Source organism: Ascidiella aspersa, chromosome 7, assembly GCF_963924565.1.
Source record: "Ascidiella aspersa chromosome 7, kaAscAspe10.2, whole genome shotgun sequence".
Lineage (NCBI taxonomy): Eukaryota > Metazoa > Chordata > Ascidiacea > Phlebobranchia > Ascidiidae > Ascidiella > Ascidiella aspersa.
This window is the reverse complement of record NC_139453.1, coordinates 11,375,191-11,489,991: the sequence shown is the minus strand read 5'-3', so window position 1 is coordinate 11,489,991 and position 114,801 is coordinate 11,375,191. Positions and strand designations below refer to the sequence as shown.

The 114,801-nt window shown below is 37.2% G+C and overlaps 6 protein-coding genes and 1 non-coding gene across 9 annotated transcripts; 3 read left to right on the top strand and 4 right to left on the bottom strand.

Annotated features, from left to right (window-relative positions):
- Positions 1-1,626: 1,626 nt before the first annotated feature.
- Positions 1,627-6,043, bottom strand: LOC146137787 (RWD domain-containing protein 1-like). The gene is made up of 5 exons (XM_083394128.1): positions 5,902-6,043; positions 4,199-4,407; positions 3,965-4,108; positions 3,318-3,444; positions 1,627-1,941 (listed from the first exon to the last, which is right to left on the bottom strand). The coding sequence occupies exons 1-5, from the start codon at positions 5,972-5,974 to the stop codon at positions 1,775-1,777; spliced, it is 720 nt and encodes a 239-aa protein (XP_083250254.1). The 5' UTR covers positions 5,975-6,043; the 3' UTR covers positions 1,627-1,774.
- Positions 6,044-6,866: 823 nt separating this feature from the next.
- Positions 6,867-79,025, bottom strand: LOC146137782 (cadherin-23-like). The gene is given in 35 exon segments (XM_083394442.1): positions 6,867-7,785; positions 8,950-9,082; positions 9,556-9,672; positions 10,025-10,204; positions 11,290-11,358; positions 11,854-11,937; positions 12,727-12,849; positions 13,652-13,770; positions 14,228-14,373; positions 14,935-15,082; positions 16,419-16,525; positions 17,115-17,232; positions 17,715-17,825; positions 18,253-18,429; positions 18,911-18,943; positions 19,300-19,481; positions 21,075-21,171; positions 21,827-21,933; positions 22,218-22,332; positions 23,182-23,327; positions 24,135-24,333; positions 55,439-55,567; positions 56,304-56,393; positions 56,661-56,809; positions 57,632-57,746; positions 58,005-58,077; positions 58,494-58,667; positions 59,690-59,751; positions 59,972-60,136; positions 60,332-60,484; positions 60,558-60,684; positions 77,893-78,017; positions 78,119-78,322; positions 78,562-78,586; positions 78,991-79,025. Coding segments are annotated over 35 exon segments (4,326 nt in total). The 3' UTR covers positions 6,867-7,596.
- Positions 25,079-33,882, top strand: LOC146137785 (uncharacterized). Its single transcript, XM_083393710.1, has 17 exons — positions 25,079-25,138; positions 25,590-25,716; positions 26,183-26,301; positions 26,535-26,586; positions 26,862-26,908; positions 27,371-27,509; positions 27,744-27,901; positions 28,255-28,341; positions 28,594-28,723; positions 29,042-29,100; positions 29,163-29,225; positions 29,686-29,936; positions 30,440-30,549; positions 31,193-31,339; positions 32,164-32,349; positions 33,028-33,233; positions 33,784-33,882. Exons 1-17 carry the CDS (start codon positions 25,079-25,081, stop codon positions 33,880-33,882), a joined length of 2,040 nt encoding a protein of 679 aa, XP_083249836.1.
- Trnaa-ggc (transfer RNA alanine (anticodon GGC)) lies at positions 27,093-27,167 on the top strand. Its single transcript has one exon. It is a non-coding gene; the product is annotated as a tRNA-Ala (tRNA).
- On the top strand, positions 37,834-54,526 carry LOC146137784 (uncharacterized). The gene is made up of 11 exons (XM_083393709.1): positions 37,834-37,899; positions 38,604-40,189; positions 40,675-40,860; positions 41,647-41,769; positions 45,661-47,952; positions 48,423-48,586; positions 48,863-48,950; positions 49,828-50,084; positions 50,665-50,734; positions 51,941-52,047; positions 53,273-54,526. Exons 1-11 carry the CDS (start codon positions 37,834-37,836, stop codon positions 53,548-53,550), a joined length of 5,217 nt encoding a protein of 1,738 aa, XP_083249835.1. The 3' UTR covers positions 53,551-54,526.
- LOC146137783 (protocadherin-11 X-linked-like) lies at positions 65,556-75,751 on the bottom strand. The gene is made up of 25 exons (XM_083393708.1): positions 75,677-75,751; positions 75,390-75,550; positions 75,174-75,263; positions 74,891-75,022; positions 74,537-74,735; positions 74,302-74,450; positions 74,115-74,232; positions 73,860-73,966; positions 73,593-73,689; positions 73,314-73,474; positions 73,213-73,242; positions 72,103-72,279; positions 71,911-72,015; positions 71,064-71,187; positions 70,862-70,968; positions 70,533-70,680; positions 70,293-70,438; positions 70,112-70,221; positions 69,879-70,001; positions 68,182-68,253; positions 68,043-68,111; positions 67,459-67,644; positions 66,302-66,412; positions 65,887-65,953; positions 65,556-65,684 (listed from the first exon to the last, which is right to left on the bottom strand). The coding sequence occupies exons 2-25, from the start codon at positions 75,450-75,452 to the stop codon at positions 65,556-65,558; spliced, it is 2,820 nt and encodes a 939-aa protein (XP_083249834.1). The 5' UTR covers positions 75,453-75,550; positions 75,677-75,751.
- A 1,265-nt stretch (positions 79,026-80,290) lies between the features above and the next one.
- LOC146137781 (uncharacterized) lies at positions 80,291-105,881 on the bottom strand. 3 transcript variants are annotated; one of them, XM_083393175.1, is made up of 22 exons: positions 105,604-105,881; positions 104,724-105,248; positions 104,131-104,211; positions 103,394-103,562; positions 90,698-90,866; positions 90,343-90,540; positions 89,956-90,050; positions 89,377-89,529; positions 88,944-89,075; positions 88,607-88,818; positions 88,044-88,166; positions 87,579-87,638; positions 87,026-87,122; positions 86,695-86,816; positions 86,195-86,290; positions 85,114-85,195; positions 84,783-84,893; positions 84,041-84,216; positions 83,389-83,540; positions 82,180-82,271; positions 81,655-81,840; positions 80,291-81,351 (listed from the first exon to the last, which is right to left on the bottom strand). In XM_083393175.1, exons 1-22 carry the CDS (start codon positions 105,838-105,840, stop codon positions 81,275-81,277), a joined length of 3,345 nt encoding a protein of 1,114 aa, XP_083249301.1. In that variant the 5' UTR covers positions 105,841-105,881; the 3' UTR covers positions 80,291-81,274. The 3 variants fall into 3 exon arrangements, with proteins under 3 accessions (XP_083249301.1, XP_083249299.1, XP_083249300.1); XM_083393173.1 differs by lacking the exons at positions 103,394-103,562; positions 104,131-104,211; positions 104,724-105,248; positions 105,604-105,881 and adding an exon at positions 91,095-92,464; XM_083393174.1 differs by lacking the exons at positions 86,195-86,290; positions 103,394-103,562; positions 104,131-104,211; positions 104,724-105,248; positions 105,604-105,881 and adding an exon at positions 91,095-92,464.
- Positions 105,882-114,801: the final 8,920 nt, after the last annotated feature.

Below are 114,801 nucleotides of genomic sequence, written 5' to 3'. Positions count from 1 at the left end.
TAATAAAATTGGTAAGAAATATTTGATGAAAACAGTTATTTGACACAGTGACTCAAGTCCAAGTCAAGACATTTGTCCAATAGACTTAAAGTTAAGTCCTTTTTGTCAAATTAATTTAGTCAAGTCAAGTCATTTAAAAACAGCGACCTAAGTGCTCTTAAGTCAAGTCATTGACAAGTCATTGACTTAAGTCAATACGACACTGATTGCTTCTATGAGGACAAATGAACTTAAAATAAGAGTATTTGCGCCAAAATGGGATTCTGCTTTATAAAACTAAATGCAATTTGAAAAATATGTCCACAATATATAAACAAAAAAATCGTTGTAGCTCGCTTTGTTTTCCATACGGTGAAAAAGGTACTATATAAGAGGGTTATAGGTAGGGCTGCGAAGTCGGTTAAAAATAACCCGAGTCCGACTCCGGCCAAAAAAATAAACCCGAGTCCGACTCCTGAGTCCCGAGTCCGACTCCGGACAAATGTGCGATTTCGTCGGGTCCTGAGTCCGGCCTTGACTTTACAACTTGTATTTCAACCATTTACGTAATTAAAATCAGGTGGATATTCAACAATACATTCTAGGGGTTTCGTATAATTCATTCGCTTACAAAACATGGTTGGAAATCATTCCATCATGTGTTATTCCACCTTTACAATATCAGATTGGCGGCCATATTAGTTTTAAAAGTTGGAACTGCGCATGCGCATGTCGGACTCGGGACTCGGGTAGTTTTACGCGGTCTTACTCGAGTCCCGAGTCCGACTCCAGCAAAACAAACCGACTCCTCGAGTCCCGAGTCCTGGTTCTAGGACAGCAATATTCGAATGATATCATTTTAATACAGCGGGAAAAGCGAAGGGTTTTATAGGTTTGTGCTTATTGGTGTCACTAATATTTGACAAGGTTTATTACTTAAAAATAAAATGCATTTTTTAACAGCTATACGATGGGGCAGACAATTATTTCTAAAGAGAAACCTAAGAAAGGTAAGTGGGCACTTACCCTACTGGGTGGCCCCTATCATTGGATGTATTTACTAGGCCGCGTGTTTTATAACAATGGAACCAATCATCCGCGCAGTTGAACTCATCACACTTGGTTTAAAGTTATCATGGTTTGCCCCACCAGCCAAACAAAAGGAATTAACACTATTTAAAGCAGTGGTTTTTAACCTTTTCTAGTGGCTATTTTTGTTTGGGGTGTAAACTTAACCTATCAATTGTATGTCGTTTAACGCTTTGCAATCAACTTCTTACCTTAGTTATACTGAACGCTACACTGCTTTTGTATAATGTACTTTCTGAATAATATATATATATATACACATATATATATATATATTCCCGAAAAAAAAAAAACCATAACAACTACCCCTTACATACTAGCCCCTAAAAGGGCTTATAAAGCGTTTTTCGGCAGGATTACGCAAAACAACACTTAACACTTAATTTATCGAGCGTTAATATTTTTCTAAATCCCTTCAATTCGTGGACGTGTACAGCGTACTTCTCATTCTACAATGTCCTGGCAAAAAAGCAGATAAAACGTTATTCGAAAACTGTTTTTATAGAAGATTTGAAATAAGTTGTGAGATAATTCTTTTCTAGTCAAAAACAAGCAGAATCTCATCGACGAATTTTTAGCGCTAACTTCGCATACAATCATCTCAACACCATCCAAGTTATTATCCGCGAAACGCATACCAGCAAAAACACTTATCATCAAATTAAAAAAGTAAAACGCCCAGAACCGCCGCGCCGTTACGCCTTCGTCACGTGACCAGTGCCTCGGCGCAGTCGACGTCCAGGTCAAGGTCATCGTCGATTTCAAGGTCATCGAGGTCCTCGAAAAGCGACTCGTCGACCTCGACCACGTTTTCGCCCTCCAGGATTTCCGAGTCGTCGCCTTCCGCGTCCTTTTGCATGAAGATCTCACGACCTGGTGGAAGAAAATCGTCAGTGACGTCATGCAAAAAATGGGTGGTGACGTCATTTATGAACAGAATCGCGATGTCGGTATTGAAATTGGCGTAATACCAGGCGTTGCAACCATAGGCGCTGAACTTTTAAAATTCAAGGGCGCTTTTTTGAAAATGCTTACTAATCAACAACAAAATATTTTGATAAGCAATGTGTATAAAGCTGGTGAAAGAAATTCGTCATTGACCTTACGCAAAGAGGAGGGTTGTCATTTATGAAAGGACTGTGATGTCGTTATCAAAAGAATATGCTGTTGCTGCCAGGCATTGTTTCAATTGTAAAAATGTTCTTTCTGCAAATGGGTATTGAAAGTAACGTAATATGAGGCGTTTCAACCACATGCGAGGAACTTTTAAAATTCAAGGGCGTTTTTTTAAAACCAACATAAGATACTCACTAATCCTAGTAATCACCAATAAAAACTGAAATATATATTGATACACAATGTGTATTTTGTATTCAAGCCCTTTTAGAGTCGTACTGGCGAACGATAACGGCACACATAATATAGTATACAAGATGCCTTCGTCGTTTTTTTGCAGGATCGAGTACAAGAGACATCGTAAAAGTCTATTCGAAGGCATCTAGTGTAAACACCAACAAAACGTAACAAATCTCGTAAAACCGAATTTGGGATTTCGCACACATTTATCTGTTGAACAATACGTTATGTGTCTTGTAATTTCGTCTGAATAATTTATAGCGAATGCGTACTCGATTCTGCAATAAAACGACGAAGAACGAAGGTATATTTGTAATCTCTGTTTATAATAAATAAAAAAAATAATAAAAAAATAAAAATCTGGTTTATTTTTAAGTGCAAACGACCACGTTCGCATATGGTACTTTTCGTGATTTCGGGAAGGCTTTGTGTGATTCGGGAAAGCTTTGTACACTGCTAGTGAACCTAAATTGTGCTACTGGTAGTGTACATTGCGCCATGTTTGCCATAGCTTTCACAGAAGTGGATTTACACACCAATTGCGAGTGTAACCGGGTACAACTCCAGTAAGTTTTGATGCCTTGGAAGAAATCAAGGGTGTTCAAATAAGCTCCTCAGCCTCTACGCAAAATGCTATTTGTGATGAAATAAATCTTTGACATCAAAGTCAAGTGTTTAAATTTGAAAGGCAATGGTTTGACACAATCTTGAATTAAAATATTGAATCTAAGATAATAGCGTTTTAAAACGCAACCAGCAAACCCAATAATTGCTCTGTTCAGGAGTGTTTTTTAGCGTTTTAAAACGCTATTATCTTAGTGAGCTAAAAGCAACATGGCCTGAAAACCACTCAAATATCCAAAGAGCTTGCAAAAATAAAGCGCAATTCCCACCAGTGAGTTTTTTGTTTTTCTTTGTGCTCTGGATTTGAGCCTGTTGCAGCTGTTCCATCTCATATTCAAACTTCATTTTCCATGCCAGAAACGAAGCAACGGTTACAGGAGTTCCATGACATTTTCGCTTAAAATAATGTTTTAACACGATTGACAAATATTTTACATGTAAAATTTTATATTTACTACAATTAACTGACTTTTTAAATTTTGAACATAATAAAAAAACAAAACAGTAAAATAGCCATGGACAACAAAATAATTAATAATTTTTTTTTTTTTAATAATTAATTTAAAGACAATTTAAGTTTAGAAATTACTTCCGGCAAACCAGCATGATAAAAGCATAATATATCAAAGCTAAAACAAACCATTGGCTATTTTGTTTAGGCACTGTAAACAATTAAAAAAAAAACTTTATATTAGTAAGGTTCCTGTATAACAATTTTATGAAAGTAATTTTATGATTTAGAACATTATACTTCAGCTAACTTACATTGCTGATAGCTACTAAGAAATAAAACAAATTTTTACAAGCTATTGAATACGTTCACTGGGTTCAAAAATTTTAATTTAAAGAGAATTATATGAATCAGCATTTAAAGTCAATAATATATTACAGCACTGATCAGCAACCTAGTCCCTACCTCTTCTGCCTCTTTTTCTTCACGTTCTTTTCTCTCAGCATCATCTTTGATTTTTTGAATCATTTTGTCCTTTTTGGAATTGATGAACTCCTGCACCTCTGATACTATGGTAAACACCATCGCCATACCCAAGTTTTCTTCAATCTAATTTCAGATACAGTTGTTAAAGCAGAGAGTGAAGAAAGTGCACCTAATAAGCTGGTTAATCAAACATTACAATGTTGAATAACTTACTAGTTTATTGATTAGTTCAACAATTTCATCAGTGTCGCTGTCATCGGGTAAACCTTCGCCATCAACCTCGAAAAGTGGGGCTTCTTCAGGGTAAGTGGGGGTGTAGGTGAATTGTATAATGACAGTCAAGGGGTCGACAGTTGGGCCATACTGTTCACCTTCTTCAGAAACAACCGTCAAGGTGAATGTAGATGGCTTTTCAGATAATACTGGGAATAATTTTAAGAAACTGTAAAAAATACATGTCCACATTGGAAGTGTTGGCTTAACTTTTACATTATGCCTAATTATAGGAATCATTCTGACAACAGGGCAATTAGACATAATACAATCACTAGTAATCCAATGAAGCATGGAGAGTTCGTAGGGAGCTATAAGAAGGCTGCTGACCCTGTAGACGAGGGCCGACGGCTGCCTAAGTCTCTTACAAGTTCTTAATCCGACTCCAAAGGAGCAGGCCGCTAGAATACCTGTCCTTAACTCCCCCTTGTACTCTAAGCAAAGACAATCCACTCAGTAGATAGTTGCTCTTAGAGTATATTCACAAATCTCAGAAATACAGCGATAAACAGAGCGGTGATTCAAGCCGCTAATTAGTAAGACGTTTTCAGTACGAAGCATACAGTAGAATGAATCGTCAAATGCGGAAAAAGGCAATTCGCTAGGCGCGGCGGTCACACGTCAGTGGACAATGGTCACGTGAATAGTGACGTAAAAGTAGGCTAAATGCTACATACAAACAACAGAAATTCCTAAATTAAGTGTATCATTTAAATAACCCTCAAATCAGATGCTCATCATATTAGATTTTATAGAAACAAGTTTAGAAGCCATGGAACACAGTTCAAGTATATAATTATTTATGCTATTTTTGCAGACAGCATATATTCATTTTGATTTCTAGAGCAGCGATAATAAATTATTTACAAATAAATAATTAAAAAGAAACATATTTTTTGTAAAAAGCACAAATCACAAATTCAAACATTTAATACTCCAAATTATGGAAACACTAACAACTGAGTCTGGAAAGTATGATAGATCTTTATAATATCTCTGCGTGCATGGCCAAAATTTTCAAAATTAAACCCTGGTATGGTGTCATACCAATTTGCATATGATGGCCCTTCACGCAGAGATCTCAGGTGTGCAGAACCAAAATTTGAGTTGGGTGATTATGTTTTTATGCACAACTGACATTCAGGAATAAGCACAACGTAATCTTTTTTTAAAATTTAGGTGTGCATAATTTACTAATTCAGAGTTCCCACCAATTGCTTTGAAAAAAATCTCTTGAGTTCACCTTCCACAGAATGCAGACCGGAATATAGGGGTATCCAATTTTTGGCGCTCTTTCACTTATGTACATGAAAAGTTATGCAAAAAACAAAACAAAATAATACCGCATACCACAACGCATATTGTTTGGGTTAGGGTGCGGGTTAGCGTTTGGGTGAGGGTGGGTCAAGTAATATTATGTTTATTATTAATAATTGAAGAAAGTTTTTTTTGTATTAATTTTCACGTACATAAGTGAAAGAGCGCCCAATTTTTTGGTGTGCATGTTTGGTTAATTAAAAAAAAAACTGTCTGGTACACCTGTCACATTTTCCACAATAATTAACATCTGGCCATTAATGCATTTTTGTTTTTCTACCAAATCAAAATATTGAAAGGTTTTCAAAGAATATATTGTAACATACCAGTGTAGGAGTCCGGGTATATTGATTCTAGTGCTTCCAATTCATTTTGCTGCTCTTCTTCGTAGTCCGTCATGATTTTTTTTACATTGAAATTCCGGCTTATTAAGAAAAAAAAATCCTAAATGTTACTCATATAGGTAATCTGTGATTGCTCCGCAATAAATATAATAACTTTGTGTGAAGAAACTTCTTAATATACATCATATGCCTTGGCAGGACAAACTATTCGAGTATTTTTCGTTGGTTTCCAAGTTTAAAAAGAGCTTATTAACTTAAATATAATGTATGAAATAATAAAAGTGTAAATTAAATAGTAAAAACATTAAAGAGACAGTAAATTAAAATAAAAATCCCAATAAAGTTTAAGTCATAAATTATATAATCTGAAAGAAAATATAACAGGGTATATCCCTAACCTAAGTGCACGACATGTCGACATGCTATCATAGAAACAATATGACGATTAAAAGCATCCCTTGCTAAATAACAGGACAGAAATATTGTAAGACAAATTTAAAAGTAAAATTGGTTATATACTAATGAAATTATCAATAGAGTGGTAATTGGTAATCCGGTCAAAATCTTTTTATCTTTCATGTCAATTATTTAAATTAGGTTTTTTGGTAAAACTGGTTTTATTACTTCACTACAAATGAACAAAACAACAAAAATAAAGGAAGTGTAGCATTTATCTACTAATCGCTAAAGAAGTTATGTGATGTTTGTCAAAGTACTTAAAAAACAATAATTCTACAAGCGCAGTACCGGCGGTATCTTGTCATTTATAAAAAAAAACATTAATTTTCTTAGGGTTTGTAAGAACCTAACAGTTTTAAGATTTAATTTGGGTTGTTTACGCAAAGTCAACCTATACATTACCTCATAAAACGCAATCAACTGCTGAAATAAGACCCACGCAATGCATTTTCACAAGATTTTTTTATTTCAATTACATGCTTGGCCTAACGAGAACTCGGGTAAAAAAATGAGTTAAAACAATTACGAGTGTTTGGAACGAGTACCGCAAAGAAAGTCAGACGGAAGAAATGCACAGTAATTAACGAGCACTGAAGAGGTGTCCTGCTACGGCTGGGCAGAATTCATTGTCAAAAGCGAAAGCGATATACACAGGAGAGGGAAACGCATTCGACCGTAGCACGTCGTCACGGTTCGCAACGGTCTTTGCATTAGTGAGTCAATGTAAAATCTATAAACTGATTGCTGGTCGGCTAGTTCACAAAAGCTGAAGTGAGAGATCAAAGCGATAATTTGGTTGTCAAATAAAGTAGAAAGACGCTTTGTTAGTTGCCTCATGTCATTCTAGATCACTGTCGCAAAAAGTCAATATTATAGAATATGCACAAATACCGGTTGTTCAATAGTTGAGATCTCATTTGATCCTTAATTTTGATCACATCTTATACTTTGTTTGGAGAAACAACTTGATCGTAAAAATACACAGCCTAAGTATAAACAGCACATGGTAACAGTGGATGAACGATATGAATGACAAATTTACAGGCTGCGCTTCCCAATATTCCAGGCCGTTTTACTTCCAAGCAAAACAACCTGGGAACTCTACACACGCATTCTTCAAACGTACATTTAAATTAAAAATCAAACGACAATTGCTACAAACAGCGGAAGGCGACGCCAGTTGAAAGAATTATTGCCCAATACGTTTCAAAAGAGAAATTACATGAAAGTGGCGCCGTTGTCGTCGGCGACGTCATCAAACAGGAAAGTGAGATTTTCCTTGCCCCCTTTCCTAGCGTTCAGGGCGGCTGCCAGTCGTTCGTTGTCCTGCTCGTCGTTGAACTCGATCTCGAACGCTCCCTCGTTCAGATTGTCATCGAAATCGTCCTGCACGCTAGCGCCGCGATCCTGAGCGACAGGGCACAGGGGTTATGCGACTGTGGAGCAGCGGATTAAGGATTGCGCTCTATAGTTGCCGTCGGTTCACCGTCAGAGCGTTATAGAATTGGAATTTAAAGTTGCATGTTTTATAAGAGCTTCAGGGCGGCAGGTTTTTATAGAAAGTCAATTGAAATAGGTATTTGGCGTGACAGGTTTCCTTTTTATTATGTTTTTGTCTTTTAAAACCGAAGTTTTCATGTATGTTTTGCAAACAGCTGATTTTTTTTGACCTAATTAGAATTATTATTCATCTGCTCAAAATCATGTATAGAACTACATCACTTGCTTCACGGATTACTGTTTACCCTACAAATTGTATAAGGGCGGGATCAGTAATCTCGGGCATATCAACAAGTCGAAAATAATTCCTACAAACTAGAGATGTGTAATAATAACGAATCAGGGCCGACACCTGATAATATTATCGGTGTAATCAAACTTTTTAACCCTCAAACTTTTAGCAACAAATGATAGTCTGGTAGCCAGAAATAAATACTTGTTGAACGTTTAAATGTTATAATTTAAGCTTTTTGACTACAGTAATGACGTCAATTGGTATGGGATCAAATGGCTGAACCTTTCTGGTTATCCATACTACTATCTCACCGGAACCTATTCAGCAGTGGTTTTTAAACTGTGAGCCAAAGATTTAAATTGTTATGGTGTTTACCTATACGTTTTAGATGTGAAGTAGCATTGTTCGACAAATTTAAAATGTATTGGATTCATAAAGTGCGCCACGATTTTACTTTTTTAGTGTTTGCAAACTGAAAAAGATACAAAACCAGTGACGTAGCCAGCCGAATTTTTGTTTGTTTTGTGGGGCAAAGAGTTTGAACCTTTTTTGTCTAGCTTTCGCCATTGTGTGAACTGCCGTATCGAAAACAAATAAATATGCTAGCAAACTGTTTTGAGCAGCAACTGACTGAATGTTTAACGCAATACTCAAAAAAACATTCAAAGAGCAAAACTAAATTGAATAAAAAGTAGTAAAACTGGCATGGCCCCTGTGGCCACCCCCTCCCCCCTGGCTACGCCTAAGTTCAAAACCACTGCTATGCAGCTCTTTTGGTATATAAGTATAACTCAAGTCAATGGAAAAGCGAAAGCAGTAGCAGCAGCAGTAGTTACCTCAGAATCTATGGCACTATCTTGGTTGTCGACTGCGTTGTCGTCGATGGAGTCATCGTCGTCATTGCTCTCGTGGATAGTGGGCCAAGGGGCGAACTTGTCGTCCTTTATGTCGTCATACAGCGGGTTTTCTCTGTGCGAAAAACATATTGACGTTATGCTGCTTTGGCAACTATGCGGACCTGGGCCCTTGCTAAATTCAGCCACTAATGTAATAGTGGTGGTTGTCTAACGAAAACAGGTACATTTGAATATAGAACGAAGGTTCACGCGATAGATGTATTTCACGTGATATGCAGACAGAAATCTTGTAAGAGAAATGTAAAATAAATTTTTTTCGCATGTTTTTTTGGTATTTTTAAAACGTTTTTTTAATCAACTTTTTAGTTAAAAAAACTATGTTTCGTTAATCAGAATTTAACCGACAAATGACATTAAGACTACATTTGTTACACTCCCTTTTCTGATAATTTTTTTTTATATAAAATTGGTGGCAATCGTATTTTTTATTGATATAACGCACGAAAATAGTAAAATATTAATTTATCTAAAATGTAGTTTTAAAAACAGGTTTTAAGTTTCTGCTTTAGTTTAATCCAAACTAACTTGTTGGCGAACGGGTTGGTGTTGGGCACGGCGGCATTGTCCTTATGCAAGTTCATCTCCATAAGATCCTGCGCAGCATTCTCGGTGGCTTTTGCGACCTTCATCTTGCGCTTGTAGCTGAATTAAAAAATAAAAATCTCATTTCATACAACTTTGCCTTTGTTTGCAATATTCACTAACTCGTTACTTCAATCAACGAACAATATAATCTGAACCATTTATACCAAAGGTCGTACATTGACACTACTACAGTGTACAGTCGTATTATTGACAAGACAACATATAGATCCAGTATAACACATAACCAAAGCACACGTTTAAAGTCGTGATAGTTCCAGACTTGAATTAAAGAGGCATTTTCCATCAAAATTGAAAGCTAATTGACAGACCGCGGCATGGATAAAAAACACACAATCTAAATCGATCCAAAGGCCTAATTTACTACAGATTAATTTAACTTTGAACTTACCTGGAGTGAATGCAAGCAATCGCTACTGAGAATACGAGAATGACAAGTACGATAGCGGCACATGCTATGATGAGGCCGGCCTTGAGGAAGTCGGTCTCAGTCCCGGTTTCCTCTGGCGTCGATACACCGTTACCGATCACACCGTACTGGTTGAGGAATTCCACCTGGACGTTCATTCGGCTGTGGAAAAAAGTCGATATCGCTGTTAGATATAGGGAGGGAATTTGAAGATGTATACGGTAAGCGTCTGTATGCGTTTAGGAAGAGTGTCGTTTGACATTGTAGGCAAACTTACTATCGATTTATAGACAGGTGAAACTAAAGCCCAAGGGACTCTTCAACAAAACATTTTAAACATTGGTATGCCTTTCAGAGTAGATTTCTGCTAAGCTTGGTGAGGAGCAGTGAGGTATTAATTGAAGGAAACAGTTTCACTTTTCTCAAAATAGTCAAAGAAAAGACATAACAATTTACGAAAGAACTTTTGAATATTATGTTTTATCAAATTCTCCGACACGCTTGCAAAATTAAAAAGGCCCGAAAAAAAGGATGGCACACTGTTTATTTAGACCAGAAATATAAGAAAGAAACTAACAACGCCAAAACTAATCTTATAACGAAATGTATATAAAAAAATGATACTTATATTTGGACTAATGGAAATATTGTGTTTTAAAACAAGGGCGTACGTAAAAAGTTCAGACTGTTTGTAATATAAAAGACTTTTTCATATATAGTAAAACAAGTCTAATATACGAAAAAATCTTACAATCAAGAACCGATTACCAGTCCTGTCCTTGAGCAAAACAAAATCATTTTTGTCCGACCAGTAAGTTTTATATAACCCACTTAAGTTTGGTTTGAAGTTTTGTGACTTGCTTAGGTTTGTCACTATTGCAGTTGCCATGTCAGAGTAAATGAACACCACTCAAAAGACCAAGAATCAACCCCCGTGTTGTATATTTCTGGATAAGCAGCGTTTATTTTATTAAGTTAAGGAACTTTACTTGTGGATTTCCTTATAGTCATTGAAATTAAATTAATATAGCAAAATCCCACCAAACAAGCGGCATGGTTAACAGTACTAATGTAAGATCACAATTAGCTTTCTTTCATTAACTGAAACTTACAGTTAAACAAGGCAATTTATTTAAATAAAGTTAAACTGTGTAAAAACTGTCTTGTTTCACTCCTAATCGATATAAAATATGAAACGTTGATTTCCATAAGCAGTCAGTCAAATTGACACTAAAATTATTTCATACCTGACGAGATCAGTGGCTGGAATTAATTGAGTTGAGTTGAGTTCTTTGGCGTGAATGTAGATGTCGGAGCTGAAAGCAGACAACGTAACATACCTTATTACTGCATGTAAACATATTTTTGATGAAGAGCGAGAAAAACTAATATCCTGATATGTATAGCATTAGTTATTTGACAGTAGTTTTACACGTTTTTGTTAGTTATACTATGAAGTAATATTGTAAAGAAATGAGGAGAGGGCTCCTAAAACTTGAAAAGGAAACAAGATAACAATATATTTAAAAAAAGGCGCACTATCGTGTTTTAGCACGTTGCATAATAATACTGTGTAGGATTTAAATACATTTTGTGGATATAGGTTGTCCGATGACCAAAGAAGTTTATATAGGCATCATTTGGTTAAACAATGTCGAGGTTGGACTTTTCTGGTTTATTTAAGCTTCTGATATTTTTCCCGCGCTTATCGAAATTCTCTTTGGCTAAGCCTCATGTTCTACTAGATAACATGTGTAACAATAAATGGCATTCGGACTTGGGCTTTCCCGCGACGTGTTCCTCAAACTTACTTGGCTTGGTCCTGTTCGCTGGTCGGTTCGTGGGGAATCACCTTGTCGACGTAGATCTTTACGTTCAGCAGACTTTCCAGGTCGCTGTGAAGAGGTTAAGACTTGTCAGTGGTGTCCAACGGTGTGTTAATTACCAACAAATTTACAATATGATATAGTCGACAAATAAGGCCTTTTTCGTCTTAAATTGGCTTTTCTTTTTAGCCGCGCCCCCTTGGGTAATTTTTTTATGCCACGCGTCCCCCTACGAAAAGAAGTTCGTCATTTTTCAATTAAATATCACTGAGACGCCTAGCCTGCTATCATTTATAAAACATGGATAAAAAATAGTTCAAAAGGGGGATAACTTTAATCGTTTATCTTTAAGTTAGCAAAATTGTATTTAAATATAGGGCCGTTATACCTTCGATGATAAGAAAACATGCAACGGCCTCCAAAGAGACTTTAAAGAAAGTCAACAAATGTATTAAACAGAATATGCGAGCGAACGCGAAAATTTTTTCGGTTTTAATGTAAAAGTTGGCAAAAACAGAGTTTGTACAGTTGTAGGAGTGGGTGCCCACAACCCAAAACGAAACCAATAAAATCGCTGTAAAAATTTAAATATTAAAGTAGAGCTCGCGCCCTCCTATGAATTGCTTGGTGACCCCCTAGGGGGCGCGCCTACCCGGTTAAGAACCGCTGTCTTGGATTGACCCAATGACCGTTTTTAACAAAACCTATAATGTGTATAGTCCAAACAATCTATAGTCGAAAGAATTTCCAAAACCTACACCTTTGATCTTTTCACTTCTCCCGAACAGCTGCATAATAATTTTGTGATTTATTTTTATAGGTTTTTTACGTGGTCAAGCAAAATGGCCTGAAACTCACTTTATAAACTCATCCTGCATCGCTACGAACTCTTCCGGTGTGTAGCGCGAATAGAGGATGACGGTCTGGTCTTCTTTTACGATTCCAATAATGACGACCGCTTCGTCCAAATGATCAGTATTCCTACAAAATGAGGTTAAAACTTTGTATGCATCGCCTTAGAAAGCTATACGACCCAAAAGGCATGTAGACACTAAATACTATCTAAAATACATTCAACAATACTTAGGCAGGAGAAATGTTTTAGTTTAAAAAGTATCCTACTTGTTTGTTTTCCAGAAGACAAGCTTTCAATTTGTACGACTGACAAAGCGTGTTGGAAAGAGTTTTTTTGGTATTCAACACAGACTGAACAGAATTTCGTGAGTTACAGATGTCGGAGATTTAAATGACATTACGTTGAGAAACGACTTTCATATATTTTATTTAATAACCGTCACAGTACATTGTCAACGAAGGTTTGTTTCAATTTAACATATCGCTCTAAAGTAGGGGTTCTTAAACTGGGGTCCAACGACCCCTTGGGGGTCCTCGAACTAGTTTTAGGGGGTCCATGAAAGCAGAATGATAATAGTAGTGTATATTTAAGAAATAGTGATCAATTTTTGAAAGAACTTTAATTAAATATAAAACGGTTTGGCACTGAATATAGACTTCATAAAACTTTTACATTATTTGGACCCAAATCAGATTTCTAAAGTCTATTAGTAGTGTGACGGTAGTTTATGACGTCTTTTGAAATTTTTTGAAAATTGGTTACCAACCGTTTTCCACGCAAATAAAAAAAAATATAGGGTTTCAAGGTAAAAAACGTTTAACAACCCCTGCTTCACACGGCGGATATCGCTCTATGCAAAAGACGTAAAACAACTTTTACGCAAAAGAAGTAAGCAATCTTTTATTTAAAACAAACGATTTAGCTTACTCTTCAGTGACTTGCACTGTGACCCGGTAAAATCCCGCCTCGTCATCAACCGGAAGTACTTGCACCAGATAGATGTCGCCATCGAGTCCGTTACGCGATGGTTGAATTCCGAACGTGCCCTGAAGAAAAAAGGCATACTTAACGGTAACTTGCCTTGCTCATACAATATTACCAATCTGTGTTTGGTAAAGCATCTGCGGCGTATATTTTCCGATCATTATGGAAGATTTGGTAATGATTTTTCTTAAAGCTGACATGTGGACTAGGTATGAGCTTTAGAAATTAAAGCTTTGCGTCAGGTGTACTTTCATAGTATCCATTAACGTTGTAGCAGCACATAAAACACAACCTTTCAGCATAGTTTAAATTTTTCAGCGTAGTTTAATCGAGTGACCTTACATTGCAACACAACGAGACACAGCGAGGCACAAGAGACGCATGTCGCGTGTCGCGAATAGAATAATTAAACGACACGCTACAACGTGATAATTTAACGCCCATAAAATTAAGCTTTGGTACAAAAACGTCCTACGACAACGAGACTTAAAAGTTGATTTGAAAATTCAAAGAACTGACCTCGTAGGGAGTTGCGTCAGCTCCGAGAACCCACGTGCACCCGGTAACGCTGTACACTGGCAAGGTATGCTCTGCAGTATCCTGGTCGGTAGAACTGACCGTGTACACTGTAGCGTCTGGGTCGGGTTGTGTGTCGAAGGGAATGTCTAAAGCAACGTAAGCCGTTATATAAACGTAGGTTAAGTTAACAGATGAGTTGAACTGTGATTTTCTTGAGCAGCCCAGACGCCGTAGGAAGTCTGACAAAAGTCCATAAACCCAACCATATTTCGTTTCTGTTTACAGAACTGTTCAATTCAAATCATATATCTAATTGAGTGTCAGTAAAATGGACACACAAGTGAGTACAATGGACACATGTATGACTGTCATTCAATGGAAAATTATCGTAAACGACTATATGTAAGATTTCGCATCTTAACTAACACAAAACAGAACATATCGAAAGCAGTAGTGAAAAAAAACAACATATACATGATATTGCTTAACAGGTTGTCAATTTAGGCAAATGGCATTTTTTGGTAACGTCTTTCTCGGTCTTTAGATGCAACAAACGGGCGAGTCTTAATGTTTTAGTTATTAAACCAGATATTCTTGATTTCGGGCTTCGACTAAACGTCTGTATCACTTTAATAGAATATTTAGACCAAAATTTGGGCGGTAAACTAACTTTTCTTTAAACCAACGATACAAGTAGGAGTACAAACCTGTCTCATATTCCCTGCTCGTGAATATTGGCCGGTTGTCGTTCACGTCCGTGACGATAATGATGACGTGCATCATGCTTTCATTACTCGAACCATCGTCATTCCAGCTGACGTCACTTGGGAGCTCAGCACTGGCGTTATTGGTAACCTGCAACGTCACAACTCGTATTAAATAAATAAAAACATTTTAAAATGTGCATCTTTTTTTGGTCTTATAACCTGGACATCAGCATGTTAATTTGGGAAAATTGCATAGCTGAATGCTTAACTATTTTTCAATAGCAAATTTAAGAGCTTGCGGTGAAGGTACAAATATATTTGTTTAGAACAGTGGTTCTTAACCTTTTTTCAGCCGCGGCCCCCTTTGGTAATTTTCTCATGCCTTGCGCCCCCCTATGAAAATATTTCGACATTTTGCAATTAAATATCAATAGGAAAATGGTGAAGGGTGTCGTTGGTCGCGCGAAGCGCGAAAAATTTTGAGTTTTATTTGGTCGAATTGGCTAAACTGCAACCGAAGAGGCGTTTCGCATTGGGCACACACGAAATTGTGCGAGCTCGACACATTGCTTTTATCGAGCTGATTTTGACGAACGTGTTGCGAGGGCATTTACTCCACAGTTGTAAGAGTTGAATGATGTCGAGCACAAAAAAATGTCAAGCGCAAATATTAAACATTGCGTTATCGTGTTTCAAAAGATGTAACGACACCCAATACAACGGCAATATTGCAAACAAAATATAGTTTCGCGCAAAAAAGTTTGACTCCCCCTGGTGCTATAGCCTGTTATCATATATAAAATATGGATGAAAAATAGTCCGAAAGGGCGATAGCTTTTATCGTTTATCTATAAGTTAATTTAATAGGGCGGTGATACCGAGGATTTTCTAAAAAGGAATTAGAAGATTCTCGCGCAGTGCGAAAAATGTTTGCAGTTTTAATGTTAAAGTTGGAAAAAAAAGCAAAGTTTGTATGTAGGAATTATGCCTAACCCAAACGAAACCATTAAAATCACTGCAAAAAGTTAAAATACTGAAGTCGAGCTCGCGCTCCCCTTAGAATTGCTTGGCGCCCCCCGGTTAAAAACCGCTGGTTTAGAACAATTAAAGTAAAACTTAAATGAAGGCGTTTAAACGTTTGAAGCAAATTGTACGTCAGGGGTGGCCAACTAGTCACAGAACAAAAGTTACACCTTACTTGGTTGTTAGGAAAGAGCCACACTTTGTTTATTGGCAGAAATAAATATCACCCTGTTCTTTCTAATTTGCACACATACCTTTGCTCAGCTAGATTTATGATAGATGTTGCACACTATCAATGCGCATAGGTTAACATTTGTTGGCAAATAGGCAAAGTAAATGTGAACTGCATGGCAAGCCTATAAAAAGTCCAAATACAACCAGCACGTAAGTACCAATACACGTTAAAGCAGGTTAGAGCAATTTGGATTCTGCGTATACCAATGATTTAAAAGACGACTTACCCAAACAACCAAGTCGTAATCTGCAATGGTCTCACGGTCCAGCAGGGTGTTAGTTGTTATCTCTCGTGTAGTTTGATCTACAGCAAAGTTATTGACGCCGGATCCACCTGCAAAACAGTTTTGTTGTCGGTGTTCGAAGGGCAGCAGTGCTCACAACTTAATTTTAACATAATTTTAAAAATACTGTTAAAGCAAACTAAATATTTTCTATTTTAACTTATAAAACAACAAAAATTATAAACGACAAGTTTGTGAGACAACTGTAGGTATCGTCTACTTTTTTGTAAAGGTATGCTATTCGAGTGTGGGTTGTGCTGAACTAATAGTTATTTTAGTTCAAGTTATTTTAAAGCCGTTGTGGTATATATAGGACTACAAAGTAATTTTACGGCATGCAACAAATTTTTTAAAAACAGTGTTTATTTAAAATTAAAAACAAACTAAATATATACTTCGATAAACATATGTCAGGTTAAGCTACCAGCAATTTCCTTGATTAAATCTATCTTCCGAAACCAAAATAGGACCCCCAATCTTACCTACACAATACATGCTTTTTAAATGATCGCTACAAAGTCGTAACTCTCCTTTGATAAGTAATATCAGGCTTCCTAAACTTTAGTACTGCGGCTTTCATTTATGTTATTTTTTCTAAGACTTTTAAGGCGAAAACAATTTGCACAAACGTAAACTTACCGACTAAGAAATAGTAGTTGTCGGTGCTTGAGCTATCAAGGTCATGTGCTTCTGGTACAACAGCAACGAGGGAGTTGACTTCCAATCCCTCGGCTACGTCGGCCGTTATTTCTTGATCCTGGTCGAAATCATACCAATCAGTAATCAGTTAGCTAATGTTTTATGTAAGCCGAAAAGTAGGCCATATAGTTCACTAGCTTTTAAATGGCAAAAAGAATGACAGTGGGAAAGAAGTAAAGAGATTGATGGTAAAACAGATTCCAAACAAAGTTGGTGTGCAATATATAACATTCGATGTTTCTGAAAATGCCGTTGGATAAACGTTGGATAAATGAAGAATGAACGCGCCTTTTTCCATATTTACTGAAAATTCCTGGTTGTTTATCCGCAATTTTGGGTTGGTGTTCGGCCTAAATGGTAGGCTTTATAATTTTGTATTATTTTTTAATATGGGCCTATTGATATTTTGATTTATCGGAAATGCTTAACTGCTATAACTTGACTTTAAACAGCTTGTGGGGAGACTTTAAACAGCTTGTGGGGTGCTACTCCACTAAGTTATTTTAAGTATAATTCATATTAAATAACTGAAATTGTTACCTCTGTGTCAAACATAGGTTCATTGTCGTCGACGTCTCCAATTTCAACCGTCAAGGTTACTTCAGCGGATCGCTGTGACGTAGCAGGGTCATCTCGAACCTGGACGGTAATCTAAAAAATGCAATATTTCGTCACATATGCTGCGTGACACATCATCGTAATTAAACAGTGGATAGCTGCACACGTGGGTAACGGTATAGATCAGGGCTACATAACTTGTGTATAAGTTTAACGTGTTAAATGTGACAAAACAATGCTTTTACAGTACGATAGGTGAGATTTTAGAAAAAAATTAAAAGAATAAGATTCTTCTAAGAGCTGACCAGCAGAACAACTTCTTGTGCTTGCTTTGAAGATATATTGTTGCCTATGCACTATCGATACCACTTAAAAAATAACAAAAACAGTGAATTGATAGAGCAAAGCGTAAAATGCGGTTGGTATACATAGAAATGGTGGCTCATTCGTCCAAACAGGTTGGAAAAATTCTGCTGGTGAAACATAGGACTTTTGTCCCCTCGCTCAGGATCTACCTAACCTGATATGAGGTCGTTGTTTCGCGGTCGAAAACCATTCCTGTCGTGATTATGCCACTCTCCCGGTCGATTTTGAACTCCGGGTCTCCAACGGGCAGGGAATACACCAGCTTGGCATTTTCATCCATGTCGTTGTCGGTCGCATTTACATCAAACACGAAAGTTCCAGTAGGTTCGTTCTAAAAGAAACGAAAATTTTTATTCTGTGCGCAAAGTTTCCGAGCCACACAGTTTTAGCGTAGCGAAAAGGGCTAGATAAATTCCACCGCAAGTGTTACATATACAGTATATAAATTGCACTTGTTTGCCTCACTATATGCAAATATTAAAACGAATGCGAAACAAAACCCCCGATATAAACGTTACTTAAACAACAGACTGTAAAACCAGAGATCGAAAAATGTATTGTTTATTACGGTCAAAACTGAACGGTTGATGGAAGATGTTTTAAAAAGGTTAAAAGGGGTCGCTGAAAAAAACATATTGGAGGTATACTCGGCAATTAAAAAGGCATTTAACAAACAGTTTTCTATGTACCAGTGTTGTAATGACTTGGGTAACTTGGAAATTTGGCAATGTGGTATTTAAGTCAACGATTTGTGCCCTAAGTGTATTTTTTTAAGGAGATTCAAAAACACATAAATAAGGGACCGATCGTACCTCTTTGACGAATAGATTGGCGTTAGGGACATCCTGAAACAAAAAATAAAGTCGAAGTTATAAGCTAAATTCTAAACGATGTTTTGGAAAATACATTCGGTTAACGTAAGTGAAACTTAAAAAAACAACAAAAAAAACCAGAAAATATCCCAAAGTATCGTATTTCCACGTTCACAATTAACAAAGACAGAGAAATAAAAGACTATAAGTGTATGGTAAATCATTGTTCCATGATTGAGCAAACTGGAGTTATCTATTGCAATAAGTTAGAATACGCCGTGTAACAAAAAGGTTTTTAGAAAAACTCGAAATTTACAGGGCCTGGAAAATTGCATATATTAAAGATTGCTGCGTGGTAAAAAGAAAATTAAAAAAAGGCAGGTGCTCACGGCGGCGAACTGAGGATCGTGATCGTTGATGTCCAGGATCAGAATGGAGAAGACTGCTGAGGTGTTGAGACGATTCTCCTCACCCATGTCGGTCGCTACCAAGGTCACGTTAAGGACGTTTGCTCCGGTGTCGTTGAATATCTCCTCACGGTCGATCATGCCGCTAATTGTATTTATCTGGCCTGTGAAAATCAAGTTATATAGGTCACGAAATAAAACGAATTAAACGTTTTGTTTTAGTACTCAAGATATTTAACCGTATATCGGTTTCCCGTTTACATCGGCCGATATTCAACATATCGGTAAATTTTGGCGGATATTTTACTATGAAGTAATTTTGTAGCGCTTCCTTAAAAACAAACTTTCCTATTCTTGATCTTCCTAGTTTGTTGTTTGCTTACATTATCATGACTGAGTAATTTAACATTGTTTGGTTTAGGGCAGGGATGTCCAACCTGTGGCCCGCGGGCCGCATTGTGGCCCATCTGATGTTAACGTGCGGCCCACTACTTATCCTCAGTTACGGTAGACTTTTTTTAAAACAATTGTTTCGACTATTACCAAAACGTGTAGAACGCGCAGTATTTGATGTCGGCCTCTTATATTTTTTCTGAAACTAGAATCGAGTCTCTTATTTTCAACATCCATCAAACGCTTGTGCACACATCATTGTTAAGCAAGATGTGTGTTTTTCTCATTGTGCGATTTTGCGGACCGTTTTAAGGAAATTTATCCGCCCAAAGGTGCGTACCATGGCATGATATGGCACGTAAACTTAATTTTTCGCGCTTCGCCAAAACAAATGGGGCCGAGATTTAGGCTACTTGCATATAAGGCCGAGATTAACTTGCATATTTGCGCGCGAGTGAACTCTCGAAGAGCGGGTGTTCGTAAGTTAAGTTGTTTTATGACGTCACGATATGGCGTAAATTATCACGTCACCCCTTTAATTCGTCAGGTTTTGCGGCCCATCGACATTTTTAAAGTGGCAATGCGGCCCATTCTGCTGAAAGGTTGGACATCCCTGGTTTAGGGTGTTTAGCATTATATGAGCTAATTTGGAGTTATTTAACTAAGAGGATAAACTGAGGACAATAGGCTCAATTAACTAAAGTTTTCAACATGTCTCAGGTATATTGAAATCAGTTATCGGTATCGGGTGACAAAAACACATAAATCGATTATCGATATCGGCCTAAAAACTTCATCGGTCGATCTCTATATCATCACCGTTGAGTTTGTAAGCCAGCAGACCTGCAAGGCCTATCAATGCAGCCCACGATGAAAATACATTTTTAGCTCATTTTACTTTGATTTGAAGGGGACTTGCTTGTTTATTTTATCAATTTAACGATTAGATACTGGTAACACGTTCCTGAGGATGTGACATTTCAACAGATGATTTATTTTCTACCATCTCAGCGATATAATCGATTTAAGATATATTATTTGTCTACGTAACATTGGTTAGGCCTAAATCAAAGTTAATTTTATCTTTTTTTTACGCTACGTAACGTATCAACTGAATAAATATTATACTGTTGCAAGCTAAGTCTCATACAAGCCGTTTTACAATATACTCGTTATTATATGTATTAAATGAAATTGATTTTTACTTAAGCAATCCGCTCTACTTATAACTTTATACACAATACGTTGGTTAAGTGGTTTGTCCAAATAGGATAATACAAAATTAATAAATAAGCCGACATAGTCAATCGAAAACATTTTGCCAAAAAATTTATTTAATAAAAAAAACATGATCCATCTTATACCGGTTGTTTTGTCGATTTCTATGTACCCCTGTGAATCCACACCAACGGAATATTCGATTTCGGCATTGATTCCGATGTCCTCGTCTGTTGCCACCACCTGAACAAATAATCAGCAAATGCTAAAGTAATTATAAGTGGATTTTCGCTATTTATTAACGGTAATTGTGAATAGATTCTTTTTAGGGTCTCGATTGAATTATCATGAGGAAAATTCTATCTATGTTATCCGTCAATTACACAAAAAATCACTGAGTTTTTCTTTTGACTGTTTCTGCGTAACCGATAGTATTGTAAACAAGTCATTTTGAAATGACTTAGGCCCAGACAAGGCATTTGCAAAATAACTTAAGTCCAAGTCAAGTCTTTTTGAATGGACAAGTCAAGTCCTGGTCAAAGTCATCAGTTGCCCAAGTTAAGTCACAATTAGAGCAAGTTAACTTCAAGTGACATCCTTATAAAAAAAACGCAACATGTAAGCATATTTTGAGGTGCTAAAATTATGATAAAGATGACCTCTATTTCATAAAAGAAATGCTTTATAAAATATTTCATTCCGACCCAAGTCATTTGCCCTACAGACTTAAGTAAAGTCAAGTCATTTGACCAAAGACGTTAGTCAAGTCATTGACTTTAGTAATTACAACACTGGCTACACGATAGGAATTGTGACATGGGCAACTGAAACTGCGCAGGATGCTTACTCAAAGAATGCTTCAACATGTAAGTATAACTAGGCATGAATAATCAGTTACCTCTCCGACGTAGGCGCCATCGGCTTGTTCGTTCACACTCAACCCAGTGTTTGGTTCAAAGACCGGCTTGTTGTCATTGACATCTTCCAGGATGATCGACAATTTGTCTGCGATAGAAGCGCACCCAGGTAAGTTAAACAATTATGCAGCTCTAAACATAAAATCGCTACGTCCATTTGAAAAGCAACTTCGAGCCACGGTTAAAGGCCCTCCAGTCTAGAATTTATCGGGATCGTGCAGGTTGGTAATCGAAGATTAACAAAGGCGGAGAAGTGAAGGTTTCACCAGTTTTAAAAACACATTCAACAAACCTTTCTTTCTCAATAAACACATCCACAAAAAAAAAATGGCACGAATAATTAGACAACGTTTTTCTTCATTTTGCAGTGACCTTTAGTACGCTGGTTGGTATCACCGAAAGCATTGAGATCCTCGACTTCCAAATCGAGTTCCATTGAGTCGATATGCTCGCGGTCAAGCGGCTGAATCACAACCAACGCTCCGTCCTGAAAATATCAAGACAATGGGTTCGCAGTTCCTCATAATAGGGGTTATTAAACTTATTTTAACGCGGGGACTTCAACTGTTTTTTTGGTTCGTGTGGACCAGGGTCGGCATAGAATTTTTCATGTCATAAAAAATTGGACTAAAAAAATGCTGTTTTTGATCACAAACGTAAAAACTGAAAATGTAGTCCGAATTAAACTCAATAGAGAAATTTCATCCATTTTTTTTAATTATACGCCAATGATTAAATTTGTGCCTTCCAAGATTGACGGTTATATAGTGCTGGCAGCGAGGTATTTGATTTATTATTTGGCTGAAAGCATCTTAATTATTTGGCCAAGTATAAGGCATTATACCATGGCCCCGCCTTAAACTAAATACAAAACATTAGCACGTTTTAGGGACATCCATCAGTCCGTCCGTCATGTTAGGCCTACGCCGTATAAACTCATGAACTCTATACTAAAGTGGGCTCGCGAACCACAAGTGCTTTTAAGATTAATTGTTTAATAGCGTCACGTCTTAATCAAACTTTGTGACGTCATTCCTAAACAGTTCGTGGAGCCTCAAAATGACATCCTGGATCCGCCTCTGGTCTCTTTAAATTTAGGAGACTAAAAATGCATTTTGGCGGAATATATTTCTCTTTGTATCCTATGCAAATTGACTGACTGTGATCATAAAAGAAAGGTCTGGAGCAGCGGTTCCCAAACATTTTCTAAAAATTTTGAAGACTAATCCTCATTGCGGACCCTCTGACCCCAGTTTGGGAACCGCTGGCCTGGAGGATATTTGCCATTCGATTAGAATTATATGATGAATAAGGAATTTACGCAGCAGCGTCATACCTGTGTAGTGCTGTTGGTGTCCATGCGAAACCTGTCCAAGCACATTGTGGTCACCAGAGATCCACTGAAGCGACAAGTTACGCCTGTGATGTTGTACGTCAGGTTCGAATCCTTGTCCGTATCCGTGGCGGTAACTATCCGTACAACTGACCAAACAAAAATGCGAGTTACAACCTTTGGGTGGATAATGAAAATTAATAAATATGTCTGTGGAAACTCGTATGCCAATGTTTTAATCTTATCGGTTTTAGGGTTAAATACCAGCTTTACAATATTTGTTACGACTGAACATTGTTTAAGCTAAATGTCACATTTCGAGCTGGTCCGATTTTGGAAGTACAATGATCGTACACTTATTTATTGTTTTTACTAACCTACGACACAGAAAGGTTAAGCTCGTGGGTCAGACGCACTACGGAAGAAACATAAAATGTATCATAAATATCGTCTCTTAGTCTTATCATAACTATTTCTGGAATATTTGCTTTAAAAAGTGAAAATTTAGGTTTATTCTGCACGGATCTGTTATGTAGTTTAATATTGAAAGACTAAGCCAAGTAGTTCGCGTAAATCGACATCTTCTTGATAAAGACGTTTCGATACGTAATTGTATCATAAACTGATGATGATGATATAAGTAGTATAGGTATTGCAACCTCTTTATCAATGTGATGTCGATTTACTCGACCTATTTGGCTATTATAAAAGACGATAAGAATTACAAGAGAGATATTTTTTTATAGGTTTCATGTTTCTTGCGCAGTTTAAGGATAGGTCTGACCCAAGAATTGTACCTATAACGTATACGAGTTGTATATAACCTATTAAAGTTCTATATTTCTGTGTCGTAGGACAGTAACAACACTAAAAAAATATTTTTTTAAAAATTAAGTGAAACTTTAACTAGTAATGACATGAACTATATGGCAATAAATGTTTTCGGCAAAGGGCACCTTCTCCGGTGGGCGTGTCCTCACGCAACGTCAGTGTATCCAAAGAAGTTGCATTGAAAACCGGAGCCTTGTCGTTAACGTCGATCAGGGTTACCACGACCGTAGTGCTGCCTGTCATCCGGGTAATACCCCTGTCGATGGCCAGGATCTCAACGTTGTACTGGGGCATCAGATCCAGGTCTAGGTTGATGTCTTTGACCTGTAAAAGACAAGTAAATGAGTTTTGAAATTTACGGGTAGGTTTGAGTTTTATGTGTTGGGTTAGCGATCCTTGTATAAAATAGCCCAAGTTAGTTTGTGCAATTGTCGATATGATAGAACATAACCGAAGTACTACAATATGGTTTGTTGATATTTTAGTGATCATTTATAAATTTCATCCTAGAAATTGTGTAAATTTTGAACGTAATTACACATTGTCTTTTCTGTCACGACTGTTAAGGCAAAGTTATACTGAATAAATAAATTTGAATAGCTTCCACAATACAAATGTGTCGTTGATAAATTAAATAGGTACCAGGGGAGCTATTGTAACAGCATCAACAGACACACAAACGCAACGTCGGTTTATCTTTTCTTACGGCAGGCGACGTATAAATTAGAGCAAAACTGTGATGCTTATCGTTTGTTTATTCTGAGGCGCGTTTTATCTTCCTCTTTTGCAAAATGCGGAAGCAGATAAAAACGAAACGGCTTCCTGTGTATTTAGCATCCTCGCGTACCAAAGCCCAAATTAATAGACTCCCCAAATTAATAGTATACCGGTTAGTGTTAATGTACTGCGGCAATATACTAACGCTATTTGTTTTGCGATATTGTATTTTTTTAAATATTTTTTTTGCTATAGTGTGTTTTAAGCTTAAGTTATTCCTAATACATGATTTTTATTGCAGCGAAAGGGTATTTTGCTTTTCCTAACATATAGGGTTATCATTTGAAGTTAAATGGCAGAGCGAATGTACAGAACGCGGGGATCCTTGAATCCAGTGACTACAAGCAATGAGGTAAGTCTTTTGACTATGGGTGAGTTCGTTAACTATAGGTTAGAACTTGACCTAAAAGCAACTGTTTTGAAATCAAAACTGCGTACTGCCTGGGCTTGATGTTGATCTTTTAGAATAATAGAACAACTTAATGGTTTAATTGATTTATCATTTTAGGCTCATTTGAGTTTAAGGAGCTATATATAAATTTGATCGCTGTTATCTTAAAAGTTTAAAAAATTCACCCTAAAAGTTTACAAAATGTGCGGTGTCACAGCTATGCTATCACCTATTTGAAAAACAAAGATGAAGCATGTTTAGCAAATATTAGCTTTACGTCGAAACATAACCACAACCGACGGTGCACGATGGTTTCAATATACTTTGTAACTTCGCCAACGAAACGATTTACTAAAAGTAATGCAAAGACTAAAGTTTAAAAAAGTAAACGTTTCAGGGCAACCCAAGTCAGCGAAAGAATTCCGCCAATCTTGGATCTTTCGAGGAGCAAATGGCCAGGGTCCTGAATCAGCACGAGGTCAAAATAAAGACGTTTGCAAATCTTTGTGAAGATGAGGAGTCAGCATCAGGCACAGAAAGTATGTCTTGGGGCGAAACATCGTATCTTGGAAATTGCTGTAGATAGCTTTATGTTCGCAAGCCAACTGGGACGATTCTTAAGAGCTGTTACTCTAGTTTACTCAAACACAACGAAATGCTATTTGGTTTATGCATTCAATGAATGATTATTGAACCTTTTTTAGCCTAAGATGGAATAAAAGTAATAACTATTTCGACCATACAATTATAATTCAAAGATCTTCTGATACACGGCGAGGTATAAGTAGGCAAATAACATAATTTTATAACAGTTTTGAATGGATAGTGTACATCAAGTCTGATTTGCAAGCCTGTATGCCTGTTTGTAAAACAAATAAGTTATTTTTCAAAGTTACAAAACAAAGTTGCGCAACACTTTTGATAACTCGCGAGAGACATTGGTCAAACTTCAAGAACAAACCTCGAAGACATAGCCTACTAAACAAACCTTTAACAACGTTTCAGCGAAAGAGAAGCCAGAGGAATCGCATTACGCTATTCTAAACAAGGACATAACTAATCCCGTCAAAGCCAACGTTGTAGTTCAAGAAACACATATTGTGGTAAGAAAAAAAGAAAGACAGGTAAACATAACGAAAACTAATTAATGCGTGTTAGAGTCGCTTTGTTCAAGGTCGACAGGACGCCAAACTATCATTCATTATTTATAATGGGTTTGATTAAATTTTGTCACCCTTCACTTATAAACAGCTTTCAATTCACATTCACGTTATTCGGTTTTTCTTTAGCGTGTTAAATACCTGAAATGAAAGTAAAGTCATTTAGTAAATGACTTAAATACATACTCTAACTTTAGATGAAGAACGAACAGGAGGAAGAAGCCAAAGAAGACCTGGATGTCAATCAAGGTTAAATGTTAAACCACATACCGTTGTTATGACTAATACGTTAATGCCCACAAATTAAAAATATTTTGTGATTTCAATGCCCGGTTAAAACACTTTTTTTTGAGTATTTTTTTACATACAGATTTTATTTATAGAAAAAAATGTTTTGGTAAAAAATATTTCCTGAAAAGGCTTTTAAACTCATAAAACAACTTATTTCCACCGACAATATATGGTCAAATGTGAGTTTAACAGACAATTTATTTCTGATAAAATAAATTTCCAATTTACTATAGATGACGACAACAATGTTGATGGAAATAAAAATGAAGAAGTCCAACAGGTAAACTGATCACAAAAATGTAACGTTACAACCACTGTTGGATGAAGTTATACTTAAACAACTGAAGTTATGTTTCATTGGATAATGATATGGTACTGGGAAATCCCCTTCAATTGAAGTTGCTTGTACTAACAAATTGAGCAAGCATTGGCGCATGTTTGTTTCTCGACTCGTTCCCTTCTGAGCCTGCATAGCTCAGTTGGTAGAGCGACGGTCCCGGCTTGACCGGAGGTCGTGAGTTCGAACCTCACTGCAGGCTAGTTGTTTTTCTAGTCTGCCCTGCTTGCATCATTGATCGACAGATTCGGTGAAGAGTCTGCAATGGCTTTCGGTATACTGATGATATGTTAGCCGTAATCGTTGGTCAAAAAGCAGCTTCAGAAGGGCTAGATTTCAGTTGTAAACACACATGTGTTCATGTTTTATTGGACAACTGAAGTTACTGAGCATTATTCTTGTTAGGATCAAGTGAGCCTGAACGACATGCTTCTGAGTCAGGGAGGTCCGAAAAACAAAGAGGCTGACAAGAGTGGACTGGAGTATGCAGAAATCCAGGAAGATGCACAAAAAGAGCAAGACGGTGAACAGGAAGAAGAAAAAGGTAATAACGTGAACACCGAGTATTATTGTACCCTTGAGTTTCTCGCTGTATGTACTTTGAAAATTTCCGCAAGAATTAACACGAACACCGACTTATTTAACCCTCGATGTTTTCGCTGCATGAGAACTAACGGTTCCGCAAGTATTTTCAAGCTATTGAACTAAAGAGCGTTTATAGTTAAGATGGTCGTTGTGTATTAATTCGGTGACTTGATCAAACCAATGCATTCCCTAGCATCAGCTGCAGAAGTTAGTAGAGGGGACACTGTCGACAAGTTGTCGCCAATCTTCCAGCGCCAGTACAAGATACTGAGGGTCGACGATGATGGAAAAGAGAGACTGGTTACGATCCACGTGAGCTCGGAGGAAGGAATCAGTGATGAACAGGGCCAGGTTTGTATATATGTAATAATGTTTACGGGGAGTCACTTAAAGGCTGAAATTGAAGTGATTGCATTGAGCAAAATAATTAATATATGCGATTTATGTAAAAATACACGATGAAGTGACGATTGTGGAAGGGGGGCCAAAAAATCAGTGTGAAAACTTGTTTTTTTTATTATATGAGATAATCTGACCGTTGTGAAAGCGAAATCAATGGTGTACTTGTTTCGATTTATGTTGTTTCCCTTTTTAACCATTTAGGCCTACTGTGGATTCATAAGATTTCAATCATTTTTTTTCAGTTTTATGAGAATGCTTTACATACTTCGAATTAAAACGTTAATTATACAACTGCTTTACAGATCATAGCATTGGACGCCGCCAAACAGAAGGAAATCGAACAGACCATGAGGTCCGACGAAATGATTGCGGTGGCACAACTGGACAATGTAAAGGCTTGTCTTATAAGCTTGTCTTTAGCATGTGTAGAAATCGTTATTAAAACCTAAATTGTAAATCTATATAATACGACTTTTGTAAAATAAACATGAGCCAAATAAAATAAACTATTGTCCTAAACATAGCTTACTTTAGGAAAAACAAAATATTTGCCTGTTCGGCGTTTCTAAGCAAACTACACCTTGCAATTTGTAGCACGAACATTTCGATTTGTATGGATAAACATATATTTATTTAAATAGAGCATTAGCGAAGAATTGCAGAAGAAGAAGTCGAGTGCTTTAGACAGAATGAAGAAGACTTTTTCGCCCAAGAAAGCAAAGAGGAATGTTGCTACGGCAGCCGCGACTTCAGCAATTGTCGCTGGAACAGGCAATTCTAGCATAACTTGACACAACAACCTTGAGAATTTATCAACAAAAAAATTCTTGATGTTAACCTTTTTTAATCCCAGTTAAGAAAGTGAATGCAATAAAATTATGCGCTATCTGAACAACGTGGCGCAATAAGGATTTAATAAGATTTATTGGCCTACTTTGCTATTAGGAATTTCAAGTCAACAACTTCTCCCAAAATGGAAAAACCTAAAGTTCTCAATTCTGCAGTTATATTACCAACCTTAATTTAACCGGAGATTCATAAGTTCAAAATTTAAAACTCTATGCAAAATTACACAGGTTGTATGTTTAGGTGCAGCCGTGGTGTTGGCATCTGATGAACAAAAAGACGCAGCTGAAGCAGGAAGAAAGGTAGGCCTTTTCGCACAGTGTAGTCCACTAGTCCTAAATCTAACTGTGATTGTGTTTGGTAGACCCCCAAATCGCCGTCAACGCAGTTCTTCAAGTCCATCTTCAAGAACACTGAGATGGCAAAAGCGGTATGTTTGCCAGAACACTTAATAGAATAAACTCACATATATAAGAAGTATTCAGCCTAGATTCTTAGCTGTGTACCGCAATTTTAGTGATTTACTTATGCTTTGGGGTAATCACTCGATTTTTGCTCCTTTTATCCATGCACCTACGTTGACTTTTGGTCATTTATAGGGTGTTTCGAAAACAAATTAAAATACTGAAGAATGTTTTTTAAAAAAAACATATTACCAATCAAAGTAAACTAAAAGCATCCCATAGCAGAGAAAAACGTGGGGACACTGCGTGTAAATGATTATTTCAAAAATTCTAGAGACATCATTTGGTATTCGGGAGTCGAACCGTCGTAACTGTATTCCACAAAATCGGGTTTCAAACTAAAAAGCATAGGCAGCGTCCATTATTAACACTGACCTAAAACGTTTACCTCGCTTTGCAACGACGAGCAATTCAACTGCACAGGCTCAGAAAAAGCGCAAGCCTTCGACGGGCGAGTTTATCAGCGCTCGCCTGCACACTGCCTACTACGAGGAGGACGATATCTACACTTGGGCTTACGACGGCTACGAAAAGCGAATCGAGATACGCGAGAACCGAGACAAGACTTCAGTGCCCTATATCACGGTGCAGCGGCCGGCGGACGGCGGTAGGATCTTCACTGCAGATCGGATCGGCAAATGCATCCGGACCTATACGCCGGAAGGCACTTACACGTGAGTTTTCACGATGGAAAGGTACGGTATATGGCCAACGTTATGCTTTTAATATGATGTTGTTGAAAGTTATGTATGCGGTTAATGATTCGCGTTTGGCCTGATTTTTCTTCCAATATAAGGGCTATGTTAATAGAATTGAAAGCTATTTACGGCAGGTTTGGTCCTTTAAAGTTTAAACAATTTCGTTAAAAGCAATGTATAACATGTTTTTGCAAAACGGTTTTAAACTTTCATTGTATTCGCTCCGTAGGTGGGTGTAATTTTAAAAAGAAAATAGAAAAGAGAGATTAAATTCACTACAAGGTAGAACAAAAAACATCCGAATTATGCCAAAGTTAAGAATGGCGACTTCATTGGAATAACATATGTGGACTAAGGACTTGAAAACGAACAAAAACAATTTTTAAGTCGCATCTGTGTTATAAACAAAACTTTAGTATTCAAGAGCAAGTGTAATGACGGTATGTTCTTCATAATAAAGCCGATTTTGTTTCCAACAGCCACACGGCCACTTGTCTGTCAGTTCCTCTTGGAATCGAAATGTACGAGAGTGACAAGGTTATCTGCGCCTATCCCCATGATAACAGCATCGCAATACTCGACATGAACAGTAAGTATTTAGAATGACGTTCAATGAACACATATCATAACATCAATATAAAATATTGTTGTAGAGACATAAGCCCGAAGTGCGAGGCAAGAACACTGTCGCTACTTAAGTTTAGTTGTTGTACTCAATAAAACATGAAGTATGTTTCGCCTGCTAGCAAAGGGACTCTAAAATTTAAAAACAATCAAAATAACTAGTAGAAAGAATGTTCTAAAGAGGTTTTCGCCTTTTTCGCTTTAGGCCTTCCCATATCAGCAGTAAGTATTGTAAGTCCAAACAAAATCAATACCGGTGAAAAGTTATGACTTTAAAATACACTATCAAAGCGAACTAATCGAAATATCTGAAAACACAAACCGGCATGACAAATACCGGCTCTGAAGATGAGTCTATAAAGATTAAACACTTTACAAACAGATTTCAACATCGATACCACCTCGGCACCTTTGCATCTTTTTTTTGTGTTTTTTGTCGCGTTTATCTTTACTTGAATTTTAAACACTGATGATGGCATGACGTATTGCCGAAACGTCTGTAAACGTGGAAATGTCGATTTATCGAATAATATTGCTTTATTTTATTTATTAAAATTACTAAGAAAACTCGTATGTTGTGTTCAAAAAAAAAAAATCCCGTTTTTTAGAAATGGTTCAGGTGCAGACGGTTCGAAGCCGCAACCTTAAGATGCCTCGAGGAATCGCCGCCAACCCAAGACACCCCGGAGCTGTGGCGGTTTCCGACATAAAGGATTTGCACGAGTCAACTATTAAGATATTCGATATTAAGAGCGGTTTGTAATAGTTTTGTGATAATGACTAAAATTGCCACCGAAATCATTACTTTGTTTGCCAAGTTGTTTTGAACCAGAACTCCTGAAAATCTGGGTAGAGCTGAAGGGTTTTGCAAGTGTAAGGTTTATTCTTTTTTTTGCAAAGAGTTACATCTATATATGGTGTATTGCCTGATTTAAAAGAAGCGATGTTAGTCGAAGAACAAAACATGAGAAAAGCCTTGATTTAAACCACGTGGAAGCTGTTCGTAATAATCTATCTGTAAGCCACACTGAAATAATACGACTATTCCGTTTAACCCCTTAAACGTGAAGTGTTTTGTCAAACTTCTTTAACATTAAAAAACTAAAAATCAATTCGCGGCACACTTTACTCGAAAAAAACGTATAATTATACCTAATAGCGGCAACCCTAACTAAGCGGCAAAGTTGTATGTAAAATCTTACTATTATCGGTTGTATAACAAATATTGCGTATAAAGTTGCATTCTTGCCTACATGCGTAATACGAATAGTTGATTCTCTTAAATTATAGACAAGATTCTATAGACACATTTAAAAATGTTTCGAAGCACATTGGTGTGCCGCGGCACACAGGTTAAGAAACATCGACGTAAAGTATTTAAAAGCAAGAAATAAAAATAATAAAACGAATTGAAACCTAATGAAGAATGTATTCAAAAACCTCTCCGAAAATAAATTTTTTTCCAAGCGACAAATAAAAATGTCGTGTCGTTTTGACTTAACACCTACCTAATTCTCATTCAGCATTGTTGAACAGTTAAAACATTTCACTAAACTTTAAACCAGTAGTTACTTTTCAGGCAAGCTGGCGCAGACGATAGCTAAGCACAACAGCGCGATGATCGAAACGCTTGGCTGGGTCGAGTTCATGACCTTTGCGGACAACGACCGGAACCTGCTCTTTATCGCCGACTCGTGGAAGCACAGGATCTACGCGTTCGACCTTCGCAACCCCTACACTTCGATTTTGGAGTTTGGCGACCAAGGTATATTACACACTGTGTATAATTCACTTCTATACAAAGAACGAAAAATTTGCGAACGAGTTGTGTAGCTTCTAGCTGCACAGTATGTGTTTTGAGAAACATAACATTAGAAATTGGTGTAAAAGTAACTATACAGACCCATCTGTTAAATCGTGATAGACTCTTCATAGGAAGTTCAGATTACAGGTTGTATAAATTGTGTATATTTAATTTTATTAAATTTGTAACGAAAGTCCGCCTGTTGTATTTAAAAGTGTTGTATTTCAATCTTAACAGTTTGAGCCACACTTTACAAAACATAACTTTATTTTAATATAACACTTTAATTTCTGTCAATCAATACATGTAATGTCCTTATAGCCGACAAGCATATGTGAATAACTTATTATTTTACCAGATTCGAAACTACAACCATTAAAAACACCCTAGACTAATAATAAATCAAACAGAAGACAATATCCCTACATATACGTGATGGAATAAAATATTTTACTTGGCTATACTCAAAAAAGTTTTTACTTGGTTTACTCAAACGTTAAAATATCGTTCGGGATTTAAAGTTTATTCTAATTATGCAAATAGTCAATCGCCATGACCCCAAAATGACCATACAGTTGTTAAATCAAATGTTTTGTAAAAAAATAATTTGTTGACAAGTTATACCATTGGTGAGTTCAGGTAGCGACGGGGGTCAAATGTCGAACCCCTGCGGCCTGGCCTTCATGCCAGAGGGTAAACTTTACCCCAATGGGTCTGTCTTGGTGGCCGACTGGTACAACGACCGGGTGCCAGCCTACGACCCTAGGACAGGGGAACTGCAGCACTATCTGCTCAATGAGAGAATCGGCTCACCGACCCCGGTCACCAACCCCTACGATATTGCGGTAAGCGATGTTAGCATATAAATACACAATACGGGTTTTTAAACGTTTTTTTTAAGGTTACTTAACTTTTTAAAAAAGGTTTTTCAATTTTTTTGATTTAAAGTGTAATCCTTGATTAATAGTTTGGTTAATAAGTAAACAGCGCAGTTTTTCAAGGTTTGCAACGCTCTTTAGATTTTGGTTGATTTGCGCGTACGCCTCGTTTGGGACTGTATAGGTTAAGTAAAAGCGACTAAACACCAGTATTAGAAGTAGGAAAAAAATAAAAGAATCTTAAAAGCTTTTTAAATATATACCTATACTGGATTGTACCTGAAAAAATGTTGCTCTCAGACATAGTGCTAGGTTCAAAAACTAATATTAAATAACTGCGGACAGTTAAAGTATCATTGTTTTGTAGGTCAAAAAGTGTTTTAGTTTTGTTCCATATCAAATCGTCTCTATTGCAAACAAGAAAAATATATCATTTATTTCAATATTTTACACATTTATAAAAGGTTTGGCCTAAACAAAACCACTAACATAAAAAAAAATGTCATGCTTATAACAGGTGAATGACCAAGGGACAATCTTTGTGAGTGAATCGTCGACTAACTACGTCAAAGTGTTTGGAAAGCAAGACAAATTGCCCGTCGAGGGCGTTTATTAGATATAACGAGGATGAAAATGACAAAAGTTTCGTGTAATTATGTAATGTGTTATTTATATTAAACGCACTTCGTTACCTATCTATATTCTTTATTCGAACTGGAACACCGTATTGCGCGCTTTTCTTGATTGTAATTTGCTTCGACAAATAAAACGCATTCCAATCAAACAACTGGCGAATATTATAATTACACAGTTAAAAGCGCATTTCTCATTGAATAAATAACCCCCGAACGCACCATTTTAACAGTTCCCACCAAATATGCAAATCGGTGAAACATACCAACGAAAAAGGGTGGAAATGTGTAAATCGACAAAACATATCAACGAAAAAGGGTGGAAAAAAATTCCAAAAAATAGCCGGAATTCCGAGCCACGCGCGTGTTAAATTTTGGCAGGCAATAAAGCAAAAGCAGCGCGCACGAGTGGCCTGATCAAAGCACTTCGAGTGCGGTCTGAACAAACGGGGCTTCTGTGCAGTATGAGTGTTGATTTTAGCGTTATTCAAGGGTGCGCGCAAACAACTATGCGGTAGCTTGAAGATAAAAAAAAAAATCCTTTGACTCCGAATCGTAAAATGGCCAGGTGCGAAACTATATGAAAAAAAACTGCAAACCATGGTATGATACCGATATCGGAATGTTTACCTGTCGCTCGCATTAAAACATATCGGCGATGGAAAATACAATTTTTGTCATTCATACAAAGCTTTTCATTTTCTAGTGTTATATTAACACTGATCAGTTATTTTAAGTACAACCGAAATTTTGTGAATCCTGCTTACGCACATCACAAGCAACAACAAACTTTTTCGTGCGGCAATTAGAGTAGGAAGGCAGAACTTTTTGAAGTTTCAGAATGCTTAGCGGGTCTGACATTTTTACCGCTAAAAGAGCCAACATAAAGGCAGCTTACATGGCCACTTTTTAGTTTTATTGTAGCAAATACAAAACTATAGTGCTTGAATGGCATGAAAATGGGTACAAATGAAAATCGGCTAATTTCGTTGTCGCAGACAAAACTAGCAAGTCGTTAAGGGCAGCAAGCATTTTAAAAATGGCACCTTTCGAAGTGGCAACACAAACTGGTCAAAATAACGCCAAATACCAACAACAAATGGCGCGTCGTTTCGCTGTAAATTGTAGCTCGCGCGTCGAAAGAGTATTTCCGTTTTCGACGTGTTGAGCGCAGAGACGAGCTAGGTGTGACGTCACGCTATTTCCCTGCTGTAAACAGAGGCCATTGGACAAAGCGCCGCCTGTGCCGGGGATTCGAATGCGGTCACCTGAATACGGCCTGTATACATACATACACGTATAATATATATTACATATATACGTGTATGAGACCATCTCTTTCGGTTACGCTTGGTCTACTGCGTTTACTGTCATGGACCCGCACTTTATTGTGCCCGAGAAAGTCTGCGGCGCGTCCAATTGCCATTAAAGGGAGATTATGACATTGTGGAAAAAGCGGAAACTCTAATGGCGATTTGGCACGTTTCTTGTGAGGATAATTTTGTTTGTGGCTGCTGTGCAGCAGGCTTGGCAATCAAAATAAACAGGGGAAATAAAACGTTCAACGACGTTTATTTTTGAAATATCGCTTTGCTTTGGCTGTTTAAAACATCAAGAGGCTAGCGATAAACGTAGATGAGACTAAGAGTTGCTTGTTTTTCTTGTTGTGGTATAATAGGCGTAGATTAATTACATGCAGTGACGCAACGTTTTTCTAGTTTATAATGCCAGGGAATGATTTGAACTTTGCAGGATTTTAAATCGTAGTTTAATATTAGAAACCCTGGCCCCAAATAAGGCATGATCGTCTTATAAGCTTTGTTAGGCGAGGCGACCACTCGGCTTCTTTGCGGAATCAAATTTCACTGATTTAAGTGTCCACAATGAGCGGCTCCGATATCAAGCGCAAAGTTGAAGGGTTGCAGATAAGAGCTACGTCGCTAAACTATACCAGTGACTATTAGATATGAATTTAAACGCGTCATTCGGATTTGAATTTATTGTACATAGAAATATATAGTTCGCTACATAATCAAGAAGAAAGACATTTTGAAGGGAGATTTTCGTAAAAGAAATTCTGCGCGAAGAACTATTTTCGCTAATTTTTTGGCCCAAAACCTAAGGTATTACAACAACATCACAAGGTTTGAAAATGTTGACTACATGTGTTTTTTAGAACGCTTGTAGTTCGTTGGTGCGTTTATAATGTAACCTTTTCTGCAGTTTTACTCTATGTGCCGAATAATATATATTTTGCTTATTGTTTCGTTTCACTGCGTTTATACACAAAACATGTTTACTAGCTAACCCGGAGTATTAAAGTTATTGGTTATTACTATAATAGGACGCACGGAGAAGTATATGCGATACTAAATTTTAAGTAACTACGCGCATTAACCAAAAAGTTAGAACAAAGTCTGCTTTTGTAAGGTAAACATCCTATATAGATGCAGATTTACTTCAATAAATTTAACCGTATATACTATCAGGTAAAAACACAACTTTCCAAACCAGCAATTAAAGAAAACTAACGATCCAACAACTTATGATTTTGTGTGAATAAGCGCTTATAAAAAAGTAAGCGGTGTACTATAAAGTCGCCGAGAAGCTAAAACTTGAAGACGTGGCTGTTTATCATATAACCCACGAATGGATAAACAAGAAGCAAGGGGGACGTTTCGTCGCGTGGAGTTGATATTAAAAGTCGACATTTAACGTGCACAGGTGAGACCAAGTAATTAGCAGTAAGTCTTACAAGAAGTTAGCAGTAAGTCTAAGGTTAAATCTTTCAGATGTTAAATTGGTTTATTATGCGGAGTTGATTATAAGGGACGGATGCATTTTCTTATCTGAATAAGTTTGTATTTACACTTTGTATATATAATTTTAACTAATAAAATTGATAGACAGGCGTTTTGGCTGTAGACAAAACCGTATTATTTTTCAACGCATCAGGACAAAAACAGATGGCTATGCCGATTCTTTTAAATATTTCAACTTTTTGTGAATAACTGAAGATGATACAAGCTCGTATCGAAACCTATTAATAATCAAGATGATGTCCATCTAATCGACCTTTTAGGCTTTGTAATTCATTTTTAAGCTACATTACAGATTGCATAGTGTACCCGGTTGACAAATAAATACAAAATACAACGAAATGACATTGCACCTATTTGCAGGATGCACAAGTGACTGACTCAGATTTACTTTTATTAGTGGTTTTATTTTGCAATGACGAAATACTTTCGCAGAAAATTTCGCTAAACATTCGAGTTCTACCCGAGCCGTCATTGTTTTTGCTTGGTGACGCCCATTGTACGTTTTGCGAAAAGCTGAGCGGCGAAACTGCCTGAACCGGCTGCTGGCCCCTTTACTTTGTGCAAAACAACAAAAAACGTTTGGCTGTAAACAAGAGCAACGTAACAAGGTGAGCACAGCAACGTGTTTTGCGCTTTTCCGGCTGGTTTCGTGATGAAAGGTGCTTGTTTGTTGCCTTGTCATGGCGCGACAGAGAAATGGACAAGACGTAGCTGCTTCGAACCGGAAAATGAAAACAATTGAGACGCGTTTGACAAGACTAAATCTAGCTAGAGAATCATGTTGGTTACAAAGAGTCGGCGGTAAACATACCTGGTGTTAGCAAGAAAACAGCTCTATACTGTGTATAGATTTGAAATGCAATATGCAGCATTTTCAGAGTGTAATCTCACTAATCTGCCAATCTGCGACTTTAAGTTTTATGTGACAGGAGTACAACACAATCTGTTTTTAAATCTGAGGTTCATTATAATCATTTCAGGTTTTACTGTAGTTCGCTTTCTGCCTCTGGACAATCGTTAAATGAGAATCTGTTCGATGAGATTTTTGCTGAAAACAGGGTTTTAATGCGAAGTCACAAAATTGTCGACCTGGCCTGATCAAGACCACTGTGTATGGAAAACATTAGAAGAAAATTCGAAGGCGTGATGGGCGCAGATCGCAACAAAGGCAACGAAAAGGTAATTTGCCAACATTTATTAGACTTGTGTCATTTTGTCAGGCTAATCAGTATCTAATTTAGAAAAACTGCTGCATGCAGTGTGACAAATGTGTTTATCATGCTGCATACAAAAGACCATATATAAGTAGGTAAAATTTTGAATGTTTCGAATGTATCTTGGTTAACATGTTAAAACTGTAATAAAAAGGGTGTTGAAAATGAACAAATAGATATTTTCGAAACGTTTAAAATGTTACCTACTTCAAAATAAGCTTTGATATCATTTCGTCTAACTAAAACCTCCATCCATTATGCTCCAAAATAGTGCACACCGTTGTAGAAAATGTCAGTTAGTTTGTCGGACCAGTTTGTTAGATACTATAACTTGGTACAAAACGTTGATATCTGCTAGTTCCTTATGGCGTTAATATTTGCTAGTAGTACTGAACTATACATATATAAACTGCTACCAGGCATAAGAATAATAATAAATAACAGCTCTTCTGGTGAGTCGCCTTCGTCAGGGTAAATGACACCGAACGCTCGTACAATATATAATAAGAAAAACGCATGCACGAAAAAACGCGAGCTACTGTTAATGCACGAAAAAACGCGAGCTACTGTTCTACGTGACTGTAAATTGTATTAAAAATATTAAAAAAAATTCTTGAATGTTAAATTAAACAAATGCAAACAAATCTAAAGATATATTATTTTGATTAGTCGCCCAAGCGCAGCACTCCGAAGCGTTTCTCCAAAGGCGCGCCGCTTGATCTTCCCTTCCTTCTCGGAAACAAGGACGAGGAGAAGGCGAGAACAAAGCAGAAGAGCAAGAAGAGCTTAACAACCGGATCCGGAAGTTCGGAGAGCATCGCAGCCACGACTGAACTCCAGCAGCGGATGTTCACCGATGCTTCAACTTCTTCCTCCCAGGAACCCGGGAACAATGTCCTGGGCAACATCCGGAAGTACATGAACAACATCACGAGTCCGCGAAAGAGCAAGGGAAGCGTGGAAGTGGGCGAATCCATCCTCAGACACTCTAGAGGAAAGAGTCTCCTCCAGCTGGAAGAGCTGTCTCCGGATCACGAGAGAGGAACGTTTCACGTACGATACGACAACGACGCGTTAACGGACGACGTCGGAGCCGTGTCAGGGCGAAACGTTTTAAATGAAGCTGATTCTCCAATTTTTTTTCAAAAATCGAGTGTCACCGTGCACATACCAACAACTGGTGGAAACCGCCATGACAAGGACTCTGCTGCTGAACAAATGACCGACGGTAGCAATGACTCGTCTCGAAAGGTTTCCTTAGGCGGTAGTTTAACGCCAGGTGAAAGCGAACCCGCTCTGGCAAGTGGTCCGCAGCCTGCGCCGAGGCTTAAAATAAATCGTGTTGAAAACTCCACAGAAGCACCGAAGCCGATTCCACGTAAGCGCTCGCCGTACAAAACCGATACCAACACTCAAAACGATGAATTGACACAAGTAAAACGCGATACCAGAATGTCGGCAGAGGATTTTACGGTCAAAGAGCAACGAGATGACAATGGTAAGATTGTCATAAACCCGAATTCACCAATCCGAAAAAAGAAGAGCTTCAAGAGCATCTCGCCGTTTAAATCTACCGTCAAGCTGAGGCGTGTTTCCCACCATCTGGACGAAGGATTGCTGAACATTCTTAACCATGAGGACGTAAGAAGAACCTCGGTTCCCGATATCTCCGAAGAGGAAATAAAGAAGAGAGAGGAGAGAAAGGAAAAGGATAGAAGGGAGCGCGACGAAGAGGATAGAAAGCAGCAGGAGCAAGCCGAAGCCGTAAGAGTCATCCTAGAAGCTGAGCAGCAGGAGGAGGTAGAAAAAACAGAAGAAACTAGTAACATTCAACTGGACATCGAGTGCGCGTTCGTTGCCACGGGCGACAAGAGTCCGCTTCGCAACGACCGCGACGCCTTCACGATAAAGTCCCCTAAGAAAGTCTTTAAGGAGGTAAAGCGCAAGATGTCGACGCGACTGAAGACGCGACCCACCAAGACCCCGATTTCGACCGTCGTCGATAATAAGGATGACAACCCAAGAAGACCAAAGAGCGATCTAACCGGAGGAGAGAGTCCCGGCAAGAGACGGAAGTCCTCCACTAACCCCAAAAGCACGTTGTCGAGGGTGAAGAGAGCCGTGTCACTGCGGGTTGCGAGTCCTCGGAAGAAGAAGCAAGACCGATCGTCGGGCGTTTTCGATTTCTCCGATGGGGAGAGTTGGCACGTTGCAGAGGGAGCCCTACTTAACTTGGACACGCGAAGGACTCGCAGGTAACTAAACGATGTTCGCACGTTTTCCTCTTTAGTTGAGGATTAACAATTTATCATGTTACAGACAACAAATTGCTGGAATAAATCTGAGACTTTTTAAATCTTTTACATAAATTAAACATAAAATTTAAAAATGTGTTCCATGTGAAGATTGTAACAACAGCAAATCATGTCGGATCGTATTTAATAAAACGTTGTCCAATGTTGGTCGCTTCGAAGTAAAATCAAACGCCGCAAAGAGCACGTTAAACTTATAACTCTGAACATTTCAGAACACCTTTATTAATCCAGCCCCTTATTTAAAGCGATTGTTATCATTTATATGCCAAACAAGCAACCGTGCGAAAGCCGTCAAACTTGCTCAAAGACCAGAACCCAAATGATAAAGTTCTAATAAACAAGCGCTAAAAAACAGGGATTACATAATCAAAACAAGTGTTTTCGGAGTAACGCTCAACAACGAATTGTTTTTGACGAACGGTTAGGACCAAGAATGGCAGCGTGGCGTCTCCCACCAAGCTTTCCCCCATGAAGCGAAAGTACAGCAGGACCCTACCGCGGCTGCCCAAGCGAACGGACACGGTCCGGCCGCAGAGTGAAGATCGAAGCAAAGTGGATAACTGGAATCCCGTGCTGGGAACTTTCGCGCTCAAGCGAAGGACCAGAGACAGGTTATTTCAGATTAGGTTTTATTATTGCCTTTTAAAAAAATTAGACCGGTTTAAATGGAGTGCAAGCCGTAAGGTTTAACAGATATGTAACAAAGAATGTAGATGCTTTCGCATTGTTTTAGTTTAAGAATAGTATTAGATTTTTCTAAATAGCGTTTCAGTAAATTGGAGTTCTGATTTAATTCTGATATTAAACATGCAAATTATTTACTATGTTTTAATTTATGCCAATGTTTTGGAGAAATATACGTATTTGAAAAATTTTAATTTATGATAATCTGTGATTCCTAATTATTCGCGTGCATTGAAAAAAAAATTTATGTAAGGTACACGTGGCTGCTTGGCTTACAGAAAAGTGTGTATTAAACTGAAAAGAGTTGAACTTTCTGCAGTCATCCTGCAATGGTTCCACGCACTGCGTTACTTTACAAGGTGCATTTATAGTTTCTTGATGTACACGTAATGCAAAGAAGGGACAGCATTCGAATTTAAGAATACCATGTAAGCGCCATGAATACAACTTAGCAACATAAAATACTAGATACCATCCCTGCTAATAGGGCCTTACCCTAAGCCGAAAACAGACCCGTGACAATCGCAACTTGACACATCCCAACACTGCAAAATATTCTAAGTTTTTTTGTTTGCAAGCATAAACGCTAGCAGTCGGGCCTGCCTCTTTCCGTAACGTTTAACCAGTAATAAACAGGTACGCTATCACGCTTTGACTATAAGGCCAGTTGCATCATTACAGCAAATGGCCTAATTTGCGTTTTGTCTGTATAGGGTGGCTCGCACTCTGGGCTACCGCGACTCTTTCGGACGCGACGACTGGGATAAGATAACCGACTTCGGTGGAATGGGAGACCGGAGAGCTTTTTCGACCAACGACCAGCTTGACAGCAACTTGTGAGTTTGCCGTTTGCCTCTGTTGTTTTAACCTATATGATTTTGTTGTTTTAAAACCTAACGGGTGTCGGCTTATTCAGCAGACAGTAGACATGGCTTGACTCGCTGACTAACCCCCACATAACTGTTCGGTCGACATTTGTGAAAATACACAGGATTTTTTATGGAAACAAAAACTACATTTTTTATTATAAAAACACGCAAATAAAGTTTGCATCGAATTTTATTAGGTGTCGTAGGTCGTTTTAATTTAAACATTAAAGTCTATTTTACTAACAAAAAGCGTTTAGCGTCACCGTATAATAGTCTTATGGGTTGGTGAAATTTCCTATATCCAAATATTCGGCTATTAAGTAATGTGGTTATATTGTGAGCTCGTACGAAGAAAGCAGAAAAAAATACTCTGTATAGTTAATGCCCAAATCCGACTAGAGCAGCGTAAATGCGCTTTTGCATTTTAAGCGTTACCCAGCGAATAAAAAAAAAGCAAGTCACAGGGTGGCTGATGTATCATTGCAGTATCCTCTGCGAAGTTTAAATTAATTCGACAGAGAATCGTTTAACATTTACCACGCAAACGTTTGGTTGACCGATCACGATCAGAATCGCTCAAAGTCGCGTTGAAAAGAAAAACGCAAAACCACACGTTTTAAAAGAACCGGATTTTCGTAGAAACAAACAATAGATAGCGCATGTGTATAGAGCTGTTGAAATTAACGTTAATTTAATAGATTGGCCAAGTTTGTGTGTAGCAAACCACCTTAATAGGGCCGGTGTTAACTGCGGGCGAAAACATGGCGGCGGCGTGATTTATACCGGTTATATTTATGTCATGACGTCACTGCGCTACAAAAGTGACGCACGCAGGTCGCTTGTTTAGGTTCCGCGCAGGTGTGGAGAAAACGGTTGAGCGTAGAAATCTACCAAGATACACACATTTGCCAAACTATAGCTCGCTCTTTGTCTGTCGCTTATCGTACAAGCGAAAACTCGTCTGCCAGACTGGTTAAACCAAAGGAGACGAGGACAAGATATCAGTTGTCTTTAGAACAACGCAGTTCAAGGCAAAGGTTTGGCGCAGTTTGTTTTCATTGTTTTCAGATGTAGTTGAGCGCTTGGGCTGAGTTTGCGAGAATTTTAAACGACGAAAATGTTTAGATTGAAAGCTATACACGTTTGCCGGAGTGAATGTTTTATAATTCGTATTTTTAAGTGAGGATATTTTTCTACTTTTTTGAGGTGGCGATTCTATCAGCCTACAGACATTAAAGAATTTGTTGTGCAGAACGCTGTGTGTTTTAATTTATTGGCGCTAATCTATGGCAACTGCGCTGGCCTTACAAACCGCGCAGTTATCTCAAATATGACTTTTGGAGAAGTTTTAATCACAACCTGCTAGCCCATTATGACATTTGAATTATCGTTCACCAGCAAATTTCCGATTAGATTTGTGAAAACATAACTTTTAAACTGGCATCTCAATAAAACATATAGGGTCGATCTTGCAGATAAACAATGAAAATTCCCCCGAAAAAAGAATCTTCAGACTGTTCTTATACGTAAATAATAAAATTTAATTCAATGGAAGAGGCAGATGATGCTGTTAGTGACGAAATTTATTTGTCTCAAATATAGAATAACTACTTTGATTACGTCCCAGAACACTCTGTAGTTTATTTATTGTGTTTGGACGTGTAAGTGAGTATGTGGCCTACGAAAAATGTATGTGGGGTGAAAAACTAAAAACCTATTTAATAGTAAGAAGGCACATTATACATCAACTTCATCAAACAAGAGATTTTCTTGCGGCTTGCGATTAATCACCACTATAGAATTTTCACGTATATGTGTTGGAAGCCGCAAGCATCCTCAACATATTCACGAAGCAAAACGAAGCGCAGGGCTAAAGCCTAATGTCTACAAACAACGGCACGTGTCGCCTCTTGTCTGTGCCTTGTTTGATAAAGTTGAAAGCGCTCTGTTTCTTTTTCGACGAGTGCCGGATTTCAGTTTATTTACGGAGCCCCTTTGGCGTTCCCTGGCCCGGCATATATATCCTCTCGAGTGCCTTACAACGCAGTAGTTGGAATCGGCTGACAATACCGCAAAGTCTGTTTTAGCTTGTGTTAGAGTGAATATGTATAGTCAGTTGTACGCTGTGTTACATATGGAATAACGCTACCTTTGAGCTACCACAGAAAGGTATGGCGTATTTAGAATTTAGTAGTCTTTGATATTGTACGCTTAGTGTGTGTTTGTGAGCCGTAGGATAATTTCGGTATTTATTTCACGTTTTGCGAGTTGCTTTTAATGCCACTTAAAAAGTTGTCACTGATTTTAAACAAATTTTAAAGGTAGGCCTGGACTGGTCCATGTCATTATTATTTAGTGTGTAATACAACATCTTAAACTTTATGACGATTATGACCTTTTTTTTTTTTAGTGAAATAGCGAGTCAATACAGGGCACGATTTGGAAGCTTTGCAAAAAACATTCCATTCCAAATAGCCGTAGCTAGGCCGCGACAGGAAATATCAAACAACTAACCAGTGGGGGGGCAAACGACGTCGCTCGACTTCAATCATTAACTCCAGCGAAAAAATAGGTATAAGCACCCTACTATCAATACAAAGCCAGGGCGATTACGAAATGGCACATTCCGTTTGGAAACAGCGCGGCCTTTTGAAGGCTGTTTATTTGACCACAAAGAGCACAACGGCCCAACGGCCAGATTAGATTTTAATGGACAGCGGCGCCTCGACGTAGGAGGAAACATGCACGAGTTGTTAGGGTAGCGGAATCTACGAGGGGCGTGGTTTCGTGAGGCGTAACAGTGGCCACTTTTGTGAGGCAGTCAGCATGGGATTTGTGCCAGGTCGAAATTGGGACAGCGCTTCACTCGGGAGAGCGAACGGTGATTATGAGCTGCGGGATTTTGCAGAAGTGCGCTGTAGTTTTAGGCGATTAAAAGCTAGGTTTTTTTATTCGTACTTCAGGTTGTGGGAAAATCGATATGTAAACAGCGATTTACCGTAACAGTTAAAGTTATATACGTGGAAGTTAGGACTAACCTACACTAGAAAGCCGCAGTGTCTCAAATTAGATTGCATCTAAAACTGCGCTTTAAGCTTTGGAAACCTTGGCTATTATATGAAAATCATATGCGCGTGAGCCCTAAGATAAAGTGTCCAAGGAATGAAATGTTAGCTCTATCGTTTAAAAAGGAAGCCAAAACCTGGAGCTGTTTACCAGTTTTAGTGCGCATAATCTTTATGCACCTAATTGGTGGTTGAAAAAAAAAACAAAAAAAAAATGAACCAACTGAACAAAAATATACACTAGTGCTATACCGAGTTTTATTAATTTCGAAGCACTGCGCAAATTTAGTTTCGCCTGGAATACGACGAAACTATATACGAAGCAAATCTTTTCGAAATAATTGATGTTGATAATAAGAGCAGTTTGCTAACTACGTTAAGTTTTAACACCAAAAAATAACGTCAATTTAACCAAAACGGCGTAAAGAAGTACACTTCAGCCCCATCTGTTTGAATTGGTTAGCACACAGGAACATTAATATGGCTTCTTAAAGCGTAAGTGCATGTCACACATCCATCAAAAACAAATATAATTTCTGGCTTGGCCACAATTCTGTAAATGAACACCTCCAATTCAAGAGTTTGACGAAGGTTTAGGCGGAAAAAACTACGAGTAAGAACAATTAATCGTTTCGTCAACACGAAGGAAACCAACATGGAATACAGTGTGCAAATTTTTCTATGGTAAAATTTATCAGTATATCATTCGCAAATAACACCAGTTTTCACAACAGAGAATCTTGCATGTTGTGACAGCAGTGCATAGCAATGATTACGTTTGTTCTTGTTTCAGATACGAAACCATTGAGGACTTATCGACAAGGCCCCTGTCATGGGACTGCGCATTTCAGCAACCGCACGCGCCACCTTACGACCCGCATCCGCTCTCCCAATCACCGCTGGAGGGCATGCAGGAGTACCAGTTCATTGACGAGGTGTTTGCCGAGATCAACAGGGAAGCGGAAATGTGCGATCTGGGCGATTCAATCAGCGAGGCAGAGTGCGCCACCATGCGGCCGATATACAGCAGCGTGGATGAGTCGAGCTTCGCGCACGAGTCCACCGTCGACGAGTTTGACTCGATTTCTAACGTCACAGTGCAGGAGAACGACTCGGAGGGAAGGAGCAATGCGGAAGCTGCGGTTTTGGAAGATCCGAGGCGCGACAGTGGAGCGTTTTCCTCCTGCGCGTCAACCACGAGCGTCTCGGAGTTAGCGACTCCTCCATCTTTGGTGTCCAAGAAAGGCAAAATTTACGACTCGAAACAGTGGATCAAGAGCAGCGAGCTGATGAAGAGAATCTTTCCTCCTCAGATAGCCTCTCCTGCCTCCAGGGGTCCTGAGAGCGACGTGACGCAGAAGGGCGACGCCCTGGTTGCCATTGACGGCCGTGACGCAATGGCGCATGACGACAACAACAATAAAGAAGGTGACGTCATAATCGAGGTATCCGAAACCCCGGAGCAGGCCGGAAATCAGGAGAAGACCCCGAAACGATTCGGCGGCATTCTCGGAAAGTTGCGTATCTCGCCCAAATCGATACGATACGGACGAAAATCGAGCGAAAAGTCTAAAGTTATGTCCGACGGTTCTCCATCAAAGGAGTCGCCGGTCCTTAAACAAAAGAAGAAAAAGAAGAAGAAATCGAAAAACACCAATCTCAAGGATGAAGGAAAATTCCTGGAAGTGCCCAACGCCGCGGGCACGTTTAGCAATGAGGACAACTCATTTTCTGACGATTCCGTATACGACGTGCCTCCTTCGAGTCTTACGTCATCACCGGGTGACGTCATAAGCGATGTTGACGACTTCCAAGAAACCGAGAGCGACAAGCCTGCCGGCATAGCAACGGACGGCGAAGAGGCGGATGATCAAACTCCACGGAAGGATTTCATGTCGGAGCTCGGCAACGTTCTACGTAGAAATCAGCCGCGGTCGGATTCGAGGCGAAGCGACGGATTGTCGCTGATCCGGAACGGCGACGTGAAAGGCGCGCGAATCACGTCCGACATCGTGATCTACGACATTCCGATTTCAACTCCAGTTGAAGATGAGTCGATTGAGAAAGAAAAAGTGGTGGCGCCGCATCCGGACACGCCGAGACCGAGTCCTGTCAACCTTGGTAGTGCTGTGGGCGAGCGCGTAAAGTCGATGTCTTTCGAAAAGCACGCGCTCGCCTTAAAGGGAAACGTCTTCCTCCAGGCGATGCAGAACTGGTCCGAAGTCCTCCTTGTTCAACCTGTTGAGGACCAGGGGGAGGAGGACACGGAGGCGATTTACGATGCTCCATGTATAGAGGATTCGGAGCTTGCGGCGCCCTTGGGTCAGGAGGAAAGCCGCAGAAACCTTCTTAGCACAGACACGGTGACGCAGGAGCTCGTCACTGTAACGTCAGACGCTGCCGGTGACGCAATATACGACGAGACTCCGGACGAGGTCTTCGCAGTTGCGGATGAGGAAAATATCTACTGCGATCCTCCGGTGGAACAAAAAGGCCCCAATGACGATTTGGAATCAAATCTCGAACAAAAGGATGAAGAAGAGGGAATTTACGATCAACCTCCGGGTGATTCAGAGGCGGACGACTTCGCCACTTCTTCACTGACGTTTAAGGACAAGTCGCCAGGCAACGGGGAAGCGGATTCAAGTCGCGCGTACCTTTCCAGTTTTTCCAGCGACGACTCGGAGCAGATCTACGACGTGACTCCGGATGACCTGGACGCAAAAGAAGAGAAGGAAGAACAAATCTACGACGAGCCGCCGACAAACGAGGCAGTATCCAATCAGGAGGAGCTGATATACGACGAACCGCCAAGTCCAGATAAAGTACAAGTTTCGAAAAAACATGAAGTCCAACAACCGGATCATCAAACAGGAGGTAGCACTTCGGCGAGAGCCAAAGTTTCGAGCCGTTCCAGCGCAATGTACCGGAAGGTCGAAAAAGTCCGGAAAACGGCGAAAAGCTCCGGCAACTCGGAAATCGACGAAGGTCCAGACTACCAGGACATTGATGACTTGTGGAGCGAGGAAGATGACTACGTGGAGATGGAGAAGATAAGGGGGGATCCCAATGCAACGCCTATTCGGTACGTTTTCACTTTACACATGTTATCAGTATTTGAAGACTATCGTTAGATCAACCGCTTCCGTCAGCACATGAAACGTTAATTTATAGGCATTTGATCTATGACGTAATTGCAAGGTTATCATGTCTTGATCACTTAAGCGCTGGAAATCACTCACATATTAGACATTGAGTTTTGCTTTACTTTTTGCTATAAAAAGACATGCTGTCTTACATTTCAATTAAAAAGAATAAACAAAAATAATTAAAAATGTGAACAATCCTTTCTTCACAGTTAGACCCCTTCTCATCAAGTTTTGGGTAGACTACCACTGTTATAAACTATTTGGTATTAGTAGTTTTCCGAAGATGGATATTGAATAAGTGAATGATTTACCGCCATGTATTCCGCCAACAAGCGTTGTCTCGATGGAGTTAGTCTGGTTGCTAAAGAATTTAAAGGATTAACATTGACATTTTTCTTTTTAACAGCGACCACGCCTTCCGGTCGACTAATTCGCCTTACGACACCCTGCAAAGAACTCCGACCCTCGAAGACGACCCGGGAGACTTCGTGCAATACTTCCGAGTGATACAGATTGAACATGGCCAATGCGCCATGTCAACCCCGTACATATCGGTCAACAGAACTCCGGGTAAAAATACAGCTGTTGACACAAAATAGGTCACACCTAAACCAAGATATAGATTGGAATACCAATTGCATTACAACAAACCTTTATGTTAGTATTTGTAGCATTGCAGTGGACTGACACACGTTGCTTTAAATTTTGGTGTTTCGAGCCCTAACTTATAGAACAATTGTTGCAATATTTTTAGGGGTGTTTCATGAAATTGTTTTTGCTTTAACTTCGGCGTACAGCGAGCGTCATTTAGTCTTACACGACTTAAATATTATTTCTTTGGAACAGGTCGAACCCTGGACCAGAGCGGTGACATATACGCATCAGATTGCCACGGAGATTGTATTGATACCTACTCGTACAAAGGGAAGCACAAGTAAGAACCAATTCAGTCGATTCTAACTCCATCTGAATAAAGCATCTGTAGTTTCAAGACACGCAATGTATTTGGTCGTTTTTTTAAAGCAAACCAATGACAGCAGGCAATTTGCCTGTATATACTCGGGTTTTTAAACATTTTTACTTGTTTATTAGCAAAAAATACAGTCCTGTATAAAATGACAATCCTGTGAATTCTCATTGCTAATCGCTTTCTTTTCAAAAAGTTTAGTGTGTTATGTGAATATTTGGTAGGATAGATTCAAACATGAAGAGCATTATATCTTTTTTATTGCTTTAATACTAAGGCACTCAAAATATCTTAGTCGATGCGACATATCCAATGTATTACTTTAAACGCTAAAAAAACTAAAGTGGAAGGCGAACTTTTGGATGCTCAGACCAATTAACAGAGATTTATCTCTATGTAGTGGTAGGGTTTGTTGTTTCTCTAAGTCAGGCGTTTATAAACTGGGGTTTATTGTCCCCTTAGGGGTACGTGAACTAGTTTTAGGGTGTCCATGAAGCCCCAAATAAAATATTAGTGTACACATTTTCGTTATTGTGTAAAAGTAATTATTTTTTCAAAGATAAGTGTTGGGTTAAAAATAAAACATTTTACACTGAATGTATATTTAGACTTCATTGCTCTTTCACAATTTTTTGACCGGAAAAGCAGATTTTAGTGGTCTATTTGTATTGTGACATTAATTGATGACGTCATATCTAAAATTCCGTGCCCAAACTGGTACACGCAAAGCAATGTTTTTTAGGGATCTGCAGCAAAAAAAGTTTAAGAATCCCTGCTTTAAGTCTAAATCAAGGAGAAGATTTGCCCATCTAACAAAAGTAAACTGAGGCGATTTTGTTTACAGATCTTCCATCAGCATCCCGGGCTGCCCGCGTGGGGTGACGTCATACACGGCACGTCACGTGCTCTGTGCTGCCAGCGCCAGTGGCGAGATACACGTCATCGACACGCTCCGCGGCGCCGTCGTGCGGAAGTTGGGAGGCGCGGCAAAATTGAAGAACCCTCGTTGCGTCGTGATGCACCCCCGGAATCAGACCTTTGTGACGTCAGACATTCAGCTGCTGCGAAAATGGCGGATCGCGATGTTCGACGTTCGGGCAGGTTAGTTGCATTTTTTCGAAGAGAGTTTTGGTTTAAATTATGCGAAATTTTAACTGCGGCCAAAAAGAATATAGCCACTTAGAATCGAATGTTTGTTGAAAAAAATACCTCGAACGTAATAAAAAAATTCTCTAACAAATTAAAGTTACTTATTTATTGGCATATTAAGTAGAAAACAATTCGCCAAAAGTAGCTCTAATCGCCCCTGTCTTTATCATTTCAATTATAATTATCTTACAAAATGGTTGGCTTTTATTCTGTGCCAAAACGGAATGCCGATTGCTAATCTCCTTGCTATTTTTTATTGTATGCTAAAAGCGTTCGTTGAGGCGCAAAAATGTTATTGCGTCGCAAAATCTCTGAATCCGAACAAAGCGCGTTTTATTTGCGACACGCTCTGTGTTAAACAACAAACGAGGCAATTGGTTGATTTGCGGCCGTTTACTTCGCTGTTTTGCCTTTCGCGCCACACCTGTTTCGTATAGGAAGGCACAAAGGTCGTTGTCGCAACACCAGCGTTTTTACATTACCGAATCAACTTTGCCGCCTTATTTACCTGATTTATTTGTGTTAACGACAGGCAACGTCGTCGGAAGCATTTCATCGTCGCACGATGGCAAAGTAGGCTGGCCAGAGTTCCTCACTTACAAGTAAGTTACAAAGAGAAACAGGTCGAAATTTTCCATCACAACATTTTTTCGTGTTTTTTAAGACCCAGTCCAAACACGGTTCTTTATGAGACTCCATAAAGTAAATGGTGATTTCCATCTGTAAAAAGGCCCCAGCTATATGCCCGCCTAAGTTAACGACAATCCGTGCACTTCAAACGCTGAGCAAATATTAACACTTTGAGCAACTTTTCCTAAGGGTTTATTTGACTGCTATTATTGAAAGAGCCGCGCCTTGACATTTTTCGCCTTCAGTGACGCAATGCATCTGATTAGGTGTTTTAATATTAAAGAAAAGGCGATTTATGTCACATGAAACCAGCAGACAAAAAGGTTAACTTGTAACGAGTACGAACTGGCGCAAGATGTCAATGTCAGTCCGCTCTTCTTTCAGTAATATTCCTTAAAAAGTCAGCAACGGCTTGGCTCAATTGACAAAACGCCCCAGAAGTATTGTTTTCTTGTGTCATAAGTACAAACAAAAGCCGCAAGCCATGTGCTAATATTTTCATCGCAAAGCCGTGTTAATTTGATTTTGTTTTTAAAACCCATAGTGGCGAAACTCTATTTTAAGTTTATAATTCTTCTTAAACAGTTGATGTGGCGGATATAACAGCGCAGTATGACCGGGTTTAATATCAATTATTCATATTGACAATATACCGATGCGAACATTTACTAAACTACAGTTCGAACGTTCTCCGTTTGACCCAAAGGCCGTTTAACGGACCAGATTGATGTTTTGCTAGAGGTTTATACACAATTATAACAAAAAAATAGTTTATTTTTGGTAAAATGTAAAAAACAAGTAATCGCAAAAACAGGCGACCGATATACTGTGGTCTGACGTTGTCTGTTAGGAAATAACAGATACAGTTTAGAATTAACATGCATAATGCATGTATCTATATGTAGCCTATATGCTTTTGAAGTGACTGTATGAATTGAACTGTATTAAATGCATACAAAAATAATTTTACCATCCCAAGTTTCACAGTTTCGGGGAAATGCTATAAAATAATTTACAAGCGCTTGCTGTTAAACGTGAGATGTAGTGCCGTTTAAGCTAGAGAATTCACAATAAAAGTAGGTTCAACGGGCTGTGTGTGTGGTCGTTAATACCCATGAACTCAATAACGACTGGATTGCGTCTCAGAATTGCTTGTAACGCTTACTACCACTTTGCAGGCACGGTAGCGAACACGAGATCTACGCGAGCGACTCCCAAGGACACGCGGTCTTCGGCTACGACTTTCGGAATCCCGCCCTGCCCTATCTCACGATCGGGGAGAGAGGTGAGTTGTGGAGATAAGACCCCACTGTGCCCATTTTGCCATTCGAGTGCGATTCAGGGCGCCCTGAGGACCCTTGGCGTGCCTTTGTGTGCTTCGCGTCACTTGATGGCAAGTTAGAGGTGGGATTCCGGCTGATGCGAGACCGTTACTGAATAGTGGCGAGCCTCCCCGTTGAAACTTCTCCGCGATTCGAAATATCTTGAGTTGTTTTTTGCTCTTACGGTACTGCAGCTATTATTGAAACCAAAAAGTGACAAAACCGAGCTAAAACTGTGGTCGTCATTACATGTTAAGTTGAGCTTCCTTTGGCGACACAGTTTTGATAATCTCTTAAAATTCTCATTTATTAATTAAAATTGATTTATATTTTGCTGCATTCCATTTTTGTTTTTTTCTCATTTATGCATTGCGCCCATTTCAAGTTTGTCAACTATCTATTAAATTTTTTTATTACACGCTGAATAGCTAGTAAATATTGCCATTCTCCACAACAAAGTGCAGCAAAATGTAGCTAATGATTAAGCTATCGGCCAACAGAATAACGTTAATTTTTAACCAGCAGCCAAATAGCTTTCAGGGTGTTTGGACAGCAACTTGGCGAGAGCAAAGTTTTGTATTTCAAAGCGCAGTGTTTCTTTAACAATACAATTCAGAGGTTTGAGCATTCGCTGAACAAAATGAAGGGGGACTGCTATATATATATATACACAATAGTGATATTTCGTGAAAATATTTTTCAAACAAAAAGGTTAAAAGTATTTCCATATCTTTAGTTTAAACTCAAACATTTTTATTCTGTTAAATATTTTGCTTTTCTTTGTTACAATTTGCCAATTTTATTGCTATTGCAATGGTTTAATCCAGGGCTTCCCAAACTAAGGGTCGCGAACCTGCTAAGTTCGTATCAAGTTTATACAAAGTGTTGCATCTATAAAATTGCTATTTTTTCTCTATTTGATATGCCAGTGGAAAACCTAATGCTAAACAAACCCTGCACATCAGTTCAACAAACCGTGCCGAAGCAACTGGTAAAAACCTAGGTGGTCGCGGAAAATTTTATTAAATTAAAAGGGGTCGCAGGCTGAAAAGTTTGAAAGCCTTGGTTTAGGCAATATTCTTTACCGAGATTTTGAATTTTTCGGACAGCTGAGGCGCTATTGAAACTTCGGCGAAAGCTTGCATATAGACAATTTAAATATTAATGTGTCCATCTCTTTTTTCACAGGCCATGGAGACGGTCAGTTCATCAGTCCTTGCGGGATTGAGCATCTGCCGGGGGGGCAAGTGACCCTAAGTTCGCCCCACGGGTCCCTGGTTGTGGCCGACTGGGGCAACAACCGGGTGTCGGCCTTTGACGACACGACGGGCCGGTTCCAGTGCCACGTCATCGACGAGGGTTCGGAACCCCTCAGGAACCCCTTCGACCTGAAAGCGGACACCGGGGGTGCGCTTTATCTGTCCGAAAGCGGCACGAACGACATCAAGGTCTTCCATCCGCTATAGGAACCATGACACATGCGTGAACGGCTTTAAATCGTTTTGTGGATTTTTGTAAACTTAAGGTTCGTCAGGCGTGTATTAAACCCGATGTTTTTCAATTTTGTGTTTAGTTATGTGAGTGACCTTGACCAATTAGGCGGAAGTCGGCGTCTATGTCCTTTAAACACAACTCAATATAAAGCCAGTTAATGACAATAATTCGCATTTTTGCTTCCTAGCGTGTGCCTAATTTTATTTAAAAAATGACTTCAAGTTGCTTTTGCGTTGGCACTAATTTTCTGTTGCCCAACTGTCATGCTTGTGTTTTGACGTCGCATCTTAGTAGCAAACGCTTTTAACTATTCGTCAAGTATCAAATAATTGTACGAGCACTTCGCTCTTTCAGTTTTGTTCTAACTGCTGAACAAGTGTACTTCAAACCAAATCTACTAACCGTGGCGATACATACGCTGAGACAAATTCCTATCGCATTTAAAGATTTTGGATTTGTGTTTCTGTTTAAATTCAAAGTGATTAGAGTTATGCTGTTTAGATAGTCGTATACGGTTCTTTAAATTTGATTTGGACTCGACATAAGGGCTCTTTCGGCGCATCTGTTTGTGGATAAGTGGCGTAAAGTATTTTAACGTCTAAGCAAATGACAAGTAAATAGGACACTTAACAAGTTGTCATTCAAACCGAATTTTGAATGAATACAAAATTTACGACTAGCAAAGTTCATGTGGTGATAAGCCAACAAACAGAATAAACAAAATGCATCAGGTTTTTAAATTATACCACCTATGTTCAAGAATATGTGTTCACTCATTTGTTTTTCATGATTATAACCTTTGTATTTATGTTCACTGATTTTACTGAATACTGCGACAGGTAAAATCGCTAAACTTGTAACCGCAACGTGTTGATTGTAAATCTGATATACTGTGAATCGCCTTGATCTATGCAAATTCTACTCTGCTACTTTCTTTTGCGAGCTAAGCCTCCTATTTTTTGCTGTTGTTAACTTTGTTCATAAATTCTGTGATTGTCAAAGGTGTGCGTTTCGAAACTATGACAGACTCATTTGTAACGTTTTAGAAATAGGCGACGTTTTAATTTTGGAAACCCAGTTATGAGAAAAAACATCTCAATTGTTGTTGCACGCGAGTTATATATGGGATAGGTTTTTGAGTAAAACGTGGATACCAGGTAGTGCTTTAGTGGAAATATTTTCAGTCGTTTTTTGTTGTAAGAAGTATGTTTTATTTTGACTATTAATTAATTATGTAGGTTTAGACCAATTCATAACCTTTTTTCTTTATTTTTTAAATACCCATTTCTCTAATAATAAAATAACCAATATAAAAAATAATACTGTTATTTTTGTATATTAAATATACATCAGCAAGCTGCGAACAATACTCAAAATAGTATTCGATTATAAATTAATATACAGTTAAGTTGTGTCCCATAAAATAGAGAGGTGTTTCGAAAGGCCCTTATTATTCATTTCTCAAAAAGCACCTATATCAAATTTAAGAAGAAAGCATGGACTGACAAATGCCAACAGAAGAGCGTTTGTTTGCTTCTGCAACCTAAATACGTCACAGCAGAGGTAAGCAACCAACCCTTTGCAAACATAAAAAAGTTTTGAGCCCCATACAGCGTTTTGAACCTATACACAAAGCACAATGGTACTGGGCAATGGTAATGTTTGCACATTGTTTCTCATAGCTAAAGTATTTCTACACATACATCGGTATATGTTTCGTGAACAGCTTTGGCTTGACTTTTGTTAATTGACATTGTTTATTCGAAATCTTCCAATAAACTTTATATAAAGACAGATCTGATACTGAGTTCGGTTGGTGGGCAATTTTGAACTGCTTATCCTAAATCCCACTTGGCCTACCTTAAGTATCCCAATGTTGTTTGCCGTTTCGATGAGGAACATGTTTGAAGACGAAGAGCTTCCACCGTTTCCGATTTGATAATCCAGCAGATTGTTTGGCGAGCACGAGTCGCCGTCTGTTGCGTTGACCTGCAAGAAAAATTAAATCGCACTTAGAATTTCAATTGATTGACAACTCTGAAGTTTACCGGCTACTTTTTAGTTTAAGACTTTTTGACGTCGTTTTACGTATATCATCTTTAGCATGGCCAAAATGGGGTTAGGTTTTAACCGACATAGAATATATATTACACTTTTGTCTGATTGCCATCACGACATTAACCCCGTTTTCGAACTATGTTAGTTACATTTACCCTTACAAAACGAGATTGTGTGTTTTCTCACGTCAGTTTGTTAATCGTCAGATACATAAATAAGGTAACCAGACAACAACGTTATTTTCAATCTTGTATTTTTCAATCAAGTCGGAAATTTGTAACACCTATGCTGAATACTACAACATGTGATGATTTAGCCGATATTTGAATTATGTATACCATATTTAAAAGTCAAGGTAACTTTTATTTTCATTTGTTACCCTGTTTTTACGAACAGAGCAAATTGGAAATACCCTGTTTCGCATTATAATGTGGTCAAATAAGTATTTCGAGCGTAAACATGGGACGCTACTTCCCCGATTGCACGGTTATTGAGTAAACAAGCCTAAAATATGCACAAACGCGCGCAGCAAAACTTTAGTGGCTATAGGACTATAGGGTCGATCTCCCAGCAAAAGCCAATACAAACACTTAATAAGTACCAGTGCACTTTAACAGGCTTCTGAGCCGAATTCTTACGACCTCTCTCCAGCCAATTATTAACTTACCGTTGTCACTGTGACGCCGTATGTGGATTTTTCCTCCACTGTTGCGTTGTACTCAGGACTGTCAAAAGTTGGTGCTTTGTCGTTAACGTCCTGTGAAATGCAAAGGCTTCGTTTTAACTTGGGATTCGGGTTTTTGCTGTCCAAAATTTAGTTTTTTCAACACCTTTCCGGCATTTTTGAAATACTGTTTGAATACCACACCTGTATCCAAATATTCAAGGGTATCGGTTATTGAAAACATCCTAGCAATGAATTGCTCTATATAAGACTATAGTTTTCGTAACAACCTTATTTCAAGTAAAAATGTAGCAATATTGTGGGAAGTTCGGCACAAAAAATGGCTTAACAGCAATTCACCTCGACTGAAATGATCACCGTTGTGTTGGCGTGACGCTGGGGAATTCCCTGATCAGACGCCATGACGGTCAGGGTGATTGTTCCGACGCCTTCGGAGCAGTCGTCGGTCAAGGTTTCGAGGTCGACGGGTTTGTCCACAATGATTTGACCTGGAGAACAACAGCACATATTATAAGGTCCAGAGATACACTGAGCGTTGTTCACTCATCACACAACACTTTAATACTGATTTTGTCTCATCCAGGAGAACAAGACATTCAAAAATCTGATCTGTAAGGTTTTTTTTGAAACCAGAAATTTGCGCCGCTATACAGAAATCACATTCGAATTTACTTGAAACCTGGTTAATTTTGCATGTCCCATAAAATCCAAGTACCCTTTCTCATACTTAAAGTCGCTGGTTTTAACGAAACGCGAATAAAAAATAAAAATAAAACAATATTTCGTTACATTAATTTTAATAACTCTTTCGTGTTTTAAAAAAGCAAATAATCTTTTAGACAAAGGATACATGTTACACTTGGTTTCAATTTCCAGTAAAATCGAAAAACTTAAAAGCGCACATCACGCAAAAAAACGACTTTATAAGAAAGAAACAATCCACTATAAAAAAGCCTGTATAGTAAGCTTTAAGGCCTAAGTTGAATGAGTCGACGAAGATCTGCTGCAACGCGATAAAAGAGGTGGGGTTTGGACTCATAAATGATTCAGACGAGAATTCTACCAACTAAGCTACGAAAGTTCGTTTGAAAACAAGGCCGATAACATGACAAATCACTAATACGTGTTGCGTTCTGTTCTTACAGACAAGAGCATTAAAATTCATAAACACCGCGGAGAAAGCAACTAAATATTTTTTACATATTTATATTGATGTAATAGACAACTTTTGGGGTTCACTTAGTCGCCCTTAATAGGTCAATTTAAAAGGTCGCCGCACGGTAACTAATAAGAAATCTTAGAAATCCTACCGCCCTGCTGTCCGCCTGTGGCATCTGTAATATTAAAATTTCCCAACACGTCCCCATCAATGATGGAGTAAACGATTTCACTGTTCGGTGTGTTTGGTTCGTCGTCGTCCGAGGCCTGTCGATTGATATTTTATGAAGACTGGTTAAGAATGCTATTTCATCTCATATTGTCACCCATGTGTAGTTAATTGGCTTCAAAACACATTTCTAGTAGCTTGAAGCAATTGTTAGTAGCTAGAGGCCTGTTGATGTAGGGCCATGCCAACTATAAGGAACTTTCAAGAGGTAATATAAACTTTCCTTTGATTGTATGGTCATCAAACTTTCGGTTAAATAGTAGATTTTTAAATAACTTGCTAAATAGGCCACTCACGTATACAAGAACGTCCGATGAGAATGCAGTTGAATTTTCTTGCAACGTTGCGTAATATAACGACCGTTGAAATCTTAAAAATATGTCAAATAACCAAATAAAATAACAAAACTATGCAAATGGATAGACACAAATCCGTATTTCATTCCATACCAACCATAAAACTCAAAGTTTAAAAACCCGAGTAAAACTGCGATCAGACATTTTTTAAAGGAATATATATTCCGCCTGTACTGACATCGTCAGTTCAAATCCATACCGTTCTTTGGCAATATTTTAGATTGGGAATCCACTAAAGCAGTGCATTGTTGTCGGAGTGCGTTTCGAGCCAAATAAATCACAGAATTTCGACTGTAGCTAGTTTTTTTGCAACATTGTTTATTTTAAGAGTATAATATTTTTACAAAATTTTCAGCTAGGGCTAGCAGTACGCAACCTTTGTTATCCTGTAATTATTTATTTTTAATGGTTAAGGTAATATCCTTTCACATTGGGTCCATGTCGTTGACGTCCAGGACTTGAATCTCGAGAGTCGCCGTCGAGAAGCGATTGCCGCCGTCGGTTGCCGTGATTGTTACGTAGTAAACGTCTCGCGTCTCGCGGTCGAGCGACTCTGAGTTGCTAACCGTCACTTCGCCAACGGTTGGATCAACAATTTCGAACCTGTTTGGAAAAAGGGTACCAAGCTTATAGGTCAGGTCACAAATAGAGTCAAATATAAAACTTGGAGTTTAACTATTTGCCTTAACTTAATGCTTGGGGGTTTTGGCGGAACCGAGGCAACTGTTTTAGGTGTTCCTACAGCTTTCTAAAATGTATGCGCTTTTTAGAAGCAAAGGATTTTGAAATTTTTTATACAGGGGCGGATTCAGGAATTTGGTTAGGGGGAGGGTAAGAAAAACTTTGGGAGTGACGTCACAAAAGGTTTTAAAACGTGACGCCACAAAAATAAAAAACAAACACTCATGTGCAACGGAAAATCTAAACCATTGGTTAATTAAAATACGTTTGGCAGGTGGTGTACAAATGTTTTATTTCTTTGAAAGCATTGTTATTCGATAAGTGACAAAGAATATCATGAGATCACTGCAGGGCATAGATATTTTTTTAGAAATACTACGATTTTGATTTAATTAGACCTTTTAAATATTTAAACCACTAAGTTTCACCCTATGATTTCGGATCTAAATTTTGTGGTATTCCATCCATTAGTTGAGATTTATTCACTATATTTGTCAGTCAAAAACATACAAATGGCGCAGCAAATGGCTGACTTGTTTGGTTTAGAAACCAGGTCAAATCACAGCAAAATAAAATGTTTTATTCAAAAATTGGTAAACTTGTCTGATCCGAAGCCTTATTTTAATAGCACAAAACAAAAATGAAAAGTATTGAGGACAAATTGTTCAACAAGCAAAACTTTAGGTAGGCTAAATTTCCCAAAATTTAAGTAATCAAATAAAAAACAATAAGTTTAAGGTAAATTTGCCCAAAAGATTTAGTTACGTCAATGCAACACTGCTCAATTGGTTGTTTGCTTAAATGTTTCAAAAGTCCAGCTGTTTTGTCGAACAACCAACTTTTACCTGTTATTCATAATTCTGTACACTAAAAGTATTACAATATATCCCATACAGTTTTTAAAAACAATATTTGCTACAAAGTTATAAATAAATTAAACTCACACGCCGTTCGCAGATATAGTGTAGTTAATTTGTCCAAAGAGTCCATCATCAGTGTCAGTGGCCTGATAAAAGCAACAATTTTCAGAATTGAAACAATTAAATAATAAAAATTACCAAAAATAATACTTTAGACATGTCTAGGGCAACTTTTTTAAAATAACAAAAAAAATATCGCAAGACTACTGCTTGTTAAAATCAGATCTATATATGTCTATGTTGGCTCACAATAAGACACAATAGTAATATTGTACACCTATATTATTTAAAATATTTTTTCTTTACCTTGACTAAAATCACAAATGACCCATTTTTGGCATTTTCTGAAACATTTGCTTTTAGTACAGTGGTTTCAAATTCAGGGGAAGCATCATTAATATTTGTCAAGTTGACCAACACATCAGCCACTGAAGAATAATTCTCTGCAGTTCCCAATTCTTTGGCTTCAATCTGTCAAATTAACCCAAAAAACATGACTTAAAGTGTAACTAAAACAGTTAAAAACTAATAAAATGCAGTATTATATACAAACAGTTAAATAATGTTTTTAAGTATATGTGTGTATCTATGTGCCAACCCACATGATTACTGTGGAAAAAGCAAATACCAAGCTATAGTACAAAGCTTTGTAAGAAGTGTACTCACTTTGACATCAATGAATTTCTGCTTCTCATAATCAAGAAGGGTGGAGTCACGGACTCTTAAAGTCACTAAAGCTTCCCCATTTACTATCTCAGGGGAAACGGTAAACTCTTCTACTCCTTGAGTGATTTGTAAAGAAAATACAGCATTGGAATTCTGTAAACCAAATTCAGTGGTTAAATCCTTTAAGAAAATTATCTACACTGATGAAAGTATCGTAACAACTTACTACATCGATGTCCTCAACATAAATATACAGGTTTGGAATAGCAATAAAGTTGGAAGTTCCTTCTTCTAAACTTGCATTAAATATGTTCTGCTGAACCTTATTAGAAGTATTTGTTAAGTCCAATAATCTGTACAGTAAAAGAGTCAATAAAACATTTATATTGGTGGTCCATATATTTTATGTAATACAGCACTTTACATACTTAATATGCCTTACTTATAAAAGGTTGGTTTATTGTCATTAATATCATTGATTGTAATCGTTAAGGTTGCACTTGTTTGCATAGCAGAAACACCTGGAAATGTTTCGTTTGCACCTGATGGAACAACTTCTTCAGCCTAGGATTAAGTTGTTTTTTGTTAGGGAGCTTTATTGTCACTATAGAACAAGCAGACGAAAATATACCAAAGCATGTAACCTGAGGTACTTTTTGCCAAATGCAAGAGTAATAATAACCATTTCAAACTTACTCAAAAACTATTCGCAAAAAGTTTTGTAAACCTTGTAGTGCAATACCATATGCTTCTCTTTTAAATAAACAACAAAAATATATTTGGGTTTCATCAATACTACAATGTCACTGATTGTTATATTTATAAAAACTTTAACAGAGCTTTTATACCAAGTTTAACTTGTTTTAGTAAGTGAAATAAAGAAAATAAAAGAAATGAAGTGAAATTTAACTAGTTTACTACTGTTTAGTTATCTTGAATTACATTTTATTTGCAGTATAGTATTTATATTACAAAAAAAATTAATTATAAGTTTTATGGAAACAATAAAACAAGTTTACCTGAATGTTAAGTGTGTAAACTCCTCGCTTCATTGAATTAACAAGTGTTATTTCACCTGAAATATCATTAATTTCAACCAGGGAATTCAATTCACCACTTGGCAATAAAGAATAAACTACATCCCAACCCAATCCATAATCTGCATCGCTGGCAGTAACATTAAACACTGATGTTCCCTAAAAAAATTGGTAAAGAAATATATATATATGTGTAGTTCATCAAAATTTTAAGAGTAAAATTTTTCCCTTTTTACAGCTAATAAAGTAATAGATTAAAATTGAATGAGAAACAACAACAAGGTTATAGAATACTTCATTTGAATTATGACTTATGTAGCTAACTAGTTCATTACATTTCCTATAGCGTTTAATATGTACTTTTTATTGTATTTATATATTAGGATAGCTGTTTTGGTACGATAAAGTCATATTGCCATAAAATACTATGGGTAATTGTGGACAAATACAAGAAGTTGTAATGACAGTGCTTACTTTCGGTTCCATTTCATTTAGCTCAACATAATAAGGTGTACCAATGAAAAATGGAGCACTGTCAGGCCCATCTGCAACATTGATGATAACTGAAGCATTTGATGAGAGTGATATAGGTTCTCCACATCCAACATCTTCATTTCCTCTATCCTGAAGTGTTATTTTTTTTATTTTATTAGAAGTATCACTATTTATGATGACACAAATTATACTAATAATATAAAGTTTAAATTAACTTTATGTCTGTAATTTTACCACTTACTCTTGCATTAACAATGCCTTGTAATACAGGCTGATTTTCGTAATTCAGCTTCATTCCATCTTTTAATGTGATACTGCCATCATTTGCATTAACAGTCATATATGAATCATTCTTAAATAATAATGTATTGTTAAGATTTTACTTATATTAGTATAAATACACCGTCATATTCCCCACCATTGAGAATAATATAGCTTGAGCATATGCATTATCAGAATCCTCTGCTGATACTTTTGCTAAAATATCCGTCGTCCATGGATCCTGGGATAAATATAATTACAATGGTTCAACAAAAAAACATTTTTAGGCTTGATTGAATAAAATAATACTGACCTCATAAACTGTAGCAACGTACGTTGCTAATGAAAATACAGGTTCATTGTCGTTTGCATCCAGAAAAGAAATAGTTGAAGTTCGCTAGCGATCAAATAACATACAATTGGTTACCTTACATAATATTTCACTTTACAAGCCTAAAAATGTTGTTTTAGTGTTGAAAAAAAGAAAGTACTTTTTAAATTATATTATTATAAAAAAATAGTATGGCTTAATTTATAAAAAAACTTCTGAAAAAATATATTTCACTTACAATATCATTGTCAGTTCCATCAGATGCTTCAACAAGAACTTGAAGTGTTGAAAAAAGCTAAAACAATCAAAGGTAGCACACAGAAAAAAAAAGTAAATGCTATTTGCATACTTTTTAGCTAAACAACTATTACCTCTCGATCAAATTGTTTTGTTAGTGTAATAGTTCCTGAATCTTCATCGATACTGACATATTCATTAAAAGTTGTGGTTGTACTTTTATACTTTATATTACTGGTGCCAGTAGCATTTAAGGTGTATATATGTGACCCAACAGTTTCATTTTCACAGAACTTGGCTGTATCAAGATCTCCTGTCATAGTAGTTGGGTCGTGATTATTCCATGATATCATTCCTGTTGGTTAAATGAAGAGAGTTACAACAAATAATTAAAAATAAAAACAACATCTTACCTGTCACAGAATGAACAGTTAGATAAACCAGACACGACAAAAGTTGAATTCGAATCATTTCTCATAACAAATATCGTTTGACTTCAAAAACAAATAATAATCTGTATTTGAATAAAAAATCTTAATATCAAAAATTAAAGAGAAGTTTATTATGTGTTCCACAAAAGAAGCATAATACAACTTCTTTGAAATCAGTGATTCCCTATTTGAATGCAACAATGCCTTATCCAAGCTATAACATTTTAAATTCACCTTTTAAAACATTTCAGTACTTAATTAACTACTTCTAGACCTATTATCTTTAATCGCGCTTTTCCATTTCCATATTAATAATAAAAAGTCATTTAGTTTAAGGATACACTTGTAGGGTGAACAGCTGTTATTATAATTTTCCAGCCTAATTTAATCCTTTTGCTCCATCTAGTGGTCACCTATTTATTTTCAAATGTTCTTGAGCATTTTATGAAATTAGATAAACTTAACCAGATTCATACCAATTATAAACCAATTAAATTGATAAATGGGTTGAATTTCTTAGGTGTGAAAACGATATGTTAAGTTTGTTAGGATAACATAAAGAAAAATACAGCTGCGTTAACTGCTTATCTTATATAGTTCTCTTTATAATTATTGGGATTGCTAGTATAGTATTTGGGAAGTAATTTTGAACTATTGGGTAAAACAAGCAAATTTTTTATGATCACCACTGTATAACTAACTGCTTTATACAACAAAACAATTTTTTGCAAGTCCACAATCTTATGTACTGGAAGAGTGGACCAGTGAGGTGTAAACAATAAATTAAAGTTTTAAAACACTACATGTTATTTTTGATTTATTTCTGCAATATGGTAAAGAAATATCAAAATGTTTTATAAGAAGATGATGCTTTAATAAAATGAAGTTTGAGCTTTAGTTTTGTTCATACAACATTGCGTTTATTTTTCTTTAAATCACTAAGTATAACTACTTTATTTACCAGCAAAAGTGGTCTATATTTTTTGGAATATTACAAATTGACTTGTTTTGATCATGACAAGTTTCTAGCAGAGTTTTGGTAAAAGGTGTCAAGGCTACTATAACTTCATAAAAATGTATATAGTACATATAATGAAGGACAGACTAATCAATCTACTGTTTAGCCTAATTAGTTAAAATAATTTTATATCTGGTCAAATTTTTTGTTGTCAATATTTACCTTTAATATTTCACCACACATTAACCTAAAAGCAAAACAATTTTAAACATAAAATAAAGTAGAACAAAAAACAATTTAATAATCAAAGGATACAATATTTTTTTAATATTAAAGAAGTGCAGTAGTAATACACTTGCTATGAAAGGGTAAACAACACAATCCAAACAAGCAAAACTTGCTATTGATATTTTATTACTCCAAATATTTACATAAAAAAAACATGTTACTAATTAAAACATACACATATTGCTGTCTGTCCTTACATCTTTTCCACAGTCTTACCTTTGTAAGTCTGTCATTGTATGATATAATAATAGTTTTAGCATGTGCAGTGGTATATTCAAACAAAATAAAACACATGCTACCAAACATTACAAAATGAAACATTTCATATTTTCCCATAAATATTAATATAATTATCCAATTACACAATAATTATCAATTTAAATCACTATCACATTTATATCATATAAAACTACTATTTATTGCTTTCCCAATTTTTTTTATTATAGATAAAAAGCATCACTCTAAAATCCATAAGTCTATTTTTTGTAATTAACTGTTTATTGCAAAATCATAATTTGTATTTGGACATAATATACTTTGGAGGTTCCGGAAAATAAACAAACAATTTCACACAACTAACAATTGTGATTCAATATCTATTTGTTTTTATAACATTAATGAATAAAATTCATCATTAAATTAACTAAATCAATAATATTAATCCTTAATAAAACATAAAGTAAAAAAATACAATTATTCAGAATTTTTTATTATTGCCAATTGCGATCTTAAATTATTTTATGTAAAAAATGATGTAAAAATATTATATGTATATAAATATGTCGTCCTAGGGGTACATCCTATAGTATGAGTTTAAGCTATGAAATAAAAAGTTGGGGGAATTATTTTGATAATGAATAGTCAATATTTCAGGACTAATATATTTCAGTAATTTGCCCCAAATAATCTAGCTTATCATAAAATTAATGATTCAACACATTTTAGATGTATAATTCGCATTTAAATTTATTCCTTATATCGTCAGTTTTCCTTATAATTGACAAACAACAGTTTCACAAGAAATGTTTTGGGTCATTATAAAATACTATAAAGATGTTTAACTTTAATTATTGTGCTACCAGTAGTATATATCTACCAACGAATCTTAAGACTAGGTTTTTAAACAAATAAAATGAAATTAAAGTGAGAAGTACAGATATTATTAGGCTTCAGGAATTAAAGCGGTTTATTCAAACAAAGAAGTAAATTTTTGAGTGCTGTATCTTCTTGCAGCATTATTTAGGGCAGCAGCAAGGTCATTGCTGTTCTGTCCATCACCAAAATCAATTTCTCCAAAATCAGATGTTTGCCCAACCTAATTTGAATATAGGGACTCAAGTAGGATTTGAATATAGGGACTCAAGTAAGCATTTAGTTCAATAGAAAAACTACAAGATTGTTATTTCTATGAATGATTTCACAGTATTACAATAATTAACCACTTGGTATATTTTGTGTTTAGTTTAAAAAAGGTAATATTCAGATAAAAAAGGAAAATAATCATAAACGCTGTGTACCTCAAACATATCTTGACTGTCATTATCATCACTTGTTTCATTATCGTTTCTTGAAAGGGGATTGAACCTATTCCATACAATGTGTATTTAGTTAATAGTATTGATTTACTATGCCTGAAATTGTAACCCAAACTAAATAATAGTCATTGGTGTAATAAACGATGGCAAGGTTAACCCGGATTTTTTTCGGGACTAAAACTTTGGTTCAAATTATTTAACTTATTCATAAATATGTTTCCTTAATAAAACATCTTTAATGATCGGCTTGTATCCAAATAAAAGTAAGTTATAAACTAGAAAATACGGCTATAATCACCTAAATAGCCCTGATAAAAATAAACTTAAGTTAAATGATTAGGATTAAAGCTCATAACTTCTTATGTTAAAAGTTATAAATTCACTTCTTAATTCTCACTTGTCTTCAAAATTATTTGTATTGGGGACAACAACCAAGTTTTTTTCATCAGTCAAAATTTCAAGATGTCCTGATTCTTTTTGCTTGGTCTCCTGAAGCCTTTTGTTTGTTCTAGAAAATCAACATTATAGCTTAACAAATCACCTACAAAACAATATTACATGGGATAGACTAACCAAAACCATTTGTTCTGAATCTTAAGACAGTGGTTCTCAAACTTTTTTTAAAAAATTGGGCAACAGTCCCCTAGCAAATTTTTAAGTTGCCCACAGTCCCCTTAAAAAATATACACAAAATAACACGTTGTTTATAATGGTATCAAATTGGATGGGTGCACTTGTAGGGATGGGTGCACGTAATTCTCATTAGCACAAAGCAATACTATGGTGTCACAATGCACAACTCAACTCAAAGCATGCAATCACCTAAATGAACAAGTAATCAATGAATCATAGATTGTGATGACGTGCACAAACACGTTGGAATTAATACTACTCACGTTGGAATTTTTCATCACGTTGGAATTAAGTTAGCGTAAAGTCACTTTAAGGGTAGTTTGAGTCTGAGTTTGGCTTTCTTTTTTCCCACGATTAGGTCTATGTACAAGATATAGTTATTATTATTATGTTTGTTAAGCTTGGTTTGAAAAAGTAAGTTGCCTAAAAATTTTATTGCACTAAAAAGTTATTCAGGAGGGTCGCATTGAGATTTTTTTTAGTTTTAAAATTGTCTCGGACCCCAAAAGAACCACGTACCCCAGTTTGAGAACCACTGATCTGAGAGAATTACTAGTGTTGCTTAGCATATGGGCAATGTATATTCTTAACTTTACAAAGATAAACGTTTTAAAAGTAATTCAATTGTAGTACTGTATGTATTAAAATATAATTAAAACAACAATAGGCACTTGTCTCATGACCGCCTTTCATATGAAATTAAACTTTCTGACAATATTATGAACAAAGGCAATATTTTTTAGCACACAAGCATTTCTGGCATAATAACCCAAAAAACAAAATTTTTGCACGTTTTTAATTTTGCTTCCTGATGAGTCACTTGAGATTATATTAATATCTGAGTAAGATAATGAAGTATCTGACATCCCTAAAACCCGTATATGTATTTCAATAAACTTCAACCAAACAAAGGAAGCAAACCTTTTAAGATAACAACACAAAATGATTGTGTAAAGGAGGAAAACAATAATAAATAGAGCAATTGTGGAAATAAGTGCAATCCTCCAGTTTGTGGTGGCATTATTTATTGCAATTGATTCCTCATCACCGCTACTTGTAATTCCATATTTATTTAATAGAGATATGCTGCTAGGTTGATTAAGTGTACTATAAAAAAATTTAGCACTGTGGTTAAAATGTTGCATAAATAAAAAATCAACTAGATAGATTTGACAAGCAAGACTTTGAAACTATTGGCTATGGCCATAGCAACTTTTATTATGACTTAATTATAATATACAAAATAATTAAACATGCATACAATATAAATTTATCCTTGTAAGAATAAAACGAGGCCACATGCCTTTATAGTGTTGCCCAGTTAAATAAGGAGTTTATCATTTTTCATTGCTTTGATAGTATAGAGTATAGACATATACATATGTATTGGTTTATTGTCGAGAATTGTTCAATATTATTTTATTAAAGGATTTCACATTTTACTCGCACAGTCATTAATTTTTAGGTGTTTTGAGGGACTGAAACAGTTCCTCGAAAGTACTTACTATATAACATTTTGCCTCGGAATTATCTCGTTGCTTGCTTCATTTATTGCATAAAAATAAATAATTGACCTGAAACAAAAATACCAACAAATTTATGCAAAATAAACTTGACTTAAACTATGAATGACATTTAACTTACGTGTTTAGGGATTCTGTATCAGGAATAACTTTGGTAATGATAACTGTAGCATTCAACAGTGCAGAAAAGTCGCTAAAAATTATATTAATGTGTTTATTTAAATTCAATTAAACTTTGAATAGTGATTATAAGGAAGGGCCATAAGGCCAAATCCCACATAATGTTTTACTAAATAAAATTCAACTAACGTATTTTTTTGCATGTTGTTCCAATTTATTATATTTTTATAACTATGACCTTCATCATTTACCATAATCCCAACTAAGCAATCTTGAAATGGAAAAAGAGTGTTTTTCATAAAGTAACCACGATATTCGTAGAGTTTTGTGAAATTTCAATTAAACATGCAGAAAATTGCTCAGCTCTAGATGGTTAAATAAATTATATTAAACCAAGCATAAGCAATATCTAATCTATTTTTATGATGCCATACATTTTTTTATTTCTTTCATTTCTGATTCATTTAAACTTATTTAATCATGTGGTTACAATAATATGTATCACAGTGCTGTTAGGTTGGTATTTTGAAACTTTTTGTATTATCCCAGCAAACAAATCCATTATGTAACTGGTACAATCAAAACTCCTACTTAAATTTTTAGCATGAATTTTAGCATAATTTTACCACAGCTATCATCCTATTCTGGACTTTAAGCCAATGCTGCAGATTAATTTAACATAAAAAGAATGTACTTTTGCATGGGTTTACTGCAGGGCTGCGGAGTCAGAGTCGGGACTCGAGTAAGACCAGGTACTACCCGAGTCCCGAGTCCGACACGCTATGGCCGCCAACTGGAAATTGAAGGGTGAAATAGCATATCGTGGAATATTTTTAACCATGTATTGTAAGTGAATGAATTATAGGACACCCCTATAAGTGGATTGCTCAATATCCACATTATTTTAGGTACGTAATTGGCGAAATACAGGCTGTAGAGTCATAGCTGGACTCGGGACTCGGGAGTCGGACTTGGGTTTATATTTTTAGCGGGAGTCGGACTCGGGTTATTTTTAACCGACCCCACAGCCCTGGTTTACTGTGCTTTCTGTTATCATGGAACATTTATTAAAAACAAACATTTTAATTTGGGTTAGTAGCATATTGATATTTAATAAAATATAAATTTTGACTCTATTTTCAAGTCAAAACATACAAAATGTTACCTACTTCTATATGGGCTTAAAAATTCTTACTACTTCCTTTTAAAGCTCTAGCTATTCTACTTAAAATAAATAAAGATAAAACTTAAATGCAGGTGAAACTAAGGTTCCTAAACATCAAACATAACAGCTGTTTTTAATCAATTGTCATATGGTTTGAATAACTACATGGTCTTATTAATATTTGTACATATTTGCTTGTTCCAACTAATAAAAGAGTAATTTTGAAAAACTCAAGTATGATAATTTTGATTAATTTTTTGTGAATTCAATATTAGTTTTGTTCATAACTTATCAAATATGTGACATTATGTATTTAATAAATCAATAAATTTAATATGCTTAATTTTAGGTTTTTCAAATAGTAAGTTATAATAAACCCACTGGTTGACCACTGGAAATACAGTTAAGTATTTTTTAAATTTTCTTTAAAATGTTTTAATACTTTATTACAAAAAAATAAAAACAACATTTTATTAAGTGAAAAGACAATGGTCCTTAGTAGGAGTAATCTAGTAAACAAATATCTGTCTTACCTGACAAACTCCGATTGCATACTTGCAAAAGCTGTTGGACTGAATCGTGAATACAAAACTACTGTTTCTGTTGTCTGAACTATATTGATGAATACATTGGAATAGTCAACATGACTTTCATTTCTATAATTAATAAAATAAATAATGATATCTAAGCTTAACATTTAATAATTAATATTGCAACAACGAACTTCAGTCTTAAACAGTCATTAAAACATGAATGTTTTACCAACCTATCATTGACCTTTAGATAAATGTCATAGTAACCATCAGTGTTTTCAATAATTGGAGCCACCAAGTATATGTCACCTTTTTTGTCAGATTGCAAAATAGTAAATGTGCCCTTAAAATAACAACTTACACTTACTTAAAAAATCTGGAAGAACATTCGCGACAAAAAATTAATTTACTTACTGGAGTTTCAGTGACTTTGCCATCAATAACAAATGAAATTTGTAGTATGCTAAATGTCAACTGTGAATTCACACCAACATCATTATCACTTGCCATTACTTGGAACAACACAGCATTGGGGTTTGGCTCGGCATCAAATGGTATCGCTTCAATTAACCAATGACAGAAAATTACAAATGTATTTATAAACAGGTTTTTGATATTGTTATGGTTTTCTGTTAAATGTTTTCTGAATTTCACCTGTTTTATATAATTCTTTCGAGAAAACAGGTGAGTGGTCGTTTTCATCCAACACTTGAATAATTGCATGAAACATGGTTTTGTCATATTTTACATCTTCCCAAACTTTGTTTGGAGTTTCATTCTCAATATTAGGAACGGCAGAAACCTACATGACAAGAACAAGTTAAAAAACATTAAAGGTACAGAAACACATAATTTACAGCTATCTGTCAAGAGTAAACTGGAAAGAAAAAAAATTTCTAAGCTAGTGATCTAAACATTGTCCAGCAGTAATTAAGATTATATGTCAATTGTTAAGAAAATAAATTCAAACAAAAATTTGTTACCTGTACAACCAAGTCATACAAATCTTGAGTTTCCCGGTCCAAAGTTTTAGTTGTGAACATTTCACCAGTTGTAGAATTAATTGAAAAAGCTTGAGATCCATTGCCACCTACAAGCATAATCAGAGTTTAACTTGTCCAGAATATCAATAAAAGGACATAAAAAGGTTTGGTGAAACTTTCAATTAAAATCCAATTTTCTTACCCACAACAAAGTAAAAGTTGTGTTGGTTTTCAGGAAGTTTGTCATTATCCAATGCAGGGGGCACACTGTCAAAAATGTACCCAACTTGTTCTTCGATAACATGAGCATTCATTTCATTATTACTCTGTTATAACAATATAATATTTTATTAAGGGCAATATAAAATACCTTTCAAAATGCTGAACACAAAGGATCAAAAACTTTTCAGTCTTTCATCCCTTGGAATTTGTTAAACTTTGGGAAACCCACCAGGTTAGCACATAAGTTGTACATATCCTGTTGTCTGCTTTAAAATGCATTTGTTGAACTGATGTGAAAAAAAAGTTGGGTATTGCATTTTATTTTACACAATTAATTTGTAAATACATTAAATAAAGTACATCACGGTGTGAAAGTGTATCTGCTAAATATCTATAGAATGGTTATTAAAGCCAAAAGGGTCAAGTAAATTTTGATAAAGCTGTTTCAATACTTTCTTGTATTATCATCAGTTAATGTGACTATAATCTATCCCAACCTCACTCAGAAAATCACCATGGGAATCCGATTCTTATCGTTTTGAATTTCTCACTTTTCATAGCCTTAATTAGCAATTTCAGGTGTTGAACAGGTAGAGCGATGTTGATGCCGTGTCAACGTTTTTTTTTAATTTTTAAATTGCTGCAATGCTTGCAGTAATTAAACGTTGCTTTAGTTACAAACATTTTTTTATTTATTTCCAGTTAATGCAGCCCTATTGTAGAGCAATACCACAACATATAACTGTCATCTTTCTAATACACAATCTTGATTAAATTATTCTCATAAACATATTGACTATAATATTGATTAAATCATTTCTACTTACTGATGTATAATATGGTCCTTCATCATTGATATCCAGAATTTCAACATTTAGGTTAATTTCACTTGAACGTGGAGAGGCACCTCCATCAATAACCACAACTTGTAGCTACAAATAACAATGTCCAACTCATATTGGGGTTTACTTCGTTAACTTCATATAATTATGACAAAAACTAAAAAATGGCAATCCAACCTGGTAGTTATCCTTTTTCTCCCTGTCAAAAACCACTTTGGTTTTTATTGAACCATCAACATGGTTTATTTCAAAATTGTTGTAACCTTCTGTTAATTGAAACTGAAGCTTTGCATTATCCCCAGTATCATTATCATGAGCTTGCACTTGATAAACAAAGGTGCCAGCAGATTCATTCTAAAAAAATTAAATGCATTTTTGTATTGCATATTATATTTGTTGTAGTTAATATCCAAATAGTGATAGCAACAAAAAAAAATAATTAGTCGGAAAACAAATTCTTTAGTCTGGTGGGCATGCCAATTTAAAATGAAAAGATTTTCTAAATTAAACTATACATAATAGATTTCAGTTCTAAAACAGTAGTATTTAGAATTGGTAGAAGCAAATCATCTAGTACAGGGGTGTCCAACTCAAACATGCCAGCGTGCCAATTTTTTTCTTGTAACTTCTTCCCGTGCCATAGTTTTGTAGCCAAACCAATTTTTTTTTAATCATAAAAACGCTTTTTTACCAAAATCAAAAACGTTTATTTAAACTTGAAACACTGTGTAGTACAAATGCGCATTACTGCATCTAAGTGTCCGTCGGTGAGCTAACTATTGTAACTTCACACCAAGCTATGTTAATGCTAGCCTCCACCCTTCAAAACAATATAATGTTATATTATCAGATGTAATTGGTAGATGTCGTAATTGCCGTGATTGATTTATATTGTAAACAAACAATGGAAATTGGCTGTATAACAAATTGAGCTTTTTTGGCAATTGGCTAAATAACGATTTTAGTGTTTTTGGGGGGCTTGTGTGCCATTTTTTATTAGGTCGCGTGCCACATTTGGCACACGTGCCGCTTGTTGGACACCCCTGATCTAGTACATTAGGCTTTTGTGCCAAATTAACGCAAGACAGAAATTTTTTGTGCATGAAAACCTGCAAAGGTTTTTATGGTATTATTGATTTATATGCCTTTTTTTAAATAGATTCACAAACCAACAGTTGTACGTTATATGGGTGTTTATCAAAAGAATATATTTGAAGTAAAATATAATATTTACTTGATACATCTTTTTAAAAATATATATAAAATAAACTATTTTGTGTTTCTTACCTCCATAGTTTTTAAAGCTGTAGAAATGTTCTAGAAACAAAAAAAAAATGTTAACAATTGAATAGTGGCTCAGTGATTTTATCAACTAAAAAGAAGTCTACCGCAAAAAACTGAGGGTTGTTATCATTGGTGTCTAATATTCCAACTGTAAAAACATGACTGCTGTTTAATGGTGGTTCTCCTCTGTCCTTTGCAATGAGTGTGATATTAATGAAATCTCCATTTTGTTCTCTATCAAAAGCCTTTTTAGTGTAGATTTGACCTAAAATTGTAGTAATGTAAGTGTAAAGAATGGTTTCTTGCAAACTACTAGAAATAAAGTATTATTAACATTTTTACATAGGCCTATATTTAGTTTAATAACGTAAAATTTTGTTTACCTGTGCCAGAATCAATTCTTATCCATTCTTCAAATTCTTCTGCCACTGTATACACTATTTCTGCATTCTTGTCCATATCTTCATCGAATGCAGTTACCTTAGAAAGCAATTTTATTCCTACATAACTATTTTTCAAAATAACGCTGTTTTACATAATTTTATGAAAATATAATGTGAAGGTCACTTTATTGTTAAAAATAGTGCTTTAAGTTTTTAAATTCAAATTACACAGAAATAGTGTAACTGTAATGTCAACTGTTAAGCTACCTGACCAACAAAAGCATTAACTTCTTCTTCATTTACTTGCAGTTTTACTTCCGAATAAAAGTATGGATGATTGTCATTGATATCTGTTACTGAGATTATTAATTCAGCTGAAAAATAATTGATCAAATATATTTTATTGTTAAAATAAATTGCCTGCCCCCCAAAAATTAAAGTGCTACTACTCTATTTTTATTAAATTCTTATATATCTACAAGCAGGCATACCAAACCCAACTATAAGTTATAAAATTCAAACCTTCAATTAAAGGGTGGGGATGATCTTCAGATTGATTAACATCTTCAACCTTTACCTTGACATGATATATTGCAACTTCTTCTCTGTCTAGTGTGGATTTAACCTTTAACTGGCCAAGCTATTCAGATAACAAAACAGCAATTACTTATAACATAACTTTTTCCAGTAGGCTGTGTTTATTTCATACTTGTAAATCATTGTTTGTTTCTATGACAAATGCCCCTGAACAATCCTTCTCCACAACCATCCCCGACTGATGTTTACAAGTAATATCAGTAATGTGATATAAAAGATTTGAATCTTCATCTTGGTCTGTTGCCAATATTTCTCGAATGACTAAAATAATAAATCACTTAGACTTGCATATAAAATATACAAAACGAAGAAGTGTATTTATGAAACAAATTAAATAAATGCCTTACTTGAGTCAACACTTTCATTTTCAGCAACTTCCAAAGGTTCAAGAGTAGTTAGATTAAATACCGGTGGTTTATTGTTGATATCAGTTAACATTACATGAATCATTGCACTTCCTCTTAAACTATTTGGTGCCCTGTCCACAGCTATTACTTCAACCCAAAAGCTTGGTGTATCATCCCGATCTAGTTGAGAATTTCGTACCTATCAATAAAAATGGTTCCTTTAATAAAATATGTTTCACTATATCATTTTAAACTTATTACTTAAGGATTACGAGGCAAGTTTGAGATTTTTCTAGAAAAATACAGAGAATCTGAACATAAGACCCTTTCAATAAAGTATTTTGCTGCAAAAACCTTCAAAGTGGCTTGTTGATCAGACGTTGCTTCAATATAGAAAGAACTTGATGATGATGCATTTCCATTGTTTCCAATCAGATAATCAATCAGGTTGTTTGGTTCACATGCATCAAAATCAGAAGCAAATATCTATTTAAATGTTCAACCAATGTGTTTATGATGACAGGAATTTCAATTAAGAAAAAATCACAGCATGACTTCAAATTCATGGTAAATCAATAGAAAAAAACAAATACATAAAATTAAAATGTTATTAGGTAATATTTAACTTATATGCAACCTTTGTCACGTTGGTATCCACTGGGGAATGTTCTGGAACTGTTGTATTATACGTCATTTCTGAAAACTCTGGTGCATGATCGTTGATGTCCTAAATAACAAAACAATTGTATTGTGACATTTTGTTAGTGTCAATGCTTTGCATAAAATCCTCAAAAAAATTAAAAATTATGAGGTAAAGCGTCACAAACATTGAGAAGTAAGTATGGAATCTTACTTCAATTGAAACTTCAACAGGTACAGTTGAGTTTAATGAAGGAAGGCCTTTGTCTTCAACCATAATTGTTAGAAATATAGATCCGCTACCTCTACCACTACATTCAATACTAGTAGATGGTAATTTTTCCAAATCAGGTGCAACAGAAACAAGCAGTTTTGCTGCATACATATATAGTAATTTATGAGTTGTTTAGCTAAACAACAAAACGTCAAAAAGTAAAATACAATTTGAATAAAAATAAATACATTACGAGATGTAAAGCTTTATTTATTAAGCTAGCTTACCCTCTGTTTGATTGATAGAAGGTTGCTGTATTTTAAAGTTTCCAAAAGTGTCACCACTGATGATACTGTACACAAATTTGCTGTTCACAGTGTTTTCTTCGTCCATGTCATGTGCCTGTTAAAATCTATACTTTTCAAATATATGAATAGAAACATATACTATTTGACAAAAATGCATTAGCTTACATTAAATACAACCTCATAATTGAAGTCAGAAGCATTTTCTTTAATTATGGCATAATATGATTCACGTTGAAACCTATAAAAGCAAACACCTAATAATAACTGCATACTTTATAAACTTCAAATATGATCATACTTTGGGGCATTGTCATTAAAGTCGGTAACAATGATTTCAAGTGGCGTAGTCGTGAAACGACCCCCTCCATCTGATGCCGTTATAGTCAGAAAATGTTGCTTTTTTATTTCTCTGTCCAACTCTTTGGCTATAGATATAACCCCAGTAGTTTGGTTGATTTTAAACCTTAAATAATAAAATGATTTTTTTAAAGTATTATTTAAACTGCTTTTTTTTTAATTCTAGTTTTTGTAAAAAATAATTATTGATGTGTTTAGGCAGTATTGATAATGTGCAAATCAATCCTCAAAATCAGAGTCGTTAAATAGATTTTAACTGTTATTAAATATAACTTAATAAATTCATAAATTCATAAAAACCTTCTTTTAAAGGAGTATATATCACTTACTTAAGTGATTACTCTCAATCATTTCAATTTTACTATAAAAAATGACAAAGGCATAATTAAAAACCTATATGCAAAACCTACTTGTCACTGTTATCAAGTTTATATGTAATTTGGGCATTTTCCCCAGCATCTTCATCAGAGGCCTTTAAGGTAACAGAAATAACAAAATTATTGTGTTGCTAACCTAGTTTCTTTGGTGAAAAATAACAAATACATAGAACTTATTATTTAAAAGCATGCTTTCTTATTTTGGTATTTAATTCAGTTGTATGCCATGAAAAACAGTTTAAGCTGAAAATGTTTTAATTTAAAATATTTTTGTCAGCCTAAAAAAATGGTCAAGGTACGTGCTTGACACTACGGTTATGGATGACATACAATTTTTTTAAATCATTTAAAATAGTATGTTTACAAAATTTACACTGCTAAGTAAAAGTTGTGCAGCTTCCATTGGCGGCCTAAAATACTTAAAAGATCTGTTGTTAAGGTTGAATAACTTTTCATCTATAAACTATGAGTCTCAAGAAGCAAACTGTACCTTCATCATTGTAATTTCTGTTTGTATGGGTGTGTTTTCACTAATATTTATAAAGTTTATATTTTCTTCAAATACAGGAGAATGATTATTAACATCATTTATAGTTATATTAACAACAGCGTTTGATATTGTAGTCACACCATCTCTTATTTCTTCAGCTGCTATCTATAAAAAATAGAATAGAAATTATACTGACTTCTAAAATTAGTGTCCATTTATTAACTGTTCTACAAAGTAATGCATAAACAACACACAATTTTACATCGATCCAAAGGTTTTTAAATTGTTCATTGCAAAGACCTCTCGCTTTATTTACATTTTCTAAGGGTGCTGTAATGTAATACCATTAAATATCTACACTTTTTTATAGTTATTATATGCTTGCAGATCTTATTATCTTATTATTTCTATTCAATGCTAATGAGTCAGACCTCAGTTTTTCTTATATGTAACTTTAAAAAAAGATAAACATCAAGTTACTCACATTTACTATAATATATTGATTTATCTTGCAATCCAACAATGTTGAGTCTTTTACAGTAAGACTAATTAGAGCTTCACCGGTGATTGAAGCAGGTTGGATGTTAAATACATCAAAACCACTTTCAAGGAACACTGCAAACTGTGCATTTGGTGTCTAAAATATATATAATGTTACTGTCTGCTCTTTCAGATGTATAAATTTTGGATTTTGTCTGTTATTTAAATATGTTTTGTCTAAATATTTAATAGTTGTTATTTAAGTAAGGAAATATTGAATGCATAAAAATTATACAGTCACACATTTACATCATCAATGTCTTGTACAAAAATGTTCAAGTTGGGTACTGCAATTGATTTTGAAGAAAATTCATCTATTTCTGCAGTAAAATGCGATTTTGGTTGTTTTTGACTGGAGTCGGTTCCATTTAACCTATGTTTAAAATAAAAAAATTAATTGAAAGAACCACCAATAGTCAGTAAAATTTTACCAGTAAAACTCGGGTTTGTTGTCATTTTCATCCAAAACCTCAATTGTTACTTGTGCTGTTGTATTAAAAGGAAAATCCAATAAAGAATTGTTAAACAGGGAGTCATTAGGCACAACCTCTTTTGCCTTAAAAATAATAATATTTAAAATTTAAACTTTAATTAGCATATAACTCAAAATAATCAACAAATTCTATAAGTTTGAATACACATTCAATTTGTACGTACCATGACCAGGAACTTATAAACCCCACCATTTTTTAGACTTGCTTCCAATTCACGATCCACATCACCAATTATTGTTATCTCTCCAGTTAATTTGTCAATAGCAAATATATTATGGATGACTGGATCAGACACAATAAAGTATTCTATTTTCCAGTTCAAACCTCTATCGCCATCTTGGGCATCTACTTTAAGAACAAGGTCGCCCTAAAATTTAATTCACCACATAAAGTTTAGGTAAAAAATATTGAAAAAGGGTGCATTAGTAAATGAAATAAACTATTCAGGTTATTGAAGAAATGCCACATAACACAAAAATACTTTATTATTTGTTTCTTTTATTTTTTTGGTGTATGGTGCTGTTATAAAGAAGGGTGGTTGATCAGGACCATCATCCAATTTGATTAAAACAGTTGCTTCACTTGACAATTCAATTTTATTCCCACACTCATCTCCTTCATTTCCTCTATCCTATTGAAAAAATAGTTGAACTGTAGTGAAAATATGAAAGAAACAATTAAACTAATAAGGTTTTGTCAAATTTAATATTATTTTAAATTGTTTTTTAATTTAATACCTATATTACTATAAGATTTGGGTTTTGAAGAAAAAGGTTTCTATTGTTTTGTTATTTTTCACTGTGACTTCATTCACAGCTATGACGTAATACAAAAGCACAAAAAATTGTTACCCACATAAGCAGTGATCGTTTTAGATATTGAACGAATTTGCTCATAGTTGAGTTGTTCTGTACTTTGAGCTTGCAACAAGAATACATTTGCCCTCCCTGTGTCCTCCACGCTCAAAACAGAATCATTCTAGGGTGTTTTAAATATAAACAGTACACAGATTCATACACAAAATTGATAATATACCTGTGTGGAAACTGAAGCAAGCCCAGCATACCCATTATCGGGATCAAATACAACAACTTCCCCTAAGTTTCTTGGAGCCCATGGGTGCTAGGAACAGAAGTAACTTTATTTATACTATTTATTAAATACTAATGATATACTATTAAACTTATCTATACCAAAATTAGAAAAACAAAACTAAACAAGTTGCATTTTAAAGTATTTTATTATATTTTGGGGCTTGCATGTGTGTAGACTAACAACAAAAATATTTTTTTGACTTACCTCAAAAACATTTATAACATACGTTGATAAGCTAAATGTAGGAATGTGGTCATTGCTGTCCAAAATGGTGACAGTGGATTCTTGCTGGTAAGATTAGTACTTTAATTCAAAACACAAATTTAATCAGTTTCAAGTGTACTTACAAACACATAAGCTGTTGAATCTGATGCCTCAATAAAAACTTGAAATGTGCTTTTTGCCTGAAAGATTTATAAGTTAACAATTTTTTAATACATATTTATAAAAGTATAATACCTCCCGATCAAATGGTTCTTTCAACAATAAGTATGCTTCTCCATGGCTTGCACTAATAACTTCTACATGCTGATTAAATTCAGGAGTAAGTATTGCAAAACTGACCGGTGGGTTAAACGCTTCAACTTTTAATGTATAAATTTGCGTATTTGGAACTTTATTTTCACAAAACTTGGCTTCTTTAAGATTTCCCACCGATGTGGCTGGGTCATGTTCTACAAACTTTAAACCTGTAAAAACAACTGTTTAATAAAAGTCTATACAACACACATAATTACAACTTACCATGGATTTTAGTGACACATAAAGCTATGGTTGCCAGTATAAATTTGGAAATTTTCATGGTTTTCACTCAGCACAAAAACAATATGAACATTACTGTTGATACATCAATGAGTTTTATGCTGCACAATGAACTTGCCACTTTGTGTTGATGAAGGTCAATATTATACACCAAATGTTTGGAAAATAATTAACTTACTGCATTAAGGGTATGATGAAATGTTTGAAAAGCACTTGAATGCAATCATAAAGCAAATGTTTGAAAGTTTACCCTTGGGTATGATAACATTGATCAAACGATATTAATCACTAATTAAGCTGGTGTGGCCATTCTTGCTTTACAAAAGAATGTCGTACTTAATTTGAGATGCCATATAAAAATCCCTTTATATACCATAATATTATTATCAATGTGCACCTATGACATTTATTTATCCCAGTTGTAATTTTATCATGTACTTTTACTGTATGTTGACAAACAATATCACTTCTGTATCGTTAACGAGTTTATTTGACATTCTTTTAAGATACAAAATAAAGTCCAAATGTAACAAAGAAAACAGCAATGCATTAAAAATGGCAGACGCGAGCAATCTGTACATTGTACAACCAGTACCAGGCAACACATGATGCCAATGCTTGTGGGGTTGCTGAAGAATTGCAGACACCTCTATGTGAGTAATGCACACGTTTGCACAAATATACTAAAATAATACAGGTCATTTAGATAGATAGTCATTTTAGTTTTAGTGCGGTTACTTAGGGATGGAAGTACCAACAAACTTGTATGTTGATTTTCTAGTTTAAAATCTAGTTTTTAATGAGCTAATTTGTGACAGTATCCGGGTTTGCTATCATTCAATTCTTGTATGTTTTAAATTTGTGAGCGCCAGGACTTTCTTTGAATAAAATGTTCTCGAAGAAAAAGCCACTGTTGAAAAACGAAAAAACACAATAACGAAAACAGCTAGAGAAAGCAAGAGCTGCACAACACAACAGACAGCGCAAAGTTGCCTGGTTAGGAAAACCGTGCATCAATAAAAACTGTGTATGATTGTACAAGCAGAATTTAAGCTTTCATGGTTCAAATAACTTTAACTTTCCAATATAAAAGCCCGCCATTTGTTTCATTGGAAAAAGAAAAGTAATTTGTCATCTGTACACAAATAAGGATAACAGCAACATAATTGGCAGTATATACTTTGCTTGATTGACTCAAAACCTACTCTTCTCACAACAAGAGACAGTAAAATGTTACAACTCGTCGCTAGCAAAAGTAGCAGTGAGAAAATTGAAGTGATGAACATTGAGCATGGAACTGTTTCTTTGTAGGATTCATACTTCAACCAAATTTGAAAATAATTTTCAAAAAGCAGTTTTGGGCTGGTTTGCGTGAAGGTTTGTTTCTTCATCCAGTAACTAAATTATATACATTGCTGAAAGGCAGCATGGGATATCTTTGACCGCTGAGTAATTCCGGCGTTCAGTTTTTTTTTCCCGCATTTTCCCCACTGGCAGTGCTCGATAAGTCACCAGACGACTGAGTGACGGCAGGTACACCTGGAAATAGATTGTTAAACAAAGGTTAAAAAATGCTTTCATAGGATAGAAAAAGGTTTCAGCTGTGTGTACTGTGTATATTAGGCAAAAAGTGTAGGTAGTACAGCAAACAAAATTTTTTTTAAAAAACACGTTGGACAATTACTTTAACTCGACACTCAATGGTTAACTACATTAACGCACAGCTGTAAAAATACGCACTGCCACATAGAACAAAATCAGGCAAAACAGTGCAGAAGGGTCAATGTCAAAACTACACATATCTGGTGAGACGTTATCAAATCTTTCGGCTTTAAAACCCACCCCTTGTTGATTGTCCATTGGTTGCAAGCTTCCAAGCCTCATTGTAGATCGACGTGAACGGCTGAATCGAGCCAGAAGCTTCAACTGCGATGCCCTGAGCTGTGGTGGAAGCTGCCGAGGGTGGCAACACTAGGGATGGAAGGCTTGTGGCTGCGATTTGCTGACTGGCCACTATGTTTGCAGCACCTGAAGTTTGAAGTATAGGTATTTTAGTTATTAACCGGCATGGCCTTATTGGAAAACAAGTGGCACTGCACAAAATTTGTATTTTATATTGGACGAGCTTTTGCACGCAATACAAGTAGTCTACAATGCCAACTGATAAAAAAACACCGAGTTACTCACCGGGAAGTATTTTTCCCATAATAATAAGTCTTAACATTTATTCTTGTGCACCTCTTTTAGATCTGTTATCTTTATTTGATTTTTTAAATATATTTTTCGTTAAGACACATCTGCCGTCTCCTGGTGGTACAATCGTAACAAAAAAAGATACAACTAAAAAAAAACTTATTATTTAATTACCTGTTGCTTGAGGCCTGAGCTGGCTCAGTAAAGAGCTGACTGGCTGAAGTTCGGTCAGCGTTCCAGCGTTCAGTTGAAGCTGTGTGGCAGGTCTGAAAGAAATAAGTCGCAAGTGCCCCGAAAATTGCCAAGGTGTGATACACCAATGTCCGAACCATTGTACATTATTTTTACCAGGTTATTAAATCCAGTACTCAGATTAGCTCTAAGATCGTATCAACTACCCTAAGAATAAGTGTAACGCTCAACTGGAAACCATTTAATGATCAAATAAAATAATTTTATTTAAAACGGAAAAAACAAATCCCTCAAAACCAGGGTGGGCAATAACTTGTTTCTCGCGGGCCACATGAGTAACATATAATTTCATGGCGTGCCAGGTAAGAAAATGGGTCTCAAATACACACAAAAAGACTTCATACTGTGTGAAACCATAAAACGGGTAAGTTTGAGACCTGTTGTTATGTTGGAAGTGCGCAGCAAATGTCCAACTTGAAAGCAGAAAAAACATACGTACATTGCTCGATATATTGGGATTATCAAGTTGTGGGGGCCATTAACCCAATAGCTGCAAGACCGCGCAGAAAACACGTCTAAAGTTCGCTCGAAGCGAAAACAATGCATTTACAAATATTAGGTTTGAAAACTTTCGTTTGAAAGAGGGCCAAGTGCAGATGGCGCCCTTTGTCCATTAAGGTGCCAAAAATGAGTGAAACATGCCAGAAAACTTAGCCGCGGGACAGATTAAATTTTTATCCGGAAGGCGTGGCTTTTTTGCCCAAGTATGCTCTACTACAGTGGTTCTCAACCTTTTTTTTCGTGGCCTATTTACGTTGCAAAAAAATTCTGTGGCCCAATAGTTTTATGTAAGAAAAAAAATGTAAAATAGATTTAGAACAAAACACAGCAGAATATGTTTCAAAGCAGATTATTTATTCAACCGTGCATTAGTGAGATACTTGGGGCTGATCAATAAATTTACATTCCTTTTTAATTGCTCCCCAAGCCATTATTCCTGCAAAATTAATGACACAAATGAAACTAAATCTAGCTTTTTTGAATTGGTCTGTGGCCCACCTCAAATGTTATATAGGCCCACTGGTTGAGAACCCCTGCTCTACTAAAAGCCAATATTATTTTTTTAAACCGTTTATATAATTGTTTTGTAGGCTGGCGTATTTACCTATACAAATGAGCAAAACAAATCACCTTGTGACATTATTTGTGTTGGCAGCAGATAGCATTTGTGCAACTGCAAGTTGTTGTTGAAGCTGATTGTTGGTGTTGTTATTGTTATTGTTGTTACTATTGTTGCTGTTGGAGTTCTGTTGGTTTTGCAGCTGCGCAGCGGCAGACAAAATCTGAAAGGTTGACAGTTAAACTTTCAATAAGGAACAAAATTTGGTGAGAGTAGTTTCCTTTAAAATAAATTTTCCGATACAAGAGACAAAAGTTTAATTCAAGACAACAAATTATTTTATGACAAAGGTGAAACGTTAATTCATATACAATTTTATTTGTTAACAAAATGAAGGTAGAAACGGTTAAATATATTGATTCCCAAAGTGAGGTCTACAAAAAAAGTTTTAGGGTGTTTGTGATAAAATTGAGCACAAAACCTAATAAATAGAAAAACTGAATAAAGGAAGGTAACAATATTTGCTTTTTTTCTATTATATATTTATTTACATATATCCATAAATTTTTCCTTTGATAAAAAGTTCATCATTAAATATAAATTAAATAACTTCCAAGTTTGGAAACATTGGTTTCATATTATTTGATGTAAAAAAAGACATGAGCTGTGTACTTGAAATAAATTGAACAAAAAATAATTTTCAATTGGTTTTAAACCGCCTACCTGTACAATGCCTGGTTGCTGATTATGTTGCTGTTGTTGTTGTTGCTGCTGCTGCTGCAAATTGCTGGTCAGCTGTTGAAGTTGTGCCGCAGTGAAAACCTGTGAATGGCTGGGAAGAAAAATTTGCTGCTGCTGTTGTTGCTGGTTGCTGCTGTTGTTTGTGTTTAAGTTGGTTTCTGGAAAGTAGATTTGAATTTAAAAGAAAGAACTGTTTGTGAATCTAAAGCATTGACACAAGACAAATCAGATATTTGGCTTGGCAGATATATGAAAGTTATACTGTTTTTGCAAAATATAGGTTATCCTAGTTGGATTCCAATTTTTTCAAATTTTTTTTCTAAAAACTGAACCACACGGTTGAAACGTATTGTCAAGCCTATATAGCTTTGTGTAACATGCAATATGTTTCTTTACATTGTTTAAAATGGTGCCATTGCACGAACAGTGAAAATTTTTGATATTAAAAAAAAAAAACTAACGTTTTCAGAATTGTTCGATTCAATGATGAAAAAAAAATTGTTTGAATTCATTTATAAAAAAACTTTAATTTATTACATTAATTTTCATTCTTCCTTTTAACTTTTAACTAATATCTTTAACTTTCCTTGTAGCAATGTGCAAGACAGATAATAATTGTGTTTTGCAATAATTTTTACTGTTGCGCCAACTCCCAGGTTGCTCAGCGCTAGTCTAACAGCAAAAAAAGGATTGACAATATTGCCCCAACCATGTAATGCATTACCTTGAACAGTTGTTGGAACTGCACTTAGCGCAGCAGCTGCAGATAGAAGCTGTGCTGTACCTGCTTGTTGTTGTTGCTGCTGTTGTTGTTGTTGCTGTTGTTGTTGGGTTGCTATCAACATAGTAGGCTTTAATATTTTGGATTATGAGCACTACAAGTAGAAACATTCACAGAATTGCTTTTCCTGAACTTTGGGTCAAAAAATCACTCTTTAAAAAATATTTAAATGGAAATCACTCTTTATGAAAATTTTCAAAGCTGTTTCTATTTTGCCTTTAAATAACTAAGCTCGGGCCAATATTTATAAAATGATTCTATTCAGAATCTTTACCATTCTGTATCATTTTGAGAAGCTGCTGCTGGTCTTGTAGATTGCTGTCAGTTATTTGCTGCTCGGTGGATGCATGCTTTGGCTAAGAAAACAAAATTGTTTGCACACACCGAAGCACAGGCTCAAGGCCATTTAAATTTTTACTTTTGATTTGATAAAAACATAAACAAAGGAAATATGCATTTTTGATTTTTTACAAAAGGTTTGGCTTAGTCAAGTTTTTATGCTGAAATGCTTAAAGCAATAACAAAAATTATTTTAAATTAGCAAGAATTCGGAAGTTTGGATCCAAGACTTAAATGGCCAAGCAATGTAACTATCCTTATTATATTAAACATATTGTATGTGAAATGTTAGTTCAGTTAAAGACATGCCAATAGAAAACCAGCTAGTTTGTAATAAACAATTCACAGGCAAAAGGTACTACCAGGCATGAGAATTCCTTATTGCATGCAAACTGAATTTTATAATATATTATATTTATTTTGGAAATATGAAAGGATAGAACGACGAAAATAGTTTGCTAAATTAAAATATTTTTTTTCGAACAACTTATAAAATGAACCACAATGCTGTGAGATTTAATTAAAATTAATAAATGTGTCGTAAACGTATCCCAAACCTATTGGCAGTACCAATTTTTAGAACACAGGAAAACAAGTTAAATTGTGCGCTATAAAACAGCCTACAGAAAACTATTGTTTTACTAAATGGGTTAGACCAGTGATTCTCAAGCTTTCATGGCTTACGGCACCCTCAAAAACAATATATAGATTCGGCGACCGACTGGAATTTTCGTTGAATATTTTACTGAAGTGTCACTATAAATGGAACTTAAACAACACAATCAACTTAAAACATGTAATGTCATTTGATATAATGGTCTCTAATCGAACACAAACAGTTGTATCAAGAAGCTTAGCAACTTGGAGCAAAAAATCACATTAGTAAAAACCTTTCGGCACCCTTGAGCATTAGAAATGGCACACCAGGGCGCCTCAGCACCCGGGTTGAGAACCACTGGGTTAGACCTATTGTAACGCATTGATGGCAACAATTCGATTTAACACATCCATTGTACCTCCTCATCTTTGCTTTCGCTCTGTTTTTCGTCACTTTTCAGCTCAGTAGTGTTAGTTTCATCTGCCACGTCAGTCAGAGTCACCTCGTCCGACTTCTGCGATTAGTTTTGGGCTTTTTTGTAGTTGTTTTGGTTAGTCGCAAAAAGTGCACATGCGCAGGTGTAAAAAATTACCGAAAACAGTTTGGATTTAAAGTACTACTTTTCTTAAAAACAGGGTAGCCAGCTTTATGTAAAAAATGCATGTTTAATCGCCAAAACTTTTGAGTGCCTGAAATATTTATATAAATGTGATAAATTTTAAAACAATTTCTAAGGTTAGTATGCTTGTTTTAATCTGCCATAATCTTGTGCTCGAGAAAATCATGTATCTAACATGCAGGTGGATATTAATTCCATTTAAGGCAAACCAGTTTAAAATTTCTAGAGAATTTGCCGTTTTTGACTAAAACCTACTGGCCGACATGCCACAGCCCTTTCATGCTCGTGCAAGTGTTTACCTCGGGAACGGGATCGGGTGTGAAGGTTGATTGGTATGGAGTGGGGGCGGTTTGAATGATTATTCCTTGTGCAGCAAGTTGCTGGATCTGCTGCTGGGTCAAGGTAACTAGGCCTTGCTGATCTGAAAAAATAAAACAGTAATAAGGATTAAAAACACCATGTTACATCTATCCATGTGGATTCTGAAACCTTTAAACAATTGGTGGCAAATATTAAATGCAACATTGCTCATTTACAGAATCTTGTCAGTGAGTGAACATTAACATAGTTTTACTAATGTCTTTTAACAATATTTATGATGCTATAACAACAATGTATAATTAAACCCACTCATTCCAGCGGTTATTGGTTCTGGCTTGTTCACTTTATTTCCAGTACTTTGAACTGTGAGAGTTGAAGTCACTGATGATGATTCAACATTCAAAGACTGAAAAAAAATTCAGAAAAAAATATTATTATATTTGTATGCCAAGGTCTGTTACAAATATCATAAAGTACATAAATCAATAAAATCAAAATGGGCTTTTGTTTGAAGATTGAATAGTGCTAATAAAAACAACCAGTTTAAACGCGTTGGAAACAATCTCTACATTTTAAACAAAGATAGAGTTAAGCTTTTTAAAACCTTGGGAGTTTAATTCATCAAAACAAAAGAATGCACCAAGTGTGCTTAACAAAACCACATTAAGATCTCATTATACGAAATGGCAATGTGGATCTGTGGGTAACTTAACCAAGAAAAGGGCATTTGTATAATTACCAGTGACGGCTAGTAATATGAAACCATAAAAAAAGTTTATGGACATCAGAAATACTCTTTATAACTGCACCTGCTATGTATTCTATTGTGCGAAGAAAGTAGCATACATGAAAAAGGCATTACCTGGGCACTGGAGGTCATAAGCAAGCCGGACTGTTGTACGGATTGGGGAAGTATCTGTCCCTGCAATAAAAAACACAATGTGGAACACTATGATCACTTAATAATTATTTTATCAATACCACAAAAATATAATGAGATATATTAAAATGAAAATGATTCTACATAGTGAACAGTTAGGCTGGAAAAACCCATGTTTAAAACTAGTCTGGGTATTAGAAAGCTCATTGCAAGTTACAGGTTGTCTTTAAATTATATTTTTTGTTTGAACTGAGTTTAAGCACTAGCTATACTATTTTGAGAAAAGTCATTGCATTGTTGGCCAGAGTTCTACTGAAGTGGTAACTATTTTGATTATATTGAATTGTATGATGAAAAGCGGTCTCTTCGGTAAAGTGAAAGGTTTGCTAAGATGTGTAGTTAAATATACCTTGACAAAACATCATATCATTCCTCTCCACAACTTACATGACTGGTTGCCATGACAATCCCAGGTTGGGTGACGATCTGTCCTTGCGGGTTGATGATGAGGTGCTCGGAGCTTGGGGTCACCTTGTTGGTTGTGGCAACAGTTGTCTGTGTCCTTGACACCTGAAGCAGATTTTCAGATTTGATTTAAAATATTTTCATCATGGTTTTATGCAAGTTGGTAACAAACCATAAAACTACTTTTGAGGAGGAACATCAAAGCCCATATAGAAGTAGTTAACATTTTGGACATTTCAAATAACTCTATATTTATGTTAGTTGTCTTTAAAATACTTTCAAACTTTATTGGCCTGTAAAGTGGAAAATGTGTTTTATTGGCCTGTTTTTATTTTAAACCAATATGCAATAGGGATAGCTGTAAAAGAAACACTACATTTGTGCATAAATGTTGTAAAACAAATACAAAATGTATACACAGATCTAAAAAGTTACACCCGCATTTTATCATAGAAAATATAGCACCGAATTACAATGTAACATATTTAGATAGTAGATCAAAATTACAAGGTAATATATGGCAACAGTTAAGCATTGTCACTAACATCTTGTGATTTATTGTCGCTCTGGACTGTCACAAAATCTCCTCCGACAGTCTTCAGTAGCTCGTACTGCTGATCAAGTGGCAGGCTGGCTAGCACTGCAGGCAGAGAGGCAATGGAACCGCCACTGTTGGTGTGGCTTTTTGGGGTTTCAACTGCGCTAGTGGGTGTCGTTGCCATCGTGCCACCGACTACTGCAGCTGCTTGTGTGAAAGCTGAAAGCGAAGTCTGTTAAAAGCCTTGTAGCGATTTCTTATAATTTATTAACAACCTGATGTTTAAAACATATATATGGTTTTAAATGGTATATTTATTGCTAAAGTTTAGTGCTGTAAAACACCTGCTGGATTGCTTGCTAGAATAGCTGCTTGACTGGGTGTGATGCCCAGGAGGTTACTAAGGCTGTAGATTCGATTCTGCTCCGAATTGGACATGTCACCCACACTTTTCTCTGACTTTAAAACTTGAGCATCTTAAAAAAAATAATTTGGCTTCAAACAAAACCTTAAGTTTAGCTTTAACTTAAAAATATACATGGGGTTTACAATTAGTAACTTTTGTATCTTTCTTAGACAGAGATTTTTAGGCAAACACATTTAACCGAAAGTTTAAACTGCATATTATCATGAAAAATTGTGCAGCATTTTCTATTGCACACAATCCTAATAAAAAAATCAGCAAAGCAACACTTTGTCGGCATGTAACTCAAGCACAGGTCTATAGGGACAAACACAATAGTAGACTGTACACTAGTGCAATTTATAAAGCTTTACTTTTTCCATCCACTGTAACGTATTGTGTGGCTTGGTTGTCAGAGCTGCTTGATATGATTTGCATTGTTGCAAGGTCGACGCTCTGAACACCCAAATTGCCTTGATGCTGACCAGACAATGTTAAAGGGGCTGTCAGGGATCGCTTTCTATCGCCTAACATCAAAACACAAACCGGAAATTATTTCAAAACACAAACCGGAAATTATAAAGTTAAAAACACCTAGCTGATAAAAATTATTACGTCATTACTATGCCCAAGGAAACAAAATAGATGAAATTAAAAAAGGAATTTTTTTAAGGTTATTGAAAGGCCCAAAATTTGCTTTGGCATTAAGTTCAGTTGCCGCTAGTTGTTACCATACTATTTTTGAAAAATAGAACTTTAAAGGTGGAATCACTGTGTTGGATTGCAAATTGTGGCTTATATATGTGTAATAATTTTGGTATTGGAGGCACTGATACCTCATTAGTATCAGACAGATAATGGTACAACAAGTTAGTATGAGCCATGAGGTATCAGCTCCGAAATTATTGGACATCCCTAATAAATATTGAGTTTTAGGGTAAGACAATAAGTACCTTTTACTTGTTGTAGGAGAGGTGAAGGTAGACTTGCTTGTTCAGAAAGTCGCTGATTGTCTTTCATGAATTCTGAAGTTTTACTTCGAACAATGCTAATAAAAAAGATCGAAAATTAAGGTAACAACATCACAGTTTTGTTTATATTTATAAAACCCTTAAAAACCAAGTATTTAAGTACTACATTAAAGATTTTTTAATCTTAAATATTTTGTTCAGAAATAACACTCAGGTTAGGGGTAGGGAAAATTCAAATTTTAAATCAAAATTTGAAGTGTATCAGCAGGAGTCTTTTACGAAGTACTGACATAGAATATCAGGGTTTTCATCTTTGTTTAATTATACCAACAAAAAAACATGAAAGCCGAAATATTCTTAACATCTTACCGGTTAATTGAAGATACGCTGGGCACAGTTTCATTGGAGCAGATTCCATCGGCAAGCAAGCGATCACGAATTTCCCATGCAAACATTGTGGGGTTGTCACGCTTGTATTCTGTGATCTTGACCACCACATCTTGAGTGGCCACTTTCGGCTTGCTACCTCCGATCACACCGGGACGTATGCTGCCCGTCTCATAATATCTATTCAATAAAAAGGCGATTGTTAGCCAAATTTTACAGGGCAGTCCAACTATACAGACAAATAAAAATCCGAACAACAAAATTCATGACGATTTAGCTAATGATTATCACATCAGATACAAACAATGAAAAGCTAATTTAATTTGTGTAAACATACCTTGCTAATATTTTGCTCACACAGCCGTGGGACACTCTCAGCTGCCTTGAAATGTCGCATGGACGAACTCCTTGATGCGACAGGTTGACAATTCTTTGGCGGATTGGTTCTGGCAGTGGACGTCCATTTACGTACATGCCTCCAAGCTGGTTTACACCACTTCCGTGACCTGAGCAAAAATAATTTTAATACATAAGTTGTAATAGTTTAAAAAAAAAATTGCATGTTGTTTAGTGCTTTCAAAAAACCAATAAGATCAACGCCTGCTAGTAAATAACCATAAGATAAACCCCTGTTAGTGATAGAGCAGAAATGAAGATACTTGGATTTGCTAGTTTTATGCTCTGCACTGAAATCATCTGAATGTTGAGCACTGATATTGTCAGTTGCCACTTACCATCATCACCATTTTCATTCAGCTCTTCCTTAATGGAAGACTTTGAGCCTTTGCTCTGCCTTCTTCTTCCGCCACCCCTTTTTGGTTTTCCAGCAGAATTCGAATTGGAAATAAGCTCTGTCCCGTCACTGGAGTGTGCTGCTATCAATGTGCCCTGGCTTGTCACCAAATATGTGAAAGTGGTCTGTGGAGGCTTTCCTGCTTCCTCTTCTGACTGGTTAACATTTTGAGGGGCAAGTCCAGCTGCCATCATGGCCTGGGTTTTCTGGACATCTTGTTCTTGTACAAGCTGGATCGTACCGGCAGTCTGACCAGGCACAACTTGTACAGTGGCAGCGGCGGCATTTTGAGATGCAGCAACGGCAGCCGCTGTGTGCAGAAGATTACTCATCATGGAAGGATTTACGCCTAACGGAGCAGCCACAGTTGCTGTGCTTGTCTGTTGCATTTCTTCCGCCTCATCCTGGATCTGGTTTTGCTCAGGTACTTCGTGTTTGATGTTCATGTCACTGGTAGGATCTTGCTCCACAACGATCTGAACCTGCTCGTTGGAATTTGAAGCACGAAGGTTGGACAGATTTTCCAAGATTGTGTTGGTGGTCACTGCCTGGAATGAGGAAGTGTCTTGGTCTGTCTGAATAACAACTTCCTCAGTGAAATTATTTGACGTTGCAGCTGCATCTGCCAGTTCGAGCATCTCCCGTTCCTCTTGCTGGACTCCATCCAACTGATTTTCTTCCACACAAACAATGTACTCCTCTTTCGAATCAGCAGAACCTTCTTTGAGTGTCTTGGCTGGTGGTTCTCCCTCTCCTTCATTCAGGGGTCTTTTTAAAGAGCTTGCATCTTGAGGGGCATTTTCAACACTGTTTATAACAACATTTTGTTGTTTACTATCAGCAGAACTGTTGTCGACAGTAGCAGTGTCTGCACCCGACATTGTTTCTTTTAATGAAACCGTAAAACAATTGTCTTCAGTTTCTACAATAGCTGGAGTGATATCGTTGTTATTTGTGTCAGTCTTCCTCCACTTTAATACCATACTAACCCCACTCTCATTTTCAGATAAATTCCAATTTCCGAAATAACAGTTATGCTTTTTTGAAATGTTTACAATGGCTTCAATAACTTCTCTTGGAACGCAAGGCTCAACAGTTTCTCTTAGTGGATTGAACTGTTGCTGCTGTAATGGCCCCGGAAAAAATGGGGAGCGGTAATTGCCAAACGAAAATGGAGAGGAATATTGCAATCGCGACAGATGTAGTTGGTTTAACAGATTAGCATACCATACACTAGGTGTGCAATTAAACATTACGCAATGCAGACATTGTGATCTGTTTATTTCCTAACACACTCGAAAAATTTTGTCTTGAAACCTGTACCGCAATTATAAGTAATTTGTGTTACAATTTTTACTTCTTTTATAAGATAACTAAACTATAAATAAGATATTCAATAAAAGATCCAATGCCCACATAATGATCTGTTCAGCTTTTTTTAGTCACTTATAAGACTACTTTCTTGTAAAGCCTGTATCACTTGGGTTTAAGTTTGTCATAGGTAAAAGCCTGATAATGGACTATCTTGTTATGGTTAGTTCATCACAGACCAAATACTGTTATTGTTACATTTTAGGTGATGGTGAGTAATACTCAATTTTATTACCATTTGTGTATTCTATTTTTAATAGAAGCTGCTACACGCTTAAATGTGGGGTTTTGTGAACAAAGGATAGATTTGTTATAGCTGAATCGATAAGACTTCTAACAATCATAGAGTTGTTATTTGGACAATGTAGCTAGTACAAACATTTATTCTGGTGGTTTTAACTCATTGTACTTATTTGAATGTGCGTGAAGCAAGTGAAGTAATATTCGGTAATGCTACCCAACTGCATATCCTATTATAATTCACATAACTGTATGTCACTGATGTGTGACCAAAACACAACTGAACACTCGCTGGTAGTCTAAATTCGATCCTACTTTGGCCATTCTACTATACTCAGCGTTATCCTTGCGGTTCAAATCATGAGGTTAAGTTATCATGTCTACTTAAATATACTTAACAAGCAATACCAACCAAGTGAAGTGACTCTGTTAGCAATTTTCCAATTCGTGAGCAAGGGGAGACAGGAAGTGTTAACAGCACAAATAACGGGGACACAACCAATGAAAGATGTAAAGCACTGGTCCAGTATATATTTGCGTTGTCAACTAAGCAGTTAATATGGAGCTACACTGGACCGACGTATGTTAAACTAGGCGGAAGCCTGCTGGTGAATTTAAATGGATGCGTTATTCCCGTAGACAGGTTATAAACTTTTGGAAACAAAATAAATTACAAACTATTGTGATATTTTTAATTTAGGCGATATTGATTGCAATTCTGTCAAATTACCAAACTTTGGCGCACCGCGTGCAATAAAGCGTTACAATCTGCTTGGGCGATTACGGTGCAGTCAACCGAAATCAGGCAGAACGGCATTCATGCGCGATCGAAAATGGCCATTGAAGCGGAAAAGAAGCTATCTTCGTGCCATAAACACGCCTGAACATGCAGGTAATGCATTTAAGACTTGTACAACGTCTAAAATACACATAACTAGACCGATATAGCTAACACAGAATGGCCGAAGACATAGAACACGTTTTCTATTTGAGCAAGTCACACACCCTGCTAGCAGTGCGCTGGCTGCGTCGAGACTACCGCGCCAATTCTCGCTTGCCTTATGGGCCTTTGTTTGATTTGCTGAAAATCGAAACTGCTGAATTAGATATCCTTTAGTATGTTCTCTAATACTTAACATAAGCAAAAAATGAGATTGTTTAAGTGTTGATAATAATTAAACTTTGAGTTTCTCGCAACTAAATACCTTTATCAAACGAATAGAGAGGCTGACTGTGGCTATTTTCAAATATTTCAGCTTACGACTCGATGTTTCGACAATTTATCGATAAAAACCAGCAAACTTACAACCTTGGTGTCACAAAATAACATTACTACCGCTTTGGCGAAAAGTGCGGACCAAATCGGCGCATTCTATTATCCCGGGCAACACCGTTCACCGCTTCGTTCCACTTGACACGGCCGTTGCTCGATGAAGCGGAATGCGCCATTTCTAAGCGCTGGAGCGGCGCGCGATTCGCAGTGCGCGGGCAAGAGACTGGCGTGGTTGTGCCGAAAGCGGGGGAGCCTACCGACGCACACACACACGGCGCGAGGCAGCGGAGCGGGCAAATCAAAAGAGCGCGACGACGCAACCAACGACCATACCCGGAAAGCGCTCAGGCGTAAAAAAGAAAAGGCGCGAGGCGCAGAGACACAAATAAAAGAGCACGCCTCTCTGCGCACGCGGCGAGCTCTGAAAGCCAGCGCACGGGCGACTGGATAAATAAAAGACCCATGGGCTCCAATTTAAAATGTTTTTCACATCGAGCGCCGGCAGGGCATGACAAGCGCCTGCTCGCTTGAATGAATAGAAGGACTGCCTTGGCTGGTGGCGGTTTTAGATCGTCGCCGTCGTTCATCTCGCGTTGCTTTTATGCTTTCTCTGACTGGTTTATTGTTCAGTATCTGTCTGTATTACTCTTTCGCCAAGCCAAATCCGGCTGTGGCCCAAACGCATTTCTACAAGTAGCAGGATACAATGCGAGCATTCGTGAAACACGGGCTTTGCGTTGACCGATTCTGCGGACAGCTAAAAAAATATATTTACAGTGGGTTTAAAGCGATTGCGTATCCCTATAAACAAACTAGGAGTGCAGGCACCTCGTTTATTTCAGTGTACTTAATGTTAAACTGTGCCTTTTCGTTCTAATAGCATGAGTGAAAATTTGCTCAAAATTTATCCCTAATCGGATGTTTTCACACGATTGTTTTGTTTCGAACTTGGAGGTTTCGTTGAATTCAAGTTTTATTGACAACGAGCAAATTCTACTGGATACCAGGTGTTAAAACAACTCACATTTTACTTTATCGTAATTACAGAAAATATTAATTACTAGTTCTAAACTTTAATAAATTTATTCTAAACAAAATTACACGATTGATTTTATCTTAATTAAATTGTTGTAATTATCCAAACCCATTGTCCGCAACAATCTGTTGTTAGAATTTTTTTGCTAATAAGTTTTATACCCAAATATTTGTTGGTCTGCGCAAAATAAGATTAACGCACTTTGGCAGAACATTTAACATGTACTAAAAAAACCATGCCAAAATTTTACAAGTAATTCAAACGAAAGTTAGTGTCAAGTGAATCAAAATCAAACTTACTAGAGATTTTACATACATTAAAGAATTTTTATCCTTTAAAAAGCAAGCGAAATGCTAGGTTACAATTACAGTCTTGCTTAATAAAAAGTTAACCTCTGGGGAAAGCAATTGATATCTTGGGAACCTGTTGGGGCACAGACATTACAGCCAAACTCGCTTGTCTATACAAAAGCACAAGTATATCGCGTAACGAGCATTAAGCGTAAACAGTCAACAACGAAAGAACAAAACATCATTTAATTATTATAACACATTATTTTTAGAACCGACCACATTTAGGACTTCTAATAATGATATCAATGAGCCCACTGTAGGTTTGAACATTTTGTTTCTCGTGCGACACCAATTGATTACATAATATATATACAACTGGAAAAACAGATGTACGAATTCGTAGCGCCGCAAGTGGTTAAGAAAATAAAATATTTTGTCGCTAACAGCGCTAGAGATGTAGGTATAAATTGGCACCACAAAATCTCCTGAAAACTCGCCAATTCAAAAAGTTAAGCAGACTGGCCTCTATAGCCCAACCTGCCCCTTCTTGATATAGGTGCAACATTTGATTCTCGTTGTTCAAGAGTAATAATACAAAAAAGCAAAGAGGAATAACGAAACGATGTGAAGCATATAATATCTAAAAATTAAAATGATACGTTTTTACGTAGATTATGGCGACGAATGGGTTATTATAATGCTTATGTGAATCGCTTCTTCCGAAAGAAATATTATTAAAAAAAATCGTTATTTGATTGATCATACGATCTAAAGATCATAACTCGGGTATTCTATTTAACTAGCTTAAAAGATAGATTCAACGCACTGTGCTTCTAGCAAGTTTCATTTTTTTAATTTAGTCATTTAAGAACACTAAACACGGACCTGTTCATAATCTTCAATAGAAAGAGAGTGGCCCAAATAATAGATAAAATATTTATACTTTTATTAGCAAAAGCACTTGCTGAAACGTTTGCTAATAAAAGTATGTTTGCAAAATAAAAGTTTGAATCTTTTATCTATTATTTGTGCCACTCTCTTTCTATTGAATAGTCATTTAATTTCTGCAAAACGTCCCGAAATCTATCATTTAGGACTCTTCTTTAATCGTTTAAAAGTCTTTATATTTTAAAAATATCAAAAGTAATAAAATAAGATACCAGAGGCTGTAGCAAGTTTTTCACCTTCCTAAATTTTTTAAGAACCTATTACACGGAAAACAGATAGACAGATATGGAAAAATGCCAGAACATTGCGAAATTGGGTGAGAACAAACAATCACACCCTTCTTGTTTTGGCGATATTTAAATAGGTAGTAATAAGGTGTACGCATTTTCACATTAGCACCCCTTAGTAAAAACAGCTTTGAAAGCGGGATGTCATTTAAAACACGCATCTAATGACCTTGTCTGGTTTGAAATTAAATTTATTCTTAGTCAAAATTATTTGTTACCACCTGGCAGCGTACGTGTGTCGCAATTCGCGCTTTCACAAGAAAATTGCGTCTCTACGCAAAAATCAAATATGCGTCCCTAAACGTACATCGGAGCGACATTCCAGTTTAAAAAGAGACAAAAAACCGAAACACCAAAGTATATGGTCGTTTGATGCTACATAATTTGCCTATTATAATTTGTTCCCCGTATGTTATTTCCGTAATTTCATCAATATAAAAACTAAAAATTTTGCGCGATATAAAAATAGAGTTTGCGCGATATGAAAATAGTAAACAAATGAATGATAAATTTAGTGATTTTGACACTTTTAGTTAAAATAATTACAAAGCAGACAGGACTGTAAACTTAATATAGTCCTCCACCCACTAAAAATGACTTCTTAGTGTAATGATAGGGAAAATTATTGATATCCAAATATTGGCAAATTACTGAGCAAGACAGCGAAACATATATTTATCTATGACAACACGGTCCCGAGTAAACAACATGCTTGTCTTTGTGTTTTGGAGAACGAGCGATTTCGACATATTACGAAAGCAGAAACGTTGGCGTTCAACTGCCACACAGAAAAATATTACTCTATCCTCTGTTGAAGTTTAGCTTTTTCTGTAATCTCCTTTCCATTGCTTGTTGGGGGATTAAAAAGTATGTTTAGTATTTCCAAGAAAACCGTCGGTGTGCTTCGGTGGTACGATATAATTTACTTTTTCGGTTCACCGAAAGCGGGTACGGACCTGACCCTAAGGGTCCTTCGGGGGGTCGCAGTCGGCCGGGGTCGATCAGGGATGCGAGACGGGGTGGGGAGGGGTGAGCGTCAGGAAACCGCGCGACCCGCCATGGGTGAGTGGTCGGGGGTATGCGTTGACGTCATCGAGTGCGTGTGGGTGAAAACAGAAGACCGTGCGAAAGCGTGCGGTGCTTGGCCGACTCGCTCGCTGAGGTTTATCGTGGCCCTGGGCAGCAGCAACGTTGTTTTTCGACGGCGCCAGTCGAGCAATATATTTGGTCTCGCGCGATCGCGAGCATCTGGGTCTCGTATTTTAGATTGGAGCCACTGAAGATGAATAAGCAATCACTCTAAACAATATTTCACTAACTTTTTCGATATTTGGGTACACTATACGCACGGATCTGTAATGTAGTTTAAAAATGTATTGCAATGCCAAAAAGGTCAAGTAGATCGACATAATCTTGATTAAGGCGTTTGATGTGCTAAATCAGTGGTCGGCAACTGCCGGTCCGCGAGATGTTTGTTGCCGGTCCGTAGCAGGGTTGTCAAAATAACATTTTGTTTGATCAAAAAATGTTTTTTTTTGATTTAACTGTACGAATAAACCTAAAAACGTCCAAAACAATCAATTTTGGATTTATATTCCAAACACATTAACTTTTGTTTAAATATAGGCTACATCACGGTTGATCGATATGATAAAAAATCGCAATTAGTACCAAGTTCTCGTTAAGGATCAAAACAATTAGTGTGCTGTGACCATATAAGTTACATGGCACGTTCGCAAAATCCAAAAAATTATATATTTTTATTGCAAAAAGCCAATCTGGCATGTACGTATGAAAGTTTTTGTATTAAGTAACTTTTGAAAGTGTCATGAAGGGTCCGAATGGTAAGGGGTTCTGAAAATACATTATAGCAAATGGGGATCTGAAATACATTATTATATATAATACAAACTGGGACTTTAAAAGAATGCTTTATATATATTTATTTTAACAAGCTGGTGTAGGAATAGGTAATAATGGTAGGCTACACAAGTGAAATTTCATGGTACAAGTGTAATTTAAGATAAAACGTAAATGCCAAAAGTTTTATTTAAGCCGCGGGCTGGGTTCAATTGCTTGGCGGGTCTAATGCCAACGGCGGGTTTCATTAAGTTCAATAATTCCTAGATGGGAGCATCTTTTTGCGGCAAAACAAGCTTAAAGTTCGCATTGAAAAAAGTTCTAATAAATTTCCTTTACTGAATATTTGTTGTTTTTTAAGGCCGGTCAGCAATAAAATTTCAGTTTTAAATCGGTCCGCAGTGCAAAAAAGGTTGCCGACCCCTGTGCTAAATAATGCTCCAACTATAGAAACTTACTGATAAGAATTGCACCCCGCCGTTTATAAGTGATGCTTTAATCACTTCTCAGTTCTCAGTTACATTAACTGTAGATGTTACAAATTATTATCGAAACGTTTTAAACAAGATGATGTCGATCTAAAGGTCGCGTACGACCTTTTAGTCTTTGGCATTTTATTTTTCGATATTTTTTTGATTTTCGCGCGTTTTTTACAGATTAATTTTTTATGGGATTTTTATACTTTTGAAATCCCCTTTGCGACACTTTTGGTGTTTTGCTTGCTGCCTGCGTGGCTCATTTGCGACGCGGAATCGTGACGGCCGCACTGAGAGTGGCAAAACGTCACTTTGAGAGGATGGAATGCGCGGAATAGGCTTGTTGGCATTTGTAGCGTATTCCAGTGCAATGGGGCGTTTTAAAACCATTCACAGACCTTTTCTAAACAGAAAATATATTGTTTTTAATACTAACGCATTGTTGATGAGGCTATATTTAGGAGGATACTGGCGCTTCTATTGCCTTTTTCAAGACCTGTTTCGACATTTTAATCCTCATAGAAATTATTTTGAAATTCTCTGCAACTGATTTGGGATTAATAGACGTTGATCACAGGTTGTACTTTTTACGTTGTTTTGCAATGCTGTTTTTAAATCAAACTTTATTTTATTGAATAGAGGAACCAGATGAACCAAAGAAAATAGAGTGTGTGGTCTGAAGACTTTGAAGCACCAAACAGTAAACCGGCCGACCAACATTTACCCGAAAATTTAGCCAGGGTTTCTGAAAAACTTTGCTCACACGGAACAAAAACATTCATCGCCCCTTACCGCCCCCGTCGTCAACTTCGAAAAATTTTCGCCCTCTTTATCATCACGACCGGTTATTGAATCTCACCTTCCCAATATGGTTTCGTTTACTTGAAAACGAGATAATGTACGCTATACGAACCGAACTAAACTTGGCTGGTCACTCTGTCACCCCACTTAATGAGCCATGAGCTATATGGATCTCCGCTTGCCAAAGCAATTAGCAGGAAACGACCGTGCACAGCATTCCCCGAACGATACGATCTCTTCATTAGTAGGTTAAAGGGAAGCACAAGGCACTCGGCATCATCGGCTGCAAGAAAACGCCGTCCAAGTGTAAAGCACAATTGTCTGCATTGTTCGGCGGGCAGGGATGTCCGTTCCGACTGCACCGGGGGCGACGGTGCGTGCGGCCAAAGAGGTCCCGGTGCCGCTATATTCGTCAGTCGAGCGACTGCCTGCTCCGAGATCGGTAATCCGAGCCTCTGTTGTGTACAGACTCGCGGCACGGGCAGCCAAGCGCGAACCGAACCTGTCACGCTAACTCTTCGCTCGAGGAGCTTGGGTGGGGGGTTGGTGGGGGCTGAGAGCGGGTGAGGACAGGTGAAGCGGTGTTTTTTCTTGTAAGATTAAGTTCGGCGTGCAGCGCCAGGAATGCGGGATCTTCGTTTTTCTCTTGTTTTGCCCGCTGCATTCGCGGCCCAAGCTGCAGTTACAAAATGCGCCAAAGGGCGACTTGAAGCGAACTCGGGAATTACATGGAGAAAGCGCCTTAAAGAAACCCAACTTCCCGAAACATTTTCTGTCACATTTTTTTCATATTTTTATCAGATAGCAATATGCTTTGGTTTTTTCCCTTTGTGCGTACATTTGTCAAACACTTTCATATTTGGCTACACTACAGTATGTTCGGATCTCTATAGCTTGATAATGAAATACAAAGGCAAAAAAACAATCGAGTAGATGGACATAATCTTGTTTAGGACATTTCGATACGAACTTGTATCATCATTAGTTAATTTTATGTTTACCGCTCGACCTTTTTGGCTTACGAATTCATTAATTATCAAGCTATAATATATTATATTTCATATTATTTTAAATAAACGGTTTGCCATGGTGCGACTTTTTAAAGCAATGTGCGTACTTATTCAAATATATGAAATACGTTATAGACTTTCATGTTTGCAATAAAGCCAGGTGTTGAAAATTTCTTAATTTGAAAAGCTCTGTTCGGTGCTTATCAACACTGTCCGTATGCTCTAGGAAACAAAATATCATTTTAACGGCAAATATTGAATATAAGCCTGCATGAGAGGGCCGAGTTTGTCAAGATCATAGGCAAACTTAAACCACACCATTTCACAAAACAAAACACGCAAATACGTCAGTTCATCCGGACCGCATTTTGACAAACGACCGACAATAATATCGCAAAAAATTACAAAGCCGGAGCAAAACAACATCCCCCACCCACCAAAAATCCAAATCCAAGATAAAAAAAACGACGGGCGTCGGAATTTTCGGTTGCGAAAGAACCCAAAAACAACCTGACGCGGCGCCGCAGTTATTAGTCACGTTTCTCGGTTCGCCGCACGAAGGGGCAGAGGCGGAAAATTTTCACCCATAACGAACCCCCCGAATGCCCCCCTCTCCTACTCTACCTTCAAGCACCGGCGCCGATTCGGTTTCGGCGGAGTCGTTATCGGGGTTAGCGAGGCGGAAAAGGGACCTCGCGGTTTGTTGATGCAAGTTGACGGAGCGAGACTGGTAATCCGACCCCCTTACCCCCCTCTTACCCGAACATGGGGGGGGGGGGGTGATTACTGGGTCTCACGTCGGCCCGACGGACGCCTACGCGTTTATTTTCTCTGGAATTTTCGCTGACTTCGAAAAAATATTGTTGTGCAACCCCCTTTACAGTTCCCAGCCTTTAAAAATGCTTTCGACAAAACTTTTTTTTTTCTGTACGGTCGTGTAAATATGCCTTGAACACGAGTTTTATTATAGTTCGAGGTTGATTTTAAAGGAAACACATTCTTATATTGTGGCAACTGCAAACCAGCTCTTTAAAAAACTTCTTCAAGGGATTTTACGGTTTTAAGTGATTTTACAGCGATAAAGTTGAAACAATATTTTTTTATTGAATTTGTTAGTGATTATTTTAAGAATTGTGCCTTTACAAATAGTTGCCATTTTACAAATATTTGAGAATCCTAACCGCCATGCCATTTTCAAAATCAAAATAGTTTGTCGAATTTTGGAATTGACAAATTTTGGTAATAATTTGCCCTTGTTGTAGAACTAATCCCTAACAGACTGTTTTCCATTTTTTTCCTCCTGTCAACCCCGTAACAAAACGATGCAACAAACCTATTTTCACTGCAGCAGCCTATAGAGCAATCTGTAAACAAAACTCTTCACTACAGCGGACTTACAACGTGGGAAGGTGTTTCCCCACTAAGGAAGAAGAAGACACCGAGAGAGCGGTTTGTGATGCGCTCCGGCAGCCTTCTATGACATAACGATAGGCCATTGTGGCGCATAAATGGCGCGATACGGACGGCCAGTGTAGCGTTCTCACCATTGACTGTGTGTGAAAGCGTCCGATGCCCGACCGATTGAGCCAGAACCAAGCGAGCATTGGGTTAGGGGTGAAAGAGAGGGATTGTGCTCTTTTACAGTGTGTATATACTGTACAGTAAGGGAGTAAAGCGTTTCGTTTGAGATAGTGCGTTTCGTAACTGTCTGATAACTTCTCACTCAAATTCAAATAAAAAGTTGTGTTACTATAAACTCAAAACTGGAATCCATGTAGGCCTATAGTGTTGAAGCGAAGTAAATGTTTGCAAAAACATTTTTCAACAGAATGAAAGATTTCCGTCGAAAATATAGTTGGACAATATGGCGCACGATTTTTACTCGACTGTTTGCCGCTTTGCCGTAAATTTCAACTTCTCAGGCAAAAAAATTAGCAGGTCACCAATCTGTGAGAGAGTGAGGTACGCAGCATGGCTTCAGAAAAGTACGTCAATACGTTATTTTCTTGATCTCGACATTTAGGCCCATGTTTAACACCTCGGATAATCACTGTCGAGTTTACGTTCTACAACTACAGTATATCTCAGATGTTCTTTATACATTCTAAAAAATAGTTCATATGGGTATATATTAGGGAACGAAAAGTTTTCGCTAGTTTATGGTGCACTTAAATACAAATTTCTGCTGTTATCGGATATCAATCGTTTTATTTCTGGCAAAACGATTTTTAAACAGAGCAATTTCTGATGTGCTTTCTATGTTTTCGAAACAGCGTCAGACAAAATTGGTTACGAGCTACTGTAGGCTACTATATTCCCGAAAATTTCAAACGTCACTAAAATAGCATTATCACTGTGAAATTGGCTTTTCTTAAATACTGCAAATAGCTTTTCAGTTATGCGTTTGTCAAATTTTCCAACCGTGATAACAGGTAAACATCATCGACAGACATCGATGGACGCGCTATACTATTTCAAACTTAGTTTGCCTGGCTCGGTGGTTATAGCTAAAACAGCAGCAAAATCTCTCAATCCACTGCTTTCGATTCGGACCAATTCTGCTGATCCAAATGTTTCGTATTCCAGCAGGCGAACTTACAGTCGAACTACAGCACGATCGCAAATTAACGTTAAAGCAAACTTACTGGAACGAACGACTGCACCTCTTCCCCTGCGGAGATCCTTGTTCTTTTGGTCGGACATCTGCTGATGGTGTTCTTGGTGCTGTCCAGTCTCGCCGTTTTCGGTCACTTGGTTCAGGGCAGATGTCACTTGCAAGGTGTCGTTGCTCAGCGATTGGAACGTGGTGCCTTGCTGCAAGCGAAGGAAGGATGTTTGAAGCATGTGTGCCGATAATGTACGGTTGCATTGCTTATTGGTTTTTTCGTTCAAATCAATTGCACAAAAACTATAAGGGTTTGGTGCTATGATTGTGCCCGTGGACGGTTTAAAGAATTCCTATTTACAATAAATGTAGAAACTATAGTGATTATTTAACGGAGTAACATTTTAAGGCGTTTGTGTCCTTTTACATGTCGTATCCTCCCCAAGGAATATATATATGTAAGTATAATTGTTTTCTTTTTACAAAGGGAAAGAGCTCAGTTGTACAAACTTTTCAAAACTATTTTCGTATTTTTTTTCAATTTTGCGGGGTGCATATGTAATAAAATTGACATACTCAGTAGTACCACAAGCTTTTACTCAAAGTTCGTTTTTCGGGGTTTACTTTGCGTCCGCTACCGTCAAAAAACATAACAATTACCAGTAAAAACACCACGTGCGAATAAATTTCTGACTAGGCGCTTCGAACTGACCTTGCTGCTACTAATGCTGGGTAACAAAATTTATGAAAAACGAGACAAAAGTGTTCATCACTTACGGGCGGCAGTCCGAGGTTCGCCAGTTGAGCTGCTGCCATTGCAGCATTGGTGGCAGTCGTACCCGCTTGAAAGGGGAGAGCCTGTGTGAAAGAGTCAAATTAGTTTTGGTTGAGAAAACGTTAAAATTTAGGTGAGCATTGTAGGTTGTTTTGACGCTTGTTTGACGTTTACTTTCACTAATTGTTTTTAATTTGGGGCTGGTGGTATTTTGGGAAACACATACGGTTTTAAAACATTTTGTTATAATCACAAGCATAAAAATGGAAAATCTATGGGATAATACCAGCTATAAGGCAATAAACACTTTTGTGTGCTGACTTCAGTTTGCATTTTTGTGGCGCCGAAGTAAAGAAGTGACAAAGTTAAAAACACGCGACTATAATGGCATATACTTGTCTGTGTCATGCAGTCCACATAAAATCCCCTCAAAACTATAGAGATATGTCACGGAAGGTGAAAAGGTAATTTACATAATCCTTTGGAGATCTCGAGGCTTTTTGGCATAATATAACGCAGCTAAGAGGCCGTGACGCCCTATTTTCAACAAACTTTCCCTCGAGTCTGCACGAGCATATTACACGACTCGCTGTACCTGTATAGTCCCGTTCTGCATCTGAACGTAGAAAGCTTGTTGGACTCCGTCACTCGGAACCATGGAAACGGCGGAAGTCGGCATGATGCTCTGTCCGTTCATGTGAACCGCGCCGTTCATGGCGTGATTGATGCTCTGTAACTGTCCGCCGTCCGTCATGAACGAGTTGCCCACCTCGGCGGGGCTTAGGCCGGACAGCTGCGACAGAACGTGACGTCGTTCCGAGTCGCTGACGTCACTGTTACTATGACTACCGTTTGGGAGGTGCTCGAAGCCGGCCATGGTGGTGACCGTTTGCAAGTATTCGTAGGAAAGGTTCTGGGGAAGACTGGAGACTTGTTGTTGTTGTTGTTGTTGTTGTTGCTGCTGGTTGTGGATGGCCGCCGCGTTCTGCTGTTGACTTCTGATGACGTCATTGACCAGTTCTTCCCGCATGGCGTCGTCGCTGTATTGCTGAAGCGATATTCCGCTGGGGTAGGCCGGCAGAGAGAAGGCGTGTTGGGGTCCTCCGTGCGAAGAGTCGCCCTTGAGAGTGACAAAAGTACAAAGTTTGTGTAACGACGAATTATTTGCAGACAAATTAAATATTTAACATGCAAGTATACATCCCGCCCAATCGGGTGTATGCAGGACACAAAAAATATTAAAAAATCTAAAAAGGCAAAACAGCTACCGAGCAGGAGTGGCTCATGTCTTTAGTTTTGTGTGTGCGTTAATCTATAGATTAGCTGTATAAGAATCCAATTGACCAAGGACTACAACTTTATAAATGTGTCTATGCGGGTGCAGTTGTTAGGTAAGAATACGGCGATTTACCGGCCTTACTTAAAATCGGTTCATTTAGGCAGACCAATTAAAGTCACAACGTAAGCCTAATTACCTTCAGTTTTTGCTTTGGCGATTGGCCATCCCTTATATCAAGCGAGGTGTCCATAGGCAGGTGACTAGCATGGTGAATGGGGACGATTCCAGAAGAGACGTGAAGATCGTTTGGGGTGTCCTGTTGGGGCGGGGACAGGGACGAATGGCTGGACCCGGCCGGACTAACCGTGGCCCCAACTGAGTATGACGACAAAATTCCTGATGACGTCATAGGAACTGAGGAAGAAGCGATCATGGTGCTTTTGTTAAAGACAGTTATTATTGCTGAAAGTTTGGTTCACGTTACATCTGAAACGAAAGTTTTTAGGTATTAAACACTTGTACGAATAGATTAAATCATATAAGCCAACAGAAACCACTGTTGCTTGGTCCTGATATTTAAACTGGGCCGTCCGACAGATTTTTCTTCCTATATTTCATAAAATTGGCAGACGTCTGACACAGGATCTTACACACTTCCTTGCCTTTGCGAGCATATTCGGACCAATACTTATAAAATGCGAAATTGCTGTTATACGCAGATTAAACTGTTAAGCCTCGAACTCAAAACTCTCTGAATAGCCTGTCTGCGCTAAAAGAAACTTTTTCACCATTTTTGGCTACTCAACTGTTAGTATAAACTTCGAACACAGATTCTTCTGAAGAGATTCAACAAGTCCTCTTTTCCAGCATCAGCATAAATCCAATTGAGACACGCAGCCCCTTTTCTAAGCCTTTCAAACGCAGATGTTCATCCAACAAATGATAGACCTCGGTCGCTGGCCGAACGACCCCGATTGCAATTAGGCTTTCGTCCCTTCCCTTTGTTGGAGCTCGAAAATTGCGGCCTGGAAAAGTTGGCAGGCATCGATAACAGGCATTTCGACGCGCACCTAGCAGGTAAAAAGGCAATGACGCGTGAAAGCCTTTACAAAAATCTTAGGGGATCAGCGGAGCTCAGGCTCGGGACGCTTCCTACAACTTTAGCATGTATAAAGGCTATATACGCCAAGCCAAGCCCAGTGGTACGGTACACAGAGATATAAACGGGGTTTCGGGAGTGGCCAAATATACTATAAGTAAAATAGGTGATATGTTTTAAACACAAAGCTGCTATTGCCAAGCCTAAAATATGCGTTTAAAAAAAATAAATATCGAGCTTTCTTAAACCTGCAGCTGTACTGAACATAGATACGTTTCGTACATGTAAAACTGCAAAAACTGTACCCGGTGAAAACTGTATCAAAATATGACATCTCACCTCCATTGTGTTCTGCTGGATAACCATTATGCCTTTCAAAGATTATTTTTAAATTCTTGTAACCCGAAGAAATTTAAATTTAGATACCCAGAAGTACATTTTGTTGTTGGATAAACGTTGTTTGTCATTGCACGTTTACATCACTCTTTTAAATCTTTCGTGTCCAACCAAGATTAATGCAGGTTCAATGTTTTGCCAATTTGCGAAAGCAACAAACAACGATGGAAACTGATAGAAGCGCTTCTAAATGTTTAAATTATTGCTAAAGTGTTATTCTATGTAAGGTGTACAGTCGCTATGATGTCCTACATTCATGGTGGGTTTAAACGTTATATTCAATAAAGTTCCTGTCTATTCTAGTCAATGTTATCGAAAGCCTTTAAATTCTTAAGACTTCATATAACCCCAACTCATTCTTTACAAAGTGTTGCCCGCAATCCGTTATTTATTACAAATTTATGCGCAAAGCTATTTGTTTTTTTACGTGTGAAGATACGCCAGCCTTTCGTTTCATAGCACTAAAATAGTTTAAAAATGTTTGTCTCAGTCGAAGGCTGTATTAATCCTAGACCTAGTATATCAGTTGACTAGCATCGCCAAACAAAAGGTTGGTCAGAAGGTTTTTGTTATAGTATTTTTTAGATTCACAAGAAAGGAGGAAAAAATACAATTTGCGCTTCGCGCATTATTTTTGCGTTATAAGTGCACGTTTTAAACTCCAGGCCAATATAAGGGTTCGTGACCTATAATAGATTTATATGCCGTCAGGTAATGAACCAATGGCGTTCACCCAAATTGCAAGGATCGTATTCAGATTTACCGTTTGGTAAGAACAAATTTAATCAACAAGAAAATCATCAAAGCGCTAGGACGGTGGCTGTTTGACAAAGGAAGTTGCAAAAAATAACGCGACTATAGATTCATGCGGGACAGCAAGCAACAACTGGGAAATATCACGTTTGCAGTTTAGAAAAAATGTACTATACGTATATGTCTAGGTTAAGAAAATCTATTTAACCCGAAACGCCATGCGTGCTATGGCGTGTTAAACTTTATAAGGTGACATTTTTTGATTAATCGTGAAAATGCTGGTATTTCGGGCAATATGCTCTGTTATGTGCCTATTGCGCCACCAACCCCTTTAAATTGAAAATGTTGTCTAACTTTGTGACGCCATCCATGTAATTTTTAAAGCAAGTTGCAAAACATAACGCAACTGGAATCGCGCGGGACGGCTTGCAATAACAGGGAAATATCGCCGGTTTATAGTTACGATAATTCATACTGCGTTTATCTCTTTCAAAGAAATATGTTTAGCCGAAAACACCAATCATTCAATGACGTGTTAAGCCGTTTTCGTTACATTAACTGTTATTTCGGGCAATATGCTCTTTAATGTGCCTAATGAACCTCGTACCCTTCTAAATCGATAGTTGTGTCTAACTTTTTGACGTCATCCCTACTTTTTTAAAACAAGTTGCAAATAATAACGCACGCAATAATAAAAAACATCACCCGGTTGGCATTTTCAAAAAAAAAAAAGAAACTGCGCCGATCCACAGGCGCGTTACGGCGATTGCGGCACCAGGAGTAAACACTTTGGCAAAGCGAAGACTGCGACGGAATAGACGAGGGGCCAAAGGGTATAGTGGCAGCGGCGTGCCGCTAAAAGCCGAAAGCCAAGAGGCGGATCTAAATACTTGAGTAAACACGAGAGCGAGAGATGCGTCGTCGTGGGCGACATTGGGCGGGCCGAGCGTTTTCGCCGCTGCTCTGACGAAGAAAGGATTCCAAAAGCCCGGGATAGGGGAACTGCTCGGCAGTAAATTGGACGCACTTTTTGCTTTAAATCCAACGTCCGGAGATTGCCTTTTTTTCTGGCGTATAGCACCCCGTAAAAAGCGTGTAGACAGCGGGCCTGGATGCGAAAAATATTTGGGAGTTGTCTCTGTTGGTTATACGCGAATTGAAACGCAAACTCCCCCCCCCCCCACCGTTTTTCCTTCGCTGGTATCCCTAACTTATTCCATGTCATTTGTGGAATACAAATGGAGCCGAATGCGCTCTCTTTATTTGTTTAATGGGTCGACCAAGGATGAAAGGTCTTAAAAAATTGAGCTTTGGTCTTTAAAAATAACCGCGTGTATAAACCGGATGTAAGCCAACGTTATGCCCCTTTTCACATATAACCTACAACCGTTTTTGGTATCTGATTGGGTCATTATTTGGCTTAAAAACAGATGTGAACTAAAACTGGAAACAGAATGTTTTAGTCTTACATTTAAGCTCGTTCTGGGACTATGTTGGACAATGTAAAATACGAAAATATGAACATTAGTTTGATTTAAAAACGCCGTGCATTCGATACAGCAATTGGATGCTTTAGGCCTATTTAACAAAACCCATAAAAATAACTTTTGTATTTGTCATGAAAATCGCAAATACGGAGTAACGCCCACCTATCATTGCCCCAACATGAGGTAAGACATGCGTATAAGTATTCTGCTATTAGATTACAATGGCCGTCGCGTTAAAATCACCTTAGAACGATGTGGGATGACTCCTGTGTATCCCTGTCACCAGTAAGCCTTTTGTGTGAATCATTAAACAAATAGTCGCACCTGTATACGGCGAAATCCGATTTTCAACTAAAAGCGATCCTTCGCATTACAAAAAACTATACAGTATAGGCTTATCATGAGTTAGATCACTGCGGCTTTCATGAAATATAAAGCAGGCGGATTCAGAGGGCAAGGCCACATTACCCTCAAATAAATTGCAGATTTTGAATACCTCAACATAAAGGCGAAAATTTGTATCGATTTTGCTTACGTGTTCGACCTAGAATATTCGGTTTCTTATGGTAACTTGTTTTCTAACGTCACTGTATGACGTACCTTTTGTTAAAGTCATCTTTAAAAAATTGATGCCCTTGTCCACTTAAGCAAAACAACTAAAACTGTCCGTCAGCAAAAACCGCACAAACATTTGCGATTTTGCATAAATCGAATAAAGCGCTAGTCGCGTTTTATCTTGTCGACATCAAGCCCAAAGCACCAGGGTTTGTCAAGGGTCTCATCCCAGATGTCATAACGTTGCCATTGTGGCAACATAGCCAGAGCCACTTGACCCCTGCCCAGGCTTTGTCCGCTCAAAGCGAAGGTCTCAGTTGGCACAATGGCCGGGCGAGTGGCGACCCCGTTAGATAAAAAAACGTCGCATCAGGCTTGAAGGGAAAAGGACCTGTCGCTTCTGCGGGCTGCCGGATTTCTTTACCGCACCCTTTCATGCTCTTGCGGATAGTTTATTTTGAGGATTTGGTTCGATTGGGGAGTAATCGATAGCTGCCTATGGATAATTATTTTTTGCTACGTTAAGGGGTCCTGGAGGGAATAGTTTACTACGGCGACAATTTGTTAGCATTGTATTTAATAAAAAAAAAACATAATACGCTTACAGGATAATTAAGCTTGCGCAATTATTCACCCCAGACCCGCCCTATAGAGTTGGTTTACCACTCGTCCCAATTGGTCGTTTTAAACCGTTAAAATATATATAGTTTAAAAAAAAAGTATCTTTTAGCTGCCTAAGAAAATATTTTCTTCCTCGAGATTACACCAGAAATTTAGCAAATGCTTACAAAAAGGCAAAACAATTTAATTTCTGAAAGGTGTATATTAGATGCTACTGCATATATCTTAATTTACTTTTAAAAATAGTCCCGAATTTCGCGTATATAGTCTGCCGTGGCAACGCTAAAATATAGTTCAGTTGCTAGTCCACCGTGTTCGGGCGCTTGTAACTATCGCAAAACGTTCCGAATGCCCTTCGCTTTATTGTGTACAAAACAGTCGAGCGGCCAAAGTCGTTGCTCGAAATGTCCTAACGCCGGCCTTTGCCGCCCGAAGGTAAAATGCCGGTGCGCCAGAGGTGGCCCATAAACACGCATGGTAAACAAGACCGCGGGAAATTTCATAACTCGTCCTTTAGGCGACCGCTGCTGTATCCATTGTGGCACGAATTCAGAGCCACTAACGCGAGGCGACCGAGAACTTTAACTGAATTCAGTCAGTATGGCTTTTTAGCCGGGTATAACTGTCAGGCTGTTGGGAAAGGTCGACCCGGAGCCGTTTTAACACAGCGTGGCGTAAAATTCGCAGCTCAAATCTGTTTGGTCTCCAAAATCTTTTTTCCAAGTTTTTCGTAAGTTACTTTGCCAAATGGATGACAAGTTGTGCGAAAACTGCGCGCATGCCATTACTAGTTTTACATATTAAAACAACAAGAACATTTGTCATCGCCAGACGCCCCTGAAATTTCCCAGCTGGGATTGGCGTTTTACGGTTTTTCCAACAGTCAATATTTTGCCACGATAAACGGAAACAGTAAACAGGACAGGCCTGGTGGGCTGTACACGCGTAAAGTAGCTGACAATCGCTCAGGATCGCTCGTTCAACTTTGAAGGATCGCCTGGACATGGCAAATCGACAGGTTGCCATTGGGCGTCTCCGCAAGACGGCACGCAGTCTTAGAGGTATACGCGGCAGATACTAGCAAGTGATACACGGGACGTGCGGCATAGCGGATCGTCGAAAATCCGTGCCGCTGTAAAAACACCGCGTTCGTCTGTCGCTATTACATCAGCAGTGGCGCATTGTTGGGGGTATTTACAACGGCGCGCTGATTCTCGGACCAAACCAAACCGCTTTGATTGTCCGTGAGGCGCAGCAAAAAGGGGGCGGCTTACAACCACACCGGTTGGCGGGGTGCACAGGCCACTGGGTGCGGGACAGATGCACCAACTGGTGTCGGGATTCGCCTCGGCTCCGATATGCACACTTGCAGTGAATGGGAACGCGACTCGGCAAATAGGGATAAGCCCCCTTTCGAACTGATACAAGATGAGCTCCGGCTACGAAATCTGCCTAAGGTTTGATGCGCTATGCTGCTGCGACTACGAGACAATGTTTCCAAAACTGTGTGCGGCGATTTTAATTTTCATGACGCAATCTTGGAATCTAACTCCGTGAATTCAAAGCAAAGCGACAGCAAAATTACACAAAAACTGCGTTTCAAACACAAAATCACTCGTTTATATTATGCACTGTTCGATCGCTTGTACGCGACACTCCACTGCACCTGGTTTTCTAAATTGTCGCTCCTTAAGCGTTCATTGAATTTAAAATTACAGCTGTAAGCGTAGGATGGGTGATGGGTCGACACATTGACCCCCCCCCCCTGGCTAATTTTAATCATTGACCCCCATGGCTAATTTTAATCATTGACCCCTCTGGCTAATTTTAATCATTGACCCCCCTGGCTAATTTAATTAGTTCATAACCGAATGCTCATACAGATTACCTTTACTGTTTGCTGGCTTTGTCTCGCATTGAACATTTGCACACTTTTGTTTAGAGCACAATTCCTGATTTTTTTGGCTTTTACGATATTTGTCTATTGCTTGCCCTCGACACTTACTCACCGTTTGCCCCTTAGCAAAAGTTTCTGCCGGCGCCCCTTGTGACAGGTCGTCTGCTTGTTGGCAAGTGCCTCGCACAATAGGCGCACTTTCAATGTTGACACGCGGATTTGGAAATCTATCAACTGGTACTAATAAACGTACGACATGGACTTCTGGTTAACCGCAACAGGAACTTGAACAACCGACTCGGCATGTTGACTTTTCGCTCAAATGCCACTAAAAGCGGAGTTTCGAGGAAAAAACGACCAGACAATAACGCGAAATCGCCTAATTCCTGTTTGATCGATCAGGTCAGAAATTTTCGGATCCTCGACGGCGTTAGGACCCGCCAAAGCCCGCCGAAAAAACAGCTGCTGTCGCCCAGCGGCAAAACTGCGCCTTTGCAATCGTAGGCTCTCAATTTTTTTTTGCCAGCTGCGTTGTTGATAGTCGACTAGCTCTGTTTCGTCTGCAGGCGGCTCAGGTGATCGACCCCGGGTATAGGGCGCGCTGAGTGCGTGGTAACGTGAGCCCCTTGGGCAGAAGGGCCCCAAGAGGCATACCCCAGCCACCGCCGCTGCGCTGGGTGCGGGTTCGACTTACCATTGTGGCCGCTCGAATTCCGTTTGCCAATGCAATCATTTTATATTTCCCAGGCGGTGCGATTATTGCCGACGTGGGGTTGCTGGTGGCGATTTCCTTACGCGCCTCATCGAGTGTGTGAGCGCGCGTGATAAGGGCCTGAAATCAACTGTTATAGCGCTGGTTCCATACTTTGTTTTTTAAATGAACGGCTTTTGCTGTAGTTTTGTTGTTTTCGCGATTGCTTCAACCTGCATTCAAATTTAGCTGCTATTTTTGTTTTGTTTGTCTAGCGGCTTGCTGCAAATAAGCTGAACAACCTGCACACAAAAATAGACATCCTGAGTCTGAGTTGTTTAAAACCGTGATAAGGTACCACTAAGCTGGCGTTAAATCGCACCGTATTCGCGCTGTCCTGCCAAATCAATCCGCCTCGTTAATTCCCGAAGCTTTTCTCCCACGTTCGACTTTCGATTCTCGCTGGGCGCGCCAGGCCAAGTATTCCGATTCATATCGCCGGTCGAGCGGGGGATTTCCCCTTGCCACGGATCGCGACCGCCACGACCGGTTACTTTTTGATTCGGGCCCCCATAGGCGAGAAATTACCACGCCTGAGTGGCGGCCGTGGCGCCTCCTCGCGTGCAAGAGTGACCAAGCAGATCCGAAATTCTCGGAAGCCGCTTGCGCGACGAAAAACGGCAGCGACGAGCGGCAAGCGAGAAAGGGAATCTCTTTCCAGGGCGTACGCGGCGCAGACACCAGCCCCGATCTCGTACACGGCAGACTTCGTATTCGCAGCGCTGGGAGAGAAAATCGACTTTAGGTGAACGAGAGAGAGAAAGAAAAAAGGGAAGATAAAAAAGAGACAGGCTGAGCACGAGATCGCCGTGCTGACCTTTTAAATAGGAGTCGAACGATTGGAATCTTATCGCGAACGCGAACCAGATATTAGAGTCATATTCTGCCCCAAACTGTCACTTTGGCCCCTGGCCGGCCTCATGCCCTGCCGGCGTCTGCTGGCTATCCGACGGGCGCGTCTGAAAAGCGTATAAGCACCCTTATTTGTCTTGACGGTCTCGTTTGCAATCCAGCCGGCGAAACTGTTAGGCAAAAGTGGAAAAGCCATTTCCCCACCAGCGATGATGTCACGTGTGTTTGCCCGAAAAGCGAACACAGCGTATAAAAATAATTTACGGTTTGATGCGTCGGTAAATAAACAGAGAGGCATCCTGAAAATGGTCTCTTCTACTCCTGCGAGTTTCGTAGGTTAAACACTCCTTGGGTGAAATCAATTTCCTAGTGAAATAGACGCTTGGTAGTCAAAGTTTCAGGGGAAAAGACTAGTTGAGTAATGTGGTTTGCGTTTAGCTATATACTGTTGATCATCCTATTGTTTGGGTCCGATAATGTGTGTTCATAAACTATTACGAACCTAAACTGAATTAATTTGTTTGTTTTTTTTAAATCCAAAGTGGAACTTTGTTATCGGCTGCGTTCCCATTATATTCCTCTACACACACTTTTTGGACGTAAGGTTTACCAACTAGGACATTTTTAAAACCACCACGTGTTGTAGGTTGTGTAAGATAAAAAAAATTTAACTCTCTTTTCCAGCCTACCACGGCTTTTTAAACATGTGGATTTCAATGTATATTCTAAACTGAAACAACACTGAAATGCAGAATAATAAACAATAAATTCACATATCTTCCCCCAATGCCACAGTTGGTGCAAAAGAAAAAAAATTCCCCAGAAAAAATGCTAACCTTAAATTCCTCAATATAGATGACCGAAAAATATCTTGTATAGTTGCAAATGATTCCATTGCACGACACCCACTTAAATACACATCGCCTAGTGTTCAAAGTGACTTAGAAAAAACACCAGTTAGTATAGGGGAGACCGGGGCGTGT

Coding starts and splice junctions, on each gene's coding strand:
- LOC146137783 (XM_083393708.1), bottom strand. CDS start 75,452: ATGGTTGAAGACAAAGGCCTTCCTTCATTAAACTCAACTGTACCTGTT. Junction 75,264..75,389: donor CTGTTGAAGTTTCAATTGAA/GTAAGATTCCAT, acceptor TTTGTTATTTAG/GACATCAACGATCATGCACC. Junction 70,439..70,532: donor GAAAGAATTATATAAAACAG/GTGAAATTCAGA, acceptor GGTTAATTGAAG/CGATACCATTTGATGCCGAG.
- LOC146137784 (XM_083393709.1), top strand. CDS start 37,834: ATGGAAAACATTAGAAGAAAATTCGAAGGCGTGATGGGCGCAGATCGC. Junction 41,770..45,660: donor GACCAGCTTGACAGCAACTT/GTGAGTTTGCCG, acceptor TTCTTGTTTCAG/ATACGAAACCATTGAGGACT. Junction 47,953..48,422: donor CCCAATGCAACGCCTATTCG/GTACGTTTTCAC, acceptor TCTTTTTAACAG/CGACCACGCCTTCCGGTCGA.
- LOC146137785 (XM_083393710.1), top strand. CDS start 25,079: ATGGCAGAGCGAATGTACAGAACGCGGGGATCCTTGAATCCAGTGACT. Junction 26,909..27,370: donor AAAATGAAGAAGTCCAACAG/GTAAACTGATCA, acceptor TATTCTTGTTAG/GATCAAGTGAGCCTGAACGA. Junction 29,226..29,685: donor AGAACACTGAGATGGCAAAA/GCGGTATGTTTG, acceptor TCAACTGCACAG/GCTCAGAAAAAGCGCAAGCC.
- LOC146137787 (XM_083394128.1), bottom strand. CDS start 5,974: ATGACGGACTACGAAGAAGAGCAGCAAAATGAATTGGAAGCACTAGAA. Junction 3,445..3,964: donor AAGAAAAAGAGGCAGAAGAG/GTAGGGACTAGG, acceptor CATTATTTTAAG/CGAAAATGTCATGGAACTCC. Junction 1,942..3,317: donor GAAAAACAAAAAACTCACTG/GTGGGAATTGCG, acceptor TTCTTCCACCAG/GTCGTGAGATCTTCATGCAA.
- LOC146137781 (XM_083393173.1), bottom strand. CDS start 92,406: ATGTTTAATTGCACACCTAGTGTATGGTATGCTAATCTGTTAAACCAA. Junction 87,123..87,578: donor TTATGACCTCCAGTGCCCAG/GTAATGCCTTTT, acceptor ATTTTTTTTCAG/TCTTTGAATGTTGAATCATC. Junction 81,352..81,654: donor CAATGGACAATCAACAAGGG/GTGGGTTTTAAA, acceptor ATCTATTTCCAG/GTGTACCTGCCGTCACTCAG.